At 37.5% G+C, this 144179-nt stretch overlaps 4 protein-coding genes and 1 long non-coding RNA gene across 8 annotated transcripts; 2 read left to right on the top strand and 3 right to left on the bottom strand.

Moving 5' to 3' along the window:
* Positions 1–53769: 53769 nt before the first annotated feature.
* On the top strand, positions 53770–54501 carry LOC133795654 (uncharacterized). The gene has a single exon (XM_062233108.1). It carries the CDS (start codon positions 53770–53772, stop codon positions 54499–54501), a length of 732 nt encoding a protein of 243 aa, XP_062089092.1.
* A 12921-nt stretch (positions 54502–67422) lies between these two features.
* LOC133797874 (ankyrin repeat-containing protein ITN1-like) lies at positions 67423–83994 on the bottom strand. The gene is made up of 7 exons (XM_062235965.1): positions 83603–83994; positions 82738–83233; positions 81409–81552; positions 69280–69366; positions 68849–68893; positions 68296–68720; positions 67423–68190 (listed from the first exon to the last, which is right to left on the bottom strand). The coding sequence occupies exons 2-7, from the start codon at positions 83231–83233 to the stop codon at positions 67582–67584; spliced, it is 1806 nt and encodes a 601-aa protein (XP_062091949.1). The 5' UTR covers positions 83603–83994; the 3' UTR covers positions 67423–67581.
* Positions 83995–85235: 1241 nt separating this feature from the next.
* Positions 85236–101124, bottom strand: LOC133797873 (uncharacterized). The gene is made up of 7 exons (XM_062235964.1): positions 100832–101124; positions 89317–89890; positions 88705–88848; positions 87263–87349; positions 86664–86708; positions 86108–86532; positions 85236–86004 (listed from the first exon to the last, which is right to left on the bottom strand). Exons 1-7 carry the CDS (start codon positions 100862–100864, stop codon positions 85396–85398), a joined length of 1917 nt encoding a protein of 638 aa, XP_062091948.1. The 5' UTR covers positions 100865–101124; the 3' UTR covers positions 85236–85395.
* On the top strand, positions 90011–94673 carry LOC133797875 (uncharacterized). Of its 3 annotated transcripts, none has more exons than XR_009875725.1 (9): positions 90011–90623; positions 91026–91154; positions 91916–92087; positions 92556–92641; positions 92743–92942; positions 93282–93330; positions 93503–93633; positions 94077–94126; positions 94208–94673. It is a non-coding gene; the product is annotated as an uncharacterized LOC133797875 (long non-coding RNA). The 3 variants fall into 3 exon arrangements; XR_009875723.1 differs by having other exon boundaries at positions 90014–90623; positions 91931–92087; XR_009875724.1 differs by having other exon boundaries at positions 90016–90623; positions 91931–92087; positions 93503–93602.
* A 1333-nt stretch (positions 101125–102457) lies between the features above and the next one.
* On the bottom strand, positions 102458–137595 carry LOC133797872 (uncharacterized). 2 transcript variants are annotated; one of them, XM_062235962.1, is made up of 7 exons: positions 137382–137595; positions 110824–111325; positions 110203–110346; positions 104538–104624; positions 103905–103949; positions 103332–103756; positions 102458–103226 (listed from the first exon to the last, which is right to left on the bottom strand). In XM_062235962.1, the coding sequence occupies exons 2-7, from the start codon at positions 111323–111325 to the stop codon at positions 102618–102620; spliced, it is 1812 nt and encodes a 603-aa protein (XP_062091946.1). In that variant the 5' UTR covers positions 137382–137595; the 3' UTR covers positions 102458–102617. The 2 variants fall into 2 exon arrangements, with proteins under 2 accessions (XP_062091946.1, XP_062091947.1); XM_062235963.1 differs by lacking the exon at positions 137382–137595 and having other exon boundaries at positions 110824–111569.
* Positions 137596–144179: the final 6584 nt, after the last annotated feature.

The raw sequence follows: 144179 nt of genomic DNA, 5'->3' as shown, positions 1-144179 counted from the left end.
CACATAAATCCTATCCTATTTTCCTTACCAAAATTACCGGGATATGAGAACAAGTTTGGGACCTTGGAACACTCCTAAAAACCATTTATAATAAGGTGAGAATATTGAAGAAAAGGGATGAAAGTGAAGAAGGAACTATACTATCAAAATATACTTACCAAAAACCTTGTGCTTAAGAACTTGGATTTCCTAACCAAGAATAAGAATAAGGTTAGAATGAGTAGAAGACTATGAGAACTTTAAAGAACATAATACAGAAATGGGCTAGAGTTTGGGATACCTTGAGTACTTCTATGATCAATCTAAACCTTACACCAAAATGTGTATAGCTGCGATATATCGCCCCCTATAGCTGCGATATATCGACATACGCTGATTATTTAAACACAAAATTACACATTTTTAGCTTAATTTAAATTGAGTAAAATAGCCTTGACTAAGCCCTCTAACGTTTTCAAAGCTGCTGACTGACCTTAGAGTATTCAAATTTTAACCTTAATAAATTAAATCCTCAAAATACTTAATCATTAATAAACCCATACATAACATGTGCTATTATCTAATTGGTTCTTATCTAAACCTTATAGTATACTAAATATTATCCTCAATATCAGTCATATTAATCAAACCTTAGGTTAAAATTAATATTCTTAAACTATAGGTTAAACTTAGAAAATCTACAAGTACTACTATGAGTGTCCAAATAAATCCCGGTCTGAACCAAAAATCCACAGTCATAAAGATAATACTATTATTACTATTATACTAATATCTAACTTAGCTAAGTAAAGTTCTTGGACTCTACAATTCTCCCCTACTAAAAAGAATTTCGTCCTCGAAATTTACTTACCAAATAACTCCGGATACCGGCCTTGCATGTCTTCCTCCAACTCCCACATTGCCTCTCGTTCAGAACTATTACTCCATAGGACTTTGACTATAGGAAAGCTCTTGGACCGTAACTGCTTCATCCCCCTATCGAGGATGCTAACTGGTTGTTCCTCGTAACTCAAGTCTTTCTGGAGTGCTATCGTATCGTACTTGAGGATGTGAGATGGGTCTGACACATACTTGCGTAGCATCGAGATGTGGAACACGTTGTGACTATCTGCTAGTGCTGGCGATAGGGCTAGTCTATACGCAACTGCTCCCACTTTGTCCAATAACTCAAAAGGACCTATGAATCGGGGACTAAACTTGCCTTTCTTCCCAAACCATTTTACACCTTTCATAGGAGATATCTTCAGGAAGACTTGATCTCCAACTTGGAATTCCACATCGCGTTGCTTGGCATCTGCATAGCTTTTCTAAAGGCTTTAAGCAGCAAGCATACGCTGTCTAATAAGCGCTACTGCTTCTTGAGCTTGTCTAACAGCTTCGGGACCTAGCAGCTGCCTTTCACCTACCTCATCCCAGTGCAACAGTGATCGACACATTCTTCCATATAGTAACTCATAAGGTGCCATCCTGATCGTTGACTGGTAGCTGTTGTTGTAGGAGAACTCTATCAATGGCAAGTACTTATTCCATGATCCTCCGAAATCAAGTACACACGAGCGTAGCATATCCTCTAAAATCTGAATCGTATGCTCAGACTGCCCATCTGTCTGAGGATGAAAAGCTGTACTAAGACTTAACTTAGTACCCATATCTTGCTGTAAACTTCCCCAAAATCTCGATGTAAACACCGACCCTCTATCTGACACTATTGTCTTGGGGATTCCATGCAACCGTACTATCTCTTGGATGTAGATGTCTGCATATTGGTCTACCGTATATGAAGTCTTAACAGTAAGGAAATGAGCCGACTTGGTTAGTCTATCTATTACTATCCAAGCGGAATCATGCTGCTTATTCGTCCTTGGCAGACCCGTCACGAAGTCCATAGCTATATCGTCCCACTTCCATTCTGGTACGCTAAGTGGTTGCAATAAGCCTGCAGGCCGCTGATGTTCTGCTTTCACTTGTTGGCATATAAGACACGTGGACACAAACTCTGCTATGTCCTTCTTCATCCCTGGCCACCAATAGATTGCCTTGATGTCCTGAGTCATCTTGGTAGACCCTGGATGAACTGAGTACGGGGTGCTGTGCGCTTCTTCTAGAATCGTCTTCTTAATACTTCGATCATTTGGCACGCATACCCTATCCTTATATCTCAATAAACCTTGGCTAGATATTGAGAAATCTGTAGCCTTACCTTCTTTGACTGCATCCATATGTGCTGCTAGTGTGTCGTCATATACCTGACCATTTCGTATATCTTCTAGTAGATTCGACTGATAGACAAGTTAGCCAGCTTGCCTACAATTACTTCTATTCAAGCACTGATCAGCTCCTGCTGTAGCGGCTTTTCTATTCCGGCTAAAGCTGCTAAATTTCCATAACTTTTCCTACTAAGCGCATCGGCAACTACGTTCGCCTTTCCTGGGTGGTATAGGATTTCGCAGTCGTAATCCTTTACTAACTCCAACCATCTGAGCTGCCTCATGTTGAGCTCCTTATGAGTAAATAAGTACTTTAAACTCTTGTGGTCTGTATAAATCTCGCACCGTTCTCCGTAAAGATAATGGCGCCATATTTTTAATGCAAAGACCACCGTTGCCAACTCCATATCATGAGTTGGATAGCGTTGCTCGTACTCCTTCAATTGTCGTGAGGTGTAGGCTATCACCTTGTCATTTTGCATCAGCACGCAACCCAATCCTTGCTTTGATGCATCGCAGTAGACTATGAACTTATCGTTGGGTGTCGGTACACTGAGTACTGGTGCTGAGCAAAGCTTATCTTTAAGCAACTGGAAGCTTTCTTCACACTTATCATTCCAGTTAAATATTTGTTGTTTCCGAGTCAGGTTGGTGAGCAGAGTGGCTGTCTTTGAAAATCCCTCCACAAACTTCCTATAATAACCTGCTAACCCTAGAAAGCTTCTTACTTCAGATGCGTTCTTTGGTCTGGGCCAATCCTTCACGGCCTCTACCTTTGATGGGTCTACTGCAACTCCATCTTTTGATATAATGTGCCCGAGGAACGCCACTTGCGAAAGCCAAAACTCGCATTTCTTGAACTTGGCGTAGAGTTGATGCTCCTTCAATCGCGTTAAAATCAACCTCAAATGTTCCTCGTGCTCTACTTCATCCTTGGAGTATATTAAAATGTTGTCGATGAACACAACGACAAATTTATCTAAGTAATCCTTGAAGACCCTATTCATCAAGTCCATAAACACGACTGGTGCGTTGGTAAGACCAAAGGACATAACCAAGAACTCGTAATGTCCATAATGAGTCCTAAAGGCTGTCTTAGGAATATCTTCTCCTTTTACTTTGAGCTGATGATACCCGGACTATAAATCGATCTTTGAAAATACAGTCGCACCTCGGAGTTGATCAAACAAATCGTCGATCCGAGGTAGCAGGTACTTGTTCTTAATTGTTACTTTGTTCAGCTCACGATAGTCTATACACATCCACATACTTCCATCCTTCTTCTTCACGAATAGCACCGGAGCTTGGCCTAATAAAACCCAAGTCTAGGAGTTCTTGTAGCTGCGTCTTTAACTCCTTGAGTTCCGTAGGTGCCATCCGGTATGGTGCCTTAGAGATAGGCTCGGTTCCTGGTACTAATTCTATCGTGAAGTCTATTTCCCGAGTTGGCGGCAATCCTGGCAAGTCATCGGGAAATACCTCTGGAAATTCTTGTATAACACGGACATCTCCAACCTTAAGTGGTGTCTCTTTTTCCACGTTTGTGACGCTGGCTAAGAACGCTTGACATCCTTTCTCCATCATTCTCTGAGCTTTGAGAGATGATACTAACGGGGTGTGTAATCCTGAAGCTTGTCCCATGAAGCATAGTCTTTGGCCGTCAGGGGTCTCGAACATCACCTTCTTGTGTTTACAGTCGATGGTTGCGCCATGCCGTGCTAGCCAATCCATGCCTAATATTACGTCGAAGTCCTTGATCACCAGTTCTATCAGGTCTCCTTCTAGTTCTATGTCCTCAATCTTGATCGGTATGCCTCGTACTATCCGTGATGATAGAACTACTTTGCCTGAAGGCAACTCAGTTACAAACCTAGTTCTAAATCTTTCACAAGGTTTGTCTAGTTGTTCTATCATTCCTAACAAGATATACGAATGAGTGGCTCCCGAATCAAATAGTACATAACATAAGTTATTGAGGATATAAACCTGACCTGTGACCACCTTATTGCTAGCATCAGCCTCTCCTTGGGTTAAAGCAAAAACCCTAGCAGGAACCATCTTGTCGTCTTTCTTTCCTTCTGGCTTGCGCTGAGGACAATCTCTTTTTTGGTGTCCTTCCTGACCACAGCTAAAACATTCCTTTGTGTTTGCGCGGCATTCTCCAGGATGCTTCTTCTGACACTTAGCACATGGCGGGTATTCCACGTAACCTGACCTATTTCCCCCATTATTCGTCCGTGCCCTCTTATCGCTGTCGAATTGCTTGTTATCAGGATGCCGTCTTTTCTGGCCGTTACCGTTGTTGCCTGACTGATTGTTGCCATTATAGTTGCTGTTCTGACTGGTCTGAGGTTGACTCTGCTGTCTAGGTTCAAGCTTGCCGGCTTCTTCTTTACTTACATTAGCCTGCAACCTCTCTACTTCTATTGCCATCTCAAGAACGTCGGCATATGTAGTGTTCCCCGGGTTTGCTAATTTAACCCCCATCTCGATCTTTGGTCGAAGTCCTTTAACAAATTTGTTTACCCTCAGAAAATCAGTTGGAACCATCTCAGATGCGAACTTAGCTAAGCGGTCGAACTGACGAGCATACTCTGCCACTGATAAAGTACCCTGCTTCAAGTTGGCGAACTCCTCAACTCTCGTAGCGAGTACAACCGAATTGTAGTACTTTTTGTGGAAGAGCTCCACAAATCGAGTCCATGTCATGGTGGCAACATCATGCGATTGCTGGACCAAGTCCCACCATATCCTGGCATCCTTTTTGAGCAAAGACGAGACGCAGGATATGCAGTCCGCATTACTGAGATTCATGTGCGTCAGAATCGGCTCCACATTCCTTAGCCACTCTTCTACCTCAAAGGGGTCTGTAGTCCCTTCGAAGTTTGGAGCGTGCTGCTTGCGGAACCTCTCATATACTGGCTCCATATTCTGTACTGGATATGGCGCGTAGTTCGCCACTGGCCATCCCCCATATGGACCAACTTGTTGGGGGTGCTGAGGCCATTTGCTGTGGCTACGGCTGCGGTTGAGGCGGAGGCTGAGTCTGAGGCTATTGGCGTTGTTGCTGCAAAAGTTCCTCGACTTGTTGTCGCAGTCTGGTGATCTCCGCAGTGTTGTCAGCTGGTGGTGCCGGCACGTTGCGGCGGGTAGTAGCACGCACTCCCCTTCTGCGAACTGGAGGGGCTTCATTGGTCGCTGGAACAGCGTTGGAGGCATTTCCGTTGGTGCGTGCAGATCTTCGGAGTGACATCGTAGCAGAGTTCTAACAATTGTAAGAAACATGTTAGAACTTTACCTAATAGGCTCTAAGGCAAAAACTTATTCTAAAACAAACATATCTCGGACCTATTTATTATGACTTCTTATGAAAATTTTTATAAGTCTTTATTATTATTATAGTGGGTTTCTATACTTAGAAAAACAAGTCATCTTTATTTTCTAAGTCTGTTTCTAATCATCCTATATGACTTAATTCTCAGGCTCGAAACTCATCTTTGTTCCAAAGTTAACCATATTGAGGGAGGGCTGGGATCAGTAAAATCGTTCCCACTACTATGGCCCCCTAACTCTCAATAAGGCACTTGGTTAATTGATTTGTATCCACCCTCACCGAACTTAGTCATTATTCATTTTATTTAGTATTTATTATGATTGCAAAAATAAAATCAAACTCAAACATGATAATAAAATAACATGATATTAATTTGGAAAAAATAGTTTTTCACTTATTACAACCATAAAACAAACATTAAATAAAACAAACAATGAAAAACTACTATTCTAAAAATCTGGATCTTCTACATCCGATCCTTCATCTAGCATATCATCATCCAATTCTTCATAATCCTCATTGTCTTGAGCCTCAAAATTTCCTCGGGGAAGATTCAAGAAGATCCTATGTTTTCGCTCATTAGTGAATTGAAACTCTAAATTATAGGTGAACTTAAGTATGAGAGAATAATATCTTAGGGCTATTTGTAAGTCATCATCATTATTTATAGTCTCCCATATTTCTTCTAAAGTTGAAATTACTGAAGGAAAATCTTTTAAAAGCCTAATTACTAGGACATATTGTTCTGCAGCTCTCATCATGATTTTCTTAGTAATCTGAAGATGGGCTATCTCCTTGTGGAACAAAATCAATCTCCGAGTGATTTTCTCTAGTGTGCCTATGGTGTTTCTTGGTTCCCTTATTCTTTTTAAAGCCTTAATGGCTAAGATATCCTCATTGCTTAATGCTTCGTTCATACTTAACTGAAAACATAAATACTAAAATTGTTAGCTATACACAAAAGCAAAATAACTATAACTTAAAAACTTACCTGGCGGTCAGATTCAGAGCTTTTGAGTGTGTGTATCGAGGAGAACTTCATGAGAAGGAACCGTTTCTCTGATACCAACTGTAATGACCCAACTACTCTAGACCTTGGACCATTAACGAAAACTATACATAGACACTAATCTTTAACAAAACTTACAGGTGAAAATATCATAACTTTATTAAAACTTGTAAAAAAAAATGTTAAACTTACATAAACTTAAAGTAGGATATGGGATCCCATTGTTTTCAAAAGGAAAACATAACTTAATTGTAATAAAAAGGAGATTACATAAATAGGTGCGGAAAAATACACATAAACCATAAAACAAAGACTTCATCCTCGAAATCGAAACTCTCGACTCCTTGAATCCATTCCGCCTCAATACACATTCCCCAAGCATCCACGAACCTTTCCCGCCACTATAGCTATTTTCCTGAACATATAAACATAAAAGGAATGAGCCTAATGCCCAGCAAGGAAAATCTAACATATAGCCATATACATAAAAATTCATAATGCAACATAAAACATACTATAACACTTATGTCACATACATACTATAATGACCATTATTACTTGGGGTCCAATAAACTAAACAAGTCATATGCCAATCAGATTAGTGGAGTCTTGCTAGCTAAGCAAGTCATATGCCCATAATCTATTTGGGGCTAGTTAGTCATATAGGTCATATGCCCAAGTCTACAATCATACTTATCATAACATATTGCATAACATAAAATCATAAGATAACATATAAAAGCATATAACACATAAATCCTATCCTATTTTCCTTACCAAAATTACCGGGTTATGAGAACAGGTTTGGGACCTTGGAACACTCCTAAAAACCATTTATAATAAGGTGAGTATATTGAAGAAAAGGGATGAAAGTGAAGAAGGAACTATACTATCAAAATATACTTACCAAAAACCTTGTGCTTAAGAACTTGGATTTCCTAACCAAGAATAAGAATAAGGTTAGAATGAGTAGAAGACTATGAGAACTTTAAAGAACATAATACAGAAATGGACTAGAGTTTGGGATACCTTGAGTACTTCTATGATCAATCTAAACCTTACACCAAAATGTGTATAGCACCTTACTTCCCAAGTGTTTGATAAGCTTATAGTGATCAAGCTTATGATCCCCAACCCAAGTGTTTACACTCTCACAATAACCTAGCAATTTGCAGCCTCTGAACTTAGAGTAATCGATGAATTATGGCTGGGTACTAGGTCCTTTATATAGAGTTTAGGAATGAAAAGATCTTCATTTAACTTGAATAAAAATAATGGCTTTTTAAGTGAAAATAATTTGAATTATCGTTCAGCAGAGGCTGAAGACTCGTTCAAACAGATGTTGGATTCATCAAGAGGTTGAAGGTTTGAATGGAGAACGTTTTTGAAAACTTTCAAAATATGCTGAGAGGGGCGATATATCGCCCCCTGTAGGCGATATATCGCCTGGGCCAGTATGCCCGAGGCAATCGTGCAATGTTTCGTGTTTTTCGTATCTTCATGCTGCGATATATCGCCCCCTATAGCTGCGATATATCGGCATACGCTGATTATTTAAACACGAAATTACACATTTTAGCTTAATTTAAATTGAGTAAAACAGCCTTGACTAAGCCCTCTAACGTTTTCAAAGCTACTGACTTGTAGTGCACCATAATTTTTTTTTAGATTATTTAAATTTTTGTGATTTATTTGATTTAAATGTTAAGTGTGATGAATTGTTTTATTTAAGTGTTGTTATTTTATTTAGTTGATTGTTTGTTTTATTTGATTGTTTATTATTTTATTTAATTGTTAGAATTGTTTGGTATAATCTTTTGAATTTAAATTTGTTAATTGTTTGTTTGGTTAATTAATTTAATAAGTGAATAATTGTGTAACATGTTTATTTTACTATTAGTGTTACATTTTAAATAAGTGTGACAATTGAGGTAATTATGTGAGTTATGGTTGAATGCACTAAGGTGCATGGTAGATAGTGATGCACTCTAGTGTTTTAGTGTGTGCTAGTACATGGTAATAAGGTGCACATGTGTGGATTTTCTACACATTTTATAATTGTCTTTTATTTGATATTTTTGTGTAGTTTTATTTAATTGTTAGAAAAATAAATAAAATGGAAGAAAAGGGGCAAGTAGGTGGCGTGAAGGATATTAGGGGATTGATTGATATTTTTCCATTTTTCTTTTAAGAGAATAAAGTTAAATTGGAAGAGGATAGCTATTATGGGTAAGAGAATTTTGACATTTTATTCAATTAAAATACTCTTTATTGTAAGGGATTTGTAGGCTGAATTAGGTGAGTGGATTGGGAAACTTACCATTTATTTTGGTGAGGCTTTATGAGGGAATTATGATTAAAAGGAAAGAAAATAAGGAAGAGAGGCCATTTTGCAAGCTTGTGCCGTGACCTAGAGAGAGAATAGAGAGAGAGAGGGTGGCGAGCTAGAGAGAGAGAAAGGAAGGGCTGCCATATTTTTCTAGAGAAGAAGAAGAAGAAAAGAAAGAGAAGGAGAAGAAGAAGAGGGTTTCGAACCCTAGGTAAGAATCTATCAACTAGTGTTTCACATATGTGCATTTGGATCTTCCCCTCTTCTCTAATCTAAGGTTGATTTTGTGGTTTCTTTCTTTGGGTGTATGGTGTTTGGAAATCATCTATAGGTGACAAGAGGTTTTCTTGCTATTGTGTTCTTGATTTTACAATCAAGAGAGGTAATGGTCTTTCTTAGCCTATATATTGGTTTTGATGGGTTTATCTTTGAGGTTTTTGATGGTGATGCTAATGGTTGATTATTGTAGGATTGATGATTATGATTTGTATTTCTAAGAGAATATGATTTGTTTAAAAAGGGTTCATGGGTATGATTGAGGGAATGGATTTGATAGGGTTTATAATGAGGATATATGTTATGTTTATATTGCTATGGTTATCTTTTTAATCCTTGATTTATGTAAAATGGTAAATGATGATTTTAGAAATATGATAAGAAATATGTTAGGATTGTTATAAGGCATGATCATGAGATATGGTGTTATGAATTTATGTATGTTATTGCCATGGTTATTGTTGTTGGATTTCATGTGTAGATTCAATGGAATAGAAAAATTGGTTTTATAAGATTTCATGTGAATATGTTAGTAATATTCTTAGAATCATGTATATAATAAGAGTATGATGAGATTTTGGACATGTATGATTTTATGTGAAATTTTGGGATAAAAGATGAATCTCATGAGAAATTAAGCTTGCTGATTTTTGTAAATAATTGGGTAAAAGTTTGATAAAAAAATGATTTGCATGCATCAGTAATGTCCTTGATGTTATGTTACTTTTATGAAATTAAAAGGGGTATTTTAAATCCCATTAAAATGATAATTTACTCAAATAATTACCTACAGAATTTTTATTGAATTTTTGAGAAAATATGAGTTTTTAAATTGAATATGGTGATTTTTAAAGATAAAAATAGTTGCTGGAATTTTTGTAAGAAAATATGAAGTGAGTTTCACTAAAATGAATTTGATGAGTTTTTGGAACAAATTATTTTCCTAAGTTATGGTAATATTGAAAAATGGTATTTTTAATGGTATGAATGCATATTTTGATAGGTTATGATTTTCTTTTATTTTGATTGAGAAAAATATTTAGATTCTATTTATTTGTGATTTTTGAATAAAATAAATGGTGGCTGAAAGTTTGTGTTAAAAAAGTTAAAAATGGTTATTTAATTGTCACATATGGATTTATGTTACATAAAACTAAGTCTTAAATAATTTAAATAAAAATATATTTTCCACACTTAAAAATATATTTTCTCACATCATTTATGTAACACAATGATAAAATTTATTTTTCTAAAGAAACATATTAAACATAAACATTTTAATTAAATCCAAGCTTTTTGGTTAATTCTTTGTAATTTGAGATTAATGAATGAAATTTGTCACATATTTTATTTTTTAAGCTAAATCAAATTATTTTATAAAATAAAATAATGTTTTGAGATATTTAATCAACTTAGAAATTTTAAGAAAAATAAAGCATGTAATATGTCTATTGATTTTAAAATAATAAAAGTAAGAAATGTAGAATTATCGTTTTTGTAAACGTCTCTATTACGCAATGTTCCCACGTATGCATGTTACATGCAACTCCACTTTTACGTCCAAAATTATGTTTATTATTCAACTACATGGTTTTTATAAAACGATCATGCATGTAAAATGGGTAAAACGAGCATTATTCTTTTATGGCTTTATGAGTAGTTAAGAATAATTGCATGTTTTGTGTAACTGTTATTATGTGTGCATGGCCCATGCACACATGAGCTGTATGGAAGGGCAAAATAGTAATTTTATGAACCTAAGAAATATTATTTTGATTATGATATAGGCTCGTTGAAAGATTGTGAAATTTCTTAGCTTGGACCTGAGGTAAGGGAGTTAGATAGATTCTATGATTTTATGCTATGAATGGTAAGACTGTTGTATGAATGAATTGTTATGAATTATGAATGCCATAACGTGATGATATGTTGAATGTGATATGTGTATGGATGTTAGATACATCAAACCAGTTACGATGTTATATACATCAAACAGAATACGATGTTAGATACATCAAGCAGATTACGATGTTAAATACATCGAACGAGTTACTAAGGACATTGAGACGTAACTCCTAGGGCGGACGCGCCGAGGTTATTCAAGGACCAGAGATCTCCTGTTTACCTCATAGGGTGACATGGACAACTAGCGATCCATGCTCATCATGTATGCTGTATGTTTGTGAAATGATGATATGTTACAATTATGTTATGATATGATGATATGTTACAATTGTGTTATGCAATGATGATATGTTACGATTATGTTTTGATATGCCATGATGTTGTAAATGAACGTTAGTGTTTGTATTTGTTGTATTCTTACTTGCTTATTTGTTTGTACTTCCTTACTGGGCTTTTAGCTCACCCCCTTACTTTCCTTCCAGGTAGCAAATATGATTTCTTTATGGCACGCGTGGTGACGTGAGGAGTTCTTTCATCATGGGGTGTATGGCGTGGGGTAATCTTATGGACGGAAAAACGATCATCGTAGAACGCCATTTAAATTATGTTTTGTTTAAGAGACTTTCCTAAATTATCAGTGAGACTCAGTTATTTTATTTTGTTTCTTTTAAACTTTGCATAAAAATTTATGTTTTCTTTTAAAACTAATGGCGCCAACTTGCATGGTTTTAAGCAAGTCCCCACTGAGACTTTGATAATGAGTGGTATTCCTTTACAAACTATGTTATGCGAATGTTTTATAAGTATTAGCTTAGGGCGTTCTTTACATGACTGACCTTAGAGTATTCAAATTTTAACCTTAATAAATTAAATCCTCAAAATACTTAATCATTAATAAACCCATACATAACATGTGTTATTATCTAATTGGTTCTTATCTAAACCTTATAGTATACTAAATAATATCCTCAATATCAGTCATATTAATCAAACCATAGGTTAAAATTAATATTCTTAAACTATAGGTTAAACTTAGAAAATCTACAAGTACTACTATGAGTGTCCAAATAAATCCCGGTCTGAACCAAAAATCCACAGTCATAAAGATAATACTATTATTACTATTATACTACTATCTAACTTAGCTAAGTAAAGTTCTTGGACTCTACATCTTTACTTATAATATGATTTTTTTGAAGTCTTTCTAACATTTGTTTTTTGCATAGGCCATGCTGACTTTAACGGCTGCCTGTCTACTCTCGGGTGCCAGCATCGAGCAGTCCCGTGCTCAGGAGTTGAAGTTGATGGAGGAGCTTCAAGCCGCGGAGGCAAGGCATGAGGGGGAGCTGGAAGTGGTGACCCAGCAGAAGGACTCTTTGGCCGCGGATCTGGTGGAGAAACACGCCTCTTTGGAAAACAGAGAGAGGAGTACCAGGAGGCCAGCCGAATCCACTGGCGTGAAGTCAAAAGGCTCGAGGGGGAACAGCTCGCGAAAGACAAAAACATTGCCAGCTTAAAGAGCCAAGTGGAGCAACTCAAGCTCACGAACGCCAAAGACCTGGAAAGGTACAAGAACGCGACACTTCGATGCTTCTACGATTTCTGGAAGCATAACCAAAGTGCCAACTTCGACTATCTTCCAGAGGATGCTAGGAAAGTTGAGTTGGCTCGTTGCGGTGCTCGCCTGGCTGCCGAAGAAAGGGCCAGAGTTCCTGCTTCTCCTGAAATTTCACTGGCCACGGGGATGGATGGAGGGGAAGCTGTAGAAGAAGCGGTCAACCAAGATGTTCCCCAAGATCCTCCTGCTGCCCGTTAGTTTTTTTTTCTTATTTTCTTTTTCTTACATGACCCACGGGTCGTGATGTAAAGACAATATTTTTTTTTATTGCTGCACGGGCAGCTTTTTCTTTTAAACTTAACATTTACATCCGAGCAGTACTGCTCGCGGTGTAAAAGAATTCTTTTGATATTATAATATTTTTGCTTTATTATAACATTTTTTCGCATGACCAAACTTAGCATAGTACTTTGGTTTGACTTAACAAAATATAAAATTTTGAAAAATACTCTAAGTACCGTAGCATGCTTTCACTTATTTTGCTCATGTGTTTACATACCTTTTGGTATGCTTTACTTCCTATGTACCTTATATGCCCCCCAAGTGATCGAGGAGCTTTAGGTACTTGGTCACTTGCCTTGACCAAAACCTGTACGAACATTACTGCTCGGTATAAAACATGAAAATTGTAATACAGCAAAACAACACACGTAATGAGCAAATACTTGTAAAAAATTACAAAGTTTGGCAAGAATGACTGGCTGCGCACAGTCCCTTATAATTATCGTATTAAATGGACTAAACATGTCTTTATGAGTGATCTTAGAAAAGATCTTACACTTATAAGTGATTAGCCATATCTCATGACCAACCCTTTTTCAAAAACTTGTAAAAAGTAAAAATTAATACATGCCAGTCCTTTAAGAAAGACTGTTTACTGATAATACTTGCGCAGGTGTTCTCCATTCCAATAACGTGGAACGAGATCTCCATTCAAGCGTGCAAGTATGTAAGTGCCTGGATGAAGGACTTCTTCAATCTGGTAAGGTCCTTCCCAATTTGGTCCGAGTACTCCGGAAGCTTGGTCGCGGGTGTTTAGGAAAAATCTTCGAAGTACCAAGTCCCCGACGTTGAACTTTCTTTCTTTCACTTTAGAGTTAAAATACCGAGCGACTTTTTGCTGGTACGCAGCTACTCGGAGTTGGGCTTTTTCTCGTTTCTCCTCGACTAGGTCTAGGGACTCCATCAACAATTGTCTATTTTGGTCTTGGTCGTATGTTATTCTGCGATGCGAGGGCGGATCTAACTCGACAGGCAACATGGCCTCGTACCTGTATGCTAAGGAAATGGGGTATGACCTGTTGCTGTTCAGTGGGATGTTCTATACGACCAGAGGACTTCAGGAAACTATTCTGGCCATGCTCCTTTAGCTTTCTCGAGCCTTTTCTTCAGGGTATCTTTCAATGTTTTATTAACTGCTTTGACCTGCCCATTTGTTTGGGGGTGAGCAAATGAAGAAAAGCTCTTGATGATGCCATGCTTCTCGCAGAAGTCTGTGAACAAGTCACTATCAAACTGGGTGTCATTGTCCGAGACAATCTTTCTTGGCAATCCATATCGACAAACAATGTTTTTGATAACAAAATCAAGTACTTTCTTTGTCGTTATGGTTGCGAGCGGTTCAGCCTTGGCCCATTTTGTGAAGTAGTCGACAGCTACCACTACATATTTCACACCACCTTTCCCTGTAGGCAAGGACCCGATTAAATCTATACCCCATACTGCAAAGGGCCATGGACTTTGCATTTGCTTTAACTCGTTGGGAGCTGCTCGTGGGATCTTGGAAAACCGCTGACACTTATCACACTTTCGCACGAACTCCATTGAGTCCTCATTCATCGTTGGCCAGAAATATCCCTGCCTTAGAATCTTTTTCGATAGGCTTTGCCCCCCAGCGTGGTCTCCGCAGAAGCCTTCATGTACCTCCTTCATCAGCTCTTTAGCCTTTTCTGGTGTAACACATCTGAGCAGTGGCATTGAGTATCCTCTTCGGTATAAAATACCATCAACCAGGATATACCTTGCAGACTGTCTCTGAAGGTTCCTGGCTTTGTTTCTATTTGCTGATAGTGTGCCGTTCGTGAGATACTCTAAGTATGGTGACATCCATGTATCTACTAACTAGATCATCATACTGGTTTCGTCTGCTCGTATGCTTGGTGCGCATAGCCGCTCAACTGGCACTATATTTAAAGTGTCAGCATCTTTTGCACTCGTGAGTTTGGCTAAGGCATCCACGTTTGAATTCTGATCTCGAGGTATTTGCTGGAGGGTATATTTTTCAAATTGTGCCAACTGGTCCTTTGTTTTGTTCAGATAAGCCACCATTTTTAGGCCTCGTGCTTGGTACTACCCAAAGACCTGATTCACTACCAGCTGTGAATCACTGTAGATATCCAGCACTTTTATGTTCATGTCTGTTATCCAAAAAATTGGCATTGATGACGTGGCAACTGATCCCTAGACACGTGGCTGACACCTGGAGGAACTCTGTTAGTGTATCGACCAAAAGGCGTATTAGAAACAGTCAACAGCTCAGTCTTACCTGCGACCAGTCTGGTCGATGGTTCCACATGCAATGTAATATTACTGTAAAGATCTTTGAAGATCCCGAATTTAACTCACACAATCTCCTGAATATCCGGTTATTTAGGAGAGAATATCGGCAACTAAATCATGTAATCCCCCTTGAGCCTATAAATAGAGAAAGATAGCTCAAGGAAGGGACTTTTGGCTTTCGAATTACTTGATACTAGGGCAATTCTATCTGAAATTTTGTATTGTTCTTCAGAGGTTGGTGAAACTCATTGAACCCTAGTTCTTTGATCACTCCTTTGATTCTTACATCAATAACAGTCTAAGTGGACGTAGGTTATTACCAGATCCTGGGGCCGAACCACTATAAAATATCGTGTCTTATTATTTTTGTCATTACGTTCTTCTCAACGCATTAATTCACATCAAGCATATTCTGACTCCGTGTCAGTTGGCCAAAATCTGGGTCAATAATGTCTTTGGCTAATCTTAATCCAGCAAGTAGGGCTTCATATTCAGCTTCGTTGTTCGAAGAGGTGAAATCAAACCTAACTGCGCAGTGAAATCGATGCCCTTCTGGCGTTATCAATATCACTCCTGCTCCTGCGTGGGAGTCATTGGATGATCCGTCTGTGAATAGTTTCCACGAAGGAGCTTCAACTTGAGGCTCAAGTGCATTAGGCTTTTCACCCCGCTCGTTATCTGGGAGTTCAGTGAATTCAGCAATGAAGTCAGCCAAGACTTGTCCTTTTATTGCTGCTCGCAGTGAGTATGTTATATCGAACTGCCCGAGTTCGACTGCCTATTTCAACAAACGACCTGCAGCCTCTGGCTTTTGCAAAACTTGCCGAAGGGGCTGTTTAGTCAAGATTGTGATTGGATGGGCTTGGAAGTGAGGATGTAACTTCCTTGAGGACAAAATTAGACAATAGTCTAACCTTTCAATGGGAGGATACCTCAATTCGGCTCTGATCAACCTCTTGCTCACATAGTATACCGTCCTTTGTACGCCTTCTTCTTCTCTTACCAACACCGCACTAGCAGCATATTCAGTGATCGCCAGGTATATGAACAAAGTTTCCCCATCTACAGGCTTTGATAAGACGGGAGGCTGCGCCATGTGGGCTTTTAAGGCTTGGAAAGTCTGTTCGTAGTTTTCAGTCCACTCGAACTTTTTGTTGCCTCTAAGTAGATTGAAGAAAGGAACACACTTATCTGTTGATTTTGAAATAAATCTACTGAGTGTGGCAATCCTTCCAGTAAAACTTTGCACATCTTTGATCTTCATTGGCGATTTCATATCGATCAGGGCCTTGATCTTCTCGGGATTAGCTTCAATTCCTCTCGAATTGATAATGACTCCCAAGAACTTCCCTGATCCTACTCCGAAGGAACATTTGAGAGGATTTAGATTCATCTGGTAGTTGTTCAGAACATTGAAACACTCTTGTAAATCCTTCACATGTCCTTTTGTCTTTTTTGACTTCACTAGCATGTCATCAACGTACACCTCCATGTTTATCCCGATCAACTCCTTAAACATGCGGTTAAATAGTCGCTGGTAAGTCGCACCAGCGTTTTTCAATCCGTAGGGCATTACTTTGTAACAGTATAGCCCTGTATCGGTCTGAAAGCTAGTGTGATCCTCATCATGGGGATGCATACTAATCTGATTGTACCTTGAGTATGCATCCATGAAGGAGAGGATCTCATGGCCTGCAGTTGCATCGACCAGCTGGTCGATCCTTGGGAGTGGGAAGCAATCTTTAGGGAAGGCTTTGTTAAGGTCTGTGAAATCCACGCAGGTCCGCCATTTTCCATTCGGCTTGGGAACCAACACTGGATTAGAGACCCATGATGGATAAAACGCCACCCTGATGAACCCATTCTCCTTCAGTTTTTCAAATTCTTCCTTTAAGGCTTTTGATCTGTCTTTATCGAGCAGCCTTCTTTTCTGTTGCACGGGTGGAAAGCTTTTGTCAATGTTCAGGACATGGCTGATGACTACAGGATCTATCCCAACCATGTCTTTATGCGACCAGGAGAAAACTTCCTAGTTCTTCCTTAAAAATTCCGTCAGTGCGTATTTGGTTGTTGTCTCTAAGTTTTTGCCGACCTTCACAACTTTGGTCGGATACTCTTCGTCAAGTTGGACCTCTTCAAGGTCCTCGATAGGTCCTATATCCTCTTCAAAATCCACAAAGCGAGGATCTAAGTCTCTATCCTCACTTTGGGAAACACCCTATTTGGTGACTTCATCACCTGATTGGGCTTGTACATCAATGGCCATTTGCAACTCTTTTGGGGGAGCACTCCTCGACATACCCTTCTTGGCCTTAGTGATTGAGGCATTGTAGCACTCCCTTGCTTCCCTCTGGTTTCCCAATACGCATCCTACCCCTGCGTCTGTTGGGAATTTCATGGCTAAGTGTCATATAGAGGTGGCGGCTCGAAGGTCGACCAGTGTTGGCCTTCCAATCATTGCATTGTAGGCCGAAGGACAGTCAACTACTATAAAAGTAGTGAGTAATGTCCTGTTGGCGGGCGCAATACCTGCTGTCACTGAAAGCCTGATTGACCCGTTGGAGCGAGTCCCTCACCTGAGAAACCATAAATTGTTTGGTTGCAAGGCTCCAAGTCCTTTGTGGACAACTTCATCCGTTCAAGCGAAGATTTATACAGGATGTTAACTGAACTTTCTGTATCGACCAGTACTATTTTCACCGTCATATTGGCAATCTGAACATCCACGACCAGCGGATCGAAATGTGGGAAACAGACATGTTGGGCATCATTATCAGAGAAAGTTATTACATCGTCCTCTGTTCGAGCCTTTTTCGTTGCCCGATCCTCCACAGTCATCATCTCGATGTCCTGGTCATGGCATAGGGTCCGAGCGTATCGTTCCCTTGCCTTCCCGTTGTTTCCCGCGAGATGCGGGCCTCCGCAGATGGTGAGTAAGGTGCCTGCCACGGGATCAGGCTGTAAAGGTGGAGAGCGTTGGCGTACAGGCGCCTGCTTGTTGCCACCTGGAGCCTCTCGTTGGGAAGCTCCCGCGGCTCGCACGTATCTCCTCAAGTGTCCTTGTTTAATAAGGAACTCGATTTCGTCCTTCAACTGGTTACACTCATTCGTATCGTGTCCGTAGTCGTTGTGAAAGCGACAAAACTTGGTTGTATTCCTTTTCGAAATATCCATTCGAATGGGAGCGAGTCTTTTGTAGGGTACATTGGAACTTGTGGCCTGATACACCTCTGCTCGAGACTCAACAAGGGCCGTATAGTTGGTGAACCTTGGCTCATAACGGTTGCCCTTAGGGCGCTTACTCTCGGAGGTAGAGGGTTCGTTATGGGGCCGTTTTCCCCCATTCTTGCCATTGCCATTCCCGCTGCCTTTGCCGTTGCCATTGGGCTTTGACCCATTGGCGGCTTTGGCGGGGTCTTCAGTTCCTTTGTCCTTATTTGGGGGCTTTCCCTCGCTGGCAATTGCATCCTCGAGCTTGATGTATCGATCAGCTCGATCCAAAAATTCTTGGGTAGTTTTAACTCCATGCTTCCTGAGGCTACTCCAAAGGGGCGTACGACGCCTAACTCCTGCAGTTAGGGCCATCATTTTGCCTTCGTCCCCTACTGTTTTGGCCCCAGCTGCCGCTCGCATGAAACACTAGACATAATCTTTCAGTGGTTCTCCTTCTTGCTGGCGTATCTCGACCAGCTGGTTTGCCTCAGTGGGGTGCACACGATCCGCGTAGAATTGTCCGTAAAACTCCTTTACGAACATCTCCTAGGATACTATACTTGCAGGAGGGAACTTAAAGAACCACTCCTGTGCAACATCAGAAAGTGTTGCAGGGAAGATCCTGCATCGAGCGTCTTCAGACACCTTCTGAATGTCCATTTGTATCTCAAACTTGTTGACATGAGATACCGGGTCACCATACCCATCAAAGTTCGGAAGTGTGGACATTTTAAACTTACTGGGAGTTTCAGCCATGGCGATCCTTTGTATGAAAGGGGTTCCCCTTCTCATGTCATACTCGATATGAGATGTTCTTCCCCCGACCAGCTATTGCACTGCTTGGTTCATGGCATCTAATTGGGCCTGGACGACCTCTGGGATTGTCAGTGCAGCTGGCGCCGGGGGGGGGGGGGGGGGCGTACTCATCATGCTTCTCACGTCGATCATTGAGTACATCCCTCAAATCATCATCGCGAGGCCGCTGCTCACTGGCTCCCAATCGGCTGAACACATTATTCTGCCTGGGTTGCCCCCCAGCGTTATGGCTAGCTGGCTTGTTTTCTCTGGGAGGTGGAGTCCTGCCTCCACCTTTCTCCTCTTGCCTTCGACCAGCATTCCTCCTGCCTGAATCAGCCTCATTGTAATCATGGCCATCTCTGAACTGTGGCTGACTTCGGTGCGAACGACTGTTCGCACTATTCCCGTGGGCTGGTCTTCCACGAGCGTCTGGGGGGGGGGGGGGGGTGACCTGCGTTGGTCGTGGTGTCCCCGTGTACTGTTGTGCCGTGGGGGGCCCCCGACCGCAGAGCCTGGTTAGCAGAAGGATGTGGCCCCTTGCTCGGTAGGTTTGGCTCCTCTTTCAGTGGGCGTCTAGGGCTATGGGGTTGGTGCCCTGCCCTATTCTTCCTTGAGCGCGAATGATTGCCTCGACCAGCTGGGGATGGAGGTTGTGGTCCAAGATCTCTTGGTGGGGCCTCATTCTGAGACACGGGTGGCTGCTCTGCCCTTTGAGGTGGCAAATCTGGCCGAGAAGCTAGTGCAGCCTGATTCCTTGCCAGTTGGACGGATGCTTCAAAGGCGGCCATCGCGTCCCTCTGCCGACGGTCCATCTCGGCTTGTCGCTCACTCAACTCCTGACGCTGACGCTCTATTTCTTGCTGCTGTCGCGCCATGGTTTCCGCAACACTCTTTTGACTGGCCCTCAGATTGGCCAATTCCTCTTGCAATACTCCTAAAGTAGTTCTCAGCGTTTCAGAGTCCAGTTCCTCCTCATCAAACTCTAAGTGTGACTCATTCTCAGCCATTTTTGGGGGAGGAGGTTGAGACGGTGCAGCGTCAGTAGCCTGCCCAGTCTTCCTGGGTGTCTTTGCCATTAGTACCTTCAACAACTTCTTCTCAAGCTCTCAATGAAAGCACCAGAATGTTGACCCTCATTTTGGCCAACTGACACGGAGTCAAATGCTTGATGTGATCGAAAGTATTGAATAAGATCAAATGGAAAGAAAAATAGACAACACAACAATTTATAGTGGTTTGGCCCCAAGAATTGGTAATGACCTACATTCACTTAGGCTATTATTGATCTTGATTCTCAAAGGGGTGATCAAAGAACTAGGGTTCTTGAGTTTCACAAGCCTTAGAGAGATGAGTAATACAACCGAAAGATAATAGCCAAAATTCTCTTGCTCTCTCTTCTAATGCACAAACAAAAATTAGCCAAAAAGTCCCTCCCTTGAGCTATTTCTTCTCTATTTATAGGCTCAAGGTGGGTTACATGAATCAATCAAAGATATTTTTACCTAATTAATCGGATAATTAGGTATAAAGGGAAATAATCTTGGATATGATTACAACTGTACAAGATTACTAAAAAATATCGGAGTATACGAGCAGACTGGTCGTATATAAAACTCAAATGCTGTGTCAGGGGAACATCCCTGATCGATGGTCGAACAGAACCTCTGTCAGGTGTCAGCCATGTGTTGAAAATATTTGCCACGTCATCCATACCTGCTTTTTGGATAACACTAATAATGATTCATTATTGTATAAAATATATAAAAATGATCTCTAATTTTAGTTAATTATTTTTAATAAGACTTATCTTGCCATTGTTGTATTAATAATAAATATGCTATTAATTGATTTATTATATATTTTTCTAAAACTAAAATAATAGAAAAATACTAATTGAGTATCATATGTGATCATATTTAATATTTATTATTAATATTAGGTGCAAGCAACATGCAGTGCATGTTTGCTTAGTTTTATTTAAAAAATTTATTAATTATTTTTATTATATTTTTATATTGTCATATAAATTTTAAGTGAATAAATAATATTATATATAAAAGAATGACACAGACATATTAAAAAATAAGCAAAAAATATTTTCTATGATTATTTAAAAAAAAATAATATGATAACTTTTTAGATTACAAACTATTATAAAAGTATAAAACATTCATGATATTATTCAAATCACACTTCAACGAATGAAGACGAAACTTATTAATTCTTGATAGAACAAAAATGTTATTCTAATTTCTTATGGAAACACAGTCATACTATTTATATACACGAAATTTATATATAATGTTTGTTATTATTTAATATGAATGTATATTTATCCATGTTTTCTTTTTAGTTATAAATTATATTTTTTTTTATAAAAATTAATATTATGTATTATATATTATTATAATAATGATATTTTATAACATTTGAATTTATATTAATATAATTATTAATTATCTTGTTTTGTATTACATATAATTATAATAATAATATTTTATAATATTTGAATTTATATTAATATAATTACTAAATATTTATTCTACCATATTTTTTAATTGATTTTAAAAGTATATTTCGTTAAATATTTAAAATATTATGTTAAAATTAAAAAAAAATGGTTAAAACAAAAAAAAATTATATTAATATAATTACTAAATATTTATTCTACTATATTTTTTAATTGATTTTAAAAGTATATTTCGTTAAATATTTAGAATATTATATTAAAATTAAAAAAAAATGGTTAAAAAAAAAAATTATATAGAAGAGATATATCAAATGAGTATTAAGTATGATGATCATATAATTTTGGAAGGTCGTGACTTTATGTTGAGAGGCCTAACCCATCGTCTTAGCCAAAACTGGCCTTGCAAATCATTATCTACAGTCACCTTTCTTTTTATTCATATACGACTGATGTCAATGGCCAAATATAAATATAAAATTCAATTAATTTTTTTTGTTGTTGAAGGGATTGTCGCTCAATTTCACCATTGTCTATAAGTTCCTTTATACCACTCATTCTAACATTGTTGTAATTTTTTGGGGTTTTGCTGGATTTGCCAATATTTTGTAGAAAGGAAGGAAATCAAAGAGAGAGAGAAAAATATAAAAAGCAACAAAATATAAAGGAACGAAAAGAAAATGCTTTTTTTTATATGTTATATGGTAAATAAGAAGGAATAAAAATTCACATGTAAAAATAATTATTTTATTAATATTATTTCATTTTAATAATTATTAGTAAGGTTGGATATAATTTGGTAATTCACTATGATATTTTTCCTCTCATTTTCTCTTCACTCTTAGAAAGATAAGTTTTGGTGAGTCCTACATCTATTTTTTTTTAATCCCTCAATTTTATCTCTATCATTCATTTTTCTCTTTTATCAAACACACTCATTTTAATTTTCTCACAATTTTTTTCTCTTTAAGTTTTCTTTCCTCAATACTTTTCTAAAATACCACAGTTGTTTTTTTTTTTTTGGTGGGTGTGAAGAATAAGGAGGAGAGACAAATTGAGTGTAAGAGAGTAGATAGTTTTTAATTTTTTTTTTTTATTTTATCATTCTGTATTTTAAAATTAGCTATAGTTTTTTTTAGGTATATGTTTGCTCCCTATAAATTTATATTCAAAATAATATACATTGTAGAAAACATAAAATCATATAAGTATGTGAATATTACAAAGATGCGTAAATACAATAACAAAATTATTAGAGTGCTTATGAGATGCGTAACATAAAAATGACTACGCAATTTGGATTCCCTAACAATTTGTCCTTGTTGAATGCTAGTTATTGCAAGGAATCCAAATCGCTTTGAAACAAGACCACGGTCTTCCAAGTCTTTCTCTACAACAACCTAATGTATGTATGGACAAGTCTCAATACATGAGAAGATAATTCCTATGGAGAAACCTAAGAGAGAGTGAGTGGCTAGGTATAGAATACTAGTACTGAATTTTTACCTTGTTAAATTCAACAGACCTAATGCATTCTATAACACTAGTATATATAGACAATTAGCTAAGACATAAAATAGGTTTTAGTTTCCCATTTTATTTTTTAATTATTTAATTAAATACTTGTCAAAATTAACCAATTATAATTTTGATTATTATTTAATTCATTTTATTAATATTATACCAATCTATCAATATTAGCAAAATTGTCCAAATTGGCTGTAATACTATCTTTTTGAGAGTTTGCAATAAAAATCTCAAAGTCTCTTCTATTTATTTTCTCAGTAAATATCAATAAATAATTTAACATTATTTATTTTCATTGACCAAGTCAATATGATATTTTTTATAATTAATAGTTAAATTAATTATTCAAGACTACTAAGTTCATTTTTATAAGAAATGACATGAGGACTATAGATTCATGAACTCAAACTCCAATAAGTTACAGTAAGTTTATTTATAACAAATAAACTCGCTACCTTATTAATTTCTCGTGACTTCACTATAGACTCAAAATTGCACTCTTGAATTCATAGAACGTTTACACCAAACGTAAATATGTTATCCATTGTTATAACCATAACCATCATTTAATCTTCTATAGATGATCTACTAATGAGACAAGTGCAAATTACCGTTTTACCCCTCATTGGTATTTTATTCTTAACTCCCACTAAGTTCCTTGTAAATGATATTTCTGTAAACTTAATTACAGAAATACGTACTCTATCATTTAACACTTGAACCAAGCTATAAGAAAATCATCGTTTCAGTTCTTAAACAAAAGCTATAGATTTCATGTCTATGATAAAGACTCCAACTCAATTATACTACCAAATCTCCAACATGTAAATATTAGGTAGTACGTTGGGTAAGCTGGTAATGAACAAATCAAAATATTTGAATAATACAATTAGCAGAATATTAATCACTCAGAATTAAGATTGAATTGACGTATGGTCAACATTGTGATATGATTAGATTAGATAATAATGATACTTACTTATCTTATCAACAATCAATATCGGTCCAGTCCAATGTAACAAAATATATCTGATCTTATCTACTTTTGGTCAATGTCCTAGATAGGATATCACACCAGATGTGTAAGTAGATCTTATTGTAGATTACAGAATCAGTAAAAATCTAGTGTACTGATTTAATTTTAGGACAAAATGTTTTTGAACATATAATTACAATTACAATTTATTTTGACTGAGTCACTATAATTGTAACTATACATATGTTCGAGACTTTATTATAAACGTTTATATTAATAATAATTAATCATGTAATAAAACATATAAACAACGCAATTTAATTGAACAAAATGATTTCTACTACTTTATTGATAATTATGAATTACATAAAAAAAATATGGTATTATAAGACCATAAAACCCAACATTTTTATATAACAAACTAGCCAATTTATAAAATAGACCAAAGTGGTCTATTATGATTATCTATTCTCTTTTTTTCTTCTTTTATATGTGGCTGCAAAGCATTTTATGGTTATTAACTGATCATCTTCCTATAATTTCATTGATTAGTTTTTCTTATATAATCCATGACCATGGTGAATATTCATTAATTCGGTTGAATTGGATATTTGGATGGTTTTCGCCAGTCCCTTTTTTATTTATCAGTATATGCATAACTATAAACATTTAGAACCTTCAATTCAAGCAAACAACAAAAATTGTATGGTCCCTAATTCTACTAGGCCCAACTACGGCTTGTGTTGAGTGATTTAGACTAGATTATAATAGTTTTTGTTCTCTTCTTCAACGACTTTTGGTTATATATCCTTTTCTGACTTTCTCCAAATTGTGTTGTCATACTCATTTTACCTTTTGAATCCATTAACATCGTCATCATCAGTTTATTTTGTATGTATACCACCTTGGTTGCGCGTCATTTTTTAAGCCACAATATGTCTTAGTATTTTTTTTTTTTTCACTATTACAATTATACGTATTTCTACGGACAAAGATTGTCTGTTTCACTTCCTATCTCTTACAGTCTATCAAATAAATGATTGCCACATCAACAAAACTAACACTACAATGTGAGTTAACGAAGTTAAATTAATTCTTCTTGTAATAAAAATAAATCGCTTATAGTTTTGAGTTTTTTTCCTTCATATTAATGGGGTTTTTCTGATGTTCTTTACATTTATATGGGAAAAATAATTCTTCCATCAAAATATCTTAATCGAGTAAAAAAAATATAAAATGTGTGAATTTTTGTCTAATGCATGAGAAAATTCCATATTCCCATACCCAAATGATATTTGGAAAAGACACCACCGTAAACAGTTACTTATATTACTTGCTTTATCTCAGTAATCAATTACTCATTTTCCCACTGTATCTGGTTACTTAGATATCTGTAAATCAGAAATTGATTTTTTTTAATATGAAAGAAAACGTTAGAGGAATAAAAAAACAAATTAGAAACAGTAAATACAATTCCAGTGTATGAGTTGCCATTTTTCTCAATTTTCAGTGTCCCGCACTACCACTACAAAAATTAGTGTTTGTACCGAGAACATGCTCATTTTCAAATACGCGGTTCTTTTCGCAGGTTGGGAAAATGTTAAGTCCTTATACCGAGAACAGGGTCAATACATATCTCGGACATGCGGCTCCCTTCTTCTTCTCTCTTTCTCTCATTTTTTCCAGAAACGATTCTCTCTCATATTTGCTTCGCCTCTCTCAGGCAAAAAGCCCCATTTCCATCACAAAATTCCCATTTTCAAGTCCAAAACTCTCCCAAGATAAGGGATTTCTCTTTATTTCTCAAGGTAAAATTCGTTTCTTCATTTATATATATATATATTTATAAAATGGTAATCTATTATTTCTGTATTTTGTGGAGTTTTTTTGAAGGTGGTGGTGCAAATTTTCTTGAGCTCCAGTGGGATTTGAAGTTGGCTTGCTCTTTCAAGATTCAATGGTAATTTATTTTTAATTTTTCTGTTTTGTTTGATTTTTTTTTTCAATTTTTGAATGATTTATGTATATATATTTGTATAAAAGTGTTTTAAATATTTTTTATTTTTTATATAAATGAATTAATGTTAGTTTAAATAAAAATATGTTATTATATTAGGGTGAATGTTTTTATTATTAGATTTTAAAAATATTTATTTGTAAAAATGATATTAGGAATTAGAAAATGGTTAGATGGTTAATTAGTATTTTTTTTTTGTATTAAAATAGATTCTTTGTTGTTTTGGTAAAAATTATGTATTAAACATATTAGTAAACATATTAAATATTTGAGTGTTAATTTGGAAGTTTTGAGTGCTAATGTTAGTATGTTGTTGTTGTTTTGTTATGTTAGTAGTAAAATATCAGATTTTATGAATATTGATGATTTTTTGTTGTTAATTTTTAATTGACTTATGATATTTTGATTTGAAAATTGAATAATTAATCCAATTAAGACTAATAATTATAAATTATATAGTCGTTTACAATGAATTTGTATTGCTCTGTGCATGTTCTGGAACTGGATATTTTTTATTGTGTTATTTGCAGGTGTTGACGCGGTTCTTCGGAAACAGATAATTATATGAATAAAGAGACAGATTAGTGCTAAATGATGAACCGTAATATGTAAATATTTATGTGCCCAACTAGCGAGAGTAGCTTAGAGGAAATGTAATAACTCGTTTCTTTTTAGGTGGTTCGAAGGTTAAAATCCTTCTAGTCCACCAGTCAATATTATTGATATATCTCTCGTAATTCTCACTGGGTGTTTCTTTACAAATTAGCAACCAACCCTTTGCGACACCCAGGGTCTCCATATTTATAAGGAGAGGACACCTGAGTGTTGGCAAAGGGGGTCATCCCGTGACCCTCTTACCCATCATGTCACTTCTGTGACATTCATGATTAATTCATAAAAACTAACAATGAAGTGTGGTCTAATCAATAGGTAAGGGGGAAAATGGGCCGCATGGCCCAAACCAGTCGTGGGGTGCGTGAACACGCACGTTTAAGCTGCTTGTCCGAGATTTCAGGAATGGAGTAGACACGTGATGTCTGATATGCGCATGTTTACATTGCGTGGTTGACTTTATAAAGGGTCGGACGTGTCAGCTCCAGCTCGTACCCCGAGCTTGATGTAGTCCCAGCTCGTGGTGTCCACGCTGCTAACCCGATCCCTGAGTATTCTTACTAAACCATTGGCTACCTCGAGCTAAAGAGGTAGAGATTTGTAACAGCAACTCCTGGTAGGAGCTTCCACGTGGCTGATAGGATTATGCCCATTTCCAGCTCGCTAATAACCCGTGGATATTTAGGGTGTACATTTTCCCCCTAAGCCCTTGCTCGTGGCATATGACGTCATCTGCGGCCACAGTGGAGGCTTTTAGGTTTCCTCGGGGACTCTTCATATCCCGCCCATTACGCTGGTGTCGGATACGTGGAGCATCGTGGTTGGTGACGGTCCGTCTTCCGAGAACCGCATTAAATGGCCTAGCCTATCTTCGGCCGTCGTTTCATCTATCGAGTTGTGATCCTCATATCCTACATCAAGACAATCAAAAGACCCTCATTCTTTTACCTTTTACGTATATATAAGGTTGGCCACCTTTCGCATGAGCCACCTTTTTATTTGAAATTTTTTCTCATCTTCTTTCTTCTCAGTCTCAAAACCCTTTCTTTCTTTCGATCACTGTTCCAGACGCTCCTGAGTTTCAGACACGAGGGCTCTTTCGTGACTCTGGTTCCGAAGACTCCACCAGGATTCCAACCCCAATTCTCTTTCCAGTCTTTACGCAGCAAAAACTTTAGTAAGTCCTCTGCCTGTTATAAGCTTTAAATGTTTCCATTTTTCTTTGCTTAGGTAACTTCCTTCTTAGCCGCATGCTATAGGTTGTTTTTCTTTGCTGGTAGTTTGTGCGTAGGTTTTCATCCTAGGGGTATCGACTGTAGGGAAGAGAATGCTTAGGAACATGACTCATAGGACAAATTTCTGGGGTGATTTTTCTAGGTAAAACTTTTATGCCTGTTTGGGACAACAAATTTCTGGGGTGCAAAAACTGGGTAGCTTAGGAGACACGCTTCACAGGCGATTTTACCTCCCCAAAACTTTCCCTCCAAGGCAAGCTTTATTCTGATCTTCCTGACACACGGATCCTGAGCAATCGGGGACCCGTGGGGAGCATAGGCGCGTGTTCATATAACCGCGTGGTCTCACTCGCCACGGGCTGAGATTACCTCAGCCCGTGTAAAGGAAACCATTCTTTGCACTAGAATCTTCCTTATGCTTAGGTCGCCTTTTCTAAACTTTCTTCATCTTCGTCCGCTAGGCGACCAGATGGGACCCAGGAAGAATATGCCCAAGAAAAATGCCGCCAGCTCGTCATCCCAGCAGGCCAGCAAAGGAAAAGAGGTGGCAACAGACTCCCCAATTCCCCACTTTGGTCCCACCGTGGAGAAGGAGGTCGAGGTGGGACCTGGCGCCTTCTTTGAGGCTGAGAAGATTGCCTCGAAGGTCACCACCCAGGGGAAATTCAATAAAATCATGCTCTCCCACAACATCGAGATAGGGAAGGGTGCCCTGGTCGTCCGTCCTCCCCTGGAGGGCGAGCGGAGCTACGCACCGCTCGATGAGGAGTTCGCGGCCTGGAGCGACGAACACCTCAAGGCTGGGGCCTTTCTCCCCTTGGACTAGTACTTCACGGACTTCTTAAATTTCGTGAAGCTGGCCCCCTCTCAGCTCCCCCTTAACTCCTACCGTTTGTTAGCGGGGTTGAAGTACTTGTTCCTGAAGCAGGAATGGGAGGTCCCTACGCCGGCGGATATCCTCTACTTCTTCTGCCTCAAAGCCAGCCCAGAACAACGGGGGCAAGGTGACGGGTTCTACTACCTGACCCATTTTCCTAATACTACAGCGGTCATCGAGTTGCCCAGCCACCCTAATGACTTCAAGGATCAATTCTTCATGTCAACGGGGTTTCACAACTGCGAACACCACTACTTCAACCATCCTCGTAAGTTCCTTCTAACTTTAGTTAGCGAGTTCGTCGTTGACTAGTTTCTTTTCCATTCGTTGCTGACTTAAAAACTATCATGCAGCAATTTTCGCGAGGACGACTAAGTCAGTGAACCTTGGGGGTCAGTACGAAACCTTGGCGGGGCTCCCCCCAAGTGAAAAAGACTACCGCCAGCTCATGTCTGATGAGACGATGTTGGCGTGTAAGTTAATTTCCCCAGACCAGACTCTGGCTTTGAGGAGGCCGTGGACCATCCCTACTGCTCGCAAGATGGCACCCATCCCCGAGGAGGAGGTCGCGGATGAGGACGAGGACGAGGACGAGGAGGATGAGGTCCCCCTCGTGCACCAGAAGCGAGCTCTTGAGGTCGCCCAGGAGGTCAACACGGAGCGGACCCAATCTGGGGCAGCAGCCGACCCCTCCGGCCAAGGTAACCCTTACTTATTTAGGGACTTAGACAGGGCTACCGCGGACCTACGACTTTCTAGGTTTAACCCCAACCACCTCATTCACCGCCACCAAAACGACCCAGACCACAACATCACTCTACTCCAATGTGTTGACCAGCTCATGTTGCATCATGACATGGGCTGCCCTAGGGGTACTGTAGTAGTAAATAATACCCTGGCTTTTAGGTCGGCATTCTTTGAGGAGTACAGGACCAACCTTAGGTCTTAGGCAGTATGTAGAGGAGTCTAGTCCCAAGGCGGATCCGGACCTAGAGCCTCCTCTCATTCGTGAAGTCATTATCTTATACTCCCCCGTAGAAGCTCCGGGGCCGGAGGTCTTGACAATAGATTCCTCTTCTAGCTCGGAGGGTAGGACCCTCTTCAATACATTACTCTTTGCTTTGCAATCATATATTTTTACATGTGTACTGACGACTTGCTATCCTTGTTTCAAGTGAGGAGATGTCACAGCCCGGGGATAACAATCTGCGATCTATGTTCTAGGGGGGAAACCCATCCTCCGGGCCCTTGGTGAAGAGGCTCCGGTTGGCGAAGAAAGCTGTTGGGATATCCTCCAAGTCCCCGGCCAAGGGGAAAAGCCAGGGTCCCTCTTTCACCGAAAAAGTGCCTCCACCCCCTCCTGCAGTAGAGAAGATGGCTCCACCTCCCATGCGACCTCCCGTCCCTGCCCGGGAAAAGGAGGTACCAACCGGGACCTTGGCGGCTCCAGCTCCCACTGTGCGCATCCCGGTCAACACTCAGGCCCTGGAGAAAATCCCTGAGGCCTTTCGAGAGATGGTTTACGAAACCGCGAGCTATACGGTGGATCATTACTACAACGCCACCCCAAGGGAGTTGCGGGAGATCGAGACGAGGAGCCCCAAGAACGTGATGGAGTCTTCACTGGGGATGACCCTCACGGTAAGTATGCTCTACCACTGGTTTTTTTTGCTTAATTTCTAAGGCACTCGCCTCACATCTATTCGTCTTGTAGGCGGCTTTGGCTCTCCACTGGAGCATATCTCGGTCCAGGGCCAGGTTTGAAGAGATCAGGGGCGAGCATCAGGCTGCCCAGGCCGCCCTCGCGTCCGCTCAGCAACAGGAGCAGGATGCCAAAGCCACCATGGCGACTGCACAGGCCGAGCTGGAGGCATCTCAAGCTAAGCTGCTGAAGGCCGAGGCTACCAAGGTCGCCCTGGACGCCGTGAAGGTTGAGCTTGAAGAAGCCAAGGCTGCCCTTGTGGCCAAGAGGGCATCTTCCAGTGCCTCCATGGAGACCATGTTGTACCACTGCTGGGCCTTCAACCCGGATGGTGACTTTTCCTTCCTGGGGACGGAGGTATGGGAGTCCTTCTTGGGGAAGTTCAAAGCTCGCCTTCAACAAGAGGCGCCCTCTAAGACTGGGGAGACTCCTACTGCAATCGAGCAGGATGGCGAGGGGGTGACTTCATCAGAGCGGCCTGGCGGGGCTTAGGATTTTTCTCCTTTCCTTTTATTTTTATTTGTAACTTTATACTGCGAGGTTTTTTATCCTCGAGAAAATTGATTTCCTTAGATTTATTTAATCTATTTATATATTTTTTGTGGTTTAACTTAGTTTCTGTTGGTGTTATAGTTGACATCTTATGCTTTTTATGAAAAAACATCTGTTGGTCAATTTGAACCAACTTCTAAGTCTTAGGACCTGGTTGTATCCAGAACGTTAATTTGAAAACTTAGTTCGCGTTAATCCTTTATCGATATCTCGTGCTTTTTAAGAAAAACATCGATCAATCAATTTGAAATAACCTCTAAGTTTTAGGACCTGGTTATATCCAGGGTATTAATTTGAAAACTTAGTTCGTGTCAATCCTTTATCGATATCTCATGCTTTTTAAGAAAAACATCGATCAATTAATTTGAACTAACTTCTAAGTTTTAGGACCTGGTTGTATCCAGGGTATTAATTTGAAAACTTAGTTTGCATCAATTCTTTATCGATATCTCGTGCTTTTTGAGAAAAACATCGATCAATCAATTTGACCTAACTTCTAAGTTTTAGGACCTGGTTGTATCCAGGGTATATGCCCCCCAAGTAATTAGGAAATGGTCTTTTCATGGTTACTTGAGTTTACACCCACAAACATATACAATAATGTGAAAGATAACTATCATTACTTAATAAACAAAAGTGGCTTTTATAATTAAGCCTTACAAAAATATTACTGATAATATTTCTTTAAGTGAATGACGTTCCAAGTTCGTGGGATTGCTTCTCCATTGAGCCGAGCTAGCTTGTAGGTTCCTTCTTTCACGACCTCGGTTATTTGGTAGGGCCCTTCCCAGTTTGCTCCCAACACTCCATCCTTGGGATCCTTACCGATCAGGAAGACTCTTCTGAGTACCAGGTCGCCAACGCTAAAGGGGCGTTTCTTGACCTTTGAGTTGAAATAACGAGTGATCTTTTGCTGATGCGCGAGCTGTAGCTGTGAATCCTCTCATTTTTCGTCAATTAGGTTGAGGGACGCGCAGAACAATTTGTCATTCCGGTCTTGGTCAAATTTCTGGACCCTATGCGAGGCTACCCTTACTTCGATAGGAAGGACTGCCTCACTCCCGAAAGCCAGGGAGAAAGGAGTATGACCCGTTGAGGTTCGATGTGAGGTCTAGTAATCCCATAGTACCTGGGGGAGCTGTTTGGGCCAAACTCCCTTGGCTTCATCCAGTCTTTTCTTAAGGCTTGCCTTTAGCGTCTTATTGACAGCCTTGACCTACCCATTGGCTTGGGGATAGGCCATGGAGGAGAAGCTTTTAACAATACCGTGCCTCTTGTAGAATTCGGTGAAGAGGTCGCTATCGAACTGCGTCCCATTATCCGACACGATCTTCTTTGGCAGCCCGAATCGGCAGACAATACTTTTGACCACGAATTCGAGGACTCTCTTTGAAGTGATCATCGCCATGGGCTCCGCTTCTGCCCACTTTGTGAAGTAGTCGATAGCCACCACTGCGTAGCGAACTCCTCCCTTTCCAGTAGGGAGGGCGCCAACCAGGTCAATCCCCCAGACCGCGAACGGCCATGGGGACGACATCATCTTCAGCTCGACCGGGGGAGCTCGGGAAATTGTGGCGAATCGCTGGCACTTGTCACATTTTTGGACGTAGGAGATTGAGTCCTTTGATAGAGTGGGCCAATAGTACCCTTGCCTTAGTATTTTCAGGGACAGGCTTTGCCCCCCAGTGTGATCTCCGCAAAAACCCTCGTTCACCTCTTGCAAAATGGTCTTAGCCTCGCTTGGCAGAACACACCTTAGGAGAGGTAAAGAGTATCCACGCCGGTATAATATCCCATCTATCACTGTATACCTTGGAGCCTGGTAAAGTACCCGCCTTGCGTCATTTCGCTCCTCGGGTAACTTTCCTACTGTGAGATACTCGAGGATGGGGGTCACCCAGGTCGGTCTGGCGTTGATCATCTCAACCTTCGCCCTGACTTCCTCTATGCTTGGTCTTTCCAAGAACTCTACTGACACTAGTCCCAAAGTAGTGAGCTTTGCCAGGGCATCTGCGTTGGCCTTCTACTCCTGAGGTATCTGTTCGAGCGAGCCGCGCTCAAATGTGGATAGCTCCTTCCTTACCTTGGCCAGGTACGCAGCCATCTTGGTTCCCCATGCTTGCTATTCCCCTAACACTTGGTTTACCACGAGCTAGGAATCGCTGTAACACTGGACGGAGCTGGCCTTCAGCTCCTGGGCCACCCTTAGCCTAGCCAGTAAAGCTTCGTATTCAGCCTCGTTGTTGGACGCTTTGAATCCGAATCGTAATGCCGAGTGGAAACGATGTCCCTCTGGGGATATTAATATGATCCCAGCTCCAGATCCGTTCTCGTTAGACGAGCCATCTACGAAGACCTTCCACGAGGCCTGAGCTGACTCTTCTACAAGGTCTTCTTGGAACACTGTGCACTCTGCCACAAAATCAGCCAGGGCCTGGCTTTTTATTGCAGTTCGTGGTGTGTACAGTATCTCAGATTGGCTGAGTTCGATAGCCCATTTTAACTTTCACCCCGATGCTTCAAGTTTCTGCAAAACCTGCCTTAAAGGCTAATCAGTTATGACGTGTATTGAGTGGGACTGGAAATACGGCTTGAGCTTTCGGGAGGCCGTAATAAGGCAGAAAGCCATCTTTTCCATCAACGGATACTGGGATTCAGCTCCGAGAAGCCTCTTACTGATGTAATAGACTGGCTTTTGAGATCGGTCCTCTTCTCGGACTAATACGGTGCTAGCTGCATCCTCTGTGACAGCTATGTAAAGGAAAAGGGGCTCTCCTGCCATCGATTTGGATAAAACGGGCGGCTCGAATAAATGCGTTTTCAGGTCGAGGAAGGCACGTTCGCATTCCTCGGTCCACTCAAATTTTTTATTTCCCCGGAGCAGGTTGTAGAATGGCAGACACTTGTCGGTAGATTTAGAAATAAACCGATTAAGGGCCGCCACCCTTCCTGTCAGACCTTGAACGTCCTTTCGCGACCGGGGTGAGGGCATCTCGAGTAGTGACCTGATCTTATCGGGGTTTGCTTCTATTCCCCTGGTATTAACAATGAAACCCAGGAATTTTCCTGATGCGACCTCGAAAGTACATTTTTGGGGGTTTAGACTCATGCCGTATTCTCTCAATATCTTAAAACATTCCTCCAGGTCGGAGACATGGTTATCGACAGTTTTCGACTTGACCAGCATGCCGTCAACATACACTTCCATGTTCTTCCCGATCTGGTTGGTAAACATCCTGTTTACCAACCTCTTGTACGTAGCTCCTGCGTTCTTCAGCCCGAAGGGCATGATCTTGTAACAATAAACGTTAGTTGGGGTCATGAAGCTAATGTGTTCCTGGTCTGCTGGATTCATGGAGATTTGATTATAGCCCGAGTATGCATCCATAAAAGACATGAGTTCGTGGCCCGCCGTGGCGTCTACCAATTGGTCGATCCTTGACAAAGGGAAGCAATCTTTGGGGCAGGCTTTGTTCAGATCGGAGAAGTCGATGCAGGTCCGCCATTTTCCGTTGGGCTTCGGGACCAACACAGGATTGGCGACCCAGATCGGGAACTTTGCTTCGCGGATAAAGCCGCACTTTAAGAGTCGGGCTACTTCCTCCTCTAGGGCCTTAGCTCGGGTTGTTCCTAGGCGCCTTTATTTCTGGGATTTCACGGGCACGCTTCTATCCAAGTGGAGGGTGTGCATGATGACGCTCGGACTGATCCCTACCATGTCTCCATGAGACCAGGCGAACACATCTAGATTCTCCTGCAGAAACTTAATCAGCTCCGCCTTCCTTTCGCTACATAGGTTTTTCCCGAGCTTTACCACCTTCGAGGGGTCTTGTGGGTCGATGTTTACCTCCTCGAGCTCTTCGATGGCCTGGAGCTCGGATCTATCTCTCCTACTCTGGGGTCGATATCATTATTTAAGATGATATTCTCCCCTTCGGCGCTCTAAGGTTTTTCAATCACAGGCTAGGCTCAAGTTCCTGAGATTCCTCATTCCCGCCCTGGATGGTCATCGTCAGCTGTCCGGGTTTTTATTTTCCCTTCATAGAAATGCTATAGCATTCCCTGGCAGTGAGCTGATCACCTCAGACCGTGCATATCCCCGAGGAAGAGGGGAATTTCAGCGCGAGGTGGTGGATGGAAGTTATTGCTTCGAACACTATCAAAGTAGGTCGGCCCAAAATAGCATTGTATGCGGCAGGACAATCGATGATCACAAACTCGAGGAGTTTTGAGACTATCCGGGGTCCCTCTCCTAAGGTGATCACCAGCTCGATTGTTCCTATTGCTGCCGACCCTTCTCCAGAGAATCCGTATAGCATCATTGAGGTGGATTTCAACTCGGTGACAGATAAACCCATCTTTTCCAGCATAGACCGGAACAGCAGGTTCACCGAGCTCCCATTATCGACCAGTATTCTCCTAACTCGCCGGTTAGCGAGCTGGGCGGCTACGACCAGAGGGTCGATATGAGGGAACTGGATGTGACTGGCATCTTCCTCAGTGAATATGATTGGTTGCCTCTCCAATCGTTGCTGCTTGGGTAGATGCTGCTCAAGGACAAACTCCACTCTATTATGAGCCTTAAGTTCATTGACATATCTCTTCTAGGCACCTCTGCTCGTGCCAGCCAGATGGGGGCCTCCTGAGATCGTGGAGATCTCTCCTCCTATCACAGTAAGAGGGATGTCCTGATCTATCCGAGACCCGGGCTGACTTATCAGAACTTCCGAAGCTGGTTGGCCGGCGGGAACCCTATTCCGCGCATACTGAGCCAAGGGTCCGGCTCTGATGAGAGTCTCGATCTCATCCTTCAGGTGCCTACAATCATCAGTGTTGTGTCCAATGTCGTTGTGGAATCGAAAAAACTTGGAGGGGTCTCGCTTACCCTTCTGGTGCTTCAACGGTTCCGGCTTCTTCCAGGGGAGGCGAGCAGAGTTTGCTAGGAAAATGTTCTCCCTAGTGTTTGTGAGCTCGGTATAAGTCGCGTAGACTGGCTTATACTTCTCTGCAGGCTTGTTCTTCTTTGGGCCGTGCTGGCCGTCCTCGCTGCTCCCTTTTCTCTTGCCTCCACCAAACTGGTTATTCTGTGTAACAGTTTGTGTCGCTGTCACGACATCTGTTCCCACTCCAGCGGGCTATTCAGGGGCCTGGCTGGTTCCCGCGGCCGATGCTCGCGCCTCCTCCAGGTTTATCCACCCCTGGACCCTATTTAGGAATTCGTTCACGGTGCTGACACCTTTCCTTTGTATCTCTTCCCAGAGTCTGCCTCCGACGAGGATCCCCGTCCTCAAGGCCATGAGCTTGGAGCTGTCATCTGCGTCTCTGGCTCGAGCAGTGACGTTCGCGAATCTGCTCAGGTAAGCTTTTAAAGGTTCATCGGGTTGTTGTCTTACATTTGCCAGGGTGTCGGCTTTGACGCGGGCAGCCTGAGAAGCTCGGAATGCCCTCTTGAAGTCGGCGGAAAAGGCTTTCCACGAGCTGATGGATTGCTTTTTACTCTGCTTGAACCATTGCCTGGTCGGCCAAGTCAAGGTGGAAGGAAATATTAAACATCTCAGCTCGGGACCGATGTTGTGGGCCATCATCAGAGTGTTGAACATACCCAGATGATCTGACGGGTCCCCGTCCCCATTGAACTTGGACAAGTGAGGCATACGGAAACCAGGTGGATACGCCGTAGCTGCTATGCTGGGGGAGAAGAGCTCGAGTTCGTCCCCTGAGTCATACTCATCTTTTTCTTTTCCGACAAGAGTTTCCTCATCAGCTCCTCCATTTGAGCCAGACGCTCCAGGGTTTGGTCCTTGCTTCCTTGGTTATTCTGGGGCTGTTCAACATCTCCAGTTCCATTGTACGTGTTAGGCGGGTTATAGTCCCTCCTATCTTGAGATAGGTTATGTGGGACATTCCCGCTGTCACGTACTTTAGATAGGCCTTCCCCTTGGTGAGCACGACTGCCATTCCCAACTGGGTCTCCTCTCTGAGAGTTTAGACGATCTCGGAGGTCGCCCCTCGGGGTGGCCCGAGGGCTTTGAGCCGAGCTCAAACGATGGCGCAGGTCTTCGCCGGATGTACCACTTCGACGACTCCCAGTCTAGTAACCTCCGTTTGAAAAGCTCGGAGCCCGCCGCTGAGGGTGGGGATCCGGGACTTCCCTGGGCGCTCGGCTGCGATGGGAAGGTCCGACAGAAAGAGGATTTCCCGTGCTGCTCCCATGAGCTAGAATGTCTCAGATTGGACAGGGAGGAGATGGGTATCTTATCGGTGAAGGAGGATGCCTGACTGGTGATGCGATCCTGGTCCCGTCGGGGCGGATTAAGTTAGGCTGCGGTAGCTCCGTTATTCCATCCCCTGCGTCCTGCGCTCGATGGTCTGAGCGGGGCTTAGGACGGCTGGCCAGGGCGGGCTGTCGTTGCGAGCCCTCCCCGGATCTCCTTCGCGAGCTTCCTCGAGCCCTCCTGGGTGCACTCGAGGGCGGAAGTGAGCTTGGAGTCGAGGTTCGGACCGATCGTCTGAACTGCTGATCGGCCCTAGGACGTTCTTCAAATACAGTTTCCTGGTAGTGCGACGAGGGAATAGAATTCGATGCCAAGGTTCTGGCCGACCGACTGGGCCTGGACCGGTTACCTTGGCAGGACTTATGTGTTCTACCATGCCTATTTCCGACGTTAGCGTCGGTTGTAAGAGGGGGTAATAGGGCCAACACCTCTTCGATCTGCTTGTTTGCCTTTGCCAGTTCACTCCTCAACTATGCATTTTCCATTTCTACCGCTGTGTAGAAATCAGGGTTCGGATTGGGCGGCTGCGGAGCCAAACTTCAAGTGTCGTCCTGGCCCATTGGCTGCTTGCCCGGTCGTTGCTGAACCTCAGGGTTCCGCTCATCGGATATGGCGGCATGGTGGGCCTCTTGCCCTTCACGTTGATCCGCCTCGTTACCATGCCTTAAGCGAGTAACCACCATGGTTGGGTCTTTTGCAATAGCACCAATCTAATAGTTCTCAATGAAAGCACCAAACTGTTGACGCGGTTCTTCGGCAACAGATAATTATATGAATAAAGAGACGGATTAGTGCTAAATGATGAACCGTAATATGTAAATATTTATGTGCCCAACTGGTGAGAGTAGCTTAGAGGAAATGTAATAACTCTTTTCTTTTTAGGTGGTTCGAAGGTTAAAATACTTCTAGTCCACCAGTCATTATTATTGATATATCTCTCGTAATTCTCACTGGGTGTTTCTTTACAAATTAGCAAACAACCCTTCGCAACACCCAGGGTCTCCATATTTATAGGGAGAGGACACCTGAGTGTTGGCAAAGGGGGTCATCCCGTGACCCTCTTACCCATTATGTCACTTCTGTGACATTCATGATTAATTCTTAAAACCTGACAATGAAGTGTGGTCTAATCAATAGGTAAGGGGGATAATGGGCCGCATGGCCCAAACCAGTCGTGGGGTGCCTGAACACGCACGTTTAAGCTACGTGTCCGAGATTTCAGGAATGGAGTAGACACGTGATGTCTGATATGCGCACGTTTACATTGCGTGGTTGACTTTATAAATGGTCGGACGTGTCAGCTCCAGCTCGTACCTCGAGCTTGATGTAGTCCAAGCTCGTGGTGTCCACGCTGCTGACCCGATCCCTGAGTATTCTTACTAAACCATTGGCTACCTCGAGCTAAAGAGGTAGATATTTGTAACAGCAGCTCCGGGTAGGAGCTTCCACGTGGCTGATAGGATTATACCCATTTTCAGCTCGCTAATAACCCGTGGATATTTAGGGCGTACAACAAGTTTTTAAATTTTGGGATAGATGACAATACAATCGTTATGTTGCCGAATTTTACATAGAATTATAAAATTTAGAGATTTTGTGAATATTAGTAAAAGCACTCAATAAAAAATTTAATAGGTTTAGTAAAAAAAAAATCCTAAAGTAATTAAATAACTTTGAACCAAATCTTAGAAATTGTGTGAAAATTAATTAAATTATTCAATAAAGTAAAATTAACAAATTTAATTTAATAAATAATTAATTTACATTTATAATTTTCACTATTTATTGTAATGAAAATTAAAATTAATATTTGAAGTTAAAAAAATATGTCAAATTTAAATAATTTTAATAATATTTACACTCAAATATATTGGAGTTAGATATCATTAAATAACATAATTAACTTCAAAGAGCATAAAACATCATAAAAATAATATTTAATTTTTTTTTTTTTTTGGTAATAAGAAATTATTACCAAATATATGATAGTGTATTATTATCTCCTAGTGATAATTTTTTATTTTATTAGTGTTCATCACAAGAATCCTTAGACCCGTTCGGAGAGGGTGAGTCATTGAAGGCTCTTAAATTTGTCTCTCTCTGAATTAGGACACACACACAAATTGATTGTAAGTTTGATGATAAGTGTTCCGTGCAGTGCTACACTCATACAATGTCAATCGACAAGAGCTGAATTAATTTGACAGATCGATTATTTGATGAGGATGAGGCTGGTGTGATGGATTTTCTTCAGAGAGTTAGGCAGTGCGTTGACTCAAGGGGATTGGTGAAATGTCCATGTAGGAGGTGTGTCAACGTTGAATTTCAGACGATTGGTGTATTAGAAAATCATCTCTTTGTAAATGGTTTTCTACGGAAATATACCAATTGGCATTGGCATGGAGATGATGAAATAATACCAATGAGGAAAGTGATAGATCAAAATGATGGATGTTCTCAATGATGTTGTGCAAAATGACAATGAAGAATATGAAGAGAATGAGTGCAATCAAGAAATACCTACAATAGACTACAGGGGTGGGTAGCATTATAACGATTTGTTTGCTAAGATCAAAGCTCCATTATTCCCCAGGTGTCAAAATTACACATCATTGAATTTCCTAGTGAAGTTGATGCATTTCAAAAAATTCCTAACAAAATATTTGATGGAATGCTGGAGTTGTTACATGATGCATTTTCAGCCTCAAATAAGCTTCAAAAATCGCATTATGCAGCGAAAAGGTTGTTGCGAAAACTTGGATTAGGCTACAAGTCAATCCATGTCTACAAGCATGATTGCGCACAGTTTTGGAAAGAACATGCTGGAAAAAGCAAATGTCCTGTTTGTGGGGAGGATCGTTGGGTGGACAAGAACACCAAGGGCAAGAAAGTGCATCATAAAGTGATGCGTTATTTTCCTTTAACCCCTAGGTTAATGCGAAAATATGCATCGAGGCACATTGCTCAACATATGAGATGGAATCACGAGCAACGTATAAAAGAAGACGATGTATTGCGTCATCCTGCTGATGGGAAAGCTTGGAAGGACTTTGACTGAAATAATCCAACGTTTGCAATGGAACCCAGGAATGTGCAGCTTGGATTGGTTGCAGATGGACTCAATCCCTTTGGTAATATGAGTCTTTCTTATAGCATGTGGCCAGTTGTGTTGACGACATATAACTTGCCACCATGGTTGTGCATGAGAGAAACTAATTTCATGTTGAGCTTATTAATTTTGGGGCCTCATTCGCCAGGAAAATATTTTGATGTTTTCTTAAGACCATTGATTGATGAGTTAAAAGAATTATGGGTGACCAGTGTACAGACTTAAGATGCAGTCGATGGTAGTTTCTTCACTCTTCGAGAATCTTTGATGTGGACTATAAACGATTACCCAGCAAGGAGTAGCCTTTTTGGATGGACTGACCAAGGTTATCATGCTTGCTCTACTTGCACTGTGGCAACACCATCTATTCATTTACAAAAAAAAAAAGGTTGCTTTTTATGGCCACAAACATTTTTTACCAATCAAACATGTTATTAGAAGGGATAAGAAAACATATGGTGTTGTTGAAAAAAGACTACCACCAAAGCAATTAACCATGCAAGATATGTTCACACAAATGAGTTTTATACCCGATTCTTTTCCTGGTAAGCATGTAAGATATGGTGGCCAAAAAAGAAAGTGTACAAAAGTGCAAGTAGGTTGGCGGAAAAAAAAAGTATATTTTTTGAGCTCCCATATTGGGCCAACATAATGTTGCGACACAATCTAGATGTTATGCATGTTGAGAAAAATGTGTGACAGTTTAGTAGGCACAATAGTTGGGCTGGAGAATAAGACCAAAGATACAGTTAGTGCTAGAGTAGACTTGGAGAAGATGAAGATGAGACCAGAGTTACAGCTGAAGAAGTTGAATGGTCGGATACAAAAGCCTGCGACCAAATTCACTTTCACTGTTGAAGATTGCCAAAAGTTTTGTCGATTTAACAAATCAGTGAAGTTTCTAGATGGTTTGGGATCTAACCTAAGGAAGAATGTGATTGATAATGACAATAAGATCACCAGTTTGAAATAACATGATTGTCGCATCATTATGCAACGCCTTTTTCCAGTTGGTGTGCATGCATTCCTAGAGAAATTGATTAATACAACTATTATTGAGTTATGCACTTTCTTCAAGCTCATTTGTGCGAGAATTTTAAAAGTCTCAGATTTAGAAAAAGTCAAACAAGCGTGGACGCCACAAAGGATTGAACACGCGGGAAAAAAGGGAAGAGCTGGGGCGTCCTCTCCCTCTCGAGTGGGATGTGCGAGGGAGAACATATAAAGAGATCGGAGATTACAACTCAAATTTCTCAACAGAGCTAGGATTACTTGTTCGACAGTACACAGATCCAGACTGTCCTCAATGGTCAAAAGTACCAAATGCCTCGAAACAAATAATATTTGCATATCTGGAGGTAAGTAATTTCTGTATTTATGTTAATTCTATTTAATTATATATCATATTTACTAATAAATGTTTGTAATTTAGGATTATTTGTTTGATATCGGGTGTACCAGATATGGACAAGGGCACATGCCTGGGATCTTGAGAGGCATTGACACATCATGTGCTTTGTATTCTGATTGGAAGTACGATATTAAAGAACATTTAACGATTAATGGGCCAGACAATTGTTATGGTGGTTGCACTGATACGCAGTGGCAAAAATCCATTGAATTTTTCCAATGCCCAAAAATTATGGTATTAAGTTCTTGCTAAACTTAACTCTCTTAATTAAATATATCACTAACAGAAATTTTTTGCAGAAGCGTTCTGGGGTGAACAAGGAAAATAGGAAGAAACTAAAAGAGCTTAGCTACGGAGGATCTCAGTCAATCCTAGTGCTGCGCTATAAAATAATTAGTTAATTAATTCTTTTTAAGTTTATTTTTCTTATTTACGTTTAATTATTATTTTTTTTAAAAAAATATGTACGTGACAGCGCAATTTAGAGACAGACCAACTTGAGCTGATCCCAGATAGCTGGATGGATAGTCACCATAAATCAGGCATAGAGTGGGTGACAGAAACAACCAAAAAACTTGGGTACGTTAAGTTTTTTAAAACATTTTTCAAAATTTTAATTGTTTGTTTTAAATACATACTTACATTATATATTGTATCATAGGAGGAATTGCGTGCATATCGCGACGCACAGTAGACACACACAACTGATACTGAGAGTTCCACGCCAGTTTTGATTGCGCCTGAAGATGACGACTTATCTTTGGTACAAACTTTCTTTGGAAAACGACGTGGCCGACAGAAAGAATATGGACGTATCCTTAACATAAGGGACCGAACTCCATTTACTATTGATCCTCCACAAACTAGAGATGAAGAGATGACCGAGATGAAAGAGCATGTTCGACAATTAGAGGAGCACATCCGGACTCATTGTATCACCCTGGGATCTCAATGTGCCCCACCACCACCTGCTGATCCCGATGTTGGAGCACTGAGTCAGTAGGACTTATGTATAAGTTTTATTACTATGGACTATTACATTTTCATGTTTAGGACAACTCTTTATTTTGATTGTGAAAACTTACTCTTATGTTTTCATTTATATGTTTAATATAATTATTTTAATTTTAATCTATTGTTTTATATTTAATTCAAATTAAATAAATAAATATATGAATGAATAAACATTGCACATTAAAAAAAAATCTCGATTCAGTTTATACCGAGGACGTCCTCGGTATAGCCCATCTAGATGACAAAATTAGACAGGTTTCACCAACGATATTGTCAACTCTATACCGAGAACAATTATCCTCGAAATAGGATGTACCGAGAACATATTTAATGTCCTCGGTAGAAGTTTTCCTCTACCAATGAGGATGTGTCGAGAACCTTCTACCGAGAACATGCTGTCGGTAGAAGCCGTACCGAGAACATTCGGGCTTCTACCGAAGACTTTTGTTCTCGGTGTAACCCTTGTTTTTTGTAGTGCACTTATTAATATTTGTAGTAATAAAAAAACATTTAGTAACTAAATTAGAAAACCTAGAAAATAAAATAAATTATAAAACATGATAGTAAATAGTTACTATACCAAAAAAAAAAAAATCAAGAACAATAATAAAATAAAAAATAACTGCCCATTGGTTATTGGGGGAGCGCTGACCCTAAGTGAGGAAAATCTATCTCTCTCTGTTATATCGCCAGCCATAAGCAAAATTTCTTCTCTCTCGATCGGAGCCACCATCGACACTGGTAGTGTCCAGTTGGCTTTGGCTGAGAAGAGAGGTTGTTATATTCCCTCTATTTTTCTTCTTCTCTTGCAACCGTTGTTGGTGTGAGTAAGGGAAAGTTCATTATTTTTCCGGGCTTCTTCTTAAGCATTGATGACTTCAGGGTTGGGGAGGTTACAAATTTGGTTGCTGCAAGGGGTTTCAAAGATCTTGGTGGCCTTGCAGGGAGGTGGGAAGGACGGATCTCAAATCCGTAGAAGGTCGAGGGGTCGGAGATCTTCAGATCCAGTGGGCTATTGGGGGGGGGGGTTCGTTTTTGTTTGGGTTGGGCAGCGGGGTTCGCATCTGTTTGGATAAAGTTCAAAGCAGAGACTTTATTTTGTTAATTTATATTTGTTATTACTATTTGTTGTGTGTTTTGTTTATGTATTTCTACCACCAACAAACTCTACTATTGAGGTTTCGTGGCTTCAGTGACAATTATTTCCCGTTCGGGGTTCAGTTTATTCTAGATCTGGATGAGCAGGTTATTGGTTCTCTGGTTTGTGATGCATTTTCATTTTTTGTTGGTCTTTATGAATTGGGTGGATCATTGTTTATTTTCCATTAATGAAGTCATTAATCTTATGATTGATTTTGGGTGTTATTTCATTACTGGAGTTGATATGTCATATTTCCATTCGGGAAGAAAATTTTGTTTACTTCACACTCATTGGATGCTCAATTGTTGGTGCCTAGTGGACTTAGTTAAAGGTTTTGTATGAGTTTTCTTTCTTTAGAAAATTGTAATATTATTCAGTATGAGCTTGTAATGTGTTATGTCATATTGGTTTTATTAACGAAGATTACCTATTTTCCATAAAAAAGAACAAAATTAAAATAAAAACCATTGAATATCTTAATCTATATCTAAATTAGTTAAAAAAAAAAAGAAGAAGATTAATCTATGCCTAGACAAAATCACAAACCTAGTGTCATTGGGTGGCGAGGAGACATGAGGAAGCCTCTAGGTACGGGCAAGATCTTAAAACTCAAGAAGCCCACAACTATCATGCCATGAAATGAAGAAGCCCATTACGCATGTGACACCTTGATGTGAAGAAGCCCACACCCTTTCTTATCATTGTTGTTGACAAGGCCAGCTGTTTTCTTGTTCTTGCCTACGATGGAGTACATAAGCGGTCTAGATTTGTCATGAATAAGAGCCCTAATTTTGTCACGAATGGAGAGCGAAATTAAGAATAAGTGAGAGAGGCGGCTGATTGGAAAGAGGCTGCTTGTTTTAAAACGAAATTACATTTTATATGAGAATTTTAATAGAGTGTGCAAAAATATGGCTTTTTTTTTTTTTAAAAAAAAAGTCATAGATTAACTTTTTTTTTTTTGAAAAAAAAGCCATATTTTTGGTTAAGAATTTTCACTTTTATGGGTTTATTTTTCTATATTTTTGTATAAAAGTTAGTTTATGCCATATTTTTACTCTTAATCAAGTTTTATTAATTTGGAAGGGTATGTTTGTAATTTGATTATTATTTTTTTAGCTTATTTGTTTTTTTATATTACTAATTTTATATTAAAATTTTCTTTTGTTTTGTAATTTTTTTTTTTCTAATATGAATTGTGTTTAAAATTATTTTTTCTTTATTGTAAACATTTTTTTCCTTGTTTTTTGATTGTCTGATTCTTTTTCCAAATCTTGGGTAAGGTAACAAGTTACTTGATTGATCTTTGACAATTATGTAAAAAAAAAAAATCCTAGAGCTAGGTTAAATAACATGAACCAGGAGGGGTGAACAATTATCTTGAGATGAGTAATTTTCTGCCATAAAAGGGGTAACCAGTTACCATAAGAGGGGTGATGGGTTACTTATATTAAATATGAAAATAAACATCAAATTTGAAGGAAAAAGAGGAAGAATACCTCATTAAAAAAGAAGAAGAAGTAACTATGATTTTAGTAACATAGATAACCATTTACCATAAAGAACCAAGAAATATATACACACATCAGAACGTGAAGGTAACTAGTTACCCCCAGAAATATATACACAAAGAATGTGAAGGTAACTAGTTATCCCCAGAAATATACACATAAAGAACGGGAAGGTAACTAATTACCACAGATCTGAAGATAGAAAAAAAAAATTAGATCCACCCCCTTTCCCTTCTCTCCCATCTACTTCATTTAATTTTTTTTTTCTAGATTTGAATGTTCCCATCAGGTTAACTGGTTACCCATTCACGTTTTCATATTTTTATTAGTTTTCTTTCCAAATTTTGGTGTTCCTATAAAGGCTACAGTAAAAATAAACTGCTGAAAAAATTGATTTGAATTTTTTTATATATAGTGGAAAAAACTATAAAAAAAGTTACAATAATAAAAGATAATAAATAAAAAATAGTAAAATAATTATGTAATGTTAAAATATGTGTGAAAAAAGGAAAAAAAAAGAGAAGAAAATGGAATGAGAATATAATAAGCACAAAAAATGAAGAAAAAAGAAGGAAAAAAACTTGGGAAATAAAACTAAAAAAATATGAATAAAAACAAAACAAAACAAAAGAAATAATGAAGGAAAAAAAAACAGATGAATGAATAAAAATGAAAAGAAGAAGAAGAAAAATAATGGAAAAATGGAAAGAAAGAAAATATGAATGAAAAAATTGGTAGAAAAAAAAAAGAAAAAATGGAAGAAGGAAAAAAAAGAAAAAAAACTCATATGTGTGAAAAAAGAAAAAAAAAATGGAAGGAGAAAAAAGTAAATACAAAAATGAAGAAAAAATAGAAGAAAACAAAAGAAAGAAAGGTGAAAGAATATGAACAAAAAAAAACCAAAAATACAAATGAAAGAAAAAAAAATAGATAAATGAATACAAATGAGAAGAAGAAGAAGAAGAAGAAGAAGAAGAAGAAGAAGAAGAAGAAGAAGAAGAAGAAGAAGAAATGGAAAGAAAAAAAATATGAAAAAAAATTGGTAGAAAAAAAAAAGAAAAGGGAAAAAAATTGAAAAAATAATTAAAAATGAAGGAAAAAATAACAAATTGAAAAAAATAAAATAAAATAACCTTCAAAATCAAAGAAAACGTAACTATGATAAAAAATATGGCAATGTCATATTTTAGTTAGCTATTAATTGCTTTTTCCATACTTTAATTTTTTTTTTAATAATTTTTCATATATAAATTAAGAAAAGTATAATTATCATATTTTTGCATATTTATGTTATAAAAGCTATATTTATGAAAAATTCCCTTGTTTTCATATGCGTTGTCCTAAACTTGTGTTGGGCCTAAAAGACGTTTTTCGCTAAAGTGTTTTTGTATTGGTTACTATGAGGCCCAAAAAGAATTTGGAGCTACTTGACTGAGACTCACTTTAGAAGCTACTTTTGGGCTTTTAAAGTTCTAGAAACACTTTATAAAATGATCTTCAAAAATGTTTTTATAGATTTGTAGAACTATTTGCGACGAATTAGAATTTTTTGCGGCGAGTAGATCGCCGCAAAAAGAGTTCACACTTGGCAGGAAAAACTCCCGCCAATCTGATTCATTCGCGGGGTTATTTGTGGCAAAATTGGTTGCCGCTAATGAGGTCAAAAAATTAGTCAACTATTTCGGAGGAAAATGTTTGCGGTTATTTTCATGAGATTATTTACGGCGAAATCATAAGTATTTGCGGCGACAAGTTTGCCACAAATACTTTTGAATTTTTAATAATTTTTTAAGCTTTTTTAACAATTTTTAAATTTTCCACTATTTAACTACAAAATAAAATTTATTTGTTTCAAGAAGTTAATAATTTTAAAGAGAAATATAACTTTTGTTTTACTCTTTCACAAAATAATTTTTTGTGAAAAAAATTATTTTATTTTTAGAAAATAATTAACCTTTGTGTTAATAGTATTTTTTTTTAACTTTTCTTTCAGTTTTTAATTCTTTCAATTTTCCCTTTGCCTTTCTTGTAAACTCATAAAATATTTTTTTTTGAAAAAAAAAATTAAATGGGGTTTGATTGGCGGCGATCGAGATCGACCCGTGCATTTTGAACACTAAAGTCAACAAGAACACTCTTGATTAGTACTGATTATTATTCTTAGAACACCCCGAATATCGATTCGACCGTAGATTAGGTACGGAATGGTCCGTAATCACTCAAGGATGCCTTAGACTACCACGTATGGTTGAGATCGACGACGATCGAGAGCGATCTCTGCATTTTGAACACTAAAGTCAATACGAACACTCTTGATTAGTGCGATTATTATTCTTAAAACACCCCGAATAGCGATCTGACCATTGATTAGGTCCGGAATAGTGCATGATCACTCAAGGATTCCTTAGACTACCAGATATGGGTGAGATCGACGGTGATCGATACCGATTTGTTCATTTTCAACACTAAAGTCAACAAGAACACTCTTGATTTGTGCGATTATGATTCTTAGAACACCTCGAATAGTGATCCAACCGTTGATTAGGTCCGGAATAGTCTGTAATCGCTCAAGGATGCCTTAGACTACCACGTATGGGTGAGATCGAAGGCGATCAAGATCGATCTGTGCATTTTGAACACTAAAGTCAACAAGAACACTATTGATTAGTGCGATTATTATTCTTATAACACATCGAATAGTGATCTAACCATTGATTAGGTCCAGAAAAGTCCATAATCACTCAAGGATGCCTTAGAATACAACATATAGGTGATATCGACGACGATCGAGACTGATCTGTGCATTTTGAATACTAAAGTCAACAAGAACACTCTTAATTAGTGCGATTATTATTCTTAGAACACACCGGATAGCGAAACGACCGTTGATTAGGAACAGAATAGTCCATAATCACTCAAGAATGCCTTAGAATTCCACATATAGGTGAGATCGACGGCGAATGAGACCGATCTGTGCATTTTGAACACTAAAGTCAACAAGAACACTCTTGATTAATGCGCTTATTATTCGTAGAACACCCCAAATAGCGATCTAACCGTTGATTAGGTATGGAATAGTCCATAACCACTCAAGGATGCCTTAGAATACCACATATAGGTGAGATCGAGGCGATCGAGACCGATCTGTGCATTTTGAACACTAAAGTCAACAAGAACACTCTTGATGTGTGCGATTATTATTCTTAGAACACCTCGAATAGCGATCTGACCATTGACTAGGCCTGGAATAGTCCATAGATATTCAATGATGCCTTAAAATACCACATATGGGCGATCGACGACGATCGAGATCGATTTGTGCATTTTGAACAAAATATTCAACTTTTTATGCATGGCTTTTGCGGCGATTGTGAGAGTATTTGTGGCGAAACTTTCGCTACAAATAGTTCTGCAATTAAATTTTCACGAAAAAATTGGTGGGAAAAGTTCGCAGGCATTAATTCACTTAATATTAGCGATGAATTTTTGGGGTATTTGCGGTGCAAAATTTTTGCCGCAAATAATGATATATTTTAAGGTTTTAGTGGAATGACGCCGTTTTCCTGATTACTTATCAAAATCCCTTATTTGTGGTGAAATTTTTCGCCACAAATAAGTATCTCAATATATCCTCGAGAGCCCATTCTCCTTCCTCATTTATGTGCCTTTCTCTCTCTCTCTCCTCTTCGGTTCTCTGCAACTCTGGCCTCCCGACCCCCAGCCGCGACTCCTCCGACCCCACGCGACCCAACGACCCCACCCCCGACCCCATCCAACCCCACCCCGACCCCGAACCCATTTTCTCTGTATCTCTCTAAAAAATTCTTAAAACCCCATTCTCTATAAAATTGTATTGTCATTTCCGATCCACTTCCAACCCATCGACTTCTAGCCGCGACTCTCTGCTCCTTCGTGTCTATAAACTTATGTATATTCACTTCCTCAATTTTTTTATATATTTAATATTTTTTTATATATTTTCTAACCCATTTTATTTCACTGTTGCGACCACGACGACGACGCCACCGGAGCAGTGCCATCGCTTTCGAGAAATCACCACCACCACCCCACTGCTGCCTATACAGCCCAGTCGAGGTATATATATGTTTAAATATATTTTTTGTTAAGTTAATATTTTGTATAAAAATCATTAAGTTAGTAATTATAAAAATGACATGTTGTTTTGTTTATTGATTTATATTAAGTTATATTTATTTAATTAGTTAAAATTGATATTGAAAGTTTTATGGTATTCAATTTATAAGTTTGTGTTTTTAGGATAAAATTTTGATGTTAGCAATATGTTAGTAAAATTATAATGTTGGTTCGAATTATTTTACTAATTTATTGTATTGAATATGTTGTACATTCTGGGACTAGATTTTAGTATTTTTTGCAGGGTGTAAATTTTGGGGATAGTTAGAAATATAGATGTTATTCTGCCGAAATTTCGGTAAGTTTTAATTAATTAAATTATAGAATAAATTAAACTTTTTAATAATAAAATTACTAAATAATTATTATAAAATAAAAGTTCAAATTAGTGTAAGACTAACTTAATTAAATAATTTATTAAAATTACACTTTTGTAATAAAATTAAAATTTAACATTTAAAGAAATAAAATAAAAATAAAAATAAAAATAATGAAAAACTAAAAAATATATTTAATAAAATTTAATTATAAATAATTAACAAATAAAATAATTAATAAACTTAGATTTTAGTTTTTATACAAGTTAAAAAAATAATAAGTAAAAAAACTAAAAAATTCTTATTTAACAAAATTTAATTATAAACAATTAAAAAATAAAATAAAATATTAGCAAATAAAATGTTCGGAGATAACGCACCAACACATGTTCCCTTACGAGTCTCGCCTCAATCTACATTTAGAAATTGTGCGTCTTCATCAACACCTCCGCCACGATCTCCACCGCCCCCAGCCATTCAGTTTCTAGATGACAGTGACGAGTGACGATGATGCGATCAACTTATGATATATTATATAGTTATATAAATAGTAGTGTTTATTTGTTTTAATACTATTAAGACAATTATTAATATTAGATTGTATGGTCTATTTTCTTATCAATTAATGGAGACTACAATTCTGATTTTAAAATTTATTATATATATGAAATTTGAATTTTTAATTTTTTATTTCTGTTACACTATTTACGGTGAATTATTCGCCGCAAATAAGAGTCAGACAAGACAAATCAGCCATTATTTGCGGTGAATAAAATGACTTTGCGGTAAATTATTTTAAATTTTCGCTGCAAATAAGGATCAATTATGACAAAATCCAAAATTATTTACGATGGGTATATTGATATTTGCGGCGATTTTTTCGCCACAAATAATGAGGTTATTTGCGGTGGACATTTTTTTCGCGGAAAATAATGGTATTTACGATGATAATTTTGTGACGAAGTATTTGGGGCGAAATTGATCCCCACAAAAACCCTAATTTCTTGTAGTGTGCGAAATCATATTCATTTAAAATTTAAATACCCCAATATAATTAGCAAAATCATGAAGCTAAAACAGAGGAATAACATTCTAAAACACAAAACTAAATACTATCGTTAGAATATGAAACAAAGCTTGCCAATAATCTATCATCGAATGGAAAACTTATCAAAGATTAATAAATTAAACAAGTCAAAATTATAAAACAAAATCTTCAGTTTCAACAATGGAGCAACCTTCAATATATTGATTTATGAGTTTCGATCCATCCTCTTACTAGCAGCAACAATTGTAGACTTAACTTATGCTTTTTGCAGTTGATTTTCACTTTTCATTTGAGAGAGGAAAGCTTTCCTCTTCATATTTTTAGCACCACTTGAAGAAGTAATGGGAGGTTCTTTAGAAGAAGGGGATCCAAACCCTAATCACGTGATTGCCATTTTGGACAAATCCAAAAACTTGAAAACCAATGATTCAAACACAAAACCAACAAAAATGGTGAGTGGGCAAGGCTAGAAAAAAAAAGGAGAAGCAAACAGAGGAGAGAGGGATTGAGAAAGAATGGTGGAGAGAGAGAGAGAGTTTACAAATGAAAAGACTAAAACACGTGAGTTGAAAGAAAAAAAAATTAGATTATTATAATTTTTTTAAAATTCGTATATTTCAAATGAAGTATCGTATAAAAAATATGCACCATATATTTCAATTTTTTCGATGATTTAAGATGATGTATGTAATTTTTTCTTGAAGCTTTGGTAGGCTAGGCTTAAATACACTTTTAAGAATAAAAGAATTTAAAAATCAATTTTAAAGCTTGGTTGGATTTGCTATCTACTTTATCTTTTTAGTAAAAAAATGCTATTTCCACTTAAGCAACTATTTGGAACTTCTCTAAGAACTTTTTGAGAAGCTCAAAGTAAAAGAGTGTTGTTATTTGGCACCTTAAGGTGCTCAAAACCACATAAGGTGGCACCCTATTATTGGTTAGTAATACCCCATAATACTTATTAAATTCAAATAAGTAAGACTCAATATTAGATTGCACCAATAGCGGTATATCACCTTCTTGTGGTGTTGGGCACCAGTGGTGCCCATTAGCAAGCACAAGTGATGCCAACTTGAGTTTTCAATGTATTTTAGCTTTTAGCTCTAAAAAATTCTTTTAAAAGGAGCTAGCATCAATAACTTCTTAACAAATAGCTTCTTGGTAAACTAAAAACTAAAGTTAAAGTCTAACCAAATATACCCTTTGTTCATAGAGAATTGTTAAGGGGCACCATTAGTGCCCAACACCACAATGAGATGGCGTATCGCTATTGGTGCAATCCAATATCGAGTCCCACACATTTGAATTTAGTAAATATTATGAGACATCGCTAATCAACCATAGGTTGCCAACTCATGTGGTGTTGAACACCTTACGGTGGTAAATAACAACACTCTTGTTCATATAGTATCAATTATTGAATGATGCTCAAAACATAGAGTTTTTAAGTGTTGTTTTAAGACCGACGCTTAAAATCTCCATGTTCCCATATTTTTGGTTAAAAATTTTGACTGAGGTGAAAGAGTTGACACAAAAATGGATATTTGTAGTGGTACATGAAATATTCCTAAATATCATATGTGTTGGTCCCAAAATGATCGGCCCAAAAACCTTTTCCGTTTTAAGTATATTAAAACGAGTTGTTTTGATCAAGCAGATATTTAATTGGACCAAATACATTTTGGGGGGAAGTTCAGTTATTTCCCCCCACCAATCAGGGAGTTAGCTTAACCAACTAACCTCCTCACATTTTTGTTCTATAAATATTGAGCTTTTATTCAAATGAAGGCATCAAAAATCTGATTTAGGTATCAGAGTGTCTTTCTTGCAGGTATTCCCGATGGTTCAATGATTGACTAAGCTATCTTCATCATCGGAGAAGGATCAGAGAATTAGAATTCGTTGACAAATACCTCCAAATATAAAAAGGCATAGTTGTTGCATCAACAAATTGGCGCCGTTTGTGGGAAGCTCTATTCCCTTTTTAACTGCATTGTCAAATCAAGAAATCTTTCCTCGCAATCAAGATTCACCCGAACATAAAAGCCATGCCGCCAAAGAACAATGCAGCACCAGGTACTGTCGCCTAGGTTGCCCTAGCAACGGACGTAGTCAACCAAATCGACAGGGTGTGTCAACTGCTGGGAACTAGTCAGCAAAGATCCGATGAAGCTATCAAAACATTGACTGAAGCTCAGGCCAGACTAGAAGCTGAGATTGCCAAATTGCAGAAAGCAAACGAAGCCATGCAAAGGGCCCAAGACAAAGAGAGTCTCCATCTTGAAGGGACTGGAGCTCTGATCGTCCAGGTCGAATCCCCTGAGAGAAGCACACACCACGTCAGGGAAGGGTCCCAAGGTCCTCTGCCACCCTCTCCAACTCGTCTTCACCAGGGGGCTAAGGAGCAACTGGCAGCATGCTGCAAAGCACACGCACGAGCCGGTGCAGAGCCCACGAGACCAACCCAACTAGACGCTGAGAAGGGGACCCAGCAGACCCAAGCACGAACCACGCAAGATGCACCAGTCGAGGACCATACCCCTCCATCCGGTTCTTGGACAGCTAGAAAGAAGAGATGGTGCGAGAAGTGGTGCAGAAGTTCTCAGACGGGAGGTCTGCTCACGCTACTGAACACATGGATTTGGTTTCAAGGACCACTGAAAGATCACCTTTTGTAGAGTGGATACAGAACAAGCCCAAACCATGGGACTTCGTAATCCCTCCACTGCCCGCATTTAATGGAAAAGGAGACCCGCTTAACCATCTATTCCTATTCCAGCAGAAGATGGCCTTGGAAGCCAATAATGAAGCCATACAATGCAAAGTCTTCTCCATAACTTTTTCTGGGCCAGCCCTGCTATGGTTCAGCCAGTTGAAATCTGGTTCTGTCAACAATTTTGGTGATCTTTGCAGAGCCTTCCTCCAACAGTATAATGCTAACCGTGAAGCACCAAGAACGATGGAAGATCTCTACCGAATCGAGCAAGGCGAAAATGAACACCCAAAGTCATACCTACAATGTTTCATCGACTTTGTACATCAGATCCACGATGTCGAGCTAGTCACCGCGGCAAACCTCTTCGTCAAAATCCTACAGGTGGGGTCTCTCTTACACGAAAATCTCACCTTGACACCGCCGTACGACATGGCAGAAATCCAGACTCACGCTGAAGGCGTCTTTAGGGTTCTGGAATTCCGGGAACATGCGCAGAAGAAGTCAGCCCTTATTTCTACGCCACCAGCAAATAACCCTCCTTCGCCATCTGCAAGGGACGACAAAAGGAAAAGACGGAGACAGATTACATGAAAGGAGGGAAAAGACCAAAAGAAAGTCGAGATTCAACACGATACCCCTCTTTCGAGTACACCGTCCCTCAGGAGGTCATCTACGAAGAAAACAAAGAAAGACCCATCTGGCGTGAACTGTACAAAATCACCACTCCCCTGGAAAGAAGGGATAAAAGCAGATTCTGCCTCTTCCATAAGGATCATGGCCACACTATCTCCGAGTGCCATAACCTCCACAATCAGATCCAGGCCCTCATGAGAAGTGGACGATTGACCTAGTACATTAAAGGGACAAGCAGACCCAGTGTCTCAAAGCCCAACACTGCTTCTGCCTCGACACCACCAGTAACAGACTCCCTAAATATGGCATCCACGAGCTCACAAGAGCCTCTCAAACAAATCCCCATGACACATGGGATCGCGGAGCGCACTGAGGAACAAGAACATGCATCCAAAATTCATAGGAGAATGGAGGAAAGGGTGAAGAGATACAGGTCATTAGGCGACACCGTAAATCTCGTCGCCTCGGAAGACAGATGCTATCCAACCTCTGCAATCACCTTCACAGAAGACGACTTGCGGGGAGTGCACCTACCTCATGACGATCCTTTGGTCATTTCATTACAGGTCGACCATTGCTAGCTAGGAAGAGTTTTGGTCGATGGGGGCAGTGGTGTTGATATCCTCTTCCGGGAAGTCTTTCAGAAGATGGGACTCGTAGAGAGCCAGATCAGGCCCTTTGTTGCACCAATCTTGCGATTTAACAGCCAAAGCGTATACCCGAAAGGCGCCGTTAGATTAAACGTAGTCGCAGGAGAACGCACCTTAACCAGTGGACTTTCTCATAGTGGACTCCATCACAAGCTACAACGCCATCATGGGAAGGAATTGGATCCATAGAATGTAGGGAGTGGTCTCCACTTTGCACCAAGTTATGCGGTGGCACTTACCTAACGGTCGTTATACAATTGACATAAAAGGGTGTCAGAAGTAGGCCAAGAAATGCTTCCTTACCCTGAAAAAGATAAATGATTCTGACACCTCCTCTCCTGACGACAACCCCACCAAGTATCAATCAAAGGACGGCTTACCAGCGTGTCTCTAGGGCATAGATGTAGGGGAAGATCGCGAAAAGCCACATACCACCCTTGATGATCTAGAAGAAATCTGTATAGGAGATGATGACCCATCCAAAATAGTGCTAGTAAGTGCCACACTTTCTAAGGAAGAAAAGCAGACCCTAGTCCAGTTCTTGAAAGCCAGAGTTGAGACTTTTGCTTGGTCTCTGCATGATATACCATGAATAGACCCTTCCATCATAAATCATAGCCTCAACATATCAAGTAGCTTTCCGCTCGTCAAACAAAGGTAGAGGAGGTTTGCCCCAAAGTCAACTAGGCAATACAAGAAGAGGTACAACAACTCCTGAGCATAGGAGCAATCGAAGAATGCCTGTATCCCAGTTGGCTAGCCAACCCTGTAGTGGTCCCAAAGAAAAAAAAAAAAAAAAGAGTATGCATAGACTACACCAACTTGAACAAAGCATGTAGGATAGCTACCCTCTCCCAAAAATTGATCAGATGATAGACACTACAGCAGGGTTCGAAAGAATGAGCTTCATTGATGCTTACTCAGGATATAATCAGAACCCAATGAAGGCAGAAGACCGAATCCACACGACCTTCATCACAGAGTGCGGCCTATACTGTTACAAAGTTATGCCCTTCGGGCTAAAAAATGCAAGGGCAACGTACCAGAGGCTGATGCACATACTTTTTTCCTCATTACTCGGGAGGAACATGGAAGTTTATATCAATGACTTGGTCCTCAAATCAAAACAGGGTGTTACATATGTGGAAGATCTAACTGAATGCTTCGACATCCTCGATGCCCATAAAATGAAATTGAATCCAACCAAGTGTGCTTTTGGGGTGTCCTCTGGTCAGTTCTTAGGATATGTGGTCAGCTAGAGAGGCATCGAGGCCAATCCAACCCAGATTGCCTCCCTCTCAAAGGTCAAGGAACCCCGAACCATCCGAGACATCCAAGTTCTGGCAGGCAAAATCGTAGCACTAAGCAGGTTTATATCCCACATGTCCGATTGTTGCCAGCCTTTCCTCCAATGCATCAAGAGATCTACCAACACCACATGGGGGACAGAACAAAATAAAGCACTCGAAGAATTGAAAGCCTATCTGAGCTCTCCTCCCATACTAAGCTGTCCCGTCCCCAACGAAGATCTCTTCATGTACCTGTCTGTTTCAAACTTTGCCGTGAGTTCTGTGCTCATTCGGGGAGACGTAGGCCAACATAAGCCAGTGTTATACTAAAGTAGATGCTACTAGACACTGAAACGCGCTACAACATGATGGAAAAATTGAAATCACACTAATTATGACAAAGAAGGAGCTATGCCAATATTTTGAAGGCCATACCATCATTGTATACACGGACTACCCACTGAAGCAGATCTTGAACAAACCCGATCTCTCTGGGAGATTATCCAAATGGGAAATTGAACTCGGGACATATGATATACAGTTCTTGCCGCAAAAATCAAAGAAAGGCCAAGTCCTAGCTGATTTCCTAGTTGAGATACAATCTTTTACCCTAGAGACCTTACCTGAACTACTGGAATCAGAAGCTGAGTGGATGTGAACGATGCACACAGACAGGGCCCTCCAATTCTCAAGGAGTTAGAATTGACTTTGTATTGGAGGCACCCTCTGGATTGAGAATTGAGGAAGCCATACGGTTGGAACAATTTGCAACAAATAACGAAGCCGAGTATGAGGCTCTGATTTACGTTTTAGAATTAGCGCGAGACTTGGGCATTAGACGGCTGAAAGTCAGAGGAGATTCAAACTAATGATAGAGCAAATGGTCGGCAATTTCGACACCAAGGCACCCCACCTGACCAGCCTATTGAAAAAATTATCTGAATTGAAGTCACAATTCCATCAGTTTGAGCTCATACAAGTACCGAGGGAAAAAAATCAGAAGGTCGACGCCCTCGCCAAACTAGCCTCTGCGGGAGAGTGTTCTCGGCACTCCACAATTTCTGTAAGCCACTCACCAGGAACTTTGGAATCTTTCTCGATCTCATCAGAATCGGAGTGCTGGATGGATCCAATCATTCGCTACTTGACCAAGTCTGAATTACTAGCCCATGCAAAAGACGCGAAGCTTCTGCGCCTTCGAGCTCAACGCTATTCCATCACCCACGGAACGTTGTACCGCAGATCCTTTAATGGCCCCTATATTCGATGTTTACGACCCTCAAAAGCTGAAAAATTAGAGGAGATCCACAAAGGAGCATGTGGGAACCACACAGGGGGATGAAGCTTGGCGCACAAAGCACTCACGGTAGGGTACTACTGGCCATACATGATGACAGAAGCGCGCGACTATGCAAATAAGTGTGACAAATCCCAGCGATTTGTACCCAACATTCATCAGCTCGCTCAAGTTCTACACTCCACCATCGCACCTTGGCCTTTTGCAAAATGGGGGATGGACGTAGTGGGAGAATTGATAACTCTACAAAATAATGTTATTTTACCACTTTTTATGTACTAATTGTTGCTTAATTCTTGAGTTTTTAATTGATTTATTAAGTTTTTAAGTAATTTTACATTTATTAGTATTATTGTAATTTTCTAGATTTTTATATGTTTTTATAGATATTTTATTGTTTTATGTTGTAATTTAATTATTTGAAATTAGTGTTGTTAGTTTGAATGCTAAAAATATGATTTTATTGAAAATAAATGTTATGTAAATTAAATTTTAATTAATATTTTCATGGAAGTCATATGGTATATTTTATTAGTGAAAATATTTAATTTTAATTTAGTTTATAATAATTTTGTAGGAAACAATGTTGCATTGGTGTTTGAAAAGCCAAAAAAAAAGAAGAAAAATAGCATTTTTAAAATGCCATAACAAGCCAATGCTCCAGCCAGCCCCTTGGGCCCACGCCAGGCCCATGCCCAGAAACCACCCCGTGCCTCCAATACAGCCCCTGCCTCCCACACCTGGCTCCTTCAGCAAACCAACAGGTGCTTCCCAGCAGCAGCCTTCCTCCAGCAGCTCCCAACGCCCACAAATCCACCAGCCAGCCGTGCACTTCCTCCCATCAGCTCTTCAGCAAAGCAGGCCCGTGACCCTCCATGACACTCCCTGCCAATCGAAGCCCAGTTGCTTTATCCCACTTATTGAGCCCAACAAAATGCAATTTGTACTCTTGTCCCCTATGTTAAAAAATGTCACTTTTTACTCCATTTTTTTTTTAATATTTTACCCCAAAGCATCATTATTACACCATATAATTTACCCATATTTGCCATATTATAATTAATTCAATTAATTTAATTAATTTGAATTGATTATTTTAATACCATTTTTTTGGCTATAAATAAGGGAGTTTGGTGTCAATTTGAGAAGGAGGCTACCATACAAAAAATTCTACACATTTCAAAACCTCTCTATTCTCTTAATCTTCTTCTTCTTTTTGGTTATTTTCTATGTATTTTTAGAGGAAAAATTTGGGAGTTCATCCTTCAAATTTTCCTATTTATGTTTGTAATTTTTAGTTTGTATTTGCTATTCTAGTTATGTGTTTATAATCTTTTTAAGATTATTAAGGTGATGATGAAACAATATGTAACTAGATAGTATTTATTTTGTATGTTGATTTCCCATTTTGTGCAACAAAGTTTATGGAATTTTCTTCTTCAAATATCTTCTTTCATCTTAAATATCATGTATTTTGGATTGTTAGCACATATTTACACTTTGTTCTTCATTAGTGCAAAAACATAGTATTCTTTGTGTAAGATGTGTCATTAAATTGTACACATCCATGCTTAGAACAAAAATATTATGTTTTGCCTTATAAATAATGTTAATTGATTTATTTGTTATTTCATTAGATTGATTTATACTAAATGCTTTAAAATTATAATTTTTAAAAGTGAAGAATTTTTTTATCTTTTTAGAAGTAATTTGTGCTTAAAATTATAAACCATTTGGAAAATGATAGTTTGATTTATTTTAACTATCACTAAAACTTGTGAATCAATGTACTTATAAATATTATTAAACTTATATTTTATGGATTCTAATCCTTAATAATCTTATTTTACCATATTGTTTAAAATTATTAATTTATGTTTATATATTGTCTTTAATTTCTCTATTATTATCTTTTATTTTATTTTTATTATACAAAAATTCTCATCAATCTTTGGAACTAGGTATTTGGAAAATGATAGTTTGATTTATTTTAACTATCACTAAAACTTGGGAATCAATGTACTTATAAATATTATTAAACTTATATTTTGTGGATTATAATCCTTAATAATCTTATTTTACCATCTTGTTTAAAATTATTAATTTATATTTATATATTGTCTTTAATTTCTCTATTATTATCTTTTATTTTATTTTTATTATACAAAAATTCTCATCAATCTTTGGAACTAGGTTAGAATTTATTAATTTTGGTTTAAAATAGTTTTCTTTTCGATTTTAGACAACTCCTTTGGGTTCGACATCCTTGCTTACACGATCACTATTCTATATGAACGATTCGTGCGCTTGCGATTTATAAATATTTAAAACATACCCGTTTTGGGTCCATCAGAAATTGCTCAGAGCTGCTGGAGGAAAGTGGTACACTTTGTTAGCAACCGATTACTTCACTAAATGGGTCGTAGTAGAGGCGTACGTCACGGTCAGCAAAACAGATACCATGAGCTTTATATGGAAGCACACCATCTGCCAACTTGGGATACCATGGGAAATAGTCGTGGACAACGGTACCCCGTTCCAAAACGCCAGGGTACAGGAGCTGTGTGACACATACAAGATAACATTGAGTTTTGCTTCTGTCACCTACCCCCAAGGCAACGGCCAAGTAGAGGCTTCCAACAAAGTCATTTTTGCCAACATTAAGAAAAACTTGGAAGATAAAAAAGGCGTGTGGGTAGAAGAGATACCAAAGGTACTATGGGCATACAGAACAACAAAAAGGTCCTCTATGGGCGAATCTCCTTACGACGTGGTGTATGGAACAAAAGCTATCATCCCAACAGAAGTGGGCTTACTGACGCTTCAGACAGAGATAGCTTTAGATCTGACCATAAACAGCGTACAGTTAACACACAACCTCGACCTCTTGGATGAGTTGCGCATGACAACACAAATCCAACACGAAAAATACCAAAAGGCAGCAAAACGCTATTACAATAAAAAGGTCCACTCACACACGTTTAAGAAGGGAGATTGAGTTCTGCATAAAGTCATTGGCAACCCAAAGAAGCTGGAGTTGAATTAGGACAGACCCTTTGAAGTCACAGAAGTGCTAGGATGAGGATCTTATACTCTTAAAATTGTACGTAGTGGCAAAAATATACCTCGTACTTGGAATTCAATGTCTTTGAAACAATATTATTGTTAATAGTTGTACTTTATAATTCGAAAGTAATAAAACAACTTTCCTTTTTGCATTACTCTAATATATTATACATAGTCAACTTTTACTGACACAATTTTGCATGAGGAATCTTTCCTGCCATGCCATAAATAGAACACACGTGTGACAACTATCAATTTACTTGCTCCGCACCAAGAGCTACTAGTAAATACATATTTTAATATATCCTTACCTACCTATATGAGAAACAACACTATTCACATGCACTTAGCTCTACCTACCACTTCCACTATAAATAGCGACCATCGGAACACTTGTGATTATAAATTTTTCATCCATTTAACATTTAGCTGAGACACAGCAAGAATTTTTTATTCCCATGTAGCCATTTCCTAAACTTAAGAGTCCCTTAGTAAAAAGGGAATGTTTGTTAGCATGTGGAAAGTGGTGCATGGTAAGAAACATGAGGTAGCTTCAAATACGCAAGGTACATACAGAGGCATGTCGCCTCTGCCATTCCACTCGATATCTCGCCAACAACATTTTGGGTTTCACCAAAGGCATTCTAATCTGACTTGACTAAGCTAATGGGGAGCTAAGGCCAGCCATTTCACAGTCTAATCTGGCTTGACTATGCGAATCTGGCTGACCATCCAGGGTACACTTCACCATCTACCCTGCCCTTTTACTTTGCTGTGAGGAGCTCCGCTATGCAGTTTAATTTGCCTTGACTACTGCAGTAGAACCATCAGACACCTCACTTCGGGTCTGCTCCCGGTGCACACTAACTGGTTTAGCAATCCAAGGCTGGGAGGAACTTTTCCCGCAGTCGCACCCACGTCCTGTACAACGGCTGCCTTTGTCGGATTGGGAGCCTACCCAAGCAAGCCTTGCCACATACATCTTGGTATGCACCGGAAAGATGTCTGATCCAGGGTTCTGCCTCTCTTAGCTCTGCCTAGATGCCCAGCCTTGCATGCTGCGTTCTTCGTCTGAACTAAACCACATCACTCCCTTTCACAAATGGTAAAGCATCTGCAATTGCTTTTTCATGCACCCAAGGGGACGACTTAGTTCTAATAAGAACGCAACGCAACTACCCCTCAAGGCAAAGGGCTCAACGCAAAACAACAGAAAAGACTTCGTAGAACACACAACTACCATGATTGTCATCTTCAACAGATGATAAGAGAGAAACTACCTACGCACTCAACTCTCTTAGGAATAAACGCACGAAATCAATGTCAATCTTGTAAATCAGACATTTAGATGTACACAGATTATCAATAATCACAAGTAGTCAGTAGCTGTTATTTACAAAATATGTTATATTAATAATGTTTCCTAGTTGTTTACAAAATATGACTTTATTTACTATATTCCCTCTTGAGACGCAAATAACATAATTTACAAAATGCATATCTTGGGAGTATCTAATCCCATCCAATATGACAAGTATACTCTGCCATCGCACTCTCTAGCTTCGGGTGACCTAATCCATAATGCTCGCACAATATGTAATACGGTATTCCACTCCTACTAACTCATTCAACGCCCACGTTGAGTATAGCAACTCCGGCTTATCAAAGATCCGCCTAAAAAATGGCACATTTACCCAATCACGATGTTCACCTGAAACAGAAATCTCACAAGCACCAAACAATCGCCTCAACATTATGTCAAATCACTCACACAACACTTAACTGGGCATTCTCTCCCACCATCTGTACGAGTTCCTACTGTATCTCACGCGCAAAGACCTAAAGGGTCTATGAAGCCTCTTATCAGAATACGTTAACTGACCCTCACTTGCTGCAATATTTTAAGAAAAACACATTCACTACCGACCAGGCAAATAACATAAACGAATTTCTGTAATTTGTATCAATGATTTGCACATTTCATCTAAAACTGTCCAAGCAGTTTCAAACAAAGAAGACTAAACATGCATATTCAAGCAAAAGAAAAAAAAAATCGATCATTCTATGGCACCTCTTTCCCCAGCTGGCCTTGCCTCTGTCACTGGAGCAGGCTCCACCACTGTCTGTCCGGCAACCTCTACCACGACAACAGAAGACACCTGCCCTGCCATATCACCTTCTTCAATAGGCTCCCCACTTGCAGTATAAATTGAGCCCAAGGCATCCCCCTTCAACTTCAATTTTTCAAGATGCTGTGCTGGGTAGGTGATTTGAAGATCGTCGAGTTCATTGAGGTACTGATCGACGCTATACTCCCCAACCTTCACATGATGCTCTTACAGTACATCTCCAGTTTAGCCCATTTATCCTCTGGAGTTTGCTTCTTGTTACGAAGTGCAAGATCCAAGTATTTTGCAGTATCCACCTTGGAAATCCTCACGAACTTGCGCTCGGTAATCTCACGATCTAGGATGCGCTGCCTCGTGGCTTCTACTGCCGTCTCTTCTGCCTTCTGCAAAAAAAAACCCTTCACCTAATCAAAACACGCAACATAACACTCAACCATAATATCATCACACAGATATATAGGGCACATACCTCAGCCATCTCCCTTAACTGCCCCTCAATTTTAGTGAAGGCCTCCTCTTTCTCCTTTAACTTATCTTTTAGATGGAGTTCTACCTCCAGCTTCTGCTTCAGCGTATCTGCAACATTCATTTCCAACACCCCCACCTTCTGCTGCAGCTCTTTCTTCTCTTTCTCTAATATCTCTTTATCTGTCTGCAGCGACATTACATCTCCCTACAAATCGTTTATCATGTTAGCAAGCTTCTCCATTCAGGCTTCGTGCTGTGTGCAGAACTGGCTTTTTTCCATCCATTTATTAGTCATAGCCACTAGGTCAGCTTTCAATTTGTCACGCTCTAGCTCTAGCCCAACAGAACCTACTAGCTTCTCCTCTGTGGCCACCACCTTCTCTTTCACCTCTGCTAACTGTGCTTCTAACTTCTTTATGGCTTCCATGAGCACATCATGGTTCGCTTTGGTCATCCTCCTCCCCGCACGCTCCTCTTCAAGCATGGCCGCCTGCTCAACCATCTTAGCGTTGTTCTGAACAGCCGCTTCATATTCCCTTCTAGCAGTAGAAGCGCATACATAGCTCTACCAAACATTAATTACACTTGTTACGCATCAACAGGACACACACCACACTGTACTCACTCTCATACATACATGGCACTCATGCTCATATTACACAAACTTACCATCCATATGTGGTCAGACACTTGTTGAAGTAAGTCACCTTGACCACTCAACGACCCAACAACTTCCGCAGGAAGATGAGGTCTACTAATGCACAACATCTCCTCCATCACCTCTGTTGATGGAGACGACACATATTCTGGCACACCCACTACTCTGTCATTTTCTTCTCTCCCTGCTGGCGCAGCAACAAAAGCAACGAGGGCAATCGGTTCCCCGCCTCTCGCTAGCGATGACACCATAATGTTATCAGATGTCAAAGCAGCCGTTCCCAATCCAGAAAGATGTGGTATGGAGGGACGCATAAGCAACCCTTCTCCAACATCGTCACCTAAGTCACTTGGCAGATACACTGGCGTCTGTACTGCAGAAGACGTCAGTTGCTCTAGAAAGGCACTCGGCGACTCAAAATTACTTGTACCCTCTGAGGATACGATGATGACCTCTCCTAAATGAGACCCAGAAGCTGCAGGAGATGTCACGTGAACATCAACACCCAAGTTATGGCCACCTGCGACCTCGATAGCCCCTGATTTTTGACATATGGAGAGGGTCTCTGGAATAATGACTTGGCCTGCATCGACTGGCCTAGAAAGACTGCTCATAGACTCAGAGCCACCCCTGAAAGAATCCTCTAAAATACGGTTCTTACGGGTGGCAGAAAAATGGCGTCTCCCCTCTGATCCTTGTCTCTGGCCAACGTCAGACCCCCCAGCTAAGCCCGAGGCAGAGGGCAGCGCCTCTAATGGTCTCACACAGGTGCTAGGAGATCTCGCCTCTACTGACAAGTCATCATGTACCCCAGTAGTAGTCGCCGCCTCTAACGGTTTGGTCATTTCAGGAGTCAGAACCGTAGGGGGCACAACACCTTTCGGACCCTCCCCCAGGGAGGACCCGGTGCGACAAAAGAAGAAGATGATGATGGACGTAAAGAATCAACGGGGGCAGACCCCAGAGGTTTCTTAAGTAAGGACAGAGCTTGCCCAGTTGTTAACTTCCCTGGTGTAAGCCTGAGGATTGTCAGAGAAGAGCCTCTAGCGGCAAAAGTATAGCCTTTTGAAATCTGAAGCTTGGACGAAATGCACTTTCCATCGTCTGAGTCTTCGTCAGAGGATTTCTCTCGGGACTTCCTCTTTCCCAGGGCATCCTTTGGCAAAGAAACATGTTGGAGGGGTTGGATCTGTAGAGCATCAAAAGGTGTTGAGGACCGCCCATGTATACGAGAAGACCTGCGTGCCAAAGCAGATTTGTCAGAGGACGATTCTGCAGCAGGAGCTAAGTCAAAACCATCTCTCTTCTTGCTCTCAAGGATCCCTTGGTGCTTGGCACATGCGGAAAAGGTCTCAGAGCACGCCCTCTCGTACTCAGTCTTTGATAGTGACAAAGTCGAAGAAGAAGGGGGGGGGGGGCTTTTTCAAGAACACTCCCAACGGCTTCGCACATGTAGCCGTGATTTTGGCGAGGGACATGTCGCCCCTCTGTGTCCTGACCCGCATATTGCCAAGATCAGTTCGATCCATGAAGCAGAGCCGAGTCATGATTTGCATACAGTAGGGGTTCATTACCCCTCTGATGCTGATGGCGCTTTCTTTGGACTCATGAAGAAGCCCTTTCTTCGTCAGCAGGCTTTGTCTCTCGGGACTCGTGCTGACCTGAGGCCATGCGAAATATGGGACATAAAATAAAATGGCAACGCATAGGACCAGATTAATGGACAATCATTCAAACATAATATGCTTACACGAAAAAAGAGAAAGAATGAAGTAAAAACATAACTCACCTTTTATGAAAACCCTAGCGAAGGGAAAAATTTCTTGGGGCAGAAATTCAGGGTACCACGCTCCTCCAATTGCAAAGAAGTATTTGTCCCAATTCCTATGGGAGCTGTCGAAATCAGTGAAGATTGTTCGGTCTTTTTTGGGGGAAAGATAAAAGGTCTTCCAGGGTTTACCTTCTATCGCTTTGTTAGTCGACTTAGTGAAGCATGCATAAATTTCATCCGACTGAATGTCAACATTTCTAAGAGCTCCAATCATCTGAGCGCCAACTATGGATTGAATAACATTTGGGAGAAATTGAGAAATGTGAGCTTCAGAATTTGAAATTATTTGCTCTAGCAGAGCAGGGAGAGGAAAACGAAGCCATTCTATGTGCCTCAGACTCATGACGATCTCGCTGGGCTTGACCACATCTTTGAATCGCCATTCCTTTAGCTCAGAATCCGTGAGCATTCGGACTGTGACATTATTTGGAATGTCAAACGACTTGCGTATGCGTTCATATGCTGCCTTGTATCCTTCGCGATCCACAGGCTCATGAGATAAACGTGAAGACATGATTAAAAGAATTGGGAGGTTGGCTATGAGAATGGAAGGACGACTGATCTTAGGGTTTTCTCTCTCTGAGTTCTTCTCTGAAAAGCTAAAATAAAGTTTGAAATGAAGTTATTTGAACTGGACCAACAAAATGGGAAACAAAATGCCTTAATCGAGTGCAATACTCGGTAATTGTGCTTGCATTGAATTCTAAATGATACATGTTAGGAGTCTATGTGATCGTGTGCCTGCGGACCGCCTCGATTAACGGGAAATGACGACTTTGGGCGAAATTTTTGGCGTTGAAGAGTCGGCCCAAGGTTCGAGTGAATAATAAGCGCGCATCATCTGTTTGAAGCTTGGGCCAGGGGGCATCTACTGGGCCCAAAAATCTTTTCCGTTTTAAGTATATTAAAACGAGTCGTTTTGATCAAGCATAGGCTCTGAAGGCAGAAGTTGTGGGTCAGAGGCGATCCGCGCCTCTGACCTCTATATATTTAATTGGACCAAATACATTTTGGGGGGAAGTTCAGTTATTTCCCCCCACCAATCAGGGAGTTAGCTTAACCAACTAATCCGCTCTCATTTTTGTTCTATAAATACTGAGTTTTTATTCAAATGAAGGCATCAAAAATCTGACTTAGGCATCGGAGTGTCTTTCTTGCAGGTACTCCTGACGGTTCAACGATTGACTAAGCTATCTTCATCATCGGAGAAGGATCGAAGAATTAGAATTCGTCGACAAATACCTCCAAATATAGAAAGACACAATTGTTGCATCAACAATACGCATCTTTGTTTTCTTGAGAAAATTTATAGTTTAAGCATGTCTATTGTGAAAATGTGAAGACGGAGCGTGGAATGTCAAAATAGTCTTGTAGAGCAGATGAAAATAATTTGATTTGTTGCATACATAATTTTTTTTTACATTTATACACTAAATATCTTCTAAAAAAAGTAGCAATATATATAGATATAATTTTAATTATTTCCAAACATAGAAAGTCAATTCTCCGAGGATTATGAATATATATGTGGTACAAGCCATTAAAATAAATAATACAAGAGTGTCATTGCACCGGTAATGATCAATACTTGAAATGGAAAATGAAAACTAAATGTAATTTGATTTCATGCACACACACGCTGGTTAAAAGCTACAACCAGCGTTTAACATTCCGGTTAAAAATGCTTAGTCCATAGGTGGAATTGACAATCTGTACAAGAAGAGGAAACTGCATCCACCCAAACAAAGTAATCGGAAGTCCAGCAAGCAAGAAGAGAGTAACGATAAACGCAGAGTTTTTGCTGAACACAATTAAAAGGGCAGCACAAAATGCGATTGTCATTGTTGCGATAGATATGAAAAGTGTGAGAAGGCCTATCACTATCTTTGTGGGCAAGGATTTGAGGAAATCATCTTCTGCATAACGCGATGTAAGCATTCCCAAAAACATTAACACCGAGGCTGTGGCCGAGAAGAGTGATATAGCATCCGATATTATGAAAATCTTAAATAACTTTTTGTGTAAAAACATTGGAAAGCCTGTGTTTTGGTCGTTGCCTCCCGGAACAGTGAAAGCTACAGCAAACATTATGGTAGCGATGAGAGAGCCTACCAGACTGCAAGAACTCGCTGTGTCTTTCATCCACTGTTCTCCATCTTTCATCAACTCTTTGTGTTCTTTCGTAAACAGCTCTCGTGGTGTCAGTCCATCACGGTTCTTATAATATAAATGTTTCGGCAAAGTAATTGACTCAATTTCCTACATTTATAAATATATAAATCATTTCATATGATGATATAACATATGTGTTTCATGATCGATCGAGGTCTATATTATATGGTAAATGCAATAGCCAATACGTACCTTAAACCATTGTAGCTCACTTTGCATTTGCAATGCGGCACCAGGGATTTTGTTAAGTTGATTAGAAGGGGCCAACAATCCAGCCATGTGTAGCATGGTATTAAGTGCACAATCCACCGATGCTATCGTTACTTTTCTTGTAGAAACCCCATGCAGAAGGCAATATATTTGTGGTTGCCGATGTTCAATTGCTGCCATGAAAACATTCCTCCCTTCACCATTATAATAAAGCACAAGTTGAGGATTTGTCTTTGCTAAACCAACAAAGATATCAACGACTCCTCCTTCGGCAGATTTGTAAAAGGCCGGATATACTGAGATCGTTCCATTCACCCTGTATAAAGTTTTTATCTCTTGGCAGATGCTTTTTAGCAATCTCGACGAGTAATGATGCCGTAATTTCATTTCTTGGATACTCTTTATTCCTATAGGTATAGGTATAGGTATAGATTATCTCTATATAGAACATCTGAATCATACCTTTATAGCTAGAAAATTGCACAAATTGTAGTCATTTAGTTGAATTTAATTTCTATGATTGAAGAATTTGTACCTAGAGTTTTAAGGAGAACTGAATTAAAACGTTGTTGAAATGTACCTACAAAGAATAATACAATATATATATCAATGATCGATGAACACACTAATTAATGAAATAGGTTTGATTTATTCCTATTCTTTTTCAAGAGAATCTACTGGTAGTTCTTTATTCTTTTTGTATATAGATAAGCTGTTATCTTATTTTTTTTTATATGACGTTATACAATATAGTTATTTAAGAGATCTCTTATAAATTTTTAAAAATTTATGAATAATTTAGAGTGTCGAAAACAAGGCTCAATAAATTTGTTGTATGTGCCTATAAAATCATAAACATATTAATACGTCTCCTAAGAAGGACCTACCTTACTCTTCCCCTAGTTTTATAATAATCTAATAATAAATAATACCCAAAATGATAATGAAATATATTAAATTTCTCACTGCTTCTCGAACTTTGGCTATCTTCTATGGTCGGGACATTTATGCTAATGTCACTTTTCGCATCAACATTTTCTGGTGTCTCAATACCTATTGGGAGAGAAAATAAATGAGATATATAATTATTATTAGAAATGATTGTAATAAGAATATTAATACATTTATATAAGAATAATAATAATAATAAATACACTCATATTCTGATAAAAAATTTCAACACCATAAGTTTTGAGACTTATTATAATAAAAGAATTTATTATATTATTGTGTGCCTATATAATTTATTTTTATATAAATATGTGTTACTTCTCTTATCTTACTTGATTAAATTAGAATTTTATAAATATGAAAGAAAACACATGCATGTTGTAGATATGGGGACTGGTTTGATAGTTGAAGCTAAAAAGACCTAGAAAATCTAATTGTATTTTTCTTTTCTTGTTTTTGTATTTTAATCTTTGATGTGTTTGTTGTTTGGTAATCAACTTAATGTTGGAGGAGGTTCAAATTCCCAATACAAATTAATTTATACATTATTTAACCAAATTATGCTTTGTTAAAAGTATTGGATAAGTTATATGTGTGTTTGGATATCTTCAGAATTCTTTATTTATAAGTGTGGAGATCTTTCCTAAAAATCCTAACTGTATTAGCAGTCAACTAACTTGGCAGCCTATATATATTTTGTTGTCTTTCATTTTAAAGTGTGTGAAAAAGAGAGAAAAGATAAGTTGTATTGAGAGAAAGAGAGAATACAGAGAAAGAGAATTTGAGCGTGTGTGTTGTGAGGACTGAGAGAAAAACACAACTGTTAGAAAGTGTTTGAGATTAGAACCTTAGAGAGAGAAAGGTTCTTGGGAGTCTTGGAAGTGCTTATTCTCAACTGTAATTGTATTAAGAGATTGCATCAATTGATGATGATGATAGTAGATCAAACATGATGTAGGCCAGATTGATCTCGTTCCAACCTGTATAAAATTTATGGGTGTTCTTCCTTTATTTTTCTGCATTTAACTTTTGATTACTAGTATTTCATTATAATTAATCTGATATATTAGTTATTGCAACTGTTTAATGTCATTGCTGATTGAATTCTAAGAATCTTGATCACAGAAAACATAAGAGTTTTCCTACAAAATCAGAGTCAGGTTCTACGATTAAGATGAGAGATCAAGATTCAAAGCTTCCGCATAAAGAATTGTTCAAGAACATAATCAAGAAAGTATGTCAACAATGGCAAAGTTTGAATTAGAAAAATTCGATGGCACCAATGATTTTGCCTTATGGAGAGAGAGTTTAAAATGTATCTTAGTGCATCAAAAGGTGACTAAAGTGCTCGGAGATCAAAAGCTTTTGGTAGAGAAGAAACCAGAAGAAATTGCTGAAATGGAGGAGATGGCTTATTACACGATCAACATGTATCTTTCCAATGGAGTAAGAAGGAAATTAACCTCAGAAAAGATTGCAAAATGTCTTTGGGACAAGCTGGAACAATTGTACCTGAAGCCATCCATTTTGAACAAAATAAATCTTCTTGAAAGATTATATGGTTTTAGAATGAACTCCTCTATTTCTTTAGATGAAAATATTGATAAATTTAATGAGATTATTGTTGGTTTGGCTAATATTGAACATAAGGTAGATGAAGAAAGTCAAGAAATTATCTTGCTTAGATCATTACCAATTGCCTATCAAGAAGTCAAAGCAGCAATAAAGTATGGCAGAGATGTGATTGCTTTGGAGGATGTTCTTGGAGCTTTAAAGTCGAAGGAGTTTGAGTTACAACTTGAGAAAGAAACCAGGAGAGATGAGGCTTACTTTGTTCGAGGAAGAAATCTAAAGAGAGGCTCATCTAGAGGAAATCAATCACACCATTCAAGGTCGAAGTCAAGAGGGAAAGACTCAAGACAGTGTTATCACTATGGGAAAACTGGACATATTAGGAGATTTTGCAATCTGTTAAGAAATCAACAAAGGTCCAATCAAACTAGGACTAGAGAAGACCAATATACAATCAATTTCATAATGAAAACAAACACCAGCAAGGAATGAAGTCTCATAATGATTCTGCAGCTGTGGCAGAAACCAAAGAAGACTGCTCATCAGGAGGAGAAATTTTCTCAATATCTGAGAAATTAGATATCAAAGAGTGGATCCTTGATTCAGGATGCACTTACCATATGTGTCCTAACTTAAATTCATTTTTTGATTATAAAGAAACTGATGGTGGTAGAGTACTAATGGGGAATGATGTTTCTTGCAGGGTAGTTGGTCTAGGAAAGGTGGCAATTCAATAGTTCAATGGAGAGGTGAAAGTGCTCAGCAATGTGAGACACATACCCGAACTGAGAAGGAATTTAATATCCTTGGGAGCTCTTGAAGAAGAATGATATGGCTACAAATCTTTGAATGGGAACCTAAAGATCACAAAAGGATCTTTACTGATCATGAAAGGAAAGAGAGTCAATGGACTGTATGTACTAGAAGGAGAAACTGTGGCCATTGCTGAAACATCTATTGTTAAGACTTAGGAAAGTGAGATGCATCTATGGCACCAACGGATGGGACATATCAGTGAGCAGGGGCTGAGAGAGCTTCACAAACAAGGGAGCATAGACAAGTTGAAGACTTGTGCACTACCTTTCTGTGAAGCATGTGTATTTGGAAAGCAACACAAGATTAAGTTCACAACTGCTACACACAATACAAAGAAGGTTTTGGAGTATGTTCATGCGGATTTGTGGGGGCCAAGTAGAGTTCCGACTCATTCTGGTAAGTTTTATTTCTTATCCATTATAGATGATTTTAGTAGATGTGTTTGTACATATTTGCTTAAGACTACAGATGAGTGTCTAGAGAAGTTTAAAATTTGGAAAAACTAGGTAGAAAATCAAACAAATCTTAAACTTAAGACACTTAGAACTGACAATGGATTAGAATTCATAAATAGCGAGTTTGATGATCTATGTAATGAGTATGGAATCATAACGCACAGAACTGTAGTTAGAACCCCACAACAGAATGGAGTGGCTGAACGCATGAATAGGACCTTATTGCATAAAGTGAGATGTTTGCTTATTAGTTCTGGTCTAGGGAAGTCATTTTGAGGAGAGGCTTTAGCAACTGCTAGTTATCTTATAAATAGAAGCCAAAATCGTGTTATAGAACTTAAGAACCTATATGAAATGTGGTATGGCAAGCCTCCTAGTCTTAAACACTCGAGAGTTTTTGGTTGTGCAACATATGTACACTAACAGAGGAAAAACTAGATGCTAGATCCATTAAGGGAATTTTTCTTGGATACCCTTTAGGCACAAAATGATATAGGATTTGTTTGAATCAAAATGGTAGATCTAAGGTCATAATTTCAAGAAATGTAGTGTTTAATGAATATGATTTTCCTCACTTGAAAGCCGAGAAAGGTTGTGATGTTTATGGTACATTGAAAAAGAATGATGACTTGACAGAGTTTGAAATAAAACTAAAAGGATATGAACCAGAAAATGAGCAAAGCAACACACCAGGTGAAGATTATGCTCAAGATCAATCAGACCAATCCACAGATTTAACAGGATATCAGCTAGCAAGGGATCGTGTGAGAAGAGAAATTCACCCACCTGCAAGATATGCTGAGGCAGACCTGATAGCCTATGCTTTGGCTATAGTTCAAATAGGTGACATACCAGAACCATTAAGCATAGAAGAAGCTACTTCAGGAAAATACAAGAAGGAGTGGAATCAAGCTATAAAAGAAGAGATGGACTCTCTGAACAGAAATGACACATGGGAATTGGTGGAAAACCTAGATAACAAGAAGGTGATATCTTGCAAGTGGATTTTTAAAGTAAAGGAAGGAGTAACACAGGAAGAACCAGTGAGTTTTAAGGTTAGGTTAGTGGCTAAAGGCTTTACTCAGGTGGAAGGAATTGATTACACTGATGTGTTATCACCTGTAGTAAAGTATAAAACCATAAGACTGATGTTATCTATGGCTACTCAACAACATCTGGAGGTAGAGTAGCTAGATGTAAAAATAACATTTCTAAATGGTTATTTGGAAGAAGATGTCTACATGCATCAACTACCTGGATTTCAGGTGGAACAAAAGGGAAATGAGCTTGTATGCAAACTGAAAAGGTCCTTGTATGGCCTTAAACAATCTCCGCGGCAATGGAACAAGAGATTCAACAATTATGTCCAAGAAATTGGTTTCACAAGATCAAAATTTGATCACTGCTTGTACTATAAGCATATTGAGGAATCAACAAGAGTATATTTATTGTTGTATGTAGATGATATGCTCATCATGGGAAAAGACAAAACAATGATAAAGGGAATCAAAGACAAGCTTAAAGAGGAATTTGAAATGAAAGAGCTCGGGCATGTTCAAAGATACTTGGGATAGAAGTGACAAGGAACAGAAAAGATGGGATTCTGAATCTTAAACAAGCAAGTTATATTCAGAGGGTACTTCAGAGATTCAACATGCAGGATTCAAAGAGTGTTTCAGTAACTCTAGGAGGACAATTTGTACTTTCACAAGATCAAAGTCCAAAGACAATCGAAGAGACAAAGGAAATGGCAAAAGTCCCTTATGCTATGGCACTAAGGTGTTTTATGTACATCATGGTCAGCACTAGACTAGACATAGCACATGCTCTAAGCATTCTTAGCAGGTTTATGTCCTACCCCGGATTAGAGCATTGGAATGCTCTTAAGTGGCTACTTAGATATCTAAAGGGAATTACTGAGATGGGACTGAGATACAAGTAGATGGATCAGAAAGTTACACTTGAAGGTTTTGTAGATGCAGACTATGCAGCAAGTAAGGATACAATGAGGTCAACTACTTCATATGTATTCACCACAAATGGAGATTGCATATGTTGGAAGTCCCAACTACAGTTAGTGGTGTCACTATCAACAACTGAAGCTGAGTTCATAGCCACCACCGAAGCATTCAAAGAGGCAATATGGTTACAAGGAATCTTAAAGGAGCTGAAACTTCTCAAAGGCAAAGCTACTGTGTACTCAGATAGTCAATCATCGATTCATCTATGCAAGAACCCAGTTTACCATGAGAAAGCCAAGCACATCCATATTAGACTATTCTGGATTAGAGAGAAGATTGAAGAGGAAGTAGTTGAGCTGGAAAAGGTGAAGACAAAAGAAAATCCTGCTGACATTGGTACTAAGGTGTTATCTGTAGGCAAATTCAGGCATTGCTTGGATTTGCTTAACCTTAGTGTTATCCTCAAGAATTGGAGATCGATGACGTGGCAATAAAAGTGACAAGTGGCAGTGCATGGTCAGTAAAAGACACATTAATAGTCAATAAATGCATTGACTCCTCAGAGTTGTGATAAAGTGACCCGGTAGACTGATGGAGAGTTTTGACTGCTTGAAAGGAGTCATGTCCGAGCCAAGTGCACCAGAGAAGCCCAATTCCAACACCCTTGTGTGTCCGGTCGGACCTTGGTCCGAGGAGTACCCCCAAGAGGTGTGGTTTGACCTTGGTCCGAGGAGTACCCCCAAGAGGTGTGATCGGACCTTGGTCTGAGGAGAGCCCAAGGGTGTGGTCCGAGGAGTAGCCCCAAGAGGTCCGGTCGGACCTTGGTCCGAGGAGCAGCCCCAAGAAGTGTGGTCGGACCTTGGTCCGAGGAGAGCCCAAGGAGTGTGGTCGGACCTTGGTTCGAGGAGAGCCCAAGGAGTGTGGTCGGACTTTGGTCCGAGGAGAGTCTAAGGGGTATGGTCCGTATGCATGTGTCCAGCATGCATATGTCCAACCAGCACTTGTGTGTGTCCAGCATGCATGTGTTCGACCAGAAGACGATATTCATCAATCAAATGGACCAGACTACGTCAAATTCCCAGAAAACGGCTTCAACAAGAACCGGTCTTGGCACACGCGGGAATCTCTCATTCTTCCCACAAATTGGGGGTTTTGTTACATTTTGAATGTTTTTTGTAATTTAAATGTAATAAATATAATAAAATATCTCGATTCTAGGGGATATCAGATGTATGATCCTAAGCCTATAAATACATGGTTTATGAGATCAGAAAGGGCTTCTCCTTCTTCTTTTGAAACTTTGGGGAAATTTTGGGTCTGAGTTTTCTAGAGAGAGAAAGTGCTAATATCATAAAGAATTCTTGTATTTTTGTAATCTGTACTGAAGAAACTCAGTTGACTCAGTTCATCTGATCTTGATTACAGATCTATAATCACAACTCTAAGTGGATTAGGCTATCACCAACATATTGGGGCTGAACCACTATAAAAATTGTTGTGTTATTTACTTTCTGTTCAAAAACCGTCTGTGTCATTTTATTTCTCTTGAAGGTTTGTCGTTTTTGACGTTCTCACGTCGTTGGCCAAAAACGCGGTCAACATTTTGGTGCTTTCATTGAGAGCCTGAAGAGAAAGACAGACGGTCCCTGAAGTGATATGGCGCCTAAGAGCACCAATGCAGCCTCCAAGAAGACAGGCTCCTCTAAAGAGCCTACCAGATCACAAGGACTTAGCCCACAAGACCATGAGAATGAGCCTAGGGTCATGCTCGAGGACGTGACTCCAGGAGTTGAAGAGCTCCAGGAGGCCATGGGGGCCTTCCAGGAGGAGATGGCACAACTCCACGCCAGACAGGAGGCATTTGCTGAAGAGATGGCCAAGCAGAGAGCCGTGTTAGAGCAGCAAAGGCGCGATATGGACGCTAGGGGTGAAGGGATCCGACGACAACAGGAGGAGGTCAACCGAAGGCATCGTGAAGCAGCACTTTCTTTAGAGGCAGCTACACAGCTGACCCGGGCCAATGCCCAAGCAGCAGCACGAGGAGCAGCCACCCCAGGAGCAAGGACCACAGAAGCTGGTCATAAGAGCAATGATAGACCAAGGAGGGGTGGTAATAACCGACCTGGTCGTGAGGAAGATGGAGTCCGATCACACACTGTCTCAACACCAAGGGAGCACTCTAGGACCCCCTCCAGGAGCCACCGATCAGAAACTTCAAGATCTGGAAGTCACCGATCGGGAAGTAAGAAGACTCCACTTGGGCAGGAGCAAAATAAAGCTCCTCGAGATAAGAGGACTTCACAGTTCAAAGATGGGCATGGTCGTGATGAGGCTGATAGTCATCCCACCGACCAGTCAAAGGAAAAGGAGGGCCACAACCCACAAGGAGGAGAAAACTGCCCAGAGCACGCCAAAAAGCCTCCACTGCACTCCGACCAGCAGTGTAGCAGGAGAGAGGAAGTCCCACGTAGTAAGCCCTCTGGGAAATCGAAGAGTACGGTGCTTGATCGGGTAGGAGAGCATGTTTCTCAGAAGGATCTAAGGGATGTTATCACCAACAAGAGGAGGACCGTCCCGGTCGAAGGGCAAAATCTGGACCGCCCTGCCAGTCAAGTAGAAATACTTGACGGTGGCACGCCAGATGGTAATGCCCGACTAGGCGGTCAAGACCTTGGAACCTCATCAGTTGCACCAGCCATCCAAGCCCAGCTTGACATGCTAGCAACTGCAGTGCAAGGTTTGTCGAAACAACCTTCCGAGATAAATGTGATAGACCACCGGAGTGGCAGCCCATTTTGTGCTCGAATTAGAGCAGCCCAGCCACCAGCAAAATACAAAGCATCGGTACTGCCAATTTATACAGAAAAGGCAGACCCGATAAGGCACGTAGGTAAATTCGAAGATCAGATGGAACTGCTCGGAGTGAGTGATGACTATCGGTGTAGAGTCTTCTCCACCACCTTGACGAATACTGCCCAGGAGTGGTATTGGAAGTTTAAGCCAAACTCCATTACCTCTTGGGAGGCATTCAGGAAGGAGTTTTGTAGACAATTCAGCACTGCCCGAACTCCACCAGTTTATGCCAATGACTTGGCAGATATCAAACAAGGAAAAGATGAGTCTCTAAAGAACTATATACAGAGATTCATGAGAGAAGCCAATAGAGCAACTGCTGTAGGAGACGAGGGGAAGATGGTTGTCATATCCGCTGGGATAACTTATTGGAGTCCTTTGTGGGATAGCATACATAGAAATCCAATTTCAACACTTCAACAATTTCTTGACCGGGCGGAAAAATATATGAAATTAGATGATGCAATAGAGAAAGGGGAGAATGGCATAAACAATCCAGGCAGATCAACTGACTCTCCTAGTGATGATGGAAAGAAACGTGGAAATAATGGGTCTAACCACCACGAGGAAAAGAAAGCAAAGTTGGATTCAAGTGAAAAGCCAACCAAGTATGAGCCTCAATTCACTAACTACACCACTCTCTCGACCAGCCGAGTAGAGATATATCTTGCTAGTCAAGAAGAGGTTCCCTACAAGAAGCCTCCACCCATCAGGAGAGAGATGAGGAAGAGAGACATGAACAAGTTTTGTCGCTTCCATGAAGATTATGGTCACGACACGAATGAATACAACCACCTCAAGGACGAGATAGAATTTCTTCTCCGGTCGGGCAAGTTGAGGAAGTACCGGTCAGAGACACCCCAAGGAGAAGGAGGTAGCAGCAACTCTGGTCTCAAGCGACAAAGATCTCCACCCTTGCAGCCTGGACTTGTGGACTTTACCTTAGACACTATATGTGGAGGTCCACACTTGGCTGAGGAGAGCAACGAAGCAAAAGGAGAAGTATGCTGAGCAGGAGTGCTAGGATCAAGAATCACTGGAGTGGCGTGCACATAGAGCATCGAAGGATATATTATTTTTAAATACCGCTTTCAGAGTGATAGCTTGATTTCGAGTTGTTAGACTTGTTATTTAAGTTTGGTTTATGAACTGGTTATTTGCTAACCAGTCATTTTATTTTTGAACAATTTGGGTTGTTTAAGACTCGTTATTAGACATGTATTGTCCTTTTTAATTTACGAGTAATAAAAGAGACTACGCGCAGCGTGGTCGATCCTTGCTACAAATATGCATGTGTGTTAGTTATCCGAGCAGTGTTCAACTGGTCGGTAAAATCGGGCAGTGTTCAACTGGTCGATATGTTCAAGCAGTGTTCAACTGCTAGAATATTTTCCATATATTCTATATGTTTCAAGAGTAATTAACTGCTCGAACAGATTCGGTCAGGTAGCAAGTGACTAAGGATCTTTCAACCCTCAATCACCTGGGGGCACATGGGGTATACTGGTATATAATTTAACACAAGCAATAAGAGCACGAGTTAATATATTTGTTTTTAGGCTGACTTGTAAATTTTCGAAGTCCAAAAAGGCCATTAAGCTAACTTGTTTGACAAAGCTTAAGTAACTTGGAATTTATTTCTAAAAAATTTCAAGTTAGGAGCAGATATTCGTGTGACAATAAGCATGCTCATAAAATGTTAGAGCAATAAGAGTGTGAGAAAGTATACTTAGCATGGATTTATGAAATGTCTAGAATTTATAAGTTAGAAAACTAAGTACTCATGCGAAAATATAAGGCATACACCAGAGTGACTTTACTATTCATAAAGAACTTAAAACTTTTTAAGTCTAGAGGAGACTTAGAATGTTTTAAGTTAACAAAGAAAAGTAAAGTATAAATGCCAACAACTCAGCTATACAAAAGTATAGAGGAAACTACTAGCCAGGTACAAGTTTAGCTGATCAGGTGCAAAGTTTTCTTGCTCAAGAGAGCAGATACAACTTCCCTGGTCGGCTAAGCATGTATCACCGATCAACTTCCCTGGAGTGAATCAAACAAATGCATGCAAAGTAAATACTACATAGTGAAAAATTGTCTTTGAGAGGAGAAGTCAAGTTTTCACCAAGATTGATTGAGAGAAATCAATCTCTCAAAATAATTATGGGAGATTCGAGCAAGGTGCTTTGGTGGTTTTTTGTAGGGAAGGACTTAAATGGCTATGCCATGTGCCCAAGCAAATGCCTAAGAGTGCCTAAAGGTGCTTAGTGTTTAAAAAATGTGGTGTCGAGCATACACCTTGAGATGGCCGATCGGATGCATGTTGATCCGAGGAGTATCTCGCCTATGTCCAAGCCAAGTGCTCAGTCGGACATTGGTCCGAGGAGCAATCCAAGTGATTGGTCGGACTTTGGTTTGAGGAGCAGTCCAAGGGGTGTGGTCAGACTTTGGTCCGAGGAGCAGTCCAAGACGTGGTCGGACTCATGATCGAGAAGGTGTGGTCGGACTCATGTCCGAGAAGGCCTGGTCGCACACGCGGGAATCTCTCATTCTTCCCACAAATTGGGGGTTTTGTTACATTTTGAATGTTTTTTGTAATTTAAATGTAATAAATATAATAAAATATCCTGATTCTAGGGGATATCAGATGTATGATCCTAAGCCTATAAATACATGGTTTATGAGATCATAAAGGGATTCTCCTTCTTCTTTTGAAACTTTGGGGAAATTTTGGGTTTGAGTTTTCTAGAGAGAGAAAGTGCTGATATCATAAAGAATTCTTGTATTTTTGTAATCTGTACTGAAGAAACTCAGTTGGCTCAGTTCATCTGATCTTGAGTACAGATCTATAATCACAACTCTAAGTGGATTAGGCTATTACCAACATATTGGGGCTGAACCACTATAAAAATTGCTGTGTTATTTACTTTCTGTTTAAAAACCGTCTGTGTCGTTTTATTTCTCTTGAAGGTTTGTCGTTTTTGACGTTCTCACGTCGTTGGCCAAAAACGCGGTCAACACTTAGTAACTAAGTAAGGATTTTATGGTCCACTATCGGAGTCAAAGACAACTTTGCTGAAGCTAGGATTTGAAGAAAATAGGTGGAATTTGTGGAGATCTTTTCTAAAAATCCTAACTGTATTAGCAGTCAACTAACTTGACAGCCTATATATAGTTTGTTGTCTTTCATTTTAAAGTGTGTGAAAAAGAGAGAAAAGATAAGTTGTATTGAGAGAAAGAGAGAATACAGAGAAAGAGAATTTGAGTGTGTGTGTTGTGAGGACCGAGAGAAAAACACAACCGTTAGAAAGTGTTTGAGATTAGAACCTTAGAGAGAGAAAGGTTCTTGGAAATCCTGTAAGTGCTTATTCTCAACTGTAATTGTATTCAGAGATTGCATCAATTGATGATGATGATGATGATGATGATGATGATAGTGGATCAAACAGGATGTAGGCCAAATTGATCTGGTTCGAACCTGTATAAAATTTCTGGGTGTTCTTCCTTTATTTTTCTGCATTTAACTTTTGATTACTAACCTTTCATTATAACTAATCTGATATATTAGTTATTGCAATTGTTTTTTGTCATTGCTGATTGAATTCTAAGAATCTTGATCACATAAAACATAAGAGTTTTCCTACAATAAGTCAAGTAATTATACTGTTTAAAACGTTTAAATTTGGAAATAGAAAAAGTACTTTAGGTTCGAAGAAGAAAAAAAAACATTATGTAATAACCAAGTTTTCTGCAGGTATTATTATTTGGCAAATCATGATCCTAGATGCATTTGAGTTATGTATTGGTTGGAGATCTCATGGTTTCATTAGGAATCGTTTTTCAGTTTGGGTTTAACTAATTGTGTTTAGTTTGTTATTAGGAGTTTCTCTTAGAATTACTACCTGCTTATATATACAGGTCGTTTTTAGGTCTTGGTAGTTGATCTAATCATTTTCATTGCTGCAGAGAGTTTTGTTGGTTCTTGTTATTTTCTCTCTAACCTTTTTGTTGCAGGTTTCTTTGTTAAGGTTTCAAGTTTTCTGATTCTATTGAGTGATGAAGAGAGGGATCTATTCTGGGAGTTCTGCAGGGACTTTAGAGACTTGGTGCTGAAGGGATTTCAATCATTCTTCTGAGGGATTTAGAAGTTTAGAAAGTTGAGTGGGAGACTCAACTTAGGGTAATTATAAATCTTACTATGAGCTTCAGATTGTTCCTTAGCAAATTAGCATGTTGATTTTATAATTTGTAAAAAACAAAATTTGCTATAATAAAGAATTTTGCTCCGGTCTTTGTGACCCAAGAAGTAGCTAATTTTTACCAATGAACCTTGTAAAAATCCACTTGTGTGCTTTATTTTCTAGTGCTTATTCTTTATTCACTTGTTTAAATCAAATCTTATAATTCATTAACTTAAGAAGTACGTAGTTTTTCACATTATATGTATTAATACCAAAAAACGAAAAAAAAAATCATGTACAACTTACAGTAGTCATACATCCATTGCTGCCAAAATTTGAGTCGACATCCACTCGGAAAGGCAGTAAAGTCTCTATTAGTAGCGAATGAGAAGATGACATTCCTGTCCTCAACCAGCTCTGGACAACGCTCAACTAATTGCAAAGCAACATCTGTTGAAAAATAAAATGAGAATTATTTGTTATACTCTATTTGCCTCGTTTATTTATTTTTTCTTCTTCTTCTTGATTTTGAATAACACGTACTACTTGTGATTATTCAGCGGAACTAGCGACCTGGAAATATTGGTAAGAGTCAGTGCCCAAGACTACTTGTGATTATTTGATATCATATGATGATATCAAATAATAATGCTCATTATATATATAAATTTATAATTGTACCAATTATTTTATTAGTGAACGATATTTATTACTTAAATCTTAAATTCTACTCATGGGTGAGTTCTTGTTAATTTTAAATATTTTTTTGGTTCTCAGTCTTTTAGTTAAATATTATTATCTAGATTTTATTCTTGCTTATTTAAATTCTAATGATGATTTTCAGTTTTATAAGATTTACAAAATAAATCATCCGCTGATTTTGGTTGAAAAAACAATAGTACATTTTATGCTTGTTTTATTATTTTTTGCATTTTGAAACTAAAACTAAAATAATAAAAAATATATTAAATAGACTATAATAAGATTTCAAATAACACTATTTTATTTTACTATTTGCCAGTTTGATCTTTAGAAATAAGTTCTGATAATTAAGCCTTTGAATTTATAAAACAATAGAAATAAAAAGATATGATGTACTATATATAATATACGGAAACAAATTAATTTTTTTTATATAAAAAAATTAATTCGTATTATTTTTAAAATTCAATAATTTGATTGTGAAATAGTATTTCAACTAATAGTCATAGACATAAACATAGTCTAGTGATACAACTCATATGCTCATAAAGAAGTGATCCCAAGTTCGACTCCTCCCCTGATCCTAGTGTAAAATAAAAAACAATATTTCAACTAAATTATTATAAATAATGAAAATATTAAGCATATTTATATCAAATCTTTTTTTTTTCTTTTCGAGGGAAATGAAGAAAAAAAGAGATAAGAGGAATATAGTTTTATATTTGAAATTTAATGTGTGATAGTATCTTTATTTTAAATGTTTATACATAGAATTAGGCTTTATTTCACTTTTTATTACAATGGAGAGGAAAATGTACTGTCAGTAGGAATAGGCTTGGAGTCCATGTAAAAATAAAAATAAATATTTATAGTGACTACTAACTAGTGAGTGTTGTTAATAATAATTAAAAAGTTAATTAATGGGTTACTTACCATACCATTGCGCCTCTATACTCATCTGGAGGACCCTAGCTCCACGTGACTTGTTGTGTGGCGGGGACAATTGTTCGATTGGCGTGATAGCGTACATATATCGACCCATGTCCTTGTGACCATAGGTGAGTACCCATACAAGTGGTAGGTTACTATGTTCACCATGACCACACTCCATGCTAACTAAGCTACTGTTCTTTTGAACCAAACACTTGGCAATTCTGGTGATTCCACTCCTTGTAGCTGATGCAAGAGCCGTCCATTTCTGATTATCCTTCATTTCTAAATCTTTTTCTTCCATTTTGGAAACCAACTCTTCTACAATATCCACATGGCCGTTGCTGGCTGCAATATGGAGAGCCGTCTCCTGGGTACGTTGATGTCTTGCTCTCACTATTTCACGGTTGGCTTCAACCAATTTCTTCACAACATCTAAATTCCCTTCTCCGGCAGCTTCAAACCACTCATCATTTGAGGATGAGGATGAGGATGCCATCTTCAACGAAACATTTCATTTCATGCCTTAGTGTTAATTACTTGCTATCATACGTACACTTAATCTTTAATAATTAATATTGTTAAATATATATGCTCGAATCAATATATAATAACCCATCCAATCCCTAATTTTTTGTAGTGCGCGAAATCATATTAATCTAAAATTTAAAAACCCCAATATAATTAGCAAAATCATGAAGCTAAAACAGAGGAATAACATTCTAAAACACAAAACTAAATACTATCGCTAGAATATGAAACAAAGCTTGCCGATAATCTATCATCGAATGGAAAACTTATCAAAGATTAATAAATTAAACAAGTCAAAATTATAAAACAAAATCTTCAGTTTCAACAATGGAGCAACCTTCAATATATTGATTTATGAGTTTCGATCCATCCTCTTACTAGCAGCAACAATTGTAGACTTAACTTATGCTTTTTGCAGTTGATTTTCACTTTTCATTTGAGAGAGGAAAGCTTTCCTCTTCATTTTTTTAGCACCACTTGAAGAAGTAATGGGAGGTTCTTTAGAAGAAGGGGATCCAAACCCTAATCACGTGATTGCCATTTTAGGACAAATCCAAAAACTTGAAAACCAATGATTCAAACACAAAACCAACAAAAATGGTGAGTAGGTAGAGATGAAACTTGAAAGGCGAGGCTAGAAAAAAAAAAGGAGGAGCAAACAGAGGAGAACAGAGGAGAGAGGGATTGAGAAAGAATGGTGGAGAGAGAGAGAGGGTTTACAAATGAAATGAGAAAAACACGTGAGTTGAAAGAATAAAAATTAGATCAGTATAATTTTTTTTAAATTCGTATATTTCAAATAAAGTATTGTATAAAAAATATGCACCATATATTTCAATTTTTTTGATGATTTAAGATAATGTATGTAATTTTTTCTTGAAGCTTTGGTAGGCTAGGCTTAAATACACTTTTAAGAATAAAAGAATTTAAAAATCAATTTTAAAGCTTGGTTGGATTTACTATCTACTTTATCTTTTTAGTAAAAAAAGCTATTTCCACTTAAGCAACTCTTTGGAACTTCTCTAAGAACTTTTTGAGAAGCTCAAAGTAAAAGAGGGTTGTTATTTGACATTTTAAGGTGTCCAACACTATATAAGGTGACACTCATAATTGGTTAGCAATACCCTTAATACTTATTAAATTCAAATAAATGATACCCAATATTAGATTGCACCAATAGCGGTATGCCATCTTCTTGTGGTGTTGAGCACCAGTGGTGCCCATTAGCAAGCACAAGTGATGCCAACTTGAGTTTTCAATGTATTTTAGCTTTTAGCTCTAAAAAGTTCTTTTAAAAGGAGCTAGCATCAATAATTTCTTAAAGAATAGCTTCTTGGTAAGCTAAAAACTAAAGTTAAAGTCCAACCAAATATACCCTTTATTCATAGAGAATTGTTAAAAGACACCACTAGTGCCCAACACCACAATGAGATGACGTATCGCTATTGGTGCAATCGAATATCGGGTTCCATACATTTGAATTTAATAAATATTTTAAGATATCGTTAATCAACCATAGGCTGTCACCTCATGTGGTGTTGAATACCTTAAGGTGATAAATAAAACACTCTTGTTCATATAGTATCAATTATTGACTAATGCTCAAAACATAGAGTTTTTAAGTGTTGTTTTAAGACCGACGCTTAAAATCTCCATGTTCCCATATTTTTGGTTAACAATTTTGACTGGGATGAAAGAGTCGACACAAAAATGGATATTTTGTAGTGGTACATGAAATATCCCTAAATATCATATGCATCTTTGTTTTCTTGAGAAAATTTATATTTTAAGCATGTCTATTGTGAAAATGTGAAGACAGCGTGGAATGTCAAAATAGTCTTGTAGAGCAGATGAAAATATTTTGATTCGTTGGAGAATTTTCATTACCAATTGTATATATATCTGCATACATAATATTTTTTTTTTTTACATTTATACACTAAATATCTTCTAAAAGAAGTAGCAATATATATAGATATAATTTTATTTCCAAACATAGAAAGTCAATTCTCTTTAAAATAAATAGTACAAGAGTGTCATTGCACCGGTAATGATCAATACTTGAAATGGAAAATGAAAACTAAATGTAATTTGTTTTCATGTGCACACACACACATAAAAGGAACCTAGCTACAACCAACGTTTAACATTCCGGTTAAAAATGCTTGGTCCATAGGTGGAATTGACAATCTGTACAAGAAGAGGAAACTGCATCCACCCAAACAAAGTAATCGGAAGTCCAGCAAGCAAGAAGAGAGTAACGATAAACGCAGAGTCTTTGCTGAACACAATTAAAAGGGCAGCACAAAATGCGATTGTCATTGTTGCGATAGATATGAAAAGTGTAAGAAGGCCTATCACTAACTTTGTGGGCAAGGATTTGAGGAAATCATCTTCTGCATAACGCGACGTAAGCATTCCCAAAAACATTAACACCGAGGCTGTGGCCGAGAAGAGTGATATAGCATCCGATATTATGAAAATCTTAAATAACTTTTTGTGTAAAAACATTGGAAAGCCTGTGCTTTGGTCGTTACCTCCCGGAACAGTGAAAGCTACAGCAAACATTATGGTAGCGATGAGAGAGCCTACCAGACTGCAAGAACTCGCTGTGTCTTTCATCCACTGTTCTCCATCTTTCATCAACTCTTTGTGTTCTTTCGTAAACAGCTCACGTGGTGTCAGCTCATCAGTGTTCTTATAATATAAATGTTTCGGCAAAGTAATTGACTCAATTTCCTACATTTATAAATATATAAATCATTTCATATGATGATATAATATATATGTTTTATGATCGAGGCCTCTATATTATATGGTAAATGCAATAGCCAATACGTACCTTAAACCATTGTAGCTCACTTTGCATTTGCAATGCGGCACCAGGGATTTTATTGAGTTGATTAGAAGGTGCCAACAATCCAGCCATGTGTAGCATGGTATTATGTGCACAATCCACCGATGCTATCGTTACTTTTCTAGTAGAAACCCCATGCAGAAGGCAATAAATTTGTGGTTGCCGATATTCAATTGCTGCCATGAAAACATTCCTCCCTTCAACATTATAATAAAGCACAAGTTGAGGATTTGTCTTTGCTAAACCAACAAAGATATCGACGACTCCTTCTTCGGCAGATTTGTAAAAGGCCGGATATACTGAGATCATTCCATTCACCCTGTATGCAGTTCTTATCTCTTGGCAGATTCTTGTTAGCAATCTCGACGAGTAATGATGCCGTAATTTCATTTCTTGGATACTCTTTATTCCTATAGGTATAGGTATAGGTATAGATTATCTCTATATAGAACATCTGAATTATACCTTTATAGCTAGAAAATTGCACAAATTACAACAGTCATTTAATTGAATTTAATTTCAATGATTGAAGAATTTGTACCTAGAATTTTAAGGAGAACTGAAGCAAAACGCTGTTGAAATGTACCTAGAAAGAATAATACAAGATATATATTAACGATAGATGAAACACTAATTAATGAAATAGGTTTGATTTACTCCTATAGTTTTATAGGGAGAGACTGTAATAGATCATCTCAAGAGAGCCTACTGGCAGTTCTTTATTTTTTATATAGATAAGTTGTAATTTAATTTTTTTTTATACGATATTGTACATTTTATAATTATATAAGAGATTTTTCACAAAATTTTAAAAAATTATGAATAATTTAAAGTCTTGAAAACAAGACTCAAACAATCTGTTGCATGTGCGTATAAATCATAAACATGCATGCGTGCAACAAGATATTTGAATTTTGATTTTGACACTCTAAATTATCTAAAATTTCTTAAAAATTTGTGAGAGGTCCCTGTAACTACAATATACACTATCATATCATATAAAAAAAATTAAAGAAAAACAGAAAATAAACATATTAATACGTCCCCTAAAAAGGACCTACCTTACTCTTCCCCTAGTTTTATAATAATCTAATTATAAATAATACCCAAAATGATAATGAAATATATTAAATTTCTCACTGCTTCTCGAACTTTGGCTATCTTCTATGGTCGGGACATTTATCCGAATGTCACCTTTGGCATCAACATTTTTTGGTGTGTCAATACCTATTGGGAGAGAAAATGAATGAAATATATTATTATTATTAGAAATGATTGTAAGAATATTAATACATTTATATAAGAATAATAATAAATACACTCATATTCTGATAAATATTTTCAACACCATATTTCTCGAGACTTATTATATTAAAAGAACTTATGATATTATTGTGTGCCTATATAATTTATTTTTATATAAATATGAGTTACTTCTCTATTATCTTCTTGATTGAATTAGAATTTTATAAATATGAAAGAAAACACATGCATGTTGTAGATATGGGGACTGGTTTGATAGTTAAAGCTAAAACTTCCTAGAAAATCTAATTGTGTTTTTCTTTTCTTGTTTTTGTGTTTTATTCTTTGATGTGTTTGTTGTTTGGTAATCAACTTAAACTTAATGTTGGAGGAGGTTCAAATTCCCAATACAAATTAATTTATACATTATTTAACCAAATTATTATGCTTTGTTAACAGAATTGGATAAGTTATATGTGTGTTTGGATATCTTCGGAATCCTTTATTTATAAGTCTTATCAAGTAATTAACTGTTTAAAACGTTTAAATTTGGAAATAGAAAAGTACTTTAGGTTTAGAGAAGAAAAAAAAACATTATGTAATAACCATGTTTTTCTGCAGGTATTATTATTTGGCAAATCATGATCCCAAATGCACCTGGGTTGTGTATTGGTTGCATCGGGAGATCTTCGTGGTTTCATTAGGAATCGTTTTTCAGTTTCAGTTTAACTAATTGTGTTTAGTTTGTTATTAGGAGTTTCTCTTAGAATTACTACCTGCTTATATATACGGGTCGATTTTAGGTCTTGGTAGTTGATCTAATTATTTTCATTTTTGCATAGAGTTTTGTTGGTTCTTGTTATTTTCTTAGTAACATTTTTGTTGCAGGATTCTTTGTTAAAGTTTCAAGTTTTTTGATTCTATTGAGTGATGAACTGAGGAATTTGTTCTAGGGGTTCTGCAGAGATTTTAGAGACTTGATACTGAAGGGATTTTAGTTATTTTTCTGAGAGATTTAGAAGTTTAGAAAGTTGAGTGAGAGATTCAACTTAAGGTAATTGTAAATCTTGCTATGAGTTTCAGATTGTTCTTATAATTTGTAAAGAACAAAATTTACTATAGTGAAAGTATTTTGTTCTAGTCTTTGTAACTCAAGAAGTAGCTGATTTTTATCAATGAACCTTGTAAAAATCTGCTTGTGTTCTTCACTTTTTAGCACTTGTTGTTTATTCACTTTTTTAAATCAAATCTTATAATTCATAAACTTAAAAAGTACGTGGTTTTTCACATTATATGTATTAATACCAAAAAAAAGAAAAAAAAAATCATGTACAACTTACAGTAGTCATATATCCATTGCTGCCAAAATTTGAGTCGACATCCACTCGGAAAGGCAGTAAAGTCTCTATTAGTAGCGAATGAGAAGATGACATTACTGTCCTCAACCAGCTCTGGACAATGCTCAACTAATTGCAAAGCAACATCTGTTGAAAATAAAATGAGAATTATTTGTTATACTCTATTTGACTTCTTCTTCTTGATTTTGAATAACACGTACTACTTGTGATTATTCAGCGGAACTAGCGACCTAGAAATATTGGTAATTAGTCAGTGCCAAGACTACTTTATCTAGTATACAGTAATTAGTGTAATTTATTACCAATCCTACATATTTAATTTAATCACATTACATAGTTAGTTGAATATCATATGATGATATCAAATAATAATGCTCATTATATATCTAAATCTATAATTGTACCAATTATTTTATCAGTGAACGATATTTATTACTTAAATCTTAAATGCTACTCATGGGTGAATTCTTGTTAATTTTAAATATTTTTTTTGGTTCTTTTAGTTAAATATTAGCTAGATTTTATTCTTGTTTATCTAAATTTTACTAGTGAGTGTTGTCAATAATAATTAAAGTTAATTAATGGGTTACTTACCATACCATTGCGCCTCTATACTCATCTGGAGGACCCTAGCTCCACGTGACTTGTTGTGTGGCGGGGACAATTGATCGATTGGCGTGACAGCGTACATATGTCGACCCATGTCCTTGTGACCATAGGTGAGTACCCATACAAGTGGTAGGATACTATGTTCACCAAGACCACACTTTATGCTAACTAATCTACTGTTCTTTTGAACCAAACACTTGGCAATTCTGGTGATTCCACTCCTTGTAGCTGATGCAAGAGCCGTCCATTTCTGATTATCCTTCATTTCTAAATCTTTTTCTTCCATTTTGGAAACCAACTCTTCTACAATATCCACATGGCCGTTGCTGGCTGCAATATGGAGAGCAGTCTCCTGGGTATATGGATGTCTTGCTCTCACTATTTCAGGGTTGGCTTCAACCAAATCCTTCACAACTTTTAAATTCCCTTCTCCGGCAGCTTCAAACCAATCATCATTTGAGGATGAGGCAGCTTCAAACCAATCATCATTTGAGGATGAGGATGAGGATGAGGCAGCTTCACACCAATCATCATTTGAGGATGAGGATGAGGATGCCATCTTCAACGAAACATTTCATTTCATGCCTTAGTGTTAATTACTTGCTATCATACGGACACTTAATCTTTAATAATTAATATTGTTAAATATATATATATATATGTATTTTTCACATCTTTAAACAAAAATACGAATCAATATATAATAATGCATCCAGTCCCAATTTCCATCACGTTTGAAAAGTGAGATTAGATTGAATAATTACAATGTAATTTTTGTTATCAAATCAAATTAAAGAGAATATTGAAAAAACTAAATCTAACAACTTGAATGACCCCCACTACAACATTTTGCATTATATATCACATTTGAAAATGACTTTTTTAAAAAAGTGTTATTGTTTTAAACAACTAAGGCGGGATCCAATTACATATTCAACATTGGGCTGTAATATATAATATTTACTATTGGCCTCTTTTACTGTAGAAACTAGAAAAGTAACGTGATCTCCGATTTCATCTTCTCCGTCCTTACTAGCGGTCACTCTTCTGCTCTTCCGATCATAATATACCTCTTCCTCCAATGCCGATTTATCCAATTTCATCTCCCTTTGGTGTCTCCTGTAGACCTCCGGCCTCCTCAGTCCGCCAGCCGGATCGGCTGTTCTTGTCGTCGGACCATTGTTGCGGTCGCATCTCGGCATTTCCTACTCCCTTGCACAGCTGCTGTCGCGACTAGTGTTGCTGTGGTCGTCTCTCTTCTTCATTCACCATCGCTCGTTGTCAAGAAATTTGTATGTGTTTAGGATTTTTCTCATGTCAGTTAGATCATATTTTCCATTTTGGGGGTAAATTCTTGTGTTAAGATTGGAGATTAGTTCAATATGTATTCTTAGTCTCCATTGGATTTATTTTACTTGAGATTAAATTTCTTACAAAAAAATCCACACATAAATAAATTTTATCAATCTCTGATTTAGAAAATCTCCTAGAGTTTAATAAATTTAGTAGTTTATATCTTGCTTAGTTTCTAGTTTCTTTCTTCTAAACAATTGTGAGAAGATTCATTTGGTTTCACCTCACCTATTCTGCTCAATATTTTACATTTCTATTGCACTGAAGGTGTTTGAAAAAATTACTTATTGAATGACACAAGGATAACATATTTTTCTTTGTTTCGGTTGACCAAAAAACAGAGCATAAAAAAAACAGAGCACAGAGTCATCCACTGTTGTGCATAAGATGGAAAGTGGTGAGCAAGTCACTTAGAAAATAACTTCAATGGAAAAGAAGAGGAAAATCCCAAACGAGTTCCCTAATCGAAGGTATAATTTTTATGATATATTATTTTCTTTCTACATTTGGGTTCTCCACAATTTATTAGATGTATATCATTTAATTCATGTTATAATATAATATGGGCTACGTATTGTTCTGCTATACGATCACCATGCAAGAGGATAAAAGCATAAAAGTTGTGCTTACTCTGTATGTCACAAGCCTTGTAGAGAGGGTAAGAACTATTATTGTTGTATTAGCAGTAATAATTATGATGATGATGATGATGATGATGGTTACCTGTATCTTCTTTATTATAAATGTTTAATTAATTAAAGGAGAAAACAAATCTAAAGCATAGCTTAATATCCTGTTCCTACTAGTCTTTAGGCATGGACTGTGTTATTTATTGTAATAAATTCGATATAATTGTCAGCATGCATGCTATATATATATATATCTTTCTTTTTCTTTTTCTTCTTCGTCCACCTTCTTCTAATCCCATGCACAAACAAAATGTGACCATAAATGGTCGACATAATACGTACGTACATATATATATATACTTGATCAATACGTATATATGTATATATATATATATACTTGATCAATGTATATTAATTTGTCACAACTGATCAGGGAAACACCCAAAATAATGGTGGTTCAGATTTTCTTGCCTATAATTTTGGGGGACCAAAGGAGGCAAAGGATTCTGATACATTTTAGTTTGTAACATTAATTGTTTCAGCACTGTGAGAATAAAGAAGCATTCTATTTTGTTGACTAATTATTATAATTGACATGGCAGATTTTGTGTTGACAGGATTATACTGGTGAAGATGTCAATGTTGATAACTTTTTCGCGGCTATCCTCGGAAATAAAACTGCCATCAAAGGGGGTAGTGGGAAGGTTGTAGATAGTAGTCCAAATGATCATATCTTTGTCTACTACTCTGATCATGGTGGTCCTGGAGTTCTTGGTTTGTAGTTCTCTATTCTATGAAATCAACTTCTGTTAGTTCCTGTTTTTACCTGCTTTATTCTATTAGTTGGTTATAGATCAAACTGATAGTATTGTTTGTCTCTTTTGTTTTTCTCCTCCCTTAAATTTTTGAATGTTAACATGATTTTCGAAAGATGGTATTTAGTTGTAGGCCTGGGATTTATTGTCTTGTTCAACCTGACTATTTTTACAATTTGTCATCGTGGTTTTAAGCAGTAGTTTCAATTTAAGATTTGTGTGGCTCTTGTGTTAAGCAGTATCAGTATTAGTACTGACTTATAGATTTAATGACAAACTGTACAATGGCTCCTTGAAAGTTTGAAGTATGACTGGATGTTTGTTCACAGTTATTATATTAACTTGACCCACGATTCAGTATGATCAGATCTGTTGCATGATGAAGACGGTACTTATATTCTTATTTGTTTATTTATTTTCTTAATAGGAATGCCTACTTATCCTTACCTTTCTGCCGATGATCTGAATGAAGTTTTAAAATAGAAGCATGCTTCAGGGACCTACGAAAGCTTGGTAAGCTACTAATTCTTATTTGATGCATGTCTGATGCTGTTTGCATCAATTTTGGTAAAAAAATTTATGCTTTGGCAGTAGGACTAATATAAATTTTGCAGGTATTTTATCTTGAGGCTTGTGAATCTGGAAGTATCTTCGAAGGTATTCTCCCTGAGGGTTTGAATATCTATGCAACCACTGCTTCAAATGCAGAGGAAAGCAGTTGGGGTACTTACTGCCCTGGAGAGTATCCCAGTCCTCCGCCGGAATACGAAACCTGTTTGGGCGACTTGTACAGTGTTGCTTGGATGGAAGACAGGTATTTTAAGCATTTGCAATTGTAATATTGAGAAAAAACAGAAGCTTAGTATTCGGTTTACTTTGTTTTATCCTTGGATTCTTAACACAGTGGTCAAAAGCACAGATGATTTATACAGAAAGAAGTTTTGTCATATGATGAAATTATGTATACACTGTTATCTGTCCTTGAAGTTAGAGTGTATTGATTAGATGGATTTGGTTGTATTAGAAGTGGATGATGACTTTATGTTAGAGCTGAATCTGTTTAATCTATATTAACAAAAGGAAAAGGTTCTTTCTCATGTTTAATTACTTATATTTTCCTGACTGAAGATTAACAATCTGATATTGTGGGCAGTGACGTACACAATCTGCGGACGGAAACTTTGCATCAGCAGTATGAACTGGTGAGAACTCCCTCCTAAGCTTGCTGTCAGAGGAAATGTAGTATTGCTTTTCATATCGATATGCTAATATTTACTAGAGTGAAAGAAAATGGTGGACTATTCAACAAGCCCTTTCTTTCAGTATCATTGATGATGCCAAAGTGACGTGATTGTGTTTTGTTGGTATTATCAGGTTAAGAAGAGCACATCCAGTGACAATTCTGCTTATGGGTCTCATGTGATGCAATATGGGGATATTGGGATTAGCAAAGACAGTCTCTTCAATTATATTGGTACAAATCCCGCAAATGAAAATGACTAAGTGTAATAAATTTTAATACTCCATTCGTTAAAAGTACATTTTATATTTATGTATATAATATATCATATTAGATCAAGTTGCATTGTGGAATTCATGATATTAGACTCTAGTAGTTATTATTGGATTTTGATTTTTTATTATTTTTGCTGTAACTTGTTTAGATAATATTTGAGACCATCTGACTTCTTGGTCCTTTCAGAACTAGTTATCTTGTTGCTCTGAAACTTGAGTTGCTTGCTTCTAATCTTCAGATTTTATTGCATATTATATCTGGTGAATAAAATTAGAGTTAGTCTGATATTGGTTTTATTTATGTTGGATTTTGGGCCCATGAGATGCCTTTCATTTTCACACATTCTATCTTGGCCCTAGAATTGCTCTCTTCCTCCTTGATGTCTCTCTTTGCTAGGGCCCTTTGTAGTTCTAATGGCAGTTTTATTGACAGGAATGTCCAAAGCTTTCTCAAATATTCCACCACTCTTCCAAACCTTTACGGTATTGCCTATGTGAACTCTTTCTCTCTCTCCCTTTCTTTCGATTTTGTTTGGGTAATTTGATTTGTATTGTTGATTTCAGTGGTAGAGGGATTTGATTCAATGGCTCTCACTTCATGACCATCACGGGTACCTGCAAAGCTATTCTTATGATATACTCCATTGATGTCGTATTAGAATTTTAAGGTCTATGCTACTTTATTCACTCCAATCGTGCTAAGGATTTCGTGGATGACCAAGTGTATTTGATCGACTCCTGAGGATGACCACTAGAGCGACTCCAATACTATAACGGACGATATCGATGTCGCCGAAGTCATAGGAGATGAAGTGCAAAGAAGAATGTCATCCATGACTATTGGTGCTATTGGTTCGTTGGTCGTGAAACATGGAAGTTTTTTTAAAATTTTAGCAAAAAGTCTTAGCTAGAATTTTATCATGATGACTTTGATTCTCTAAACTCTACTTTTTGAAAGTTATTCACTTCTTAAGTGAAACATGTATTTGGACCGAGTTAACTAATATGATGGTATTGACATTTTTGTAAATCTAATGTTTTTTTTATTATATTGTTATCAAGGTACCAAAAATAAATTTTATTAAAATATAATATAAATAAAAAAATATTTAAACAAAAATAAGAACTATAATAAAAAGTTATCATTAATATAATATAACATGCCCAAAATGTTATAAAAGAATCTATAATAACATTTTTTATAACACTTAAACAGTATCATGAAATAAGCATAACGTTTGACTCTTGAAAAAATATTTATAAGCTTGATAAATAGATATTGTATGTATTTTATAACAAAGAAAAATTGTTATGGAATAGTTAATTATAACACTATTGATAACACTTGAAAATTATCATAAAAGTGTCCAGACTTTTAATAACATGGGCTATGTTAGCATTTGGTAAAATGTTATAAAATGTTTTTGATAGCACTTTTTCAGAGTTATGCATAATGTTTTTTGTTGTAGTGCCCCTTAGTTTAGTGGAATTATTTAATTGTGGAATTAATAAACTAAATCTATTTTTTTTGTTTGGCAATTAAATTATTTATTTTTAATAATAGTGGAATTAATAAAGTTTAAATTAGATTAGTTTAAGTTTTGTGAAAAAAAAACAGATCATTTTAGGTTCATTTTTTTAATATTTAAAAGTTTTATTTAATTAATCTTTTAAGAGTTTATTAAAAAAAATTAATCTTTTAAGAATTTAAAAGAAAAAAAAATGTTTTTTGAATTTTTGAAATATTTTACAAGAAATATATATTTTTTAATTTTAAATTATACACGTAGCGCTAATATGACAATAAAAAATCAATAATCCTTTAGTCAAATAGTATAAAACTTAACAGAAGTCATATGAATAGCCTTTGAGATAATTTTTAAAGGTTCGAACAAATCAGGAGCACACTAATATATTAATCATAGTTTGTGAAGCAAAAATCCTAAATAATCTTAAAAAAAAACTAAATTTATATATTAAAATAAAAATAAAAATTAGAAAGCATTTATTTGTTTGCGAAGTTAAAATATTCTACTGAATAAATTAATAAAAAAATATTTTTACAATTTTTAATATTTATTTTTATTTTACTTTTAACTAAAATAAATTTGTGCTTTATATTTTGTATTTTTAGTATAACTTCATTTCAGAAGGTGCACTTACTTCTACATTTTCAATAAGGCTAAAAGAAATAGTAATCTCCCCACAAAAACAAAGAAAAAAAGAAATAATAATCTATTCCGGAAATCATATATATACTTATGGCTAACCATTATTTTAAAGAATATTATGTAAAGTTAGTTAAAATGTATTAAAGCAGTTTGTACATATAATCCAGCACAAGAACACATAAACTCAAATTTCCCATACCAAATTGTGTAGCAAATGTTACCAGAAGCAGAGCTGGACGAGAGAATACTGGCGAGCGCGTGCGAAAGAGATCGACTGGCCGAGGGCCTCCCTGCAGTGTGGCCGGGCTGAGAGAACATAGATTAGAGTGAAATGTAGATCTAGAAATGTTGTGTTTTTTCGAAACTAATACTGTACGAATTATTAAATGTTATGTACGAATTATTAATTGTGATGAGTCCCTACATCTCTCCTCTATAATCCGTATCTATTTTTTCTTTTGTAAAGCGACTCTTGGTTCTATTTTTTTTAACGTTAATATACCATTTGCGTATTTGAACTCTATTAGTCGATGTATTGGAAAAATAAATTATGATATATTTTTTTAAAGCATACCATGTCATACTTATATAATGAGAAATTTCAATATTCAAATTGCGTATTATATTACTAAAAAAATCTTAGTACTATTAATTTTTTCAATTTGATGCTAAACATTCATCTTATACAAAAAAATATAATTCTCATTATATCAAGAATTGTAAAACCTTATCTTCTTCTCTCTTCTCTCTCTCATTCTCACGAAATCCTCCCTAAAACCCACGAATTTGTATGATTTTCTTACCGAAATCGTTGTTAGTCATCTCCATTGTCTCTGTGAAGTCACCAATATCAAAGACAACATCCATTTTGAGGGTTTTTGGAGGAAAAAAACTATGGGTAAGAAGATTGTTTCATTTTATGTGTTGGGTATTATTTGTTTATATTTTTTTTTTGGCTATTTCGAACAGATCTAAGCCTATATTTGTGTATTTTTTGGGGTTTTTAGAGAGATTTCGTGATCTGTGTTTTTCTGGGTTTTCTGCAACTTTTTTGCTCAATAGGAGCTCGATAACGGTTCGATAGGGGCTCGATGGTATGTAGAAGAATGTTCTTTTATGAGCTCGATGCTGCTCGATATAGTTCGATTATAGCTTGATAAATTTAGGTTTTGTTGCACGATTGTGCTCGATGGCAACTCGATAAGGGTTCGATTGGACCCTAGAATATTTGGTGTAGTTGTTTTCTCGATAGCAGCTCGATAGGGGTTCGATGAAGGTTTTGGTTAGGTTTATGTTCGGTTTAAGAACTTTTAGCTCGATAAGAACTCGATAAGCTCTCGATGAGAGCTCGATGGTAACTCGATAGAGTTCGATTGAGGCTCGATAAAGCTCGATCATATTGTTTTTGCATGACTTTGTGAAAAATTGACAGTTTTTTTTTTTACAATTTCTATGTCTTTTTTCCAACACAAGTTCCATTGTCTACGTTTTTGTATCCTACAATGGTGTTTGTGAATTACAAGGGAATAAGTGGATTTTCAAGGACCCTCAATGCATGGAGATACCGATGGAGGATACTGTAACGTATTTGCAACTTCTTGAAATATTGCACAACAGATGTATGGGTTGAAATTTGAGGTTCCTTACACATGCGGCGACCGACCGTTTACACCCATTCATGTTGACAGTTATCTTGGTGTCCGTGCATTCTTAGGGGTAACATCTAAAGAAATGTTAGCCTTGTGTGTCACTCCTACTAAGAAGATTGTCATTGCAGATCCATATTCTAGTCCCAAACCTGAGGGAGCTGCCAGTACTTTAGGAGGTCCTATTGGTGACCTGAGGGATAACCAGTATGAGTATGACTCCTATGTGAATGACGATCCAGTAGCTGAACATAATGAGGACTCAGGATACAATTCAGAGACATATTATAGTGCAGAAGTGCCGATTGACATGTTTGATGATTTGCAAGTCGAACAAGTACAAGAACAGCCAATACGTCCTATTGCACGGGCGAACCCACCAAGTCAAGGACGTCGAACACCTGGCACCAGCTCTAGTCGTTCTGGTGGAACAAACTATAACAATACAGGGAATGTTCCAATATGTTCAACAGAAGATCACAGAAGATGGAGTGCTCACATGTTTACAAAAGAAGATATCATGGCTTTTAGTCGATCTGAAACAGCCTCATTCAGTGTACTGTTTGGAGAACTACAACTTGGGAAGACTTTTGAGAACAAGATGGAATTGAAAACCAAAGCGACTCTCTTCTTAATGAAGAATAATTTTGAGTTTATGGTTAAGAAGTCTAGTACTGATGGGTTGTGTATCACTTGCAAGGGTCCTGAATGTGGTTGGAGAAAAATGGGGAAAAAGTAGTGCGATCGGAGATGCTTGAGATCACTGTTTATAATAGTGGACATACTTGCTCACTAGAATTGCGACAGAAATACCAATGTCAAGCAGCACCTTGGGTCAATAGGCACCTTATCAGGAACAAATATGCTATTGATGGCCATAACCACCCGGAAAACATCATAAAGGAGGATATGAAGAATAATTTTGGGATCGATATGAGTTATATGAAGACTTGGAGATGCAGAGAGAAGGCACTCGGTTATGTTGGAGGGACACCTGAAAAATCGTACTCCAAGTTACCTTCTTACTTGTACATGCTGCAGCAAAAGAATCTAGGTACAATAACTGATTTTGTCACAAAGGACGGTCGCTTTCTTTACTGTTTCTTCTCACTTGGAGTTTGTAGAAGGGGATTTACATCATGTCGTCCTGTTATATGTGTGAACGACACTTTCTTGAAGTCAAGGTTGGTGGCCACATGTTGTGTGTGTTGGAAAACCAATCAGAGCACGCAGCGAAAACTTTGCGTTGTGGGCCCATTGTTTACTATGAACAACAGAACAACAAACAAAAATTTTCATTAATCATATAAACAATTTATATGACCAAGAAAACAATCCAGAAATATTATCATACAATATTATTAATCATGCTACAAATATGTATATAAATATACAATATATATAATATATATAAACACAAAAAAACAAGAATATAAACTTTTACCTCTTGAAGCCTATTAAGTGTCCTTGAGTCTTTTTGTATTTTTAACGATATTCCTATTCAAAGCTTTGATCATTCAAACCACGATCTTCCAAAGTGTTCTCTACATCTCAAGATGTATGTGGGCACATAGAGAACATGTGTTTGTATTTTAGGAATCACAAGTATTTCTTAATACATGAGAACTTGGATTATGATCTCAGAATGGCTAGAATAAAGAAGAAGAAATAGAGAGACCTTTTGTCTAACAAAAACCTCTTAGAACTATTCTGAATTGTATATTGTTGTATCTTATGTATATTGTTGTATATTGGTATATATATTTTTTGTTAAGTTAATATTTTGTATAACAATTATTAAGTTAGTAATTATAAAAATGACATGTTGTTTGGTTTATTGATTTTATATTAAGTTATATTTATTTAATTAGTTAAAATTGATATTGAAAGTTTTATGGTATTCAATTTATAAGTTTGTATTTTTAGGATAGAATTTATATGTTAGCAATATGTTAGTAAAATTATAATGTTGGTTTTAATTATTTTACTAATTTATTGTATTGAATATGTTGTACGTTCTGGGACTGGATTTTAGTATTTTTTGCAGGGCGTAAATTTTGGGGATAGTTAGAAATGTAGATGTTATGCTGCCGAAATTTTGGTAAATTTTAATTAATTAAATTATAGAATAAATTAAACTTTTTAATAATAAAATTACTAAATAATTATTATAAAATAAAAGTTTAAATTAGTGTAAGACTAACTTAATTAAATAATTTATTAAAATTACACTTTTATAATAAAATTAAAATTTAACATTTAAAGAAATATAATAAAAATAATGAAAAACTAAAAAAATAATATTTAATAAAATTTAATTATAAATAATTAACAAATCAAATAATTAATAAAATTAGATTTTAGTACTAATATAAGTTAAAAAAATAATAAGCAAAAAAACTAAAAAATTCATATTTAACAAAATTTAATTATAAACAATTAAAAAATAAAATATTAGTAAATAAAATGTTCGGAGATGACGCACCAACACATGTTCCATTGCTAGTCTCGCCTCAATCTACATTTAGAAATTGTGCGGTCTTCATCAACACCTCCACCACGATCTCCACTGTCCCCAGCCATTCAGTTTCCAGATGACAGTGACGATGATGATGCGATCAACTTAGGATAGATTATATAGTTATATAAATAGTAGTGTTTATTTGTTTTAATACTATTAAGACAATTATCAATATTAGATTGTATGGTCTATTTTTGTATCAATTAATTGAGACTACAATTCTAATTTTAAAATTTATTATATATATGAAATTTGAATTTTTTTTATTTTTTATTTCTGTTACACTATTTGCGGCGAATTATTCGCCGCAAATAAGAGTCAGACAAGACAAATCAGCCATTATTTGCGATGAATAAAATGACTTTGCGGTAAATTATTTTAAATTTTCGCTGCAAATAAGAATCAATTATGAAAAAACCCAAAATTATTTGCGACGGGTATATTGATATTTGCGGCGATTTTTTCGCCACAAATAATGAGGTTATTTGTGGCGGACATTTTTTTTGCAGAAAATAATGGTATTTACGATGATAATTTTGTGACGAAGTATTTGCGGCAAATTTTCATCACAAATACTATTTGCGGCGAAATTCATCCCCACAAAAACCATAATTTCTTATAGTGCGTGAAATCATATTAATCTAAAATTTAAAAACCCCAATATAATTAGCAAAATCATGAAGCTAAAACAGAGGAATAACATTCTAAAACACAAAACTAAATACTATCGCTAGAATATAAAACAAAGCTTGTCGATAATCTATCATCGAATGGAAAACTTATCAAAGATTAATAAATTAAACAAGTCAAAATTATAAAACAAAATCTTCAATATCAACAATGGAGCAACCTTCAATATATTGATATATGAGTTTCGATCCATTCTCTTACTAGCAGCAACAATTGTAGACTTAACTTATGCTTTTTGCAGTTGATTTTCACTTTTCATTTGAGAGAGAAGAGCTTTCCTCTTCATTTTTTTAGCACTACTTGAAGAAGTAATGGGAGGTTCTTTAGAAGAAGGGGATCCAAACCCTAATCACGTGATTGCCATTTTAGGACAAATCCAAAAACTTGAAAACCAATGATTCAAACACAAAACCAACAAAAATGGTGAGTAGGTAGAGATGAAACTTGAAAGGCGAGGCTAGAAAAAAAAAGGAGGAACAAACAGAGGAGAGAGGGATTGAGAATGAATGGTGGAGAGAGAAAGAGGGTTTACAAATGAAAAGAGAAAAACACGTGAGTTGAAAGAATAAAAATTAGATCAGTATAATTTTTTTTAATTAAATTCGTATATTTCAAATAAAGTATTGTATAAAAAATATGCACCATATATTTCAATTTTTTTTGATGATTTAAGATGATGTATGTAATTTTTTCTTGAAGCTTTGGTAGGCTAGGCTTAAATACACTTTTAAGAATAAAAGAATTTAACAATCAATTTTAAAGCTGGGTTGGATTTACTATCTACTTTATCTTTTTAGTAAAAAAAACTATTTCTTAAGCAACTCTTTGGAACTTCTCTAAGAACTTTTTGAGAAGCTCAAAGTAAAAGAGTGTTGTTATTTGACACTTTAATATGTCCAACACTACATAAGGTGGCACTCTATGATTGGTTAGCAATACCCCATAATATTTATTAAATTCAAATAAATGGGACCCAATATTAAATTGCACCAATAGTGATATGCCACATTCTTGTGGTGTTGAGCACCAATGGTGCCCATTAGCAAGCACAAGTGATGCCAACTTGAGTTTTCAATGTATTTTAGCTTTTAGCTCTAAAAAGTTGTTTTAAAATGAGCTAGCATCAATATCTTCTTAAAGAATAGCTTCTTATAATAAGCTAAAAACTAAAGTTAAAGTCCAACTAAATATACCCTTTGTTCATAGAGAATTGTTAAGGGGCACCACTAGTGCCCAATACCATAATGAGATAGCGTATCATTATTGGTGCAATTCAATATCGGGTCCCACACATTTGAATTTAATAAATATTATGTGATATCGCTAATAAACCATAGGTTGTCACCTCATGTGGTGTTGAACACCTTAAGGTGTCAAATAACAACACTCTTGTTCATATAGTATCAATTATTGACTAATGCTCAAAACATAGAGTTTTTAAGTGTTGTTTTAAGACCGACGCTTAAAATCTCCATGTTCCCATATTTTTGGTTAACAATTTTGACTGGGGTGAAAAAGTTGACACAAAAATGGATATTTTGCAGTGGTACATGAAATATCCGTAAATATCATATGCATCTTTGTTTTCTTGAGAAAATTTATATTTTAAGCATGTATATTGTGAAAATCTGAAGACAGCGTGGAATGTCAAAATAGTCTTGTAGAGCAGATGAAAATATTTTGATTCGTTGGAGAATTTTCATTACCAATTGTATATATATCTGCATACATAATATTTTCTTTTACATTTATACACTAAATATCTTCTAAAAGAAGTAGCAATATATATAGATATAATTTTATTTCCAAACATAGAAAGTCAATTCTCTTTAAAATAAATAGTACAAGAGTGTCATTGCACCGGTAATGATCAATACTTGAAATGGAAAATGAAAACTAAATGTAATTTGTTTTCATGTGCACACACACACATAAAAGGAACCTAGCTACAACCAGCGTTTAACATTCCGGTTAAAAATGCTTGGTCCATAGGTGGAATTGACAATCTGTACAAGAAGAGGAAACTGCATCCACCCAAACAAAGTAATCGGAAGTCCAGCAAGCAAGAAGAGAGTAACGATAAACGCAGAGTCTTTGCTGAACACAATTAAAAGGGCAGCACAAAATGCGATTGTCATTGTTGCGATAGATATGAAAAGTGTAAGAAGGCCTATCACTATCTTTGTGGGCAAGGATTTGAGGAAATCATCTTCTGCATAACGCGATGTAAGCATTCCCAAAAACATTAACACCGAGGCTGTGGCCGAGAAGAGTGATATAGCATCCGATATTATGAAAATCTTAAATAACTTTTTGTGTAAAAACATTGGAAAGCCTGTGTTTTGGTCGTTGCCTCCCGGAACAGTGAAAGCTACAGCAAACATTATGGTAGCGATGAGAGAGCCTACCAGACTGCAAGAACTCGCTGTGTCTTTCATCCAAGTTTCTCCATCTTTCATCAACTCTTTGTGTTCTTTCGTAAACAGCTCTCGTGGTGTCAGTCCATCACGGTTCTTATAATATAAATGTTTCGGCAAAGTAATTGACTCAATTTCCTACATTTATAAATATATAAATCATTTCATATGATGATATAACATATGTGTTTCATGATCGATCGAGGTCTATATTATATGGTAAATGCAATAGCCAATACGTACCTTAAACCATTGTAGCTCACTTTGCATTTGCAATGCGGCACCAGGGATTTTGTTAAGTTGATTAGAAGGGGCCAACAATCCAGCCATGTGTAGCATGGTATTAAGTGCACAATCCACCGATGCTATCGTTACTTTTCTTGTAGAAACCCCATGCATAAGGCAATAAATTTGTGGTTGCCGATATTCAATTGCTGCCATGAAAACATTCCTCCCTTCAACATTATAATAAAGCACAAGTTGAGGATTTGTCTTTGCTAAACCAACAAAGATATCAACGACTCCTTCTTCGGCAGATTTGTAAAAGGCCGGATATACTGAGACCCTTCCATTCACCCTGTGTAAAGTTTTTATCTCTTGGCAGATGCTTTTTAGCAATCTCGACGAGTAATGATGCCTTAATTTCATTTCTTGTATCCTCTTTATTCCTATAGGTATAGGTATAGGTATAGATAGAGAGAGATGATTACTTATATCTATATAGAACATCTGAATTATACCTTTATAGCTAGAAAATTGCACAAATTACGACAGTCATTTGATTGAATTTAATTTCTATGATTGAAGAATTTGTACCTAGAATTTTAAGGAGAACTGAAGCAAAACGCTGTTGAAATGTACCTAGAGAATAATACAAGATATATATTAACGATAGATGAAACACTAATTAATGAAATAGGTTGATTTACTCCTATAGTTAAATAGGGAGAGACTGTAATAGATCATTTCAAGAGAATCTACCGGTAGTTCTTTATTCTTTTTTGTTCATAATTTTTTAATTTTTTTTTATATGATGTTATACATTATATAGTTATATATTTATAAGAGATCTCCCACAAATTTTTTTAAAAAATTATGAATAATTTAGAAAGTCGGAAACAAGATTCAAACAACTTGTTGCATGTACATATAAAATCATAAACATATACGCGTGCAATAAGCTATTTGAATTTTGATTTCGATACACTAAATTGTCTAAAATTTATTGAAAATTTGGGGAAGTCCTCTATAACTACAATGTACAATATCATATCATATAAAAAAAATTGGAAATTTGAGCTACAATATCTATGTACTAAAAAAATGAAAATAAACATATTAATACGTCCCCCTGAAAATGACCTACCTTACTATTCCCCTAGTTTTAATTATAATATTCTAATAATAAATAATACCCAAAATGAATAAGAAATATATTAAATATCTCACTGCTTTTCGAACTTTGGCTATCTTCTATGGTCGGGACATTTATACGAATGTCACTTTTGGCATCAACATTTTTTGGTATGTCAATACCTATTCGGAGAGAAAATGAGTGAGATATATTATTATTAGAAATGATTGTGTAAGAATATTAATACGTACATTTATATAAGAATAATAATAATAAATACACTCATATTCTGATAAATATTTTCAACACCATATTTCTTGAGACTTATTATATTAAAATAATTTATTATATTATTGTGTGCCTATGTAATTTATTTTTATATAAATATGAGTTACTTCTCTTATCTTACTTGATTGAATTAGAATTTTATAAATATGAAAGAAAACACATGAATGTTGTAGATATGGGGACTGGTTTGATAGTTGAAGCTAAAACGACCTAGAAAATCTAATTGTTTGTTTTTCTTTTCTTGTTTTTGTGTTTTAATCTTTGATGTATTTGTTGTTTGGTAATCAACTTAATGTTGGAGGAGGTTCAAATTCCCAATACAAATTAATTTATACATTATTTAACCAAATTATGCTTTGTTAACAGTATTGGATAAGTTATATGTGTGTTTGGATATCTTTGGAATCCTTTATTTATAAGTCTTATCAAGTAATTATACTGTTTAAAACGTTTAAATTTGGAAATAGAAAAAGTACTTTAGGTTTAGAGAAGAAAAAAAAAACATTATGTAATAACTAAAGAGTTGTTTGGTAACTCTTAAAAAAATAGTTTTTTATTTAATTAGTTAAAATTTTAAAAATTAAACATAAAATAGTGTTTGACAATTCTATTTTTATTTATTATTTTTAAAAAAATTTAATTAAAATTCATTAAATTTTGAATACAAAAAGTTTCACTTTCAAAATTTTTTTAAACCATTTTTTACTTTTCGTTTTTTTTTTCTCTTATTCAAATCAACACCTCATGTTATATTGTTAAGAAAAAATAAAAATAAAAGTTATCAAACGTATTTATTATTTTTTGTTTTTAAAAACAAAAAACAAAAATAGTTATCAAACATATTTTTATTTTTTAAAAATAAAGAAACAAAAATAAAAATAATATTTCTATTTTTGTGTTTAAAAAATTCAAAAACAAAAATCTTACCAAACACAACTTATGTTTTTCTGCAGGTGTTATTATTTGGCAAATCATGATCTTAGATGCATCTGAGTTATGTATTGATTGGAGATTTCATGGTTTCACTTGGAATCGTTTTTTAGTTTGGGTTTAACTAATTGTGTTTAGTTTGTTATTATAGGAGTTTCTCTTAGAATTACTACCTGCTTATATATACTGGTTGTTTTTAGATCTTGGTAGTTGATCTAATCATTTTCATTGTTGCAGAGAGTTTTGTTGGTTCTTGTTATTTTCTCTCTAACCTTTTTGTTGCAGGTTTTTTTGTTAATGTTTCAAGTTTTCTGATTCTATTGAGTGATGAACAGAGGGATATGTTCTGGGAGTTCTGCATGGATTTTAGAGACTGTTAAGACATGAAATCCACCTGCACCAGCAATGCAGCAGAATGCTTACTGCAACAGAATGTTCTAGGCGCTAGTGGTCCCTGGCAAATCATAGTTGTAATGATTGCACAGAGTTTGAGGAATTTGTTACACAATATTCCAATTCTGTTAGTAATATTGAATACGTGTAAGAATTGTAATGGCTACTGTTATACAATGTAATATGCAGAAAAGTGCCTATATAAATGAAAAGAATTCATCAGCATCTTTTGAGCTGATAAAAATATTCAATCGTATATTCTGTCTTTATTCTCTTTTCTATCTTGGTATCAGTCGCCTGTCCACCGGCCACCCCGTCATGACGACTCCTGGACCTGATCAGACTCCAGCACAGAGTGCCTCCGGCGCCACCGCCACTGGTGCAGCTGCCTTCGACAGTTCGTTATCATGCTTTTGTGGCCACCCCGGAGGTCATTGATCATGGAGCATGGTTCGCCGATAGTGGAGCATCAACACATCTCACTTCCAATCTTGACAATCTGACCGTTCACACACCTTATGGTGGTAAGGAGAAACTCACAATTGGTGATGGTAATATGCTTTCAATCTCTCATATTGGCTCTGGATGTATTTCTACAAATTCTGCTCAACCATTATTGCTCAACAACTTGCTTCATGTGCCCAAAATAGCCAAAAATCTTATTAGTGTGTCACAACTTACCTTGGATAATAATGTACTAATGGAGTTTCATTCTAAGTGTTGTTTTGTGAAGGACAAGGACACAAAGAAGGTGCTGCTGCACGGGACACTTAAAGATGGATTGTATCACCTAGACACTACCTCCATTCCCTCCCAAACTGCTCCTCAACCCTCTGCTTTTCAACACTTTGCTGGCGTTTCTACTGTTTCCTCTTCTAATGTACCTAAGTCAAAAGTTAATGAAAATAGGTCTGTTCTGGGTAGTGTTTGGCACCAACGTTTGGGCCACCCCTCATCTAGGGTCATGAAACAAGTGTTAGCTTCTCTACATGTCAATTTGATAGGTGCATCAAAACAATAAGGTCAGATTGGGGAGGCGAATTTGTCTCCTTTACCAAAAATCTTCATGACAAGGGCATCCATTTTCAACATTCCTGTCCCCATACCTCGGCGCAAAATGGGAGCGCCGAGCGCAAACATCGGCATATTGTCGAAATGGGGCTCACACTCTTAGCTCAAGCTTCCATGCCCCTAAAATTTTGGGTTGATGCCTTTCAAGCTGCTGTCTACCTCATCAATCGACTCCCTACACCTGTTCTGCACAATATCTCTCCATTTGAGGTCTTGTTTAACAAAGTTCCTGACTATCACTCCCTCAAAGTGTTTGGTTCCACGTGCTTTCCTAATATTCGACCTTATCTCCCTCACAAGTTTGGGTTTCGGCCCCTTAAGTGTGTTAATCTTGGCTTTAGTGAGTCTTGTAAGGGGTATAAATGCTTAAGTTCTACGGGTCGTGTCTACTTATCTCGAGATGTTAAGTTTAATGAGCAAGATTTTCCATTTTCTGCTGGTTTTTTGAACAATTACAAACCTGAATCCACTTCTTCTTTTGGCTCCTGGGTACATCTCCCATTTCCCTCTGTTATTATTTCTACTGATTCTGTTTCAGGTACACATGCCAGCTCTACTACTCCATCCCCCTCTCTTTTGTCCTCTGCAGCACCACCTTCGGTCAGCACGTCCATGTCCTCACCATCTACTGAGGTATGCCCACTTACTCCTATTTCTCTGCCTCAACATGCTGATTCTGCTATGGACTGTTCTCATTCCAGCACCCATTCGCCGATCTCCTCTTCCAGCGAGTGTGCCACGACTCCTCCTCCTCCTCCACGCCCTACTCACCCCATGATTACGAGGGTGAAGGAAGGCATCTACAAGCCGAAGGTCTATTTGGGTGCCTCTAAATGGAGTCGTCAACATCTTGAGCCCACTACTGTCACTGAAGCACTTGCCCTTGAGGGGTGGAAATCAGCCATGAACCAAGAAATTCAAGCCCTTCAGGACAACCAAACGTGGTCTCTTGTTCCACCATCTACTCAGTATAATCTTGTGGGAAACAAGTGGGTATTCAAGGTAAAGACCAACTCCGATGGGTCATTCCAGCGGTTTAAAGCTCGCCTGGTAGCAAAAGGTTTCCATCAGCAGCCTGGTATTGAGTTTAGGGAAACGTTCAGCCCCGTTGTGAAAGCATCTATAGTTCGGGTAATACTTACAATTGCAGTCTCTAAACAATGGCCTATCAAGCAACTTGACATCAATAATGCGTTTCTAAACGGGTACTTGGAAGAGGATGTGTATATGAGTCAACCGGAAGGCTTTGTCGATCCAAAACGGCCTGAATATGTTTGCAAACTACACATGTCTCTCTATGGCTTGAAGCAAGCTCCTAGAGCTTGGTTTGAGAGACTAAGAAACACCTTACTGCAGTGGGAGTTCAAAAGTTCAAGAGCAGATAACTCCTTGTTTTTTCTCCACAAAGACAAAGTGATTATTTTGGTACTTATTTATGTAGATGACATTATTGTCACTGGGAATAATTCCAGCAAGCTGAACCAGTTTACTGAAGTGCTGAATAAGAGCTTTGTTTTAAAAGATCTTGGTCCATTGAACTACTTCCTTGGTATTGAAGTGTATAGAGATGAATCTGGCCTTTATCTTACTCAATCCAAATATATAGAAGAATTACTTTAGAGACACAAAATGACCAATCTCAAGCCGACTTCAACTCCTATTGCAACTGGAAAACCGATCTCAAAGTTAGATGGAGAAAAATTGAGCAACCCAAGCTTAATGGGAGCACTACAATACTTGTGTCATACAAGGCCTGATATTGCTTATGCTGTGAACAAGCTTAGCCAGTTTCTTCAAGAACCGACAACTAGTCACTGGAGTGGTGCCAAACGAATCCTAAGGTACTTAAAAGGTACTGCAAACCATGGACTGCATATTGGGGTAAGTGACCATTTGAGTCTAGTAGGATACTCTGATGCGGACTGGGCATGTTGCCCCGATGATAGGAAATCGGTTGCTGGATATTGTGTCTACTTGGGTGATGCACTAGTCTCTTGGTCATCAAAGAAACAAGCCGTAGTATCAAGATCAAGCACGGAATCCGAATATAGAGCTCTAGCTCATGTATCAGCTGAAATAGCATGGATAGAGTCTTTGTTGAAAGAACTGAATTTTCCTCTAGCAGCAAGATCTGTGACATGGTGTGATAACGCTAGTGCTGCTGCCTTAGCCTCCAATCCAGTATATCATGCACGCACGAAGCATATCGAACTTGACGTACATTTCGTTAGGGACAAAGTATTGAAGAAGGAGCTTGAGGTTCGACATGTCTCGTCTGCAGACCAGATTGCTGATTGCTTTACTAAAGGACTATCAGCTGAGAGATTTCAGTTCTTAATCAACAAACTTGGAGTGTATCAATCACCCCTGCGTTTGAGGGGTGGTGTTAAGACATGAAATCCACCTGCACCAGCAATGCAGCAGAATGCTTACTGCAACAGAATGTTCTAGGCTCTAGTGGTCCCTGGCAAATCACAGCTGTAATGATTGCACAGAGTTTGAGGAATTTGTTACACAATATTCCAATTCTGTTAGTAATATTGAATACGTGTAAGAATTGTAATGGCTACTGTTATACAATGTAATATGCAGAAAAGTGCCTATATAAATGAAAAGAATTCATCAGCATCTTTTGAGCTGATAAAAATATTCAATTGTATATTCTGTCTTTATTCTCTTTTCTATCTGAGACTTGGTGCTGAAGAGATTTCAATCATTCTTATGAGGGATTTAGAAGTTTAGAAAGTTGAGTGGGAGACTCAACTTAGGGTAATTGTAAATCTTACTATGAGCTTCAAATTATTCTTTAGCAAATTAGCATGTTGATTTTATAATTTGTAAAAATCAAAATTTGCTATAATAAAATAATTTTGCTCCTGTCTTTGTGACCCAAGAAGTAACTAATTTTTACCAATGAACCTTGTAAAAATCTACTTGTGTTCTTTACTTTCTAGCACCTATTATTTATTCACTTGTTTAAATCGAATCTTATAATTCATTAACTTAAGAAGTACGTAGTTTTTCACATTATATGTATTAATACCAAAAAACGAAAAAAAAAAATCATGTACAACTTACAGTAGTCATATATCCATTGCTGCCAAAATTTGAGTCGACATCCACTCGGAAAGGCAGTAAAGTCTCTATTAGTAGCGAATGAGAAGATGACATTACCGTCCTCAACCAGATCTGGGCAATGCTCAACTAATTGCAAAGCAACATCTGTTGAAAATAAAATGAGGATTATTTGTTATACTCTATTTGACTTCTTCTTCTTGATTTTGAATAACACGTACTACTTGTGATTATTCAGCGGAACTAGCGACCTAGAAATATTGGTAAGATTCAGTGCCCAAGACTACTTTATCTAGTATACAGTAATTAGTGTAATTTATTACCAGTCCTATATATTTTATTTAATCACATTACATAGTTAGTTGAATATCATATGATGATATCAAATAATAATGCTCATTATATATATATATATATAAATCTATAATTGTACCAATTATTCTATCAGTGAACGATATTTATTACTTAAATCTTAAATGCTACTCATGGGTGAATTCTTGTTAATTTTAAATATTTTTTTTGGTTCTTTTAGTTAAATATTAGCTAGATTTTATTCTTGTTTATTTAAATTCTAACTAGTGAGTGTTGTTAATAATAATTAAAGTTAATTAATGGGTTACTTACCATACCATTGCGCCTCTATACTCATCTGGAGGACCCTAGCTCCACGTGACTTGTTGTGTGGCGGGGACAATTGTTCGATTGGCGTGACAGCGTACATATATCGACCCATGTCCTTGTGACCATAGGTGAGTACCCATTCAAGTGGTAGGATACTATGTTCTCCAAGACCACACAAAATGGTAACTAATCTACTGTTCTTTTGAACCAAACACTTGGCAATTCTGGTGATTCCACTCCTTGTAGCTGAGGCAAGAGCCGTCCATTTCTGATTATCCTTCATTTCTAAATCTTTTTCTTCCATTTTGGAAACCAACTCTTCTACAATATCCACATGTCCGTTGCTGGCTGCAATATGGAGAGCCGTCTCCTGGGTATATGGATGTCTTGCTCTCAATATTTCAGGGTTGGCTTCAACCAAATCCTTCACAACCTTTAAATTCCCTTCTCCGGCAGCTTCAAACCAGTCATCGTTTGAGGATGAGGATGAGGATGAGGATGCCATCTTCAACGAAACATTTCATTTCATGCCTCAGTGTTAATTACTTGCTACCATACTTACACTTAATCTTTAATAATTAATATTGTTAAATATATATGCTCGAATCAATATATAATAACCCATCCAATCCCAATTTCCATAACGTTTGAAAAGTGAGATTAGATCGAATAGAATTGAATAACTTATACTATGTAATTTGGTTAACAAATCAAATTAAAGAGAATATTGAAAAAACTAAATCTAACAACTTAAATGACCCCTAATTAGTTTAGGATAACTTATTCCTACTAAAAAATTTGAGATAATTTTTCCAATCCAATCACCATCTTCATGTATTTCCATGGTAAAAAAACAAATTTTCATTATGCATCTAACATATTTTCTTATAATTTATTTTTGACAAATAATCCACTCATTCATTCTTCATTATTTTTTAATTCAATCTAATCATATTTAGTCTCACTATTCAAACAAAACCTTAAAGAATACAACTATTCTACTTTCTGAATTTATATACTAGCACTACTACAAAAACACTCTTTTAGGACACTAAAAAGTCATGCATGTCCTAAAAGTTTGATTTGTTTTTTTAATATACATCTCTTGGACTTCCTAAAAGAATTATTTGAGGGCTCGCGGAGTCCTAAAAGAATTCTTTACAAATTTGATTTTTTTTAAATATATATATATATATATGGTGTTACCAAGTTTCGAATCCTCGCCCCATAAATTAAGTTAAACCTTTACCATTTCACCAATACATCTTATTAATAAAATTATGACTATAAGCATATTTCTATCATAATATGCACACTTAATTAATAGTTAAAATTAAGTAGTTTAGGGTTTATTTTTTCAGATCTAACCTTAAAGAAAGAGAAGAGAATGGGGCTGGAGGTCGGGTGGTGGCCGACGGGGGTAGCTAGGGGGCTGGGCTCGGGGCTGGCTGGGAGGTTCGTTCGATGGCGTAGGGAGGGGTTCGGGGCTGGGCTGGGCTGGGCTGGGCTCGGGTCGACGGTGCAGGGAGGGGCTGGCTAGGGGTCGACGACGCAGGGAGGGGTTCGGGGCTAGCTGGGGGTTGACGGCGCAGGGAGGGGTTCTGGGCTGGGTTGGTGATTAGTGCTCAAAAGATGTCATTTTATCAAGTTTAAGTTCAAATTAAATTAAGTTTTGAATAATATTTTCTTGAATTTATTATGATATATTCTTTAAATGGAAAATATTAGTTTTAATTTAATTTACATGAATTATAATGCATTTGAGCCTAATTAAAAGAAAAAATATAAAAAAAAGAAAAGAAAAGAATTAAACTTGAAAAATGACATTATTGTAGTTAACTTCTTTTTTTTGTTGTTTCATTTGAAACCCAAAGGAGGCCCACGGTTCCAGGCCCACGGTTCCAAGCCACAGCCAGCCGAGCCACCTAGCCGAGCGCGAGCCGAGCCACCGCCTGTCAGCCTTCCTGCCAGCCTCCCTGCCAGCCAATCATGCCCTGCCACGTCGCCTCCTTCAGCTCCATCAATTAGCAAGTCTCAGCAAGCATTATTTCCCTCATTTGTTCCCTCATGTTAGTCCCTCCAACGGATTGCCAGGCCCAAAGGTCCAAAAGCCCAAATGCATTCCTTCAGCAAGATAGCAAGCTCCCAACGTGACCCAACTTCCAGCAGCCCAAATCCATTTTTCTCCTCTCCTAGCTAGTGCCTATGTGGCACCTCCTCATTGGCTGAAAGTGGGTCAAAACCCTCTTGTGTCACCAGCCATATTTTGTGGGTATTGGGTTTGTAAAATTGCCATTTTGAGCTTTAAAGCTCATGTTTTTGTGGTATTTTAGAAAAGGAGAATTTTGACTATACACAAAAATAGCTAGGGTAATATTAATAATAAGATTTGATTTTTCAAAATCATATCTTATTATTAATATTTCAGATTTATTTTGTAAACCCCATTTTGTTGTTTAATTTCTTTTTAGTCATTTTCTCCATCTATAAATAGGGACACTCTCTTCACATTATGTATGTAATTTTTAGAGTAATGAAACTATAGCAAAATTTCTACTCACTTTCTTCTCATATTTTCTTCTTAGAACTTTGTGAGAATCATGAGCATAATGGCCTAATCTTCCTAGGAAGGTTAGGGATGATTCCATATGCAAGTGATGTTATTTTGCTATTTTGATTTACTATGTTCTTAATGTAATATATTTGAGTTATTTATGTTCTTTCATCTCTATCTTTATTTTGTTATCTCTATTTACTTATGCTAATAGTATATAGGATTAGTCATGCTCTTTCTATGTGCTTCTAATTAGTAAAAGTAATATTGATACATAATTTTATGTCTAATCTTCTATTGCATTATTGCCATTGGGTATTTTGTCACTTTTAGATTTTTCATAAGATTAACATTGTGCTTTTAAAGTAAAGAACTTTATAACTCAAATGAACTTTTGTTAGAAAAACTATGGACTTTAATGTTAGATTTTCCAAGTAAATGTTGGGATGTGAACTATTTACTTGTGTATTTTTATAAATCAAGTAACCAAGTAACTAAACAAACATATGAATGATTCTTGAAACCTTTCATTTTCTCAAACTCTTGATTACATCTTACCTTTATTTCACTTATCTCATTTCATCACGTTATCAAAATACAATACCAAAATCTCAAACATCTTTCCATTTACAATTTTATTTACTTCTTGTTACTAACTTTTTGTGCTATTTTCTACTAACCTTTTGATTTTAGGTTACCTCCTTGTGGATCGACCGCCCGATCTTACTACAACTACCGCTTAGTGTAGTCACATTTTGGGCGTTAAACAGTTGGGCTCGGGTCGACGGCGTAGGGAGGGGCTCGGGGCTGGCTGGGGGTCGACGGTGCAGGGAGGGGTTCGGGGCTGGGCTGGGCTGGGCTGGGCTCGGGTCGACAACGCAGGGAGGGGCTCGGGGCTGGCTGGGGTTTTACGGCCCAGAGAGGGGTTCGGGCTGGGCTAGGCTCAGGGCTGGCGGGGGGTCGGTTGGTGGGCGACAACTGGGTTGGCTGGTGGGCAGGGACGGGGCTGGCTAGGGGACGACTGGGGGTGGCTGGGCTAGGCTCCGGGCTGGCTGGTAGGCAAGTATTTTTTTCCATCAAACATTTTTTATTATTAATTATTTATATTTAAATGTTCTATTTAAATTATGTATATTGTATTGAATTTTATTTTTGGGTATATTATGTTTTATGTTTTTAGGATATAGATTACCAATTTTAGATTAGATATTTCATCGTTTTGAAATATTATGTGGGGATAATATTTGAATTTTTATTTCTAAAAATTTGAAAAATGATAGTAATTGTATATATAATATAGATAGTTATATATATATATATATGTTACACATTCTTTAAACATATATATATATATATACGACACTAATTAACAAAAAAATAAAAGTGTTTAAATTAAATACATGATTTATTATTTAAATTATATTTATGTGAAAGTTTACAAAATTAAATATAATGTTGATATTAATGTGTAGGTTAATATTTCGATTGGTCTTAAAGCATTGGATTAGTAGTTGGCTTGCGAGAGGTATGGTGTATTTGATTTTTTTTTTATTTTTAATATAAAGTGTATAACTTTAGTGGAGTTTAGATATCTTAGATATTCATCCGTAGTGAAGTAGGTTATGAAAATTTTATGTGATGTGGTAATAACGGAAGGTTGAAAACTTGTATGTATTAGTGAAGTAGGTTCTGAGAATTTTGTGTGCTGCGGTGATATATGGATGAAAACATGTGTGTTGTTTGATTTGTTTGAATTGTTTGTGTTGATTGTGACAGATGGCTAGGCTAGTAAATTAGGGGATATGTTGTCTGATTTTATGTTTGATTTACTTTTATACTTCAATGTTTTCTCTTCAAAATTTTAATGACAATACTCCTATAAATGATATCGCAATGAATATGTTGTCACACTTGGACTGAGACATTGGTAGCAAGAGAGTTGTGTAACAATTAGGGGTGTTCATTGGTCGATTTGGGTAGATTTTTGACAAACCAAAACTCATAATCGAGTTGGTACTTTTCAACCCGTAACCCACCCAATTAAAAAAAATTGAAGTTCAACCCAACCATCAGTTTGGGCGTTTAGGGTGGGTTAACCCGCCGAAACCGTCGAATTTTTTTTTCTAAAAAAAATCATTTTTCACCAAATTTTTTTATTACTTTCTCTATTTTTTAGTTTGTATTTCTAACTAAAATAATTTTTACTTTAAAATATAGGATTTTTTTATAAAAAATAATAATTTTAATTTAGTACTAATAATTAAATAAATATAAAATTAAAAAAGTAGACAAATTCTTAATTGGGCAGGTCGGGTTACATTGGGCGGGTTGCGAAAAATTTCAACCCGCCCAATATAGTGATTGGGTGGTTTGAAATGAAAGACGGATTTTTCGGGCTGCATTTTTTTTTGTTTTTTTGGGTTGGTTTGGTCGAGGTATTCGGGTTGGGCGGGTTGCAAAATTTTTTGCACAGGCCTAGTAACAATTGTGAGCAAACTTATTTATTTACACTACAATAAAAATCTAGTTATAATTTTTCATGTTTGGTGTATTATAATGTGATTTTTCATGTTTCAGAGATGATTTTAGAAAGAAATTCATGGCAGACAATCCTTACTTTGGAAAGACAGTGACGAGGGTGAGTACAAGGACAAGAAGAAGAAATATGTTATTTGACAATGAATTTAGTGTTTTATTATATTTGTAATTTTTATTAGAGTAAATGATTCTTGTTTGAGTGGTTAATTATTTACTTTGTAAATCTAGTTATATTTTTTTTAAGGTCAAGACGATTATACTTTGTATAAGTTTTGTTATTTTAATCTATAATTTTTTAGATTAATTTGTATATAAATGTTTCATTTAAATCATAATTTTTACTTTAAAATAACAATAAAAAAAATTAAAAATTAAAAATATAAATTTTAAGGGCACCCAAAGAGAGTCATAAAAACCTTACTTAAAGGCACTCAGCAATATCTTTTAGGACTCGCAGACATTCCGTTGCGAGTCCTAAAAAACTTCAGTTTTTAAGGCTCTTAAATAGAGGACTCGCGTCCCGCGAGTCCTAAAAAGCCTTTTTTGTAGTAATGTAGGTAAAAACACTACAACAAAACATAGTTTTAGGGGCGGCATCGTCTCTAATGAGCCGCCCCTAATAAAGTGCACCTAATAGTGTATATTAGGGGCGACATGTGGGTCGCCTTAAAATCTGAGATGTCGCCCCAAAGTTTTTCACATGTGAGAATATTTTTCGCCAATGTGTCGCCCCTAATACTTGATTAATAGGCGTCGCCCCTAATACTATTTCATGCATAAAAAAATTAATAAAATGATTTTAATAATTAAAAATTAATTAATTAAATTTTAAATTATTAAATATAGATATATTTAAAAATAAAAATATTACATTAAATATTCAATTTAGTTCATTAAGATAACAAATATCCATATTGTTAATACTGTAACAATTAACTAACAATAATATAAATCTAGTCTCCTAAACCAGCTGCGTTGTTTGCCATATTGTCTTACTATTTCAATTGTGGTTGTGGTGGTTGCGGCGGCATCAGCCATGGATATTGGGGAGGTAATGTGGACGATCCTGCTCCATACATGTACGGATATGGCGGCTGCGACGATGGTGGAATCGGCCACGGATAAGGTAATGGAGTTGCTTCGTACATGTAAGGAGGTGCTATAATTATTTTCAAAGTCTATGACCCTGTTTATGGTTTAATTACACGTTTGTCTTAAAACCTCGATTAGTGAGTTAAACACACGTTTTTAACTCACTTAGTAACAGCTCTAAGGAAGTAGGGCGCTACAACTTGGTATCAGAGCGAGCCAAGGTTTATGGTTTCTGGAGATTGACCGAACATGCACGCTCGCTGTCAGTGACAAGCTCGACTCAGGTTTGGTTGGTATGATTGACTAATATGCTTGAATACGTGCTTGAATGCCTTGTTTGCCTACTTATTTCATACAGAGCATGATGAGTGAGTTAATATATGCATGATGTCAGGGCATGGCCCGTTGTATGCTATATGTTATTTGTATGTTATGTGGATTGTTGTTTATGGTTGACTGATGTGGTTGGGAGGTGGTTTTGGATGTTGTTATCATGCCTGATGAGCGGCGTCGTTGATTGCAGGCATATTTGTTGAGATGCCTCGGCAATCATCTAGACTCCGCGGCAGTAGGGCCGAGGATGATAACCAGGGTCAGGACCCTCCACCTGCCCCACAGAATTGGCAATAGATGTTTGCCGAAATGGAAGCAAGACTGCAACAACAGAGGAGGAACTTCAATAGTTGAGGCAGCAGGCCCCTCCACAGGTCACTAGGTTGCCAGTTCAGCACGTTGTGGCGCCATTGCCGGTTCAACCTATTATGGAGAACAGGTGGGAACCTTTGTATGAGTGGTTCAGGAAACAGCATCCTCCCACCTTTGAGGGTGGATCAGACCCACTGCGGGCAGAGCAGTGGATGAATATGACTTCCTCAATTCTGGATTTTATGAGGGTTGAGGGAAACGAGAGGGTAGCTTGTGCTAGCTACATGTTTAGAGAGGATGCCCGCATCTAGTGGGATGTGGTGGTTCAGAGAAGGAATGTGGCCATTATGACTTGGGAAGAGTTCAAAAATATCTTTAATGAGAAGTATTACAGTGTTGCAGTTCGAGCTGCGAAGGTTGGCGAGTTCATCAACCTGACTCAGAACCAATTGACCGTGACTGAGTATGCTTTGAGATTTGACCGATTGGCGAAGTTTGTGCCAGATTTAGTGTCGACTGATGCGGCAAGAAGAGACATATTTATATGGGGATTGAACATTATGATCGCCCGTGATGTGAAGATCACCTTGGATCTAGAGGCTACTACCTATGATCAGGTTGTGGACAAGGCTCTTACATCTGAGGGGGCCAAAGATCAGATTTGGAAGGAAAGCGCTATTAGGCGCGATGCTAGGAGGACAGTGTCTCCTTTTATTGGATCCAGTCGGGGTAGTGGCTCCAGTGAGCAGAAGAGGAAGGCCCCAGATTCCTTTGTTCCTCCCAGTTTAGATAGGAGGGCACGGGGTGCTTTTACTGGCTATCAGGGCGAAAGTGACAACTGGAGGTGTTTTCCAGTGTGTCCATGGTGCAGACGACGACACCAAGGTGAGTGCAGGATTAGGGCCTGCTTTGTCTTTGGGAGTACCAATCATCTGAAAAGGGACTGCCCATAAGTCAGGAGAGAGGAGCCGAAGCAAAGCGACAGTCTCGCTCCTGCCAGAGTATTTACTTTGACTCAGACTGAGGCGGAGGCTAGCCCCTCGGTTGTGACAAGTCAGATTTTTAGTGCTGGTTCTTCTTATATTGCATTGTTTGATTTGGGAGCTACTCATTCGTTTGTGTCTACTAGAGTGATAGATCAGTTGTGTAGACCTAGTGTTTTGTATGCTAGGGATTTTCAGACCTTGTTGCCAACTGGAGAACTGGTAGTCTCTAGGAGGTGAATTAGAGCTTTACCAATAGAGGTAGGTGGTAGGGAATTGTTTACTGATCTGATTGAGCTGGTGATGGATGACTTCGATATGATCCTAGGGATGGATTGGCTATCGAAGTATGGGGCGAAAATTGACTGCAAGCACAGGATTGTGACTTTTGAACCAGAAGGGGATGTACCCTTTGTATTTGTGGGGATATCTACTGGTTCGCAGGTACCTACGATTTCAGCATTGAGGGCTAGGGACCTGATGAAGGAGGGTTGCATAGGATTCCTAACGAATGTTGTGGATGCCTCTAGGGTTATGTCGGATAGACCGGTGAGACCAGATTGGTATATGAGTTTCCAGATTTATTTCCAGCAGATCTACCAGGGTTGTCGTCGCAGCGGGAGATTGACTTTGTTATAGAGTTGGCGCTAGGGGAGGAGCTGGTATCTAGGACACCTTACAAAATGGCTCCGGCAGAGTTGAAGATTCAGTTACAGGAGTTATTGGATTTGGGTTTCATCATATCAAATTTCTCGCCATGGGGTGCTCCAGTGTTGTTCGTCAAGAAAAAGGATGGATCTCTTAGGATGTGTATTGATTACAGGGAGTTGAACAAGTTGACCATTAAGAATAAGTATCCACTGCCTAGGATCGATGATTTATTTGACCAGCTACAGGGAAGGACAATGTTTTCCAAGATTGATCTCCGGTCAAGTTACCACCAGTTAAGGATCAAAGAAGATGACATACCAAAGACTGCTTTCCGCACGAGGTATGGACACTATGAATTCATGGTTATGTCCTTTGGATTAACCAATGCCCCAGCAGCTTTTATGGATATGATGAATAAGGTTTTCAATGATTATTTGGATAAATTTGTGATTATGTTCATCGACGACATTTTGGTGTACTCTCAGTCAGAGACAGAGCATGAGCAGCATCTACGGTTGGTTTTGCAGTGGTTAAGGGAGCATAGGTTATATGCTAAGTTCAGCAAGTGCGAGTTCTAGTTACCGCAAGTTGCATTTCTAGGCCATATCGTCAGTCAGGAGGGGATTCTGGTTGACCCAAGTAAGATTGAGGCAGTGAGAGACTAGCCTAGACCGAGCAGTGTTCCTGAAGTGAGGAGTTTTCTGGGATTGATAGGATATTATCGGCGATTTGTTGAAGGATTCTGCAGGATAGCTACGCTGTTGACAGAATTGACAAAGAAGAAGACAAAGTATGTTTGGACAGACAAATGTGAGAACAGTTTCAAAGAGTTGAAGCGGCGACTGATCACAGCGCCAGTGTTGAGTCTGCCAACAGATAATGAGAAGTTTGTGGTTTATTGTGATGCTTCCAGACAGGGTTTGGGGTGTGTGTTGATGCAAGCTAGTAAGGTGATAGCCTATGCATCGAGGCAGTTGAACGAGTATGAGCAGAGATATCCCACGCATGATCTGGAGTTGGCAGCGGTGGTATTCGCACTTAAGATTTGGAGACATTATCGATATGGTAATAAGTGTGAGATATACACCGACCACAAGAGTTTGAAGTACTTCTTTACTCAGAAGGATTTGAATATGCGCCAGAGACGGTGGCTAGAGTTGGTTAAGGATTATGACTGTGATATCCTATACCATCCTCGGAAGGCTAATGTAGTGGCTGATGTTGGGGTTTTATGCCCTAATTGAAACTCAAATTCTTTGTAATCTCATTTTATTATCAATAAAAGAATAGAAATCATTTTTTGACTTGGCCAATCACTTTGCTCACATGTTTTATTTTCATGATTATTTGTTTAATATAAACTTCTATTAAATCCCGAGCATATAGCTAATTTTATTTATAGTGACGTAATCACAGTGGAATATAAATATGATTATATGTTCAAAAATAAGTTAGTCCTAAGATTAGTCAGTGCACCGGATTTACATTGACTTGCCAATCTACGATATGATCTACTTACACATTACAGTGTTATGTTCTTTACAGAACATTAGCAAAGTAGATAAGATCGGATGTATTTGTTACATCGGACAGGACCGATATTGACAGTTGATAAGACAAGTAAACATACCGTTATTATCTATTCTAGTCATATCATATAGTTGACCATAAGTCAATTCAATCTCAATTCTGAGTGGTTAGTATTCTAACTGATTGTATTATTTGAGTTCTTTGACTTGTTCGTTACCAGCTTACCCTACGGACTGGCCCATACTTACATCTTGGGAACTCGGTAGTATAATTGAGTGGGAGTGTTAATCATAGATATGAACATCTATAGCTTCTGATGAAGAAGTGAAATGATGGTTTCCTTTTAGTTTGGTTCAAGGTGTTAAATGATAGAGATCTCATTTCAGTAATTAAATTAGTTTACTGAAATATCATTTACAAGGAACTAAGTGTTTTAAGGATAAAATACAATGAGGGGTAAAACGATATTTTAGTCCTATCTTATTGTAGACCGTCTATAGAGGATTGAGTGACAATTATGGTTGTAACAATGGATAATTAATAGCGTATCTATATTTGTTATAGAGCGTTCTATGAATTCAAGAGTGCAATTCCAAGTCTATAGTGGAGTCGAGAGGAATTAATAAGTTAGTAAATTTATTTGTTAGATTTATGATAACTTATTGGAGCTTGATTTCATAGGCCCATGGTCCCCATTGTACCTTGGATAAAATCATCTAGATAGTCTCAATTAATTGATTTAATCATCAATTATAATTATCAAAGTTGACCAGGTCAATTTTGGATAGTTTCACAGAGTTGTGTAATTTTGAGAATAAAAGAGAAATTATGGCAAATTTATTAATTAAGATAAATTGGTATCTAAATTAATAAATAAGTTTAAATCAAGGTTCAAATTATAAATAATTAATTTGATAAAGGATTTAAATAATTATTTAATTAATTAAATCAATAGAAAATAATACAGGTCTTGATTTTAAGTCCAATGAGCTTATAATCAAATGGAAAATTTCACGGGCCTATAGCCCATGATAATTTCGACCTAGGGCTTCAAAATGGCTGTTATTTTATTGATTTTTTAATTAAATTAAATGGCCTAATTGAGTCTATAAAATGAGTGCTTATAGAAAAGTCAAAATAAGAAGTTTGATAAGTCTCAAGTCAGATTTTCTGATAGTTTTAGATTCTCTCTAAACACAAGTCATTTTCTAAACCTCTTTGTTATTTTCTCTTCTTCTCTCTATATCTATCTCATGTGTTGAGAATTTCCCACACTAGTCTAGGTGGTTCTAAGGATACATTGGAGGATTGTGAAGAAAATAGAAGATCGGTTCAGTTTCTTGATAATACTCTGTGATAGAAAGGATGCAAGAGTTAGAGAAACTGAAGGAAGGACTCTTAATTCTGTTGCGTATACTGTAAGTATTCTATTCTTTGTTTCTCTTGAATTCAATTTTAGAAACATGTTTTAGGCTATCTTGTATTAATTTGTTTAATATTAGATATACATGAAAATAAATAAAGATCATGTATAAGCTAATCCAACAACTGGCCTCAGAGCCTTTGGTAATCTTTATTTTCATGCATGAACATGTTTAAAATTAGATTATTTGATATGTTTGAATAATTGGATGGTTTTCATGTTTTTATGAGCATATTGATTTTATGTGAATTTTAGCAATTTTTAGGATATTTTGTTGTGTTTTCTATGCTATTAATTTTTACATATGCTTTATTTTGTGTAAAACATGTTAAAAAATTAATTAGAAAATAGTTTTAGTTTGAAAAATTGCTCAAAAAAAATTTTTGGAAAAAATTTGCACTAGCTCCCATGCGCGCGCGCACACCAGCGCGCACACACGCGCCACCAGCAGCCCAGCCAAGGGTGAACAGTACCCGTTTAGGGTACTGTTCATCCAGTTTTTTTTTTTTTTTAATTTGTGGAAATTTATTATTTATAATTAAAACCTAAAATATCTTTTTTGTTTTATCATTTAATTTTTTTAAAATAAGATATTTTAGTTAGTTGAGATTTAAATAATTAGATATTTTCTAGAAAGATTCAAATTCAAATTTAAAATTAGACTAACAACTTAATTTTAAATCTTTTAATATATTAAAATATTAGAATTATGATATCAGATATTTAAGATATTTTCATTTAAATTCTTGAAATTTTTATTAAATCTTTATTTGAAAATATAAATATCTTTTTATTCTATAGTTTTTAATATTTAAATTATTTGAAATTTGAATATTGTTAGTTAGATATTTTTATGGATATTTGAATTTGTTTAACTATTTGAGATATTTTAGGGTTGTTATAACTATTTGTATTTTATTATTTTTTAAATGGTTAAAATATTAGATAATAGTTGTAACAACACCAGATATTTTTGGAAAATAGTTTAGATATTGATTTTAAAATTTAAATTGGTTAAATTTTGAAAAATATCATTTTTTTCAGCCAATTAATAATTTTTTTTTAATAAATGGGATTTAAATTAACTTTGGTTAATTGTTGATAAATTCTATTTAAATTAAATTAATATTTTTTTTCTTCAAATTAACCTAAAACCAAGTTGATTGTTGATAAATGAAATTTAAATTAACTATTGTTAATTGTTGATAAATTTCATTTAAATTGACTTATTTTTTGTAAAAATTTAATTAATTTGAATATTTTTGATAAATTCTAGATAATTAATTGTGGTATTTTTGCAAATGAAAATAAAATTGTGGTATTTTTGAATAAATTCATAGAATTGCTCATATAGTAACATGATTAGGCCCATCCAATTATAACATGTCTGTTTGCACTATATGTGGTATTTTTGCAATTGGGCTTAGATACATATAGTGGCCCATATGTTTGTCAGATATATGGTATTTTGCCAAATAAAATATTCATAAAATTATAGGTTTTATTTGGGCCCATTAGAAAATGTAAAGTTTAAATTCCTCTCTTGTGGGTGATTCCACTTGTGAAGGCCCATTTGCTTTGCATGACTATAATGAGTCTAATCTATTAATAATAATTAATAAAACGAAGGTTTAAATTCCTGTCTTTTGGACCTTGTATGGAAGATAGGGGGCCTTTGTAGTGGGAACGACATACTGGACCCAGCCCTCCTCCATACAAGCCCAATTGTTAAGGCCCATTTACCTGAGTTGGACTTAATTGTATAGGTTCATTATATTAGTTAAACATAAATATTGATTAGCAACAAATTAATTCTAAATTAATTGAATTTGTTTCAATGTGACACTTTAGAATTAATAATAAGAAATTATAGGACTTTGGTTTTAAAAATTTTAATCTATTTAATTTTTTTTTGGAAAAACCATAGTCATTAATTTTCTAAAAATAAATAATAAAAATACTATTTTTAATTTTATAATGAGTTTATTTTAAGAATTTTATTCGATCTCCACCGTTGGTTTAACATAGTCAATAGCTTAATGGGGCCTCGAGGCGCTTTGATTCGTCCCCCTACGGAAGGTGTTCATTAGTTATTTTGACAAGGTTAGATTTCGAAAGATAGATAATTATAGGTCAAATTCTACTAGACTCACCCCTACGGTGACTAATAGGATTAAATCTATGATTATTGAAACCGTGGGTCTAGCTCATAAAATAAGAGATTTTGTTTTCTTATTTTGATCGAATAGTAGGTTGTTAATAGTGGTGTCCATTATTAAATGAGTTTACAACTCTATTTAACTAATGGTATTTTTGACTCTTGGCAACCGGGACAAAAATATCATAGATTAGTTAAAAACCTAAATAAATAGAGATATGATTGTTTTTGGTATTTTTTCTCATATCTTACATATTTTTGGTATATGTTGTGTTATTTCTTAAAATTTGTGTGAATAGAAGTTTTATTGAGCAAATGTGATTGATTTCTATTTTATTGGTAATTTGTAGTTTTAAGTTAAGTAGTGTATGTGTCTACTCCCATCCTTTCTCAACTTTCGATGGAGAAACTCACTGATGAAAACTTCCTTAATTGGAAGCAGAATATCAACATAAAGTTGATTGGTGACAACTCTGAATTCGTCATGATTGAGGAATCCCCAGAACGAGCACCGTATCCGCACGTTAGTGATGGCACCGTCAATGCTCGTGATGGTACCGTAAATGCTTGGGTAGCACCGTCTCTGCACGTTCGTGATGGCACCGTAAATTATCGGATTGCACCGTGTCTGCATGTTCATGCTCAACTCAACTATGGTCTGATGCAGCTCATGAACGAGCTTCAGATTATTGAGCCTGTCATGGGTGGACCTAGTAAAGGAGGTGAAAATAAGACTACTGATGTTGCTGCACATCTAGCTAAGGCTGAAGCTAACCAAGCTTCGTCTTCGAAAGCTGGAAACAATAGGAAATGTGGACAAATAAACAACCCCAAGCCTGCAAAGGCTGCAAAGACGAGTGCACAACCAAGTGCACAGACGCCTAAGGGGAAGAACAAGAAAAATAAGAAAGGTAAAGATAAGTGCTTTCACTGCAAATAGAAGGGGCATTGGAAACGAGATTGCCCTAAGTTTCTAGCAGCGAAAAACAAAGGTAATGATTATAGTTCATTTATCTTGGAAACATGTGTTTTAGAGAATGATAAATCCGTTTGGATTAATGATTCTGGAACTACTAACCATGTTTGTAACTCTTTACAGCTTCTTGAATAGTGAGAGGAAGTGAACAAAGGCAGCTTAAAGCTTAGAGTTGGGAATGGAGCGTTCGTTAAGGTCCAAGCTAGAGGAATATCTCGTCTGAAGTTCGGAAATAAATACTTAATTTTAGAAGTTGTATTTTTTATTCTGGATTTTAGTAGAAATTTAATTTCAGTTTTCATGTTGCGATTAGAACGATTTGTTATGACTTTCACAAGTTTTAATATATCTATTTCTTTCAATGGATCACAATTGTGTATTGCATGTTTGGAAAACGGGCTTTATATTCTGCGACCTAACGAACCCCTCGCTCTTAACAATGATTTATTCAAAGTAGCTAAACCTAGGACCAATAAACATCAAAAGACCGATAACAATAATATGACGTATTTATGGCACTTGAGACTAGGTCGCATTGGCTATGATAGGATTCAAAGACTTACAAAGGATGGACCTTAGAGGGAACTCACCTTAGGTGAATTACCTGTCTGTGAATCTTGTCTAGAAGGCAAACTGACCAAGCTTCCATTCTCTGCAAAGGGTGATAGGTCCAAAGAACCACTTGGTCTTGTGCATTCAGATGTTTGTGGACCTTTGAATATACAAGCCAGGGGTGGTTTTGAGTATTTCGTCACTTTCATTGACGATTACTCTAGATACTCATGTCTTTACCTAATGCATAGGAAATCAGAAACATTTTCAAAGTTTCAGGAATTCCTAGCAATGGCTCAGAACCAATTAGGTAAAAGGTTAAAGATCGTGCGATCTGATAGGGGTGGAGAATATTTGGATATGCAGTTCCAAGATCATTTAACTGAACTTGGGATTTTATCACAACTTACTGCCCCAGGCACTCCGCAACAAAATGGTGTAGCGGAATGCCGAAACAGAACTTTATTGGAAATGGTTAGATGCATGCTTAGTTACTCAACTCTACCAACTTCGTTCTGGGGACATGCAATTGAAACCGCAAATGACATTCTCAATGTCGTGCCGTCAAAATCAATCCCCAAAACACCTTTAGAACGCTGGAATGGTCGTGAACCTAGTTTACACCATTATAGAATCTGGGGGTGTCCCGCTCACGTCCTGAGGAAAAAGGAGGGAAAGCTAGAACCACAAACTGAAGTTTGAATGTTTGTTGGCTATCCTAAAGGTACTTGGGTTGGACTTTTCTATAGTCATTCAGAAAAGAAAGTGTTTACTTCTACAAATGCTACTTTTCTGGAAAATGACTATGTCCAGAACTTTAAACCTCGCAGCAAAGTAGTTTTAGAGGAGATGGTTAAAGAATTGACTCCAACCAATGTTCCATCGTCATCAATGCAAGTCGATGAAGAAATTCCCACTCTTCATGTACAATCGATGCAAGTCGATTTAAATGAAGAAAGTACCATTGTTCCTGAGCAAATAGTCACGGAGCCTCGTCGTAGTGGGAGGGTTTCTAAAAACCCAGTTCGCTATGGTTTGGATGGTGAAACCAATATGGTTGTTGGTGACACTAGTGATGATGATCCATTGTCTTTCAAACAAGCAATGGCTAGCCTTGAAAAAGAACTATGGCTCGAAGCCATGAAACAGGAAATGGAGTCCATGTACTCAAATTCTGTCTGGGATCTTGTGGAAGCGCCTAGTGACTTTAGGGCCATTGGGTGCAAGTGGATCTACAAGAAGAAACAAGGCATTGATGGAAATATCGAGACTTATAAAGCTCGATTAGTTGCAAAGGGTTATACCCAAAGAGAAGGCGTGGACTATGAGGAAACTTTTAGTCTGGTAGCCATGCTCAAATCCATTCGCATCCTCCTATCCATAGCAGCCGCTCTCGACTATGAGATTTGGCAAATGGACGTCAAGACAGCTTTTCTTAATGGAAAGCTTGGCGAGGTCATTTATATGGATCAATCAGAAGGATTTAAAGTATCTGGACAAGAAGGAAAAATTTGTAAGTTAAACAGGTCCATCTATGGACTTAAGCAAGCTTCTCGTTCCTGGAATCGTAGGTTTGATGAAATAATCAAAACCTATGGCTTTGAACAAAATATTGATGAGCCCTGTGTTTACCAACTAAAGGCAAATCAAATAGTGGTATTCCTGGTACTTTATGTAGATGATATCTTACTCATTGGAAACAATGTTAAGAAATTATCAGATGTGAAGAATTGGCTGAGCACTCAATTCCAGATGAAGGATTTGGGTGAAGCAAGTTATGTTCTAGGTATCCAGATCATCAGGGATAGAAAGAACAAAATTTTAGCTCTATCTCAAGCAGCTTACATTGATAAAGTGTTTGAACGTTTCTCAATGAAAAATTCCAAGAAAGGACGTCTACCGTCCTGCCATGGAATTCATCTTTCAAAGAAGCAGTCTCCCCAGACTCCTGAAGAGGAAGACGCAATGAGAAAAGTTCCTTACGCATCTGCAGTTGGAAGTCTGATGTATGCCATGTTATGTACTAGACCAGACATCTGCTATGCATTGGGAGTAGTGAGCAGGTATTAGTCAAACCCTGGACCGGAACATTGGATAGCAGTTAAGCATATCCTGAAGTATTTGAGACGGACTAGGGATTATATGTTAGTCTACAAGGGTGGTGTTGTGAACCCTGTAGGCTACACTGATTCAGATTTTTAGACTGATGTCGATGACAGAAAGTCTACTTCTGGAATGGTGTTTACTCTTGGGGGTGGAGTTGTGATTTGGAGAAGCATAAAGTAGTCTGCAATCTCAGATTCCACCATGGAGGTTGAGTACATAGTCGCGTCAGAAGCAGCTAAGGAAATAGTCTGGCTAAAGAAGTTCTATTCGGATCTTGGTGTTATTCCAGAAATGGATAAACCGCTTGTGTTGTTTTGTGACAATACAGGAGCGATAGCCAACTCGAAAGAACCTCGAAGTCACAAGAAGAGTAAGCATATAGAAAGGAAGTATCACATTATTAGAGAATATGTGGCCAGGGGAGATGTGAAGGTTATGAATATTGCAACTGAAGACAATCTTGCGAATTCGTTTACAAAGACACTACCAGAAGCTACATTTGATAAGCATATCAAGGAGATGGGATTAGTAGAATTAAGGCATTAGTTTCAATTAGTGCAAGTGGGAGTTTGTTGGGGTTTTATGCCCTAATTAAAACCCAAATTCTTTGTAATCTCATTTTATTATCAATAAAAGAATAGAAATCATTTTTTGACTTGGCCAATCACTTTGCTCACATGTTTTATTTTCATGATTATTTGTTTAATATAAACTTCTATTAAATCCCGAGCATATAGCTAATCTTATTTATAGTGACGTAATCACAGTGGAATATAAATATGATTATATGTTCAAAAATAAGTTAGTCCTAAGATTAGTCAGTGCACCGGATTTACACTGACTTGCCAATCTACAATATGATCTACTTACACATTACAATGTTATGTTCTTTCCAGAACATTAGCAAAGTAGATAAGATCGGATGTATTTGTTACATCGGACAGGACCGATATTGACAGTTGATAAGACAAGTAAACATACCATTATTATCTATTCTAGTCATATCATATAGTTGACCATTGGTCAATTCAATCTCAATTCTGAGTGGTTAGTATTCTAACTGGTTGTATTATTTGAGTTCTTTGACTTGTTCGTTACCAGCTTACCCTACGGACTAGCCCATACTTACATCTTGGGAACTCGGTAGTATAATTGAGTGGGAGTGTTAATCATAGATATGAACATCTATAGCTTCTGATGAAGAAGTGAAACGATGGTTTCCTTTTAGTTTGGTTCAAGGTGTTAAATGATAGAGATCTCATTTCAGTAATTAAATTAGTTTACTGAAATATCATTTACAAGGAACTAAGTGTTTTAAGGATAAAATACAATGAAGGGTAAAACGGTATTTTAGTCCTATCTCATTGTAGACCGTCTATAGAGGATTGAGTGACAATTATGGTTGTAACAATGGATAATTAATAGCGTATCTATATTTGTTATAGAGCGTTCTATGAATTCAAGAGTGCAATTCCAAGTCTATAGTGGAGTCGAGAGGAATTAATAAGTTAGTAAATTTATTTGTTAGATTTATGATAACTTATTGGAGCTTGATTTCATAGGCCCATGGTCCCCATTGTACCTTGGATAAAATCATCTAGATAGTCTCAATTAATTGATTTAATCATCAATTATAATTATCAAAGTTGACCAGGTCAATTTTGGATAGTTTCACAGAGTTGTGTAATTTTGAGAATAAAAGAGAAATTATGGCAGATTTATTAATTAAGATAAATTGGTATGTAAATTAATAAATAAGTTTAAATCAAGGTTCAAATTATAAATAATTAATTTGATAAAGGATTTAAATAATTATTTAATTAATTAAATCAATAGAAAACAATACAGGTCTTGATTTTAAGTCCAATAGCTTATAATCAAATGGAAAATTTCACGGGCCTATAGCCCATGATAATTTCGACCTAGTGCTTCAAAATGGCTGTTATTTTATTGATTTTTTTAATTAAATTAAATGGCCTAATTGAGTCTATAAAAGGAGTGCTTATAGAAAAGTCAAAATAAGAAGTTTGATAAGTCTCAAGTCAGATTTTCTGATAGTTTTAGATTCTCTCTAAACACAAGTCCTTTTCTAAACCTCTTTGTTATTTTCTCTTCTTCTCTCTATATCTATCTCATGTGTTGAGAATTTCCCACACTAGTCTAGGTGGTTCTAAGGATACATTGGAAGATTGTGAAGAAAATAGAAGATCGGTTCAATTTCTTGATAATACTCTGTGACAGAAAGGATACAAGAGTTAGAGAAACTGAAGGAAGGACTCTTAATTCCGCTGCGTATACTGTTAGTATTCTATTCTTTGTTTCTCTTGAATTCAATTTTAGAAACATGTTTTAGGCTATCTTGTATTAATTTGTTTAATATTAGATATACATGAAAATAAATAAAGATCCTGTATAAGCTAATCCAACAGCTGATGCATTGAGTTGGAAAGGCCCAGGACAGTTGTTCAGTTCGAGACGGATATCTGATAAGCTAGCTGAGGAGATGACTAGAGCGAGTATAGAGTTGGTGGTTGGTCGGTTAGCCAACATCACTCTTCAGTCTACGCTCTTTGAGAGGATCAAGGAGGCGCAGGGAAAAGATTCCCAGTTGAGAGGTCACAGAGAGAATTTCTTATTCGGAGTGGCTAAGGACTTTTCTATCTCGGAGATGGGGTTGCTGAAGTACAAGGGTCGGATCTGCGTTCCGATGGATTCTGATATTCGGTGGGAGATCTTAGATGAATCGCATACCACTCCTTATTCCTTGCATCCGGATACGACGAAGATGTACCAGGATTTGAGAGCTTTGTATTGGTGGTCGGGCATGAAGAGGGATGTAGTGGATTAAGTGGCCAAGTGCTTAACTTGTCAGCAGGTCAAGGCTGAACATCAGAGGCCAGCAAGATTGTTGCAGCCTCTTGGGATTCCAGAATGGAAGTGGGAAGATACCACCATGGACTTCGTGGTTGGTTTGCCGAGGACCGTGGGATAGCATGACTCGGTGTGGGTGGTTGTGGATAGGTATACCAAGTCCGCCCACTATTTACCTGTCAGGACGACTTATACTGTGGAGCAATATGATGAGTTATATGTGAAGGAAATTGTTCGACTTCATGGGGCTCCGAGGTCGATAGTATATGATAGGGACCCCACCTTCACTTCCAAGTTTTGGGAGAGTCTGCAGAAGGCTATGGGCACACAGTTACGGTTTATTACCACTTATCATCCTCAGACAGACAGATAGTCTGAGAGGACGATTCAAATATTGGAGGACATGTTGCGAGCCTGTGTGCTGGATTTTAGGGGATCTTGGAGTAAGTATCTCCCTTTGATTGAGTTCTCGTACAACTACAGTTATCAGGCGACTATCGGAGTGGCTCTGTATGAGATGCTTTATGGAAGGAAGTGTAGATCACCTATCCATTGGAACGAGACGGGTGAGAGAAGTTATTTGGGTCCTGAGATGGTTCAGAGGACCAATGAGGCGATTGAGAAGATTAGAGCGTGAATGCTCGCCTCCCAGAGTCTCCAGAAGAGTTATTCAGACTTGAAACGCAGAAGTGTGGAATTTTAGGTTGGTGACCATGTGTTTCTTGGGTTTCACCTTTGAGGGGAGTGAAACAGTTTGGTGTTCAGGGCAAGCTGAGCCCTAGGTTTGTTGGCCCCTTCGAGATTCTGGAAAGGGTTGGAGAGGTAGATTTCAGAATGGCGATGCCTCCAGCTTTGTCAGGGGTTCATGATGTTTTTCATGTGTCCATGCTCCGGAAGTATGTGTCAGATTCGACGCATGTGTTGAGTTATGAGAATTTGGAGCTGGATTAGGATTTGTCCTGTGAGGAGAAGCCGTTTCAGGTTCTTCACCGGAAGGATAAAGTCTTGCGGAGCAAGACCATCGCCTTGGTGAAAGTGCTGTGGAGGAACAGCAAGGTTGAGGATGCGACATGGGAACTTGAATCAGAGATGTAGTAGTGGTATCCCGAGTTGTTCAGGTAATTTCGAGAACGAAATTTCTATAAGGAGGGGATAGTTGTAACGACCCAAATTTGCTAATAAGGCTTATGGCCTTGATTAGCGTGCCTGGAGGGCAATAAGTGAATTATTGTTATAATATGTGAATTTATGTGAATAAGTGATTAGAGATGCATGTTTAGCTTAATTAAATATGCACGTGGGCTCCGTTTGGATATTAGGGGCATGTTTGTAATTTTAGCACGTTGAGGGCATAAATGTGATAAATGAGATAAATGCGATATACTTATGATATATCTGTGTAGCACGATCTGGGACAGTCCTTGGGAGATGTTAGCCAGAAAGTCACAACGGGGTTGAGAATCCGACTCGGAGCGAGTCGAGGGGTATTTCGGGTATTAGATGTTTTATGGGGTTATCGGGTTATGGAAATAAATATTTGGAGAAATGTTTGAGGTTAGAATGCTTAGGAATGAATATTGGGGAAATTTACCATTTCGCCATCGGAGACGTTTTTGGCACCCCGAGCCTTGAGGTAACCTTAGAGATTAAGTTAAATAAAACAAAACATTAGAAACAGTGAGAAATTTCTAAACCGACCATTTCTCTCTCTATCTCTCGGTTCTCTCTTTTCTCTTGGGAGTTTGGTGAATCTTGGTGAAAACTAACTAGAAGCTAAGGAATTGGAGTTGGGATTTTGGGAGCTTGAGGCTTGGAGCTTAAGGAACTAATTTGTGGATTCATTTCTATCCAAGGTAAGATTTTTAATATGTTGAGCTGTGTTGATTTGCAGCTGGTTTTATGTTGAATTTTAGAGTATTGCATGTGTGATGGGTGAAGAATCATCTATGAGTTGATGAGGTTTTGAGCTAGGATTATTGTTAGGTTTTATTGCTGAGTTCATGAAATAACTTTTGTGGTGATTAGCTTAAGTTGTTGGGTTGATTTTGGGGTTAATTAGATTGGTTTTCGTGGCAAAAATGGAGGATTTTTCTGGGTTTGAAGGGTCGGGTCGCGGCATTGTTCTTGCTGAGCCGCGACCCTCTGAAGCATGTTGGTAGCCAGGATGAAGGGCGAGCCGCGGCATGCCCTAGCTAGGGCCGCGGCGCGCCTGCCGTGTGTTGGGGTGGCTCTCGGGTTTGGGGGCGGGCCGCAGCATTGCCTTATGGAGCCGCGGCTCTTAGTGCAATTTTGGGCTTTAAAGTGTGTTTAGGCTTGGGAACTCAAAGGTTAAGGCTCGGGATGGATTGTATCACCCGGATTGATAGAATTCAAGGTCCCGGAGATTAGAATTATGGCTCGAAGTTATTAAATGGATTAGAACTTGATGGATGAATATTGTTAATGCGTTGTGACTAGGGTTTCAGCGAGGCTCGGATTAGGGGACTGTGCTCGGGACATCGGTGCTTAGAGAGCTCGAGACACAGGTAAGAAAACTCTTGTTCCCGTAGATCTTGTATGCAGGGCAGGGCCCTATATCATTGTGTTGCAAGGCATAGCCCTTTGATTGAGTTTATTCATGTTTGGTATTTGCTTTGTTATGCTATGTATGCATATGTGTGAATGTTCGGCAAGAGCCAGGAATGGCGCAGGCCGAGGTCGGCAAGGCGGGAATGGCAAGGGGCCGGGAACGGTGTTAAGCATGTGGAGTTCGGCAAGGGGCCGAGAGCAACGTTTAGCACGCGAAGTGCGAGTTTCCAGGGCGAGACCCTAAAGGATACCTGGGATATCCTCACGGTGTGGACCGCGAACCCAGGGCCTGGTAAAGCGCCTGGGATGGCACAGCCGTATGTGTATAGCCCATTGATTGTGTTGCAGGGCGGGGCCCTATATCATTGTGTTGCAGGGCGTAGCCCTTTGATTGAGTTTATTCATGTTTGGTATTTGCTTTATTATGCTATGTATGCATATGTGTGAATGTTTGGCAAGAGCCGGGAACGGCGCAGGCCGAGGTCGGCAAGGCCGGGAATGGCAAGGGGCCGGGAATGGTGTTAAGCACATGGAGTTCGGCAAGGGGCCGAGAGCAACATTTAGCACGCGGAGTGCGAGTTGCCAGGGCGAGACCCTAAAGGATACCGGGATATCCTCATGGTGTGGACCGCGTACCCAGGGCCTGGTAAAGCGCCTAGGATGGCACAGCCGTATGTGTATAGCCCATTGATGGCCTGTTTATATGCTAAGTGTTTGATATGCATATGTTATCTGCTTGTGAGGGTTTTCTTGCTGGGCTTCGGCTCACGGGTGCTCTGTGGTGCAGGTAAGGGCAAGGGAAAAGTCGACCAACCATGAGTACGGAGAGTGTGAAGCGGCGAGTACATGTTTGGCTTGCCTGGCTGCCACGGCCAGGGGTAGTTTTGGGAGATGATTGTACTAAACTTAGATTTTGTCGTCTAGTCGACTCTGCTTGTATTTATGTGTTGTAAACATTTTTAAACAGTGTTTTTGGATCCCAAATGTTGAACGCTTTATGATTTTTAGTAAATGGAATTATTTTCAAAGTCTATGACCCTGTTTATGGTTTAATTACACGTTTGTCTTAAAACCTCGATTAGCGAGTTAAACGCACGTTTTTAACTCACTTAGTAACGACTATAAGGAAGTAGGGCGTTACAAAATCACAGGCCACATACTGTACGATAAGCTCATGTTGCCAAAATGATTAAACTCATTGGCAGCCAAGCCCGAACAAACATTTCTGGGATCTTTTGCAAACTCAAGATATGTGGCGTCAAAGTCTTGCAGACCCATCAACCGGATGACGCATCACCCCATCTTCTTTTTATCTCCCAGTGTAATGCCATAACATGTCATTAGTTGTATGCCTTGAACTGTACATTCGCTTTAATCTGGGAATCAGCAGAAGTAACACATCACCTTATGTGGAACCTTTTTCCCCTTCTTCTTTTCATTGATCCATTGGTTACTCCCACACACAGGACATGAATTTTTTCTTGCATGCTCATTATAAAATAAGCAACAATCATATTTACACACACGTATTGATTGATATCCCAACCCTAACTTACTCAGTTTCTTTTTGGCCTTGATTGATATTTATAAATGCAAACTTAGTAACTTTAACAATTCATCGAAAGAGTTGTCTGACCACTTCCCCCTAACTTTCAAATGCATCAAATTCACAAAAAAGTTTAAGGATGATATCCAATCGCAACTCAAATACAACTCAGCCTCGATCTCGTTGAACAACTCATCGTAATATTGTCCCATTCTGCTGCCAGACACACCATCTGCTTCGTCTGCATTTGTCGGTAAGATGAAATCATCAACGACGTCGATCATCTCATCTAATCTTCATTCTCCTCAACTACCTCATTGGAAACACTAGCTTCCACCTCACTGTGATAAACCCATTGTTGATACTTTTGTTGAAAACCCTTGTCAAAGACATGAGCCTCCACCATATCTATCGTTTGTAGTTTAACATTAAGGCATCTCACACACAAACATTTAATTTTCTCGTCACATTCTACGTGTTCTTTCGCCATTTTCAAGAAGGCTTGGAGATCGTTCCAATAAGCAACACATTTATGATTCCTTAAGGTCGTACAACTCTTATCGAGCGACATCTACGATATAAGAATAAACAACAATTAAATATTATTGAATATGTGTATGTGTGCCATAATCCACATTTTCACTCCACTTCTAAAAGGGTAAAGAACTTATCCCATTCAGGTTTGTAGTATACAAATAATTTAATCTACTCTCTTGACATTGTTTCATTTATGTAAAAATTTCGGCGGCACCTCTCTATGGTTCTCATAAGTGTGCAAACTAAAATTAAGTCGACCCACTTACGAGAACAAATAAGGAGACACGGACTGAAATCTCTACTAACGAAACAATAAAATGAGTAATAGATCAAATTATAGGTACACAACAAACTCAAATTATCCATGCAAACAAAAAAGTCATGAATAATTCAGATAAGCATATTTAAGAGTCCTTACTGACTTAACCTCTCCGAACGGGTCTAAGACTTTTCATGATTAAAAATAATTAAGAAAACATTATCACTATGTGATAATTTATAACCCACATATTCTATCTTTGGTCATAAAATTTTATCGCCAAATAGAAAATCAACAAAAATTAAATATTTTCTCAACACATTTTATGATATCTTACAAAGTCTTATGATTTGCTGAAATTATGATATCACACATTTTAAGATTATTGTAAAAAGTTTAATATTGAATGTTAATAAATAATTATCTATATATTTATGAAGTACAACTTATTCGAGTTTAGTTTTATTGAATTCATATTATAATTATTATTTAATTATTTATAAATAATTTAATTAGTAAATTAATATTTCATTATTCAATTATCTTATTAATTACTAAATTAGTATTTTATTATTTAATTATCTTATTCCGAACTCCAACTTGCCCAATTCTGACCTAGTAGATCCCTTAGAGATAGTAAGTAGACATCTACCACTCCCAATTTTTTCAAGATATTTGAAGAAGCATCTTGAAAAAATGAGGAATACTAGATTAATACATTGACTCGGAACACTATTTCCAAAATATCCACTAGATGTCTATGGTTTTTTTATATTAGAAATAATAACAATTATCACTATGTGATAATAACCATCCTATATATATATATATGATGTTTTATAAGATCTTATTTTATAATGTTAATAATACTATTAATTTATTAAGAATGTTATTATAGTTATGATTACTATTAATTTCTATTTTAATTATTATTTAATTAAATATAATTGAAATCAATTATAAGAAATTATTTCCATTCTTTCTTAGATTTCATATTTGTCAAGATTTTTCATCTTCAACCAAACATTTCATAACACTGATAAAATAAGAACAAAATTATTGTACACGGCATAAGCATGAAGGAACAATATACATTTGTATAATCTATTTTAAAATAAGAAAACTAACTAGTAAAAGAAAATGGTGTTAATTGGACACTTAATGCTAACTATATCTAGCCTAAATTTATATATCAAACAACATAAAAATTCTCAAAAAGCATTTTTTTTTTTAGTTAAAATATAATAATGAATAAATTGAACATAAAATATATTTTCACAAATTTTAATGTTTATTTTAATTTAAATTTTAAGTCGAATAAATTGTGCCTGTATTTTTTATTATAACTTTATTTCAAAGGTTGGAGTTGCTTTTAAATAACAATGTTATTTTCAAAATAAACATATATGTAATGCTGAAAGAAAACAGTAATCTATGGGAAATCATTATTTTAAAGAATATTATGCAAAAAATTTAGTGGTAGTTCGAAAGATACTAAAGCAGATTGTAGACATAATCTATCACTGGCACAAAAACTCAATTAACACATAAGAATTGTGTAGTAAATATTACCAGAGGCAGAGCTGGAGCCTGGAGGAGAGAGAGAGAAAGAGAAACCGATTGGCGGAGGGCTTCCTTGCGTTGTAGCCGGGACTACTGAGAGAACAGAGATCTAGCAAAATTTATTCCTTGTCTTTTCTCGAATTATTTACTATTATGAGTCTTCTGTTTAACATCTTTAGCAACTTTCCAACTCATTACATCTTTTACTTTTTCATTTTTTTTCCTTTTTTTTTCTTTTTCTTTTTCTTTTCTGTTTTTTTACTGGGTTTATATTTTTTAAATCATGTATCTAGTCTCCTTAGTTAATTGTACTTTGAGTTTTAACAAATTATTTTTTAGATTTTGTGTTTTATAAAATAGATCAAATTGATCATTAAACTCGATTTTGGTCAAAAAAATTTAAACTAAAATCGTAAATAATTCATCAAACTAACAATTCAAAACAATAACATTATCATTCTGCTTAATAACTGTACTGTTATATTTAATTTTTTTCATCAAAATTGAATTTAAGGGTCTATTTGAACTATTTTACATAACATGAGATCTAAAAAGTAATTTATTAAAATATAAAGTCCAAAAATGTATAAGCTCTTTTTTTAAAATACATATTTTACGGCTTATTTAATTTGACTATTAACTCAGCTCTTTCTATTAAAAGCTATTCACATTAGATATTTCTGAAAGAAAATTATAGAGAAAAAAGCCAAATTATATTAAAAATTCAATGGTAGATAATTATTTGGTATTCTGTGTTTTAGTAAATTATTGTTTTGGTACCATGTTGATTAGTGCTCAAAAATGTCAATTTATTAATTTTAAAGTTCAAAATAAATTAAGTTTTTATTAATATTTTCATGAATTTATTGCAATATTTTTTTATTGGAAAATATTAATTATAATTTATTTTGTGTTTAATTTTCAGGAATAAATTGCATTTTTAGCATTTGGGAAAGCAAAAGAACTGAAATAATTAAAACTAAAATAGAAAAATGAAAAAATGGCATTTTTGTGGTACAAACCCAACAGGAATCGGCCCAAAGGAACCCAAGCCCACTACTTCTCCTCTGCCAGCAGCGCGCCACATGGCGTTCTGCCTGCTCGCCACCTATCCGTGCTCCCATCAGTCCCACGCCTGGATTTGCCTGACCGGTGCCCAACCTGCCTGACACACCTGCCTTTTCTTTCCCCTGCTGACAGCCACGATACGTGGCTTGCTCCCATTGGCTGCGAGTTGGTCAATGCCACCAGCCACCTTCCAGACCATTTTGTGTGCACTTTGGCCCTTGGATTTTCCATTTTGAGCTTTAAAGCTCACATTTTGTATTAATTTAGAAAAATGTGCATGAGGACAATTTACTAAAATAGCTAGGTTAATATTAATAATAAGATTTGATTTTTCAAAATCATATTTTATTATTAATGTTTCAGATTTATTTTGTAAACTCCATTTGTAGTTTAATTTCTTTTTAGTCATTTTCTTCTTCTTTCACATGTGGACTCTTCTTTCACATGTGGTATGTAATTTTTAGAGTAAAGAAACTATAGCAAAATTTCTACGCACTTTCTTCACATAATTTCTTCTTAGAATTTCGTGAGAATGGTGAACATAATGGCCTAATCTTCCTAGGAAGGTTAAGGATGATTCCATATGCTAGTGATGTTATTTTGCTACTTTGATTTACTATGTTCTTAATATAATGCATTTGGGTTGTTTATGTTCTTCCAATCTCATCTTTATTTACTATTGCTAATAATATATAGGATTAGTCATGATCTTTCTATGTGTTTCTAATTAGTAAAAGTAATATTGATACATAATTTTAAGTCTAATCTTCTATTACATTATTGCCCTTGGGTATTTTGTCATTTTTAGATTTTTCATAAGATTAACATTGTGCTCCTAAAGTAAAGAACTTTATAACTCAAATGGACTTTTGTTAGAAAAAAATATTGACTTTAATGCTAGATTTTCCAAGTAAATATTGGGATATGAACTATTTACTTGTGTAATTTTGTAAATATAGTAACTAAGTAACTAAACAAGTATATGGATGATTCTTGCAACCTTTCTACTTTTCAACTCTTGATTACATCTTATTTTTATCTCACTTGTCTCATTTTATCATTTCATAAAAAAGACAACAAAAATATCTCAAATCTCCATTTCCATCACTTTGTACTAATCTTTTGTGTTTATTTTTCTACTAATACTTTGTCCTGAGTTACCTCCTTGTGGAATCGACCGCCCATCTACACTACAACCACCGCTTAATAGATTCACGTTTTGGGCATCAATCACATGTGTTTACAATAATGCTCATTTTGGTATCTTGTATTTTGAAATCATACATATTATGTACTCTAAGCCAAGTGTTTAACACTCTAAAGTAAACCTAGCAGATTAAAGGCTCTGAACTCAGCTTGAAGAATGAAAGAAATGGCTGGGTACTAGGTCCTATTTATAGAGTTCAAGAATGAAAATATCTTCTTTTAGCTTGAATAAAATAATGACTTTTTAATTGAAAAACATTTGAATATTCGTTCAGTAGAAGCTTAAGACTCAGTCAAAAGATTCTGAGGCTAGCTAAGAGGTTATGGGTTGAATTGAGCTCGGTTTCAAAACCATTAAAAAATAATGCCCTAGAGCCGATATATCGCCCATGGTAGGCGATATATCTGGGCTTATATTCTCGAGGCTCGTCGAAGTGTTCGTGCGAAGTTACGTATTTTTCGTATTCCCCAAGTGGCGATATATCGGCATACGCTGAAATATTATACACGTAATTGCACTTTTTTAGCCTAATTTGAATTAAGTAAACAGCTTTGACTGAGTCCTATAACGATTTCAAAGCTGTTGGCAGACTCTAGGGTTTTCAAATATTACTCTTAATAAACTATTTCTCAAAAATACTTAATTTCTCAATAAACATGCACATTGGTTCTATCTAAACCTTATTGTACAATAAATATCATCTTCATAATCAGCTATATTAATCAAACCTTATGTTATAATTAATATTCTTAAACTATAGGTTTGTTGACGCGGTTCTTCGCCAACAGGTAATTAAGAAAATAAGAGAAAGGGATTAGTGCTGAATAATGAACCGAAACAGATGAATGATCTTAAAATGGACTGATGACACGAATACGTTTCTAGGTGGTTCAAAGGTTAAAATCCTTCTACTCCACCAGCCAATATTATTGCCATATTTCTGGTATTCCTTACAAGGTATTTCGTTACACAATAGAATCCAACCCTTTGCAACTCCCAGGATCTCCATATTTATAGGAGAGGGCACCTGGGAGTTGGTAAGGGGGGTCATCCCGTGACCTTCTTACCCATCATGCTGCGTGTCCGAGAATTCAGGAATATATCAGACACGTGATGTCTGATATATGCACGTTTACATTGCGTGGTTGACTTTATAAAGGGTCACAACTTCCAACTCCAGCTCGTGCCTCGAGCTAGATGCCTTCTTGACCTGCGGTCTTCATAATCCTGACTCGGCCCTTAAATAATCTTGATAAACCTTTGGTTACCTCGAGCTAAAGAGGTACGACCTGACAACAGCAGCTCCAGCCACGTGGTATCCACGTGGCTGATATAATTATGCCATATCTCAGCTCGCTAATAGCCTGTGGAAAATTAGGGCGTACATTTTCCCCCCAAGCCCCTGCTCGTGGCACACGACATCATCTGGGGCCACAGTGGGGGCTTTTAGGCTTCTCCAAGGACTCTCCATATTCCACCCATTACGCAGGCACCGAATACGTGGAGCATCGTGGTTGGTGATTGTACGTCTTCTGAGAACCGCATTAAATGGCCTAGCCTATACTCAACCGTCGTTTCGCCGTTCGAGTGGAGAGCCTCGGAACCCACATCAGGGCAATCCAACGGCCCTCCTCACATGGCCTTTCACGTATATAAAAGGGGTGGTCACCTTACGCATGGGCCACCCGTTTATTTGAAAATTTTCTAAATTTCCCATCTTCTTCTCTCTTCTCACCCTAAAAAAACCTTCTTTTTCTCCTGGTTACCGTTCCCAGCATTCCAAAAGATCAGGTGCAAGGGCTCCATTGAGGTTTTGGTACCAGTTATTCCGTCGAGGCCCCAACCCAGACGACCCCTTCATCCCCCCCATAGCAAAACACTTCGTAAGTTTTCTGACTGTGCATGCTTTAAATTTTCTTTTCATTGTAGCCTAGGTAAATAGTTCATGTAGTTGCATGCAATATTCTGTTGGTTTTTTGTGGGTATGAAGGGTGTAGGTTTTTATTTTAGGGCATCGATTGTAGAAGAAAACCATTTAGGAGCATGGCACATAGGGAGCGCTTTCTGGGGAAATCTTCTGGGTAGGATTTTTTGGTATGCTTGTTTAAAATATCCAGCTTTTGGGTGCAAAACCGGGTAGCTTAGGGGACACGCTTCACAGGCGGTTTTTCACTTCTTTCCTACTAAAACTTTCCTTCCAAGGCAAACGTTTATCCTGACCCTCCTGACACACGGATTCTAAGTAATCGAGAATCCGTTGGGAGCACAGGCGCGTGTTCATAGAACCGCGTGATCTCACTCTCCATGGGCTGAGATTACCTCAGCCCGTGCAAAGGAAACACTTCTCTTTAGATTCTTTCTTATGTTGAAGTCGCCCTTTCTAAAATTTCTTCTTTTGTTCGCTTGGCGACCAGATGGGACCCAAGAAGAATGCCCCTAAAAAGACTGCAGGCAGCTCGTCCTCCCAACAATCCAAAGGAAAGGAGGTAGTGATAGACTCCCCAATCCCCACTTTCGGGCCGGCCGTGGAGCGGGAGCTCGAGGTGGCGGCCGATGCTTTCTTCGAGGCTGAGAAGATCGTCTCGAAGATCACTGACCAGAGGAAAGTGAATAAAATATTCCTTTCCCACAATATCAAGCTAGGGAGGGGCGCCCTGATCGCCCGACCTCCCCTAGAAGGTGAGCGGAGCTGCGCGTCACTCGATGAGGAATACGCGGCTTGGAGTGACGAGCACTTCAAGGCTGGGGCCTTCCTCCCGCTGGACCAATACTTCGCCGACTTCCTCAACTATGTGAAGTTGGCTCCTCTCCAGCTCCCCCCAACTCTTACCGTTTGTTGGCGGGGTTGAGATATATGTTCCTGAAACAGGAATGGGAGGTCCCCACTCCGGCGGATATCTTATATTTTTTCTGCCTCAAGGCCAGCCCGGAGCAGCGGGGGCGAGGCGACGGGTTCTACTACCTGACCCGCTTTCCAAACACAGCTGCGGTCATCGAGCTGCCCAGCCACCCCAACGACTTCAAAGACCAGTTCTTTATTTCCAAGGGGTTTCGCAACTGCGAACTTCATTACTTCAACCGTCCTCGTAAGTACCTTTTACTCTTAGCTCGTAAGTTAAGTATTGATTAGCTCCCCTTTATTAGTTTCTGACTTAGAAAAATTCTGCAGCCATTTTTGCGAGGACAGACAAGTCTGTGATCCTCGGGAGTCAGTACGAGACACTGGCGGGTCTGCCCCCAGTGAAAAGGACTATCGCCAGCTCATGACAGACGAGACGATGTTGGCATGCAAACTGATCTCTCCAGGCCAGACTTTGGCCCTGAGGAGACCCCGGGGCTTCCCCCAGCTCGTGAGATGTGGCCCATCCCCGAGGAGGAGGTCACGGGGGAAGGAGAGGACGAGGACGAGGTGCCCCTCGTAAGGACGAGGAGGAAGCGGGCACTGGAGGTCGCCCAAGGAACAGACGAGGAGAGGATCCGGTCCGGAGCAGCCGCAGGTCCCTCTGGGCAAGGTAATCCTTACATGTTCAGGGGCTTAGATAGGGCCACCGCCGATCCTCAGTTAGCTAGGTTTAATCCCAACCAGCCCGTCCAATGCCATCGAAACAACCCAGACCTCGACGTAACCCTACTCCAGTGTGTCGACCGGCTCGTGCTAGATTACGAGAGTAGCCACCCTAGGGGTACTGTAGTCGTAGAAAACACCTTAGCCTTTAGGTCGGCCTTCTTTGAGGAGTATGGGACTAATCTCCGGTCGTGGCCCTCTCTTCGGGAGGGTACCATAGCTCCGGGTCTTAGGAAATATGTAGAAGAGTCTAGTCTCGAACCAGATTTGGACCCATAACCTATTCCAGCTCGCGAAGTCATTGTCTTAGATTCCCCCGCAGAAGCTCCGGGGCCGATGGTCGTGACCATAGATTCCTCTTCTAGCTCGGGGGGTAGGATCCCTTTCAATATATATATACTTGAGTTCTGCTTTTTCCCTCTTATTTTTGTTGTTCTTGCATAAATGCTTACTTGTATACTAATGTTGTCTTTGTTTTGCCAGAGGAGATGTCTCAGCCTGGGAACAAAGACCTGCGAGCTATGTTCACCAGAGGGAACTCTTCTGCTGGGGCCTCTGGGCCCAAAATGAAGAAGCTCCGGGTGGCGAAGAAATTCGCTGGGACACCATCCAAGTCCCCTGCAAAGGGGAAAGACCAGACCCTAGCTGCCCAGGCCAAGGTACCTCCACCTCCTACAGCAGTGGAGAAGATGCCCCCGCCCCTTCCACGAGCTCCCGCCTTTGTTCGGGATATGGAGGCGGAGCCCGGGATTTTGGCAACCGCAGTCCTCGAGGTGCGCATTCCGGTGGACCCCCAAGCCTTGGAGAAAATTCCTGACGTCTTTCGGGGGACAGTGTACGAGACGACGACCTACACCGTCAACCACTACCACATCGCCACCGAAAGGGACCTACGGGCGATCGAAACAAGGAGCCCAGAGAGCGTGATGGAGTCTTCACTGGGAATGGCTCTAACGGTAAGCTGGCT

This window comes from Humulus lupulus, chromosome 8, assembly GCF_963169125.1.
Source record: "Humulus lupulus chromosome 8, drHumLupu1.1, whole genome shotgun sequence".
NCBI classification, from domain to species: domain Eukaryota; kingdom Viridiplantae; phylum Streptophyta; class Magnoliopsida; order Rosales; family Cannabaceae; genus Humulus; species Humulus lupulus.
Note: the sequence above shows the minus strand (reverse complement) of the source record. Positions and strands in the feature narration are given on the sequence as shown.

Coding starts and splice junctions, on each gene's coding strand:
- LOC133795654 (XM_062233108.1), top strand. CDS start 53,770: ATGGTGCGAGAAGTGGTGCAGAAGTTCTCAGACGGGAGGTCTGCTCAC.
- LOC133797874 (XM_062235965.1), bottom strand. CDS start 83,233: ATGGCATCCTCATCCTCATCCTCAAATGATGAGTGGTTTGAAGCTGCC. Junction 68,894..69,279: donor TAGCCAAAGTTCGAGAAGCA/GTGAGAAATTTA, acceptor TATTCTTTGTAG/GTACATTTCAACAACGTTTT. Junction 68,191..68,295: donor GTGAGCTACAATGGTTTAAG/GTACGTATTGGC, acceptor TTATAAATGTAG/GAAATTGAGTCAATTACTTT.
- LOC133797872 (XM_062235962.1), bottom strand. CDS start 111,325: ATGGCATCCTCATCCTCATCCTCATCCTCAAACGATGACTGGTTTGAA. Junction 104,625..110,202: donor GCAATGGATATATGACTACT/GTAAGTTGTACA, acceptor CTCTCCGAATAG/GTATTGACATACCAAAAAAT. Junction 103,757..103,904: donor AGTTCTCCTTAAAATTCTAG/GTACAAATTCTT, acceptor CTATACCTATAG/GAATAAAGAGGATACAAGAA.
- LOC133797873 (XM_062235964.1), bottom strand. CDS start 100,864: ATGGATCGAAACTCATATATCAATATATTGAAG. Junction 88,849..89,316: donor TATAGAGGCGCAATGGTATG/GTAAGTAACCCA, acceptor TATTTTCAACAG/ATGTTGCTTTGCAATTAGTT. Junction 86,005..86,107: donor GTGAGCTACAATGGTTTAAG/GTACGTATTGGC, acceptor TTATAAATGTAG/GAAATTGAGTCAATTACTTT.